This window comes from Peromyscus leucopus, chromosome 17 (genome assembly GCF_004664715.2).
Source record: "Peromyscus leucopus breed LL Stock chromosome 17, UCI_PerLeu_2.1, whole genome shotgun sequence".
In the NCBI taxonomy this organism is placed as follows: Eukaryota; Metazoa; Chordata; class Mammalia; order Rodentia; family Cricetidae; genus Peromyscus; species Peromyscus leucopus.
The window spans coordinates 31278670-31422848 of NC_051077.1; the positions used below are offsets into that span (position 1 = coordinate 31278670).

Below are 144179 nucleotides of genomic sequence, written 5' to 3' on the forward strand. Positions count from 1 at the left end.
AGCAAATAGGAAAGTTCCAGAAACAAAGAAAAGGAAGCAACATATTCAAAGAGAACTGTTGGCATTTTGAAGAATTCCTTTGGGATTTATGTTTGATACCACTGAGGTGTTCACACAAAAGTTGAATTTTCTCTTACTTTCAATGGGTGGCATGAATACTGTCCACCGTCACACTTAGGTTCATAATAGACAAAAATATCCACGAATGAAAAAGTGTTCATGTGATCAGATGTAAGTACTGTGAGAGATGACAGGCATGTGAGAACATTGCTCCAGTCTCTCAGTCAAGAAGAATCCACCAGGACGGTTCGTGGAAGCATGGCTGGCATCAGCCGTATGTACTGTGAAGTACAAGGTGGGAATTCAGCCAGATTCACGTTACTGAAAAGTCCTCATCAAGAAAGGAAGTGAAAACAAATAGAATGGAGATGATTTGAGAATATCTTAACCAATGATGTTCCCATTAAGTTGATGACCCTGACATGGCTGGGCACACTTAGTGTGGACTTGTCAGGTTCACCCCATGTAACCCCGACAGTAGGGCCCATGTTTGAATAACCTTGTGCTGCTTGGTTGGAATGTTTCCTGCTTTCTTTTATTTTATGGTGTCTTGAACATGGCTGGTTGTGTTTTCTGTCTTATCTCCAGTGATCTGAATTTGAAAGGTGACTAACAGATGGTAATAGTGACTCCTAATTATCATAATAGTGACTCTTATCTATCATAGTAGTGACTCTTAATCTATCATAATAGTGACTCTTATAATAATAGTGACTCTTATAACAGTGACTCTTATCTATCATAATAGTGACTCTTATCTATCATAATAGTGATTCTTGTCTATCATAATAGTGATTCTTATAATAGTGACTCTTATCTATCATAATAGTGATTCTTGTCCATCATAATAGTGATTCTTATAAGAGTGACTCTTATCTATCATAATATTGACTCTTACCTATCATAATAGTGACTCCTGTCTTCTTTCTGCTTTTCAACCAACAGGCTCTCTTCCCCAGCCCAGGACTTCAATATATCAAACAGGTAAAAAGTTAGGGAAGAGGGAACCGATAGGCCATGGAGCATGCACCTGGAACCCAGACTCTGGAGGTAGAGGCTACATAACAAAATTAAGGCCAGTACGGGCTTCTCTAGACCCAATATCAAAAGCAAACGTAAAGAGTGGAACTGAAGGGCAGGATCCATAGTTTGAAGTCCCAAAACCAACGTGTTAAGTCACGAAGTTCCACACATGTCAATAAAATTTAAAAACTGTAGGAACCATTACAAAAGGATTTTTTTTCATGGAAAAAAAAATCTGAAAAATGTTAGAAATCAAAACACAAACCACATTCCAGAACCACTACAATTCTTGAATGAATGTTGATTTTTTAAAAAATCATCACATAATCTCTAAAAAATCATCACTTCTCACCCAAAAATCTGAGGAAAATAGTGTATGCCTGAAGTCTGTTCCCTCCCTCCCCACAAGCTAAGGTTACTTTAGGTATGTGGTGTAAAAGTCATTAATTAAATTCCCTTCGCTTACCCATGGAGACAGAAAGCAGAGGAAGCTAGATGGAGCGAGTATTTTGACTTAAGAACTTAGAAGATAGAATTGAGAACAGTATGTTTCAGCAAATCCCTCGAGTCACGGACTGAGAGGCAAGGAGGGAACGGTGGCCAATGCCTCCGAAAGGCCAGCGAGTTGAGAAATCTTTGCGTTTCTTTGATGCTGAAGAGGCGGTTGGGAAATTTACAGCAGGATTTTTGAAACCGTAGGTGGGTTCCACGTGGACCCCCTCACAATTCCCACTGCTCATAGAATGAAACTCAGACACCTTGATCTAACGCTGCCCACCTCTTGACATTCCGTGTCTTCCCAACCCTTTCTGTCCACTCTCAGAAGATGCCAGGCCAAGCCTTGGACTCTTGGTGGCCCTGTCCCAACTTGTTCCTTTGCTCAGGCCCTTCATCTACAACTAGTATGTTGTGTTATGGTTAAATTGTGCCCCCACCCCATTTACACGCTGAAATCTAGCCTCCAGTACTCATAGTGTGACCTTATATTTACTTGTTTGTTTGTTTGTTTGTTTTGAGACAAGGTCTTACTGTGTAACTCTGGCTGGCGCAGAACTTGCTATGTAGACCAGGCTAGCCTCGAACCTACAGAGATCTGCTTGCCTCTGCCTTGAGATAGCTGGGATTATAGGCCTGTACCTCCCCATGCAGCCTTCAGGCGAGTGCTGAGGATGTGGACCCTGCTTCCCATGTTTTCACAGTGAGCACTTTACCAAGGGAGCCATGTCTCCAGCTCTGCTTTGCTGACTTTAGGTTGCACATTTTAAGTTTCTCTCCTTAATCCCTGACGGCATTATAGCAGTCCTTTCCAATGAACGTCAAGACCAGGCTGCGGGCGCTTTCTCTCTTAGCTTTCTTTATAGGTAGCAGCTGTCCTCACAGTCGCTTGGGACGTGATTCCCCAAAACATCTCATGTCATGACATTTTTTGAAGTGGAAAGCCTTCTCTTTGAACAAGAACACTCATCACACATAGGAGAGAGAGAGAGAGAGAGAGAGAGAGAGAGAGAGAGAGAGAGAGAGAGAGAGACAGAGAGAGACAGAGAGAGAGAGAGACAGAGAGAGACACAGAGAGAGACAGAGAGAGACAGAGAGGAACAGAAAGACTGAGAAAGACAGATGCAGAGAGAGAGAGAGAGACAGAGAGAGAGAGAGACAGAGAGGAACAGAAAGACTGAGAAAGACAGATGCAGAGAGAGACAGACAGACAGACAGACACAAAGAGAGATGGGGAAGGGAAAGGAGAACTACTATCTTGGAAATTTTAGAGTTTCCCCTTTACTCATCAGAACATTTATTACTAGGCATTGGGCAATATATTACCCAATGTAAACTCATGATTTTCATGGTTTTGTAACAAACTAAGCTTTGTTTTGTTTCTAGTGAAATAGAAGCAGTGAGAAAGCATGCTCAAAAGTTTCTTCGGTGTGTTAGCAGTTTCACAGAACTCGGCTACAGGCTTGGCACACCCCTACGGTTCCGTTGTCTTGGCTAGAATTTGACCTTTCACCTGGCTGTCCTTCATTCATTTTGGACTTCACTGGGATGTTCTTTGCAGTGCAGGACTGAGCTGGATGGTGATCATGTGCTCTGGCAAGTGTGGAACCCTCATCTTCTTATCCCCCGCCTCCCACACCCCGAATTTTAGAACCTTGGAGGAGAGCCCCAGTGGCCAGCACTGAAGTGGTACCAGTAATTCTGTGGACAGAATCGGAGTGTTAGCTGGCGGTCTGCTGAGGATCTCTGATTTCATCACTTACATTTACCCGAGTGAACATGCCATACGTTGTCGGTTCTTAGAACTTTGATTACAATTCTAAGGACTGCTATAATAGCAAGAGGCCACGACCCTGCCATTACTGAGATGTTACAATGGAAATGAACATAGTAATTGACTAGACTGTTTAAAAAAAAAGTCCCAGACCATAGTAGTTTTCATTCCTTTGGTTCACTGCGATATAGCCAGTGCTGAGATGCATTCTGGGCACCCAGCAAATATTTGCTAATTGAATGATTATTTTGTTAAAGCATCTCATTATCAGCAAGATAAATTAAAAGCCCATTTTAAAAAGGGGCTCTGAGTGTATCTTCAATTTCCCCCCCCCTTAGTCAAGATCTACTCATAGAGAGATCTACCTGTACCCTGTTTAAATAACCAGTGTCTTAAATAATTCAGCTGTCCTGAAGAGAAAGAAAACACTATCAATATACACCCAGGAAGATTCTGTAGGAGGTCCATTCTGCAGATGAAATGAAAAATTCAATCCCTGAGAAAATATTTCAATTTTACCATTCAGCAAATGATACTTTTTTCACAAGCTATCAAAGGCTGTATTTTGCTATACTGACTAATTTTCTGCAGAAATTTATTAGTGTGTGTGTGTGTGTGTGTGTGTGTGTGGTGTATCATCAAAGAGCCAAGAAATATTTTGTGACTGTGTGTATCAATACCATGTGGATGTTCTGAGTCATATTTATATCTATGATCGGCTGTGACATTTCATCAAGGGCATAAGAACACGGTGCTATTCATTCTAGGTTTTATGAGTTTAAGGGTCTGGAAAATTGCAAGCAGTACCTATGCCTAGGGAAGCCCCAGGGGCTCAGAGAAGTTGTGAGTGTGTGTGTGTTGGGGGGACTGTGATGTTTGCCAGATTTCTGGCTCTTGATAAAATGACAAGTCTGACTTTGTAGGGAAAGATGTTAGGAGTCTACTTTTAGACTGTAATCTGAGGACTCATGTGGCTGATGGAGGAGGATCCTGATTTCAGGACAGCATGAGTGACACAGGGAACCCCTGTCTGTGTTTTCCTTGTGTGAGCATTGACTTGAGTTTGGAATACATACGGATCTCATCGGCATCGAGGACGTAGTAGGATGGTAGCTCAGAGTTTTATTTTGAAATCATCACCAAATACAGATGTTTCTCAAATCATAAGGGGCCTGACCCTCACAAACCCATCACAAGTGGAAACACTGTACCCCAAAATGCATCTGATGTAGCTAGCCTAGGGAAGGTTATATAGTGTAGCAACTGGTATATTGCAGGCTGTGGGTCGTTTCAACTGGTGATCTTTCGGCTGACTAGGAGATGAGGACGTCTGCCACTGCTCAACATGGCAACAAAATATTATACGGCACAGTGCTAGCCCAGGAAAAGACCAAGATTCAAAATTTGGAGTAAGGTTTCTACTGAATCCTGGTTGCTTTTGTCCCACTGCATAATTGGAAAATTATAAGGAGAACAATTGTTAAGTTGGGGACCATCTGTAGTGATATCTGAGGCTTTGGGCGTGGATGAGAGAACCCGAAGAGAAAGAGCATAGAAAATGAGAAAATAAGAGGGTTGAAGATAGAATGCTTGGAAACACCATAATTTAGGGGGCTGGCAGAAAAAGAGAAGCCAGCCAAGAAATGGAACAGGATGGAAAGATATCACATAAGCCCAGAGGGGGATGGGAAGTGTAGGCTGCACACGAAACCATTAGCAGATGAGGACTGGAAACAGCACATTTGAAAAATTACTAGTTGGAAGCACATACAAATATCAGTAGATCTATTTCTGAGGGAAAATTTTAGCTCTCCCCACCCACCGTGTGTGTGTGTGTGTGTGTGTGTGTGTGTGTGTGTGTGTGTGTGTGTGTGTATTCACGCACACATGGTGTGGAGCTGATATCATGCCCTTGCTCACATTAAGAAAACACTAACAGTTGAGCTCTATCTTCAACCTTGTTTTCTTTGAGTCAAGGTCTCCCTATGCAGCCCAGGCTTGCATAGAACTCAGGACCAACCTCCCTCAGCCTCACAAGGGCTGGGATCACAGTTGTCTGCTACCATGCTCAGCAATGCTACTTTCTTTCAACTCTTCTATATTTTCTGACTTCCATATAGTGACACTCAGTTACATCTGTATTACAATGTTCTGCAAGGGGTCTGGAGAGATGGCTCAACAGTTAAGAACACTCCGGACTCTTGCAGAGCACCCAGGTTCGGTTTCTGGCCCCCAGATGCCAGACTCATACCCATCCACATTCCAGTCCCAGGAGATCCTGCATGTCCACTTTTGACTTCTTTTGACTAGGTACACACACAGAGTGCACACGTATACATCCAGGCAAAGCGCTCATACACACAAAATAAAATAAATGAATCTTTTAAAATGTTACTGAAGTACACATCAAATGCTCTGAGAAGGTCTAGACTATTCTGTAAGAACTCAGAGAAAGGAGCGAGGAATTGTGAATTCAAAAGGATTTGACCATGTATGTATGTGCTGGGCTCCAAGCTAATGATAAACAAGGAATGTGAGAAGGACCCTGATGTCCTACGAAGAAAGGAAGCTGTTTTAGCAAGGGAGGGATGCAGGTCTTGGAGGGCGCGCTGTCAGCATGTAAGGTTAGGTGGCAGCCTTCCACCACACTGAAATGATTTTCTGTGTCTTCTAACTAACTAATAGCTCCAGATGGGTTTCTAAGGGCCAGAGAGAGGGCTAGAATTGGGCTTCAAACTAAATAAGTTTCTGCTTAACTTTGATAACGATGTGTCTATTGGCATAGAGGACCCCAAGGAAGGCTGCTCGGCAGGGTTCTCAGGAACTGCCATGACTGAAGGCAGTGCTCTAGGGATGTGTCCCATCCAGAGACACTGGGGCATCGCATTGACATGTAGCTAGGGCACGATGGATTGTGACTGGATGTGTTGTCCTGATACCATCGATTGGATGGATGGATGCTGTGGGAGGTTACCAAGGACAACTGCAAAAATCGCCAACAGTCCAAGCAAACCTTCCGTTGCTTATCAAAGACCATACGCGATTAGGGCATTCATTGCTCTTTCTCAAACAGTGAGGTGGGGCTGCACTCAGAGCAGGCAGGTCCACTTCCCAGTGAAGACTCATGGAGGATGGGAGGCCCATCATCAGAAGCATGCAGTGGGGATGCTTTCTGTATCCAGCAATGGAGGTTCCAGGACTAGCCTCTGTGTGTGGCCATCAGTCATTAGGATGCGGGGTAGAGATCTGTGAGCACATCCTGCCTGGCTCCCCTGAGTTTTCACCACTGAGGCAGCTACTGTCATGGATACCAGGAAGGTGACATAGGTTAGGCCCACCAGACTTCATTGTCTCTTTTGCTCCTTGGGCCTGCACATAAAGGATGCTGACCTGAGACAGGAATGAGCCAGAAGTTCAGAAAGACACCCGTCTTCTCTCCCTCTCCCTGTTCTAGGGAAGAGAAGACAATCGTTTGGGTACAGATGAAAATACACAGATGCAGAAAGCACATGCCTGTAATTCAGGACTCCAGAGCTAGGGCTGGGGCACCTTTAGTTCCACACAACCTGGGCTACAGTTCTGGCTAGCCTGGACTACATAGGAAGATCCTGTCTAAAAACAAAGACATGAACAAACAAGAAAATGAGCAAAAATAAAACGAGCAGACCATGAGCAGCAAAGAAAAACAACGACAAAAAGAAAGGGCCGTGGAAACGGCTCAGGGGCTTGCTGCCAAAGTATGGAACGTTGAGTTCAAATCCCAGGACTCACTTGGAAAGCCAAGCCTGGCTATGTGCCCACCTAATTCCAGTGCTGTGGCTGGCAGAGACACGAAGATTGCTGGAGCAGCCGGCTGCCAGGCTAGTTCTAGGTTCAGTGAGGACCCCTGCCTTAAAGCAATGCTGTAGAGAACAACAGAGCAGTGCACGCCGGCCTGTGTGAGTACACGATTTGTAACACACACACACACACACACACACACACACACACACACACACACACACATGTACTCAGGCAAGCAAAGAATCACAAGTAGTTTTTAGGTTTTTAACTTAGGTGCCAGGTAGAAAAAGAGGGACAACTCTCTTGCGGTTGGTACACTGTCATGGTTATTGATGTATGAGATATGAAAGCAAGCTTCTTACAGTGTCATTAGGGGAGGAATAAAGGACAATGTGTACATGAGGGAAAATCTATTTTTGAGACAAGACAGAGTCTCTAATCTCACCGATTTCCTTCCACAAGTACATGGACACTCTCCTTTTTCCTGTCTGTGGAATCTGGTACTTCTGGGACAAACAGGAGCTAGAAATAGTTTCAGATGTGTACACATGGGTAGTTCCAATCTCCTAGGGTGGGACCTTCTCTAGTGGCTAGAGAAGACTGGTAGGTTAATGAAAATGTAAGCCAGGGGAGAAACAGGTGTAACTAATCGTAAGGAAGTACTCTGAAAGTTAAATGACCAAGGAGGAGGAGCTTCCAAGTGAGCTGGCCTGGTAGAGCTAATAGGCAACAGCTGCTGCACCTGTCATAGGTACAGGACCCCCTTCTTGAATTCTTTATTATCTCCATTGGACAGCGCGGAGGTCAGCGGCCAGGGATGTCCAGCTAATAAGGGGGTCAAATTTGAACTTGACTAGAAGTTAATCTGCAGCATTCAGCCTTCCCTCCAGGACCAGCCACAATCAAGACATTTTAAGTAATGCCCAACCTTGCCCATCTCATCTGGCAGGAAACAGAATGTGAATAGCACAGGCGTAAAGTAGCCTCGGAGAGTGACTTACTAGGGGAAGGCCTTTCTAGTCATCCTAGCTCCCACACAGAATGCCAGCCTGGCGCTTCAAGCTCCCCCCTCCCTCCCCAGTAGGAGATCCAATAAAGTAGGGAGGCCAGTAATGCCCTCTTTTCAGCTGACTTCGTTCCTTACATTCCTTTACAGCGGGCGACTTTCCAAGATGAGTGTGTGTATGCAGCCTGAGCACAGAGGTTCTGAACACTGAACCCACAGGTCAGGAAGGGTCCCCAGGCTTCCCAGGCGCCCTCTGGTCGGTCCCCACCTTGAGGTAGGATGCAGAGTCGGATACCTCCTTCCTCTCCTACGGCCACTAGCTGGTGGCCAAGATCTCAAGCCTGCGCCTGACCCCGCCACTTCTGGAGCCCACACTCCAGCGCAGTGGCCGCCGGTGACAAGCGAGCGCCCCTCGGCGCGAGCCACACACTCCCGCGCAGCCGCTTGTTGCTCCCCCGAAGCCGCGACGTGGGGAAGTGAAAATGAAATTGACTTTTCCGAGAAATGATGAAAGCCGCGCTGCCCGCCAATGAACAGCGGCGGCGAACTTCCGCACCTCCCGGCTGGCGGCTGGAGCCCTCCCTCTGCCTCCACCTCCGGGTTGCACAAGCTTGAAACAAACACTGGGGAGGAAGGGCGGGGAGGGAGGAGGGCGGAGGGGGAGCGAGGGAGGGAGCGGGGCCGGGAGAGGGCGGGGGTGGGGGGATTTCCAGCCTCGGCTCCGCGCAGTTTCCTCTCCTTGTTTTGCTTTCGATCTGGACTGTTCTCAGGCAAGCTGGGGAGTAACTTTTAGTTTTGCTCCTGCGATTATTCAACTGACGGGCTTTCATTTCCATTTTACACACCCTAACAACACTCACACCTTGCGGGATTGTATTGGTAGCGTGAAAAAAAGCACACTGAGAGGTAACATTTTTTTTCAAATAATAGTTGTGACTGTGCGTGTGTTTTCTCTCGAGGGCATGTTGTTGGGGACAGGAGCTATGTATGTATGTGCGTCCTGATGCCTTGACACGATATTTTGCAGACGGAAAATGCCGGGGTTCATAAATATTAATACCGATTTTTGGAGGAAGAGTCGGCGCAGTTATGGATCATCTGATTTTAGGGGAAGCAGGGTCTGCTGCTGTTGCTGCTGGTACTGGGGCTGCTGAGGCTGCAAGGAGGAGGAGGAGGTAGAGAGGGAGGAGGAGGAGGTTAGTGGAGGTTTAATTTCACTTTTGGATTTGCAGATGCGAAGAGGTGGCTCCATGGACACAGATCTGCTCTGTGTGATTCTGCGCCCCAGGTGTCGTGCGCGTTGTGGGTGCAGGTCCGCTGGAGTCGGGCCTCATTTAAAATAATATTGGTGTGTGTGTGTGTGTGTGTGTGTGTGTGTGTGTGTGTGTGTGTGTGTGTTTACAGACGCTGTCGCCACCAGGTCCGAAGAAGGGAACCGGGTTCTTCTCGGTGCCTGGCGGCCCTTCTCTCCCGGCAGTCTCCGGTGTAAATAGACTGCCACCCGCGGTCCCCAGATACCCATGCCCGGGCAGTGGCCACAGTAAACTTGATGGGTGCCGGGAGGCGCTCCCGGGATGCGCTCGCCCGCGGGGCTCGGGCTCGGGTGACTGGTGTGGGGTGCCAGCGGCCACACGGGCCGGGCGGGCTCTGCGCGCGGCTGGGGCGCGGGCCTGGCCGGCGCGCCCGGCTTCCTGGGGGCTGGGCCGCCGCCACTCGCCGGGGACATCGCGTCCTCCTACCCGCCGGCCAGCGCCCGGCCTGGCCTCGGGGCTTTGTCACTGCACTTGTCCCAGCACGCAAGACACCCGAGAGGCGCGTCCCGGGAGGGCTCTGTGCGCAGGGGTCACCTACCCCGGCGCGGCCTAGCTGCGAGCGCCTCCGGGTCCCCGCGGGCGCCCCGGGGCCGGCCTGGCGCGCTGGGCCCGACCCGCCTTGGCTACGGAACGGGCGAGGTGTGGGGGTGGGGAGCCTCCGGGGACCGAGCAGCGCCCCCACCTTCCCCACGCGGGCAGGAGTCGGGGTTGATGGTGGTGGTGGTGGGGAAGCTGGCGAGCCCTCGGGGGTCTCCGGGAAGCGGTGGTGATCCGAGTGCCCGCCCCGTGCCCTCCGACCCGCTCCGGGCGCCGGGTGACATTCGCCCGCCGGCCGAACATGGATGGTGCAGAGCGGCCAGCCGCCACTTCCACTCCGCCCCGCCGGCCCGGCTCTCTGGGCGAGCGATGCGGGCCGCGGCCAATCGCGGTGCCCGGCCAGTCCCCGCCACACGGCCTTGGGGGCCGGCGCCCCTGAGCGGCCCGGGAAGCCTTAGCGAGAGCGCAGGGCCCCGGACGCCCGCAGCCGGTGCCTCCGCTGGGCCCTGGGTCGTGGATCGTTGGCCACCCTCACCTCCTCCGCCCCTTAGGAACAGGAAAGGGAAGGAGGCCGGCAGCCTCAGCCCTGAGCCGGGACTGTGCTCGGGCACCAGGTGAGACGCCCAGGTCTGCCCATGGAGGCAAGACCCTTGGTGGTCGGATATAAATAAAACCCCAGGGATTGGCAGTGGAGGTTGTCACTCGTCTGCTGGCTGGTTTGAAGTCCTTCTTAACCCCCCTGTGTTTGAAACTTGGGGACATGTTCCTCCTTCCCTCCCCCCCTCCCCACCAGTGTGGGCACTCCTTGTCCTTGGTTGTGTCTGTGCCAGGGAGGCGAAGTGGTGCTGGGGTTAGCTTTCTGCCACTGGCCTCCCTGTGGCCGGGACTCCCTCCTGGCTGCTCTTGATGAATGGCTCCGGAGGGTGGAGGATAGTTACATTTCCTGTTGTGCATTTTCAGGAATTACTGAGGTTGTCGTCAAGCCTGAAGTCATTTATTAGTTCTTTTACAGCGACTGACTGCAAGTAACATTTGAAGTTAGCAGCCTGTGCTTCTGGTGCTTAAGGGCAGGTGCAGGGACGGGTCTGTTAGCCCACTGTTTACAGAAGGAGGATGACTGGATGGTAGGGTAGACAGATGTACACTGCCTGGTCAGGGCAGGGCCCCAGAGGTCGCCCCGTTTAACTTGCTCACTCGCACAAGTTCTGGGTTCTATGATTTTCTCAATTCTCATTCTTTTTATGTTGGGGTGTGGAGGGGGGTGTCACAAAAATAGAAACAGTCTTGGAATTTTTCTTTTCCAAGGCAGATTCAAGCAAATGGAATATTTAGAACTTGAGCTGGCATCTCTTCTAAGGGGTAACTTTGGAACATCTATTGATTGACGGGCAAAGTCCAGAATTTCGCTGTAATTGGTGAATGATTAGAATTTACAGCCTTGCTTGTGTAAGAAGTTAGATTTTGGCCTGCGCTTAGGTCTGAGAGGTCTTGCCTGTTATAATTTGTTACTGCTTTTTAAAATTAAACATATTTCATTCTCTACGAGTTGTCTTTTTTTTTCCTGTTGACCTTCAGAAGTTAAGAAGAGTTCCACATGTTTCAGACTCACTTACCTGTAAAAATATCATCTTATATGTATATAAAGAGGGTTTGGAAGCAAATTAAGGCAAAAGAGGAATTGCCACAAAGTCCTGACAGCTCTGTGAACTATGATCACTCTTTTCTCTTACCCCACCTCCTGAAATACTTCATTAAACAAATATTTAATATACCAGAGCTAGTGAAAGCTATTTAAATCTAGGAGTGGGATACTTAAAAGTTTGGATATTCAGCATTTGATATACGTTGATTTCCTCACATGTCCAAGGACACTGCCATTTATTCTCTGCGTTATTTAGTAAAAGCTGTATTTTATTTCCAACGTTTTCACTTCATTTTTTTAAAATTGCAAAAAGACTACCGAACTGTGCATGGGGTATCACATCACAGGTCCCTTATCTGCCCTCCCCCAAACAGGCTTAAAGTAATCAAGAGAAAACTTATTTATACATTTGTGGGACAAATATCTGTGGGACATGAGCTACCAGATCCAGTGGTAGGCTATGTGGATTCATCTGGAAGCAAGAAGGGTAGCCTCCTTAGGTTCTACAAAGGTTGCATTCTAGCTGTGAGTGGACAACAACCAAAAATAAATACAGTAATTACCTTGTGGTGGTGGGGGTTAGGCTAAGAAAAGTAATAATATAGTGTACCTACAGGGCTGCTTTGGGGAACAATTGTGATACTGTGTATGAAAGAGCATTGGGTAAATTTTAGCAACCCACAAATGTATCACACATTAACTTTCTCAGTTCTATTAGATTACTGTTAAGGTTAAAAAATATATAGGGAGGTGAGTGTCCTGGCACATACTTCTAATCCCAGCATTAGGGAGGCAGAAGCAGGCGGATTGTGAGTTCAAGTTCAGATGCATACCAAGACCCTGTCTTTAAAATAAAAGTGGGGAATCACAATTAGGAGGATACTTCTGAGGGTATATAAAATAATGGCAAATGATTAAATATTGGGCAACTATTATTTGTAAAATGTCAAGAAAATATTTAACAGTGAAATATTATGTGAATTAATTGTGTGTGTGTGTGTGTGTGTGTGTGTGTGTGTGTGCGCGCGCGCTAGGAGAAGAGTTAAGTGATAACCATGGAAACCAGATGATATGGGGACAACTGATTTTGGATGAGTGTTTTCTCTGTTTATTTATACATTAATAAAATCTCTTTATTGTAATGGGCTCACACTTATAAAAACATACAAATAGATTAAGATAGCCACTCAAACAAATACTTTTCTATACAAGTTAGAATGACCTTTCTGAAGTCATGGAGCTTCACTTGGGGGTTTATACTTCACTGTTAATTTCATTTGTACGCACTTATCTACCACTAAAATGAAAACCCATAACAGGGTTGAAACTACGAAAACATTAGCTTTATTTCCTCTTTTATGACTCATGGTTCCCTTCGCCTACATTCTGTCCTTCCTCGTCACCTAATATTACCCTTTCTTGATCTCTTTTCCAAATAATATATGATGCACACACTTACAGCTGGGTACATATCTATTATAGGTTAGGATCTGAGTATGAAAGACAACATGTTTTCCCTTCTTATAATAGATACAGCGCACAGGCTGCACGGTGCTTTGGGCTGAATTCTTTTCACCACTGTTTCAGACTCATTAAGTTATTGCTCCTACAGATATGGCTTAGCACTAGTCTATATTTTATGCATTGTCGTTAAAGGGTCTTGGTTGACTGGGATTTACAGACTGCTGGAGTGATCAACACCACATATGTAAAAATAATATGCCATGACAGGTGAAAATAAGCATCAATAGTATTTACTTATAATATATGTAAAATAAGTAATCATGTACACAGATACATTTCTATGAAATGACAAGAAGTGTTAATAATAAAGCCAACTCTGTTCATCTGAATAGCACTTCATGTTCCTTCCTGAATAGGGGACAGAGATGAGCAGGCCTTTCTACCTCTCCCTGCTTCATTCATGCCCTGCTCTTTAGTTTGCATGGATTAATATTTAATTAGGAATATCAGCTTAATGTATAACTGGCTGACCTGAGGGGGTGTGTTAGCTGGTAGAGATTGTAGGTAGCTAAGAGGTTTGATCAAGCTTTGATTACCACCCCCCCCCGAAGATTATGTATAGGTATAAGATTTAAACCCGAAGTTATTATTTGAAAATAAAATATGGAAGAAAATACTACCCAGAAAAATACACGCCCCAGGCAGCTGACACCCAGCTGTGGCCATGTCATGAAGGTTCCCTGGGCTTTCTCCGAATTAAGAGCAAGCAGCAGGCTTATGAGTGCCAGCCTTTGACTGTCAGGGAGTTCTTTAAATTGGTTTCACCCCTTACAAGATTCATCTTAGGATAGATTCTCTGAAACAAGTTGTGTTCATTTAGGAAGCCTTCATCTGACTTCTTTTCAGGTGAACTCCTGGTCAACTTGAAAAAGATATTCTCATCAAATCTGGTAAATGTCCTTCTGTCCAAACATAGGGAAACCCAGTGTGTTGGCATTCTGGACAGATCTGTGTTAAGGTAACAGTCATGAGGTACTGGAACCGGCTGACAGTTTCCCTCAGAACTTCAAATTCTGCTGTGGATCCAGGAAACTCATATCATTACTTTAAAAGAATAGTTAGTTGAATGTAGTAACACACAAACTCATTCACTTATCAAATGTTTGTGGACAACTGGCCATGTACAAGCTTTTGTGTAGAGGAAGGTGAATGGACTCAGAAGCTTAGAATTCACTACAGACACACACACAAACACACACACACACACACACATACACACACACACACACACTTTATATACATACAAATAAATAGCATATGTATATAAATTACTTAGTTTCAAGCTGTCTTCATATATAATATAAACATAAATTGATTTATTTCAAATCAATACACACACACACACACACACACACACACACACACACACACGTAAGTGTATGTGCCCTGAATTGAACCCAGAGCCATGAGCGTGTTAAGTAAGTGCTCTGTCATTAAGTTACACCCTACACCTTGGAGTTGACTTTTATCTCTTTTATTCATTCTTTAGTAACTTCCCCTTTTGGGACCTTAATTTCCATAAAGTGTGGTTAGATAGTTCTGTAATCCTTAGGGGACCAGGAAGTACATTTGTTTATTATTAAATGACCAAGAGAAAGGAACATTTAGAGACTATTCAGAATTCTTCAGATTTGAGACTGGCTACAATCTTCAAGTCTAAATCCTTTAGACTGGAGATTGGCTATAATCCATAGTATTATAAAATATTACAGTATATAACATATCTCTTCTCTCCATCATTATGAACCTCTTGTTCCCTAGAGTGTGCCAAGTCCTTTAGTCCAGCCTTCCTCAATTGTGTGGCCAGGGCAAAGGTACAGAACCACTCACTATTCAAGGATCTCTTCCCAGGGTGAGTCTTTGGTTTTGGCCTTGGCTCAGAGATTATGCTCAGCAAATAGCAAGCAAAAACCACTTGCTTCTACATTTTACACATTGCTTTGAATAGGGCTCACCTGTATTGGTGCTGTCCATATTGACCTTAGTCATCATACCAAAAATGGAATTCACATCATGGTTGTCCCACTCTGACCTTTCCATTATAAGGAGTCAAGGAAGACAGTGTTGTGTGGTGTGGTCTCCTTGGGCAGGAAGATCATAGTTATGGTGGGTTCTTTTTCCTGTCTTGTTTTGTTTCTCTTATGGTTTATACTCCCTTTTATTAGCTCAGATAAGCCAGAAAGAACTAGAGTTGAGCAAAGAGAGATGTGGAGACACATCGGAGAAACAAGAGGCTTTTGGGGGTGGGGACTTCCTAAGCATTTTTTTTAAACCCCAAGAGCATAACCAATGTAGTTGGACAGAGATCTTAATTTAGAATTTCGTGTGATAAAAGCCTGTCCAGTTTTCATTAAACAAACTTATTTTTGAGCATGCCATTTTTCTAAATAATTTATTTCCAAATGTACTTATCAATCTACTGCTATCTGTGTAACAGCATCGGATGCCCACACTTTGGACAACCAAAGGAAAGTAGTGAACGTACAACTTAATTGGTCCTTAGTGACCTTATGCCTGTCAGGTGTAGAGATAACCCAAAGAGTCCTTTTGTAGGTAGAAGATGCTGTCTTGCCCTGTGAGTGTCAAATCTTTGACTCACTCCTCATTTCGTTTGGTTGATGTTGTGAATGAGAAGGAGCTGCATACAGATTACTTTATTTCAGGCAATATCAGCTATTTTTAATTTTCTTCTCCTTATCCTAGATTTCTTGAAGAAAAAGGAAAGAACAGTGGTGAGAAGAGAATGTCCTAACACCTAAACATGGTGTTGGGAGGGTGGCCAGGTGGATCTGGGGAGGATGTAGCAAGTGGGGAACTGGAGAGAATAAGGAGAAAGCTAAATTGTGGGTTCTTGGTACTGGAAGAGAAAGAAGAGGCAGTTAGGCAGGTAGACATTCTGTCTATGTACGGCCGCATCTGGCTTGAATGGTTAATGTTTATTTTTATTCCATATGTATGTGTGTTTTGTCTGCATGGATGTCTGTGTACCGTGTGCATGCCTGATGCCTGTAGAGGCCAGACAGGGGTGGCAGATGCCCTGGAACTGGAGTTACAGATGGTTGTGTGTCTCCGTGTAGATCCTGGGAACTGAACCTGGGTTCTCTGGAAGACCATCAAGTACTTTTAAACACTGAGCAGTCTCGTAGGCTCCAGGTTTAACATTTTAAATACGTCAAGCCTATCCCATGAAGTTAAATTCCAGGAAATTCCTTTCATTGCAAGGTGTCAACTACACTGTGGAGTTAAGGAAGGAGAGTCAGGTAGTTAGTGCTTACTCAAGGGCAAGTTGAAATGCTGAAGCGGCCTCTACTGTTGTCTTTGGGGTTTAACCTTTAACCCCATGGGAGACAGAATGTGACAGGAAACTGCCAGGGAGCAGCTACTTTTATGCAACTGAACATGGACTTACAGGCAACTGTCACTTGGGCATGGTTGAAGTCACCTTTGAGGTGCTGATGTTGAAGTTTTGAGAACTGAAGAACTGAGACCGCACACTGTAAGGCCCCTCAACTTTCTCTGTCCCCGCCTCCCAGGAGATGGGAGGCAGCACAGCGAATCCGAAGTACTAGGCAGCTCTCACAGGCCATCCACCGCCTTCCGCATGTTGCTCTTCTTTGATTGGGTTTTACTCTTGTGAGCTCACGAGCGGTATGTACGGAAACAGGAAAACAGAATGGCCAGTACTGTGCTTTCTTCCAGAACAGGTGGAGACTGAACTGTGAGCTCCATAGGGAGGTAGGGACCACAGGTCACCTACCCGCTGTTGGGAAACCTCATGTGACGTCATGTCGCTGAGGCTTACACTGGGAGGGGTTTTCTGGAGTTGAACTTGGTGATATATGCTCGCAGTGTTAAGAATGCTAAGTGTCCCAGCCAGGCAGTCACAGTGGTGAATGCTTGCCGTCCTAACACCAGGGAGACTGAGGCAGGGGGATTGCTGCAAAGTTGAGGTGGTCTTGGGCTACGTAGTGAGCTCAAGGCTAACTTGGATACATAATGAGATTTTGCTTCAAAACAATCCGACCTCAGTCTAACAAGAGTTAAACGGTCTGCCACGGTAATGTTGCTTCTAGGAACCTACTTCCTTGAGGTGACTGGAGGTTATGTGTAAGGTTGTTTATTGAATTGAATTTCACTATCTAGAAACTTGGAGCCATTTGAATAGTCAACAAGAAAAACACATGTAAATTATGGGCACATCTGGAAAGTAGATAGTTCTTAAAATTCATACTTCTGGATAGCATTTAACAAGGAGAAATATTTATCACATGCTGGGGGTGGGAGAAAAGGATATTAGATTGTGACCCCCACTCTTAATTTTAATATCGTGTGTATTTTGTTTATGCAATGCTAAAAGATGCTGGAAGAAAATGGTTTGATTGTAGGGTATATTTGAACTTTTTTATACTCCTTGAGACACTTCGTATGTTTAAGTTTGAATCAACTGTAGTTACTCTCATAACTAAAGAAATGTTCTCAAGACAATGCTCATGTGTCCCCATTGACCCAACTCTAGCAAGTGGGAGATTAGGAAAAGGAAATTGGGCCAGGCGGTTTTGGTGCTTGCCTTGAATTCCAGCACTTGAGAGGCAGAGGCCAGTGGATCTCAGTGAGTTTGACTCAGTTGAATGTTGCTGGGGAGGATGCTACCCATTGACCTAGTGTCCATTCTCCATCTCAGTCTGCTTCCTTGTGCAGATCCAGGCTAAGAATTGGGGCTCTCCTAGCTGATGCTGGGAGGCACCATTGCCTCACTGTGCCAAGAGCTAATAACGGTCTAAGATGTTATCCCACTTGACAATTCTGCCTTTTATGATTGTAAATACCTTAGAAACACACAGTACTTGAGAAGGAGACAAGAATTACTGGTATTTACAAGCCAGTCAATAAGAAGGTCATTGCAGTATTGGTCCCCCACCCCTAGAACCTGATGGATCATGGTGGGGGCATTTCACTCTGTGGAGAAACTGTCCCTCTCCCTTTCCTAGAGGGAGGAAAAGGGAGGGAGGGAGGATGAGAGAGAGGGAGAGAGAGAGAAAGACAGAGAGAGAGAGACAGAGAGACAGAGACAGAGAGAGACAGAGACACACAGAGAGAGCTCCAAACTTTGGCTCCGTTGTGATGGAGAGGAAAGGATTCAGGCTTCTTCTAAGATATATGACTCTTAGGGACTAGGGATGTCCTCCAGGCTCTGTCTCTTATCCTTTCTGTAGTACACATGCTTAGGCAGACAGGCTCTTCTTAGCTTTAGCAACTGGGGACCCAAATTAAGTAAGAGGTCTGGACCAGGCTGTATTATTTGATCCTGTTGAAGAGATAAGGGTTTTTTCCTATCAGATAAGAGCAGTTAATTTAGACAAATGGCTACAAATCTATGTCTCAGGGTATATGCAAGTGAGCATGCCCTGTCTTTACATTCTATACCTTCCCTGTTGACTTCATACCAGATCTGTTCTCTTGTCTCAGGAGGCTAGGGCAGTTTCCGGGAGTCCTAAACAATCCAAGGGTGTTAGGTTTCCTCTATACCCACTTGGCAAATCTTTGGGAGAGTCACTTAGGAAGCCTTAGTCACACTGTGATCTCTGATTTTTCACCATGGAAGAAGACTCCACGTGTCCATTTTTTTTTATCTGATGAAATATTAGAACAGTTTCACTCCAGTTATGAATACAGTCCCCATTTTTATCACTGTGCTGAAACTTAGGTTGGGTGTATTAACTACTAGTCCAAAGACTGGAGGACAAAACCAAAGTGGGGGGCAGTTAATGAGGGGACACTATCCAGTACAAGTACAACATGACCCATGTGCTTATGTCTTCTTTTTAGTGTCTATATTAGAAAAGTAAAAGAAACAGATGAAATAATAAAATTTGTTTAACCCATTACTTCCCAAATGTTATCATTTCAGCACCATGATTGCAAAGATGTTATTTTACATTACTTTTTAATAGCAAATCTTTAAAGACAGGAGGATCACTGCCAGTGACAGGCCCTGTATCAAAAAAGGGTGGACTGTACCAGGGGAGCGATGCTGAATGTTACACACACACACACACACACACACACACACACACACACCCACAGAGGAGGGAGAGGTCTCGGGACAGTTTTAGTACAAGGAATGGAACCTAAAAGGACGAAAGGGAAGTAGGTAAAGCCTGACTTGATTTCTTCAGCCGAAGACACTAAATAAAATTCTGAATGCCCACAGAAGCATCACACAGCACATCCTGTTCCCATGGCCGTAAGTTGTGTGTGTGTGTGTGTGTGTGTGTGTGTGTGTGTGTGTGTGTGTGTGTATACCTGAGTGTTTGTGGGCCTCTGGGTGTGTTGTGAAAAGCTTTGGTTATTTGGACTTTTTTTTTCATTTCTCTCACCTCCGTGCCATGTTATTTGAGAGCCAGGATCATGTGTTTCTCTGCATTACTCCTGGGTACTTGATACTCATAAGAACTAGATAAATATTTGTTGCTTTGATTTCCCGTTTAAAGCAAAGGTTAGCTCAGAAAGCCGAACTTGAGCTCGGGAGGAACGGCCCAGATCTCCTTTGTGTTAGAAACCTATTGGTATGTGTATTTAGCACACAGGCACGGAGTCTTGTCACTTAGCAAGGGGGCCTTGTCACTCTGTATAAGAGGTTCAACCCATAAGATGAAAAATGGCTCCACTTTTCTCTTTCATACTAAGACTTTTGAAAGAACCTGACATGTCATTCCCAGTGGTGTTATTTACGCCGTTTTATGAATATAAATCTATTTGGTGGTAAACTGGAGATGGGCTACCAAGACCTGCTGCTTTCCGTGTGGATTAAATAGCTCTACCCTGGTTATTGTTATTAACAGACGCTTCCGGCCAGCCTTTAACCTGCGCAGTGAAATTGTTTTGGAATCAAGTGTTGTGTTTTACCACTGCCTCCATTGGTTCCCTTTGGCTCTAATTGTTTGGGCTGTCTACAGGCACCAGGCCTGTCTCCAGAGCTCAGGCAATTTATTTTTACTGAGGCCAACCTAAGAAATGCTTAGGTAGCCTGTCGCTGCAAGATTAAATGTGACCTTCCTGGAATCCTGTTAGCAGGGCCCAGCAGCTAGGAAAATAAAGACTAAACCCAAACCTTCAGCAACAAAATTCCCAGCTGTTCAGTGGGGCTGAACTTGCCCGATTATTCTCTTCACTAAAAACACAGCAGATTAGTTTTAAGTGAATGCCAGTTGGTTTAGGGATTTGCAACTGACAGAAGAACAGAAAAAAAAATATAATCTCGCTTTAAAATAATAATCCAGAAGGCAAGTCTATAATGAGTGTTTCTTTGGGGGTATTGGGGTTTTTCTCATATGGGAGAATTTAGCTTCCATGCACAGTTGGTCTCAACTTTCAACTTAAGGGCCTCTTAAGTAGGAAGGAAAAGCTTTAATAGGAAAGGTAGAATTGAGGCTGTTATTCCAAAGGCATGTGCCCAGTGGTGCGGGGCAAGCTGGTACCTGCAGCCATGTTGAGGCTCCCCCTTTCTTCTGTCCACTGTAGAATGAAGGTAGAAGTTTGGGGAGCCGGTAAAGGAGGCCCCCAGTAGGAACAGTAGATGGACCACATCTTCCACTTCAGGGTATGTTGTGCTGATGATGTGTGCATTTGGAATGGCAAGAAAACATTAGAGGAGAGGAATTGCTGGGGACAGGCAGATTTCGAGTATCAAAAAAAAAAATACTGTTTAATTGGTTGATTTTGTATTTCTTGAAAGTCAGCACATTTGCAGTTGGTAGATGGGATTGAGGAAGGTCCCTGGCAGAGAGAATCAACTGTTTTGATCATGCACAGAGTCATGTACTTGGGTAAATGACACAGTGCTGAGTAGGGAGGTTGGGTTTGACTAGCTAGGTACCTCCATTCCCACACTGAGGAGCCACAGTCGTCTGTAGCAGGATCCAGCAACCACACCACTGAAAAACAAAACAAAACAAAACAAAAAAACCCAAAAAAAACCCAATGGTTTTAGCAGCCACCAGAGATTATCTATGAGTCCAAGGCCACATCACAGCTATCTCATCTTGTCAGGGAAGCCACAGTGAGCATGGGGCAGCCTTTTGATCAAGTGTATATATATCTCACTGTTTTAGAAACCAGATTGTTGGTAGATTGTAAAACCTACCAACCATAGGCTGTTCTGATATCGCGAGTGCTTTCCCATGATACTTCCCTGCGTAGCTGTGGCCTGCAGAGGTCCTGTCAGGGGCCTGCCTTCTCCGAGGAAACTTAAGAGAAGGAGGCTGGTAGCTGTCTACACTTGGTACTTCCCTTTCCCTGAGGGTGGATGCAGCCACTGACCCCCGAGGAAGCGCTTCTTCCTGAATCTCTCCCTGAAGGCTTGCGCCAGGAGAACCCTACCTCTTGGAGGGATTAGTGGGGCTTCCTTCTCATCTGGGCTGAGAGAACATTGCCGTGAAGGGAAACTAGCCTTTAGTGAATTCACAAAATGCTTCTCTCTCTCTCTCTCCTCTCTCCCTCTCTCGCTCTCTTTGTGTGCGTGTCTATAGTGACTCCTTCAACTCACCTATGTTAAAAACGATTACTGTTCATCAGAGAAGAGCGAGGAAGGCGGTGTCAGCAAGAGGTGAATTCATAAATAAATGACTTGTCACTCTTTGCTGTCGCAAAATTTAAGTCAGCAAACTTACCTTTCCAGTGATCTTTAAGTGGACAGTTCGGTGGCATTAAGTTCATTTACGATGTTGTGCAACCGTCACCCCTAACCATTTCCCGAATTAAAAACGAACAAGCAAGCAAACCATCGCAACCAGAAACTCTCCTCATAGTTAACAGGCACTTCATTTTTCGCAGCGCCTGGACACCACCGTTCTGCTTTCTCAGCGAACTTGACTCTTCATGGTAGCGGACGCGCGCCACACTTGCTTTTTTCTGTGTCTGGCATACTGCACTCACCAGCGCGGTTTCTGTGTTCGTCCTTGCTGTGACCTGTGTCACGGTCCATCTCCTTTCAAGACTGGAAGATGTCCCCGGATGTTGTTAATCCATTCACCTGTCGGTGGACACTGAGTTGCAATTACCTGTTGGCTCTCATGAGCAATGCTGCTGTGAACGTTGCTGTGAAACGTTATCTGTGTGAGGTATTTCTACCTGGGCATCTCTCCATTTCTCTGGTCCACTGAGCTCTCATGGGCATCTCTCTACGAAGACATGTACTCCTCTCCCTCCATTGGAACCCTCCCTTTCCCAAAAGCCTCCCCCAGTCCACCTCTTCAGGTGTTTTCTCCTCTACCTGCTCTAACCACTCATCTTTCCTCCTCTACTGGATGTCACCCCAGAACTGCCTGATTGGTTAGTATGACTACAAAAGCCACACTGGTGTCAGAAAGCTCCTTCAGCCCTGCTTGGCCTCTGTCACATGGAAAGGGGGGGCCTCTCCTCTGTCATTTGGGACATTTCTCTCTGACAAGCCTCTTAGTCGGCTTGGGGACACCCTGAATTGAGATTCTTGTCACCACAACACTTAACCCTTGTTCTCAGCACTTTCTTGGCGCTTCCTTGCCTCCCCTTAGGAGCTACAGTCCTACAGCTTCCTTAAGCCCTTCTGGGCCTCTGAGATACTGGCATCTTCCCTCAGATGGCCCTCCTGTGACCCTGTCCCTTCTGTCTCTCAGCTCCCTCCTGGGAGTCCCTCTGCTTCCTTAGGCCCTCCTGGGCCTTCTTATGGCCCTTTCTCTCTTCCTCCACAGGCTCAGAGACTTTCTTAAAGCATCATTCACTATCTTACTGCAAATGACTTGGCCTCAGGACAGCTCAGTCAATGGCCAAATATTGGCACGGTTGATTTGCAGATTCTCTCATCAGGCAACAATTCCTGCTACTGCACAAACAAATGATCCCTAAATTTCTTATATTTGAACTTTCTCTGCTCTACACTTCTAAGTCTCTTACCACTATGGTTTTTCAACTTTCCACTCTTAAAAAAAAAACTTTTATCTCTGCGATTTCTTTGCTCTCTGCTCTCAAAAAGCCTCTTAAGACTAGGCTATAAACTAGTTTAGGATTTGTAAATTTGTTGGGCTTGGTTCAAAAAATCTGTAACAAAATTTAGCTTAAAACCTATAGCAAAAGGCTTATAGTTAAAAAGCTATACATAGGTAATCTTAATTTGCTACAACTTAGTGTATATGTGATTCAACTCCTATTTAGAATGTACTGTATATGTAACTTGGATTCAACTCTTGTATAAAAAAATAGATCTACTAGGAAAATTGATGTTTTTAAATAGCAGCCATGTGGCTGGCCTCCATCTTGGCTGATAACCTCATCAGAGTGGAAGCAGCCATGTGGCTGGCAGCCATCTTTACTAAGGTTAAAAGAGTGTATGCAATGTAACTTCACCATGTGGCATAAATCAACTAAGGCAACCCTTATAAAACTTCTTAGTCCGACTGAGCCCTCTGGAGAAAACAGCAGGTCTCCAAAATGTCCTGGATTAGGATGGATTTTCATATAATCATAAATTCCTACGGTTATAAAGATCTACTCAGCTTAACAGAAACTGACTTAGAGGTGCATGTCTAACTCCTTATGTCTTTACTAACTGCTCAACACCAGACTTCTAAAGAGTTTTACATAAGGAACAACATGTGCTTGATAAATAAGGTATTTGATAAATTAGGCTTTAGGAATTCCTAAGGTCTACTCAGGTTAACAGTAGTTGACTTAAGGGTCTATGTCTAGCCTCTTTGTCTTGGCTGACTATGTTAAGTTTTAGCTGTGTGGATAAAGTGAGCCATACGAGAAGCTGTGATAGTCTGTAATGGTGCATTGTGAATGGATCAGAAAAATAAAGTTTCTAGTCTCTATGTGAACTATATATTTGGTCTAGTAAAGTTCCCAGTTTCTGTGAAACTGGATTTATGGTTTAAAGTTCTATTTTGATGCTTAAGGATCTTCAATTTAATTTTCAACTTAAATTTTAAGGCTCAAGCTCACTAGGGATAAAACTATAAAATCCTAATTTTATAAAAGCTACTAACTTGATGTAAACTGTTAAAGACAATTAAGACATGCAAGTTAATGCTCAGTCACCTTATAAATGATCAAATTCTTAAATGTGCCCAGAACTATGCTCATAGTCATGCTAAGTACAAATATAATTCATTACAGTGACAAGCTTTATTTAGTTTACTGTATATGTTTTCAAGGTTAAGCCTAAAACAAGTAACTAGAAACAAGGTTTGTTTAAAATCAGGTACACTTAATAGATAGTGGTCCTTAAACTCTTCAGACATATGCTGAACATGACTTTTAAAGTGTTTAATAAAAAAAGCTTCCCATGATAGACAGAGATGCTAGTTCCTAGTGGTGACTCAAAGGTCTCTAAAGAACATGAAGGGCCATGGATGACTCCACCAGGATTGTGATAATGCTAACTACTGGGCAAGACCTGCCCCATGCCTTTCCCACTGTCAGGGCCCTGCCTAAGCTATGGACACTGTTGGATTGACTGTTCTACTCTGCCTTGACAATGTAGGCCAGTTTTCCCAAGTTCCTCTTCCACAGGAAAATCTCTCAGATTATCTGGGTCTGGCAGCCTCATGCTGTCCTCTACGACAGCAGAAGCCCAGCCTCTGCCCTCCACAAGACCATCTAGGAGTCGGGAGTAGCTGGTAAATCTCTCTCATTTTAATTGATACATAGACTGTTTGGATGATACTTCTTGCTACAATTTATCCTTCTCAGATCTCTGATTATGTGTTTTTTATTTTGCTATAATTTATCCTTCTCAGATCTCTGATGGTGTTGTCCACTAACTAGCTTTATCAGTTTAACAACAGCAAGAAAACCCGCTCCTCCTGGAAGGCTGCAGCTGCCTGGTCAGTTGATTTCCTATGTAAAATCAGGCTTTTCTAGAGCTACTAGGGCTCCTGTTGAAAGAGGCAGACACAGACACAATGTATCTTGCTGGAAGACTTCACACAGGAGAAGATAAACTCACAAAACTCGTTTCAATGTAACATTTTTAGTATTTCTTTATTTAAAGTGACTGTTCTCAGCACTCAACCACCTGTGTCTCATGGTAAATACTTGAAAGAAGAGGTTTGAAGTTTATACAAATCGTGAGGGTCTAAGAAAGTAATTTAAGGTATATAAATGCAAGTTTTAAAGGTCTGAGGATGTGTGAGGGTCTAAGAAACCGTTTTAAGGTGTGTAAATGCAAGTTGTAAAGGTCTAAGGAAGTGATTTAAGGTACAAGGAAAAATGAGAAATGTATCAGATCTCTTCCCCTCTCCCTATGCTATTGTTTTACTAAGACTTCCAAAGTTCAGAGTTTTAACACTCACCCACAGAGTTCAGATTCACTATTAATATAGCTCCGTTAAACCACTGACTACAATATCACAGTCACCAGCTCAAACTTGTAAATTTCTTTTGTCATCTGCTAAGTATAGACTTACACGTGCTTCCCATTGTACTGAATACATCTCTGTCTGATCTATCTATCCAGCCCTCTGAACAGTGGAAAGAATGTTCAGACTTTTAACCCCAAACCATAGCTTTTGCTGTGACTCGAGGGTGTGAGTCTACTGCTTTTTCTACGGTGTGGATTTCACTCCAGATCACAAACAGTAGTAATGCTGCTATGTCTAAAACTTTTATTTATTTATTTATTTTGTGAACTTTAAAAAAAAAATCTTGCAAACTTCAGGAAATCACGACTTGTATCTACCTGTCATAGGTCAAACAGATTCCAGATAAGTACTGCAGACTCCAGAGAAGTAATCCTGTCAATAAACAGCCTAAGTGTCCCTACCTGCCTATTCCTGAGAGTGGGATCTCTCTTTCTCCCCTGGTCTTGGGACTCTGGCCCCCCAACTACCAGGACCATGGGCCTAGAAGTTCCAAGTGTACACCCAAGATAAACATTTCCTACTAAACGTCATCACTTGATCTTGTGTCCCTAGACTCTATGTGTCCCTGCAGGTTTCCAGCCAACTGCAGACGGCTGCTCCAAGGCTTGCCTGCAACGCTGCAGCTCTGGGTAGTTCAGTATCACTGACTGCTGCTTCCCTCCAAAGCTGGCCTGCACTTCCCTAGCCCCAGGTGGTCCCACAGAAGCTGGGCAGTGTGAGGGAAACAGGCACAGATGTGATGTCCTCCAGCCCGCATGCACTCCTCTTTCTGACATCCCAGCCTTCCCAAACCCTGACAATGACTCTCTAACTTCAGCCGAGAAGCATTGCAGAAGAGATGAGTTTGCCCTTTATCATCAATGAAAAGGCTCGAATGTTAGGTCCTAGGAACCACCGAACTGTTTTACACAGATGCTGTACCATTTTTTAATGCTCCTGCCAGCAATGCACACCAGTTCCATGGACTTTACACCTCTATCAACGTTTGTGACTTTTTTGGGGGGGGCTATTTGTACTTCTTTTTTTAATTAATCCTAATGAATGTGAGGGATTCCTCATTATGATCTTTGATTTCCAGTTCCTTAGTAATTAGAATGAGGTAGAATGTCTTTTCATGATGAGAAATCTCTATTTAAATTCTGTGCCTGATTTTAAATTGTTTATTTCTTGGATGTTCAGCTGTTAGATCAAGTCATTCTCTTGGTAGGTTCCAGATGACATTAAAATATGGCCTAGAAATCGAACCTTCCAAATGAGCTGTTGTTAAATGTTGATAAGATGCGCTTTGGGCAATTAAGTTGCTGATGAATGAAGTGCATGGGTAAATGGAAAACCAGAAAAAGGTACTAAACCCTCCCATAGAATGCTAGAATTGGGAGTTTCTTTATACATAAAAAAGGTGTACTTTATTTTATATGTAAGACTTTTGCCTGCATATATGTATGTGCACCAGGTGCATGCCTGGTGCCCATGAATGTCAGAAGAGGGCATTAGATCTCCTGGAACTGGAGTTATGAGTGATTGTGAACTACCATGTGGGTGTTGGGAACTGAATCCAGATCCTCCGTGAGAGCAACAAGCACCTCTAACTTCTAAACCACCTCTCCAGCCCCTGAATTAGGAGTCTCTTGAGTGATTATAGCCTGCCTTGCTGTTCAGGTTTTGTTTTGTTGGGCTGTGTGTTAAATGATTTTTTTCTATTATATTTCAAACCCTAAAATTTCTATTAAGGGGAGAAAACATCAGGGGGAGGATGTGGATGTGAATTAATTGCAGCCAGCCCTTGCTTTTTAGATAACTGCTTAGGACTGATAAGGAAGTCCATTGGACCCTAGGGCTCTGCTATATGACGCTGTCCTCGGGGCATGTGAACAAATCTTTAGTCACCACAGATAGGGGACCCCATCAATGTTCAACATGAACCGATAGTTTATTGGGGTCACTCACAGAGGGGTTTACTGTCAGCAGCATGGATTATTCAAAAGCAGGTACATCATTGAAAGCCCATGTTAGCGTGGATGATGGCTCATGGCAGCAGGAATTCTCTGCACCACTTGCTTGCAGCTAGACTACTGTACTCTATCCTACGCCATACTGGACTCATCTGTCCATATTGCTTAAGGGGAGGAAGGGGTCTTGCGAATCTGTTACATTTCAGGGACTCCTGAGACTGGGAAGTTATTTAATGTCCTGAGTCTCTGGGAGCTTCTCTATAGTATGAAATGGTTCAATTTAGATGAGATCTCTGCGCAGTAGGCACAGCATTTGTATCGTATCCCAGGGGGAAGGTAAGTCAGTTCAGCCTTAGCATGACAATTAGGGGATTAATAATTTAAGCATAGCCCTCTCCGTAATGGCTTAGTACTACTATGTGGATGGGGAAAAAAAATGTATTGCTGTAATAACAGATCTGTTAAGCAAATAAAGGCATTTGAATATTTGTTATGACTCACCAACAGAATGAGGAACCTCTTGTTTCTGAAACAGAGTCTCAGTATGAAGTTCAGGGTGGCCTCAAACTTGTGATCCTCCTGCCTCAGGCTCCTTGTACAGATGTACGCTACCATGCGCAGCTCCAGAGCAAGGGACTTGTCACTTCTTACAAGAGCTATAGGATATGAAGACATTGGGGGACAGCTCGATCGTGTCAGAGCAAATTCATTGTTAGTTGACATTTATGGCCTGCTCAAATATTGACTTCATTCATTCTTTCTGGAAATTTGATTTTATTGAATAACAGCCTGGCAAGTTAATGTAGACAATAGCCCATAATGAACTGTAAAAATTGGGGAAGATACATGCTATCATATCTGACCCGAGGGGGGGTAGTAGAAGTCACAGAACTTTTTATTACCTTTTTTAAAGGATATTATTTATTTTTACCCATGAGTGTGTGCCTTCATGTATATCTGGGTACTATGTGCATGCAGTGCCCATAGGGACCAGAAGAGGGCATCAGACCTCCTGGAACTGGAGTTACAGATGGTTGTGAGTACTGTGTGAGTACTGGGAGCCAAGCACAGGTCCTCTGCAGAAGCAGCCTGTGCTCTGAATTGCCGTTCCTTCAGCCCAAGGGGAGAAACTCCCCCTCCCCCCCAGGAATCCCTAAAATTAGCTGTAAGTGCTGTGAAAACAAATATGACGGTGATGAAATTAAGCTGAAACCATCTCTGCCACCCACTTAAAAGAGACGTCTCTGGGGGGATGGATTCCTGCGGCAGGTACTTGTGATCCGCTGGGTGTGAGGCACTGTGAGGCTGTGAAGATGTAGAGGGGAAGCATTCCCAGCCGTGATCTCCAAGATCTTACAGCTTAGCGAAGGAGGAAGCGGGTAATAGAACAGCTGCGGCGACAAAAGATGAAGAAATGTGAGCATCAGAGAAGCATCTTAAGTATAAAGCTAAGGGAGGGGAGAGGAAGGAGGCGAGAACCTGGGGTGTGCTTTAATCACAGCTTCTGGAAGGAGAGAGAGAGAGAGAGAGAGAGAGAGAGAGAGAGAGAGAGAGAGAGAGAGAGAGAGAGAATGGCACTTGGTAACTAATGCGTGAGCAAGGCAATGTGGTTGAAAGAACAGCAAGAAAAAAAAGAATGCCAGAGAAGGCTGTAAATTCCTTGTGCTGCTGGAGCCTGGAGAGCTGTCCAGAGTGACTGAGCACTGAGCAGATGAGTCACTGGGGAATGCTGTGGTGAGTGCCTGATGGCATGCATTCCACTTTCCCGGTTAGGAAAGAGGTTTTTTTTTTTTTTTTTTTTTTTGTTTTGTTTTGTTTTGTTTTGAGGGCAGATTACCAGGGATTTGGAATATGTTTCAGAAAATGACTGTGACTGAGTGTATCAGAACTCTGAACCTGGGATATGTAAGAAACGGTAGAAGGGTGTGTGTGGTTGTAGGTCGTAGACTTGATGGGCAGTGCAAAAAGGACTGGATTCTGGCTGTGATAATAACCTGACTTGTCTTTCGGATTGACTCACCTCCCTCCCTCCTTCCCTCCCTCCCTCCCTCCCTCCCTCCCTCCCTCCCTCCCTCCCTCCCTCCCTTCCTCCCTCTGTCCCTCCCTCCTTCCATAGTGATGGGGATAAAGAACAGAGGCCTTGTACATGCAAAGCAAACACTCTCATTGAAGAACACCCAGCATAACTGCTTTGTATGTTTCTAAGGGGAAGTAATACAAAGCTAGAAAAATATTTTTGTACTCTCTTTTGTTTTGAATTGATTCATAAAAAAGTGGGGTGATTCAGAGTGGGTTTATAATACTCAAAGTGAAGAGCAGATAAGGGCAATGTCTCCAGTTTGGATAAGAAACCCAGGTTAGGGAACCCGGAGAACAGCAGTGCTCCTAGGCAAGGCCTTAGCAAGGCAGACATGTGTAGGATGGGGTTTTCTTTGCTTGGGGGAGTCACTTGGCTCCTCCTTATAGCACTTGCTCTACATGAGGCCTTCTTCCTAAAACCACACCATGCTAGGCTGTAGAATGCAGGCCGAATACCTCAGGCTCAGGCTTCAACACTGGAGGACCTGATGAAGCCCCTTGTGTTGGCTCTCTCGTGGCTGAGACTTCTTCCCATCCACTCCCCCAGTGTGATGGAGTTAAACATGGCATTGCCCTTGGCTGTGGTGGTCAGAACACCTGACTGGATAGACTCCAGTGACAGCATTTCTTAGATGTGTGCTGAACTCTTCACTATAGGAATACGATTTGGAGTCTTACTCAGAGGCCTTGGCTGTATCTGGGGCTTAACTGAATTTATTTACATTCTACACTCAATTATAAATAACCCCTTGCTGGAGCCAGTTATGAATTTTGGAGGGCCGTGAAGTGTTTTTCACAGGGCGGAGTGAAGTGTGTCCATAAACGTGGGTCGAGTTCAACTGTGATGGTTGAATTAGTCCCCCCCTATTACCTGTCCACCGCAGGTTAGGGATAAAGAGGTCATGGCCTGTGCTTCCTAGAAAGGGAGACATAGCAGACAGCGGGTAGGAAAGTACACCAGCCACATCTGTACACGCTCTGGTGTGTGTTGGGTGTTTCCCTCAGCCAGTCAGCAAGGATCCCTGTGAGTGCAAGGACAGCGTGTTCTTCCTTGACGAGCCAATGCTCACTGAGGTCTGCAGCTGTTTCTCCATCATCTGTCCATTGCCCTGGTGGCACATATTAATAATGGCTCAGCTGCATCCCTACGCTTTCCTCCTCTTGTCCTTGTCTTTCTCCCTTGTTTTTCTTTCTTGCTTTGCTTTTACGCAATCTTTTTCTTTCCTTTTCCCCCAAGGGTCATCTATCTTTCAAGGCTTAGTTCAACTGCCTCCTCTTCTAGAGGAAAACTTCTAGAGTCCTTCTTTTCTTCGGGGCTTTTATGTAGGAAAGTAAAACACAATTTTACAACACAGTTCCCAAGTCATCCACCTGTAGAAAACACAGGGTTACAGTCTTGTGAAGTGATGGAGCGGAGTGTGATGTGGAGGATAGGCTGGACCGCTGTGTTAAATGCCCACATTGGGAATGCACATCAGCAGGACAGGTATCACCAGCACAACTCCATCATCTCCAGGAAGCTTCTCTAGTAACGCCTTGAGGACATTGTGACTTGTCTTTGCATGGATGTGACTGATCTAACATTGCCCTGTATCTTCTTTGGGTACTGCATCTGAGCCATCTTCAGGTCCTTCACAGAGCTCTTCCTAATACTGAGTGCACAGTATTCTTCATAGTACATGAGTCAATGATTTTTTTTTTTTTTAAATTGAAATGTTGAGTAGATCCAAAAGTTTGGGAAGATACCAGACTGAATTCCCTGGATAATATGTAAATAGTAAATTGGTTCACTTTTCAGCCTTTATGCTTTTTGCAATCTTTTTATTTTCCTTATCACTCGTGTATGATACATTTATCACAACATAGAGTTAATGTGTTAATACGCCTTTCCCTCCTGGCCCCATCTGTTCTCCAGAAGGGGTTCATCTACTTCCTTATTGATGAATAATCATTATATATCATTATGTACAAGGTGCTGGGCTTGATAAATCGAGGGGGTATTCAACGACGTGAAGGTAAGACTCTTGCTCAGAAGGACTTTGGGCAGTGATAAGCCTGCTTTCAAGTTCATGGTGTGAATGTTGGTGTCACTGGGCGGCCAGAGTCAGTGGAAGAAAGGGGTGGCAAGGTGGAATGAAGGTCAATTGTGGCGGCCGGGAGGGAGGGTTTTAGTCCACACTGTAGAGTTATTCAAAGATTCTGAGCAAGGAGGCGCTGGGGATGTTAAATCTGGTCATCCCTGTGCAGGGCAGGACATACACTTCTGGTCCATAGCATGGACCTTGGGTGCCTACTTGCTCTCTGTGGAGAATCTGTCCTTGGCGTCTCTCTATTCAGTAGAACTTGTCCTGCCACTTGGTATTTTTAAGAGAAATCTTAGAGGAGGCCAGTTCAGTCTCATAGTAGTTCTGGTATGATTCTGTTAAGGTTTTGGTTGATGCTTGAGGAATGTAGACACCCTTCTGGGCTGTATGTGGGTACCATTCAAATCTAGGTGTGCTTGACACCAAACCTGAGCTATTTCTACCATATTTTGTTTTAACTTTAAAAATTACATTACTTATTTATTATGTGCGTGTGTGTGCGCGCGCGCGTGCGTGCGTGCGTGCGTGCGTGCGTGCGTGTGTGTGTGTGTGTGTGTGTGTGTAGTACACAGTCCACAGTTGGTGTGTTGAGATCAAAGGACAGCTTGTAGTAGTCAAATCTCTCCTTCCACTGTGTGGGTTTCAGGGATTGAACTGGACTTCTCAGGCTTGATATCAAATAAGGGCCTTTATCCACTGAGCCGTCTCGCTAGCCTCACTGTGGTTTTGAAAGGGGTTGCTTCAGAGGAGAACCTGGCAACCATACAGTGCATACCAATTTCAGCTTTTGGCAACTGGATGGAAACTGAGAGGCAGTGAGTATCTTTTAAAAGTATGTTAAGACAGTTCTCCTGCTTACAAGGCAGAGATGTGTTCCTGTGTCAGAGAGATCCCTGGACCTAGAGTAGGGTGCAATATTAGCTCTTTACACTTGGAGTTCATTGGTAATAATGGTTTCCCCCACGGAGAAACTCAGTGCCTAAGTTTTATAGTTTGGATTTGTGTTTTGGAACCAAACTTATCTAAACTTAAGGAGCTGTATTATATGTGGTGGTGATGATGATGATGATGATAAAATTAACAACAATAAGTAGGCATCCTTTATTGGTTGATCACTGGCAGAAGGGCAGCTTAAAGGAAACCCCGGATTCTGGCAAGAAGGGGTGGTCATGAACTTGGATGTGAAGAAGAGAATCATTTCATCTCATAGCAGGGCAGCACGGTGGCTTTTTCTAGAGCAGATGTTTCTTTTCTCTGCATTTGGGAAGTCATTTGCTTTCAAGGTGCTCTGCAAGCAATGGACTTGAAATGAGACAGCAGAAAAACTTGTAGCTTTCTGCAAAGCTTCATTGGGTGTCAGTAAGCTGGTCCTTCTGAGCATCCTGTCCACTGACTTTTCTAACCGATGTATTAGACATATTTGTATCAGAAGTGGGCTACCCTCAAAATGTACCCTTTTCCTTCTTTATATCTTTCTAATGCGTGTGGGTGTTTTGCCTGCATGCATGTCTGTGCGGCACGTGCAAGCCTCGTTCCAGAGAAGGCTGGAAGAGTGTGGCGCATCCTCTGGAACTGAAATTGTAGGTGCTTGTGAGCAGCCATGTGGGTTCTGGGAATTGAACCTGGGTCCTTTGCAAGAGCAGACAGTGCTCTTAACTGCTAAGCCATCTCTGTAGGCCCTGCTGTTTCTTTCTTTGTGGTGTCAGGAGTTGGCCTCTTGCATGCTGAGCAATTGCTCTACCACTAAGCTATAGCCTGAGCCCTGAACAGACCTTTTTATAGATCTGTCAAGTACAAGAAGGATGTGGGTCTGTAATCATTTAGATTCTGCCCGTGTGCTGCCATGCTCTCCTTCGCAAGCTCTAACTCCATGTCTGCCCTTTCTCCTCATGTACCTTTTTTTTTTTTTTAAAGCAAATCTCCGTGAGGATTAGCATTCCCTTCTTCCTCCTTGTTTTTACTGTATGTGTATAGGTGTTTTGCATGCATGTGTGTCTGTGTACCATATGCACGCCTAGTGCCAGAGAAGGCTGGAAGAACATGTTGGATTCCCAGGAACTGGAGTTACAGATGGTTGTGAGCTGCCACATGGGTACTGGGAATAGAACCTGAGACCTCTGGAAGAGCAGTAAGTGCTTTTAACTTCTGAGCCACCTGTCCAGCCCCTTCATGTACCACCTTAATATACTTTCCCCATATATTGCCTGTCCCTGGCTTACGATGGTTTGGTTTATGATTCGTTGACCTAATGATGCGCCCCCCCCCCGGGGGTAGTGATATGCATCAGTATATTTTCTCGTGATTGCAGCTAGCCACAGCTCCTATCCAGCTAACTACAGGACCACAAGCTCTATGAGCACGCTGCAGTATGCTGTGTGGCTGACCTGTGGTGCATAGGTGTGACCCGTGCATTTTCAACTTGACTGTGGCCTGTTGGGATGTCGCCTCCCTGGGAGCTGCAGAGCATCTTGCTGCTATTTTTCAGGTGTACATGAAGACATAGCAGTTCTTTCTGGGCTTGCCAGCTTAAACGGTTGCTGCCAGAACACCTTACTTTCAGAAAGGAGAAGAGGGACATTGTGAATCGACCTCCCTTTGACTCCTAGAACGAGACACTGTCTTTGAGCTTGTTTATTTCGCCTGTTCTGTGAGACAGTGACTGTTCAGAGGAGATGCTGATGGGGGTGGGGAGGGGGTGGAAGAGGGTCCCTTTCCTTCATTTTCCACGTAGAAAATGAGATGAGATCGAATCCATATGCTTGGAAATCTGATGGTGGCACTTGATTTGCTGACTTGCACAAAGTGGTATAGTCTAGGTGCGGGGACGGGGGGGTGAGGGGGGGCAGGGGAGGAGATGGGGGGGGTGGAGAGGGGCAGGGCACAAGCACACTCAGTTTCCCCAGCATGGTTTTAACTTTCTAAATGTCTCAAAAGCCAGACTGCTGTTTCAGATATAAAATTGTTCTGGAAAGTAGTTATTTTAAAAACTGATGGAGTAAAATATACAATTTTGTAATTTAGTTGTATCTGGAAAATCATTTATTTGTGTAACCCCACACAGCTTTAAAAAATCTTTTTATTTTTGCAAAATTATTACATTTAGTATTTGCAAAAAATTCGTTCATAATCATAGATTTTTTTTTTAAAAAAAGAAACACCTTATGCACATAACTAAATAGCTTGAGAAACATTCATTGCTGTCATTTAAAAATTTTTGGTGCTTATTGCCAAGCTTTGAGCTGGAAATTTTGTACCTATTTATAGTCCATAGTACATGTGACATGTCAAGTATTCTCATTTTCCCCCCTTTTTGGTGTGTGTGTGTGTGTGTGTGTGTGTGTGTGTGTGTGTGTGTGTGTGTGTGTGTGTGTGTATGTGTGTGTGTAGACCAGAGAACAACATTGGGTATCATTCTTCAGGTGCCTTATAACTTAATTTTAAAGATTTATTTTTATTGTATGTGTACGAGTGTTTAAATGCATGCACACATTCGAACCATGTGTGCACAGTGCCCATGGAGGCCAGAGATGGCACCAGATACCCTAGAATTGGAAGTTATAGACAGTTGTGAGTTGCCATGTGTGTCCTGGGAACCAAGTCTAAGTTCTGAGCTGCCCTTCACCTCGGAGTCATTAGCCCCAGAGGAGAGGCTTCCCCCATTGAGAAGAACTTGGTTTTTGACAGTCTCTTATTGGCTGGCTCGTTCATTAGGCTGGACTGGTTGGCCCAAACTCCAGGACTCTTCCTGTCTGCCTTCCAGTGCTGGTCTTCTGAGTGTGTGCTACCGGCTTGGCTTTTTGTTTAAAATGCAGGTTCTGGGGATCAAAGTCAGATTTTCATGCTTCTAAAGCAAGTGTTTCACGGATAGAACCATTGCCTGCCCCCTTGGTGGGTTTTTTTGTTTTTGTTGGTTTATTTTTTGATACAGGGTCTAGCAATGTAGCCTGGGCTGGCCTGAGATGCCTGCCTTAGCCTCCCGAGTGGTGGGATTGCGATACTTGTTTTGCATTTCTCTTCATTTTTTTTTTCCTTATAAAACCTGCCAAGAGCATAGAGGCGCTCCGTAACCTGCCGAAAGCCACGGAGTTAAGTAATAGCGCTACAGTTTGAAGCCGGGCAGATTCAGCCAGGTCCCGTGCTGTTGCCTAGAATGCTATCATTGCTGTGGCAGGGGACATAAGAAAACTAGCCACATGATGCTGTGACAAGACTGTCTTTTTCCAGAGCCTCTGAGGATAGATATGGCTTTGCCTTTTAGCTCTCTTCCATGCCCCTGGTAGGTTAGGGCTAGAATGATTTTCCTGGAGCAAAACCTTTAATCCTTGGCTGGAGAGATGGCTTCAGAGTGCTCTTCCAGAGGACCTGAGTTTCTTTCCTAGACTCCACGTTGGACAGCTTATAACTGCCTCTGCTCCAGCTCCAGGGGACCCAAGGACATCTGCATACACTTGACACACACACACACACACACACACACACACCCCTCAAAAACAAAATAAAACACACAACGCCTGAACAAAACCAAAACCAAAACAAATCCCACAAACCTCTGGCCTGTACATTTATGGGGAAACTGTCACTTGGAAAGCATTCTTTGGAAAGAATCGGAAGTCACTTCGGAGAGCAAGTCCCTGGTCAGTGTCCCCACACTTCCTCTTCTTCCTTTTCTGCTGGCTGCTAGGCCAAGAACGGCAGGGGACAGTGCTGTGTCTTACTTCCAGCCCTGTCTTCCTGCCTCTTTCTCCACTGAAGCACTGAAGGGCAGGATGAGTTTTGGCGGCCCCTTCTGGGCTCCCTGTGTTCTCTAGATGGAAGCTGCAGAGGGTGCTGTGGGATCTCGGACTTTGGAGCCAAGCTCATTTTCCTTCTGGGTTTGTTGTGATGGAGTCATGTTTGTTTTTATCTGCACAACCCTGGGGTTATGCAGGGTCACAAGACTTCCTTTTGGAGGAAAAGTCCCAGCCAGTGTGCTTATCTTCTTGTTCCATCTGTGTGTGTGGGTGACTGCATTTTTAATTGTCTTTCATTTAATCTAAACAAAGACTGAACAAGGCTAAAAAGTGTTGGGCACAGCGAACAATGGAGGCCTGTGTGTTCTGTGTTATATATGGGCTTGGAAAGACCATACATTTCAGGTTCCAGACCTGGGGAGACAGTTGCCACAGCCAGAGACATGTCCAAAAACTATCCAAGCATCTGTGTTTGAGAACCCAAAGGGCACATGTAGAGAAAGACTGTCCCCTGGGGATTTCCTATTAGCAATTTTATCTCCAAAGATTGAAGTTCAGTTGTGAGTACCCAGTGCTTAGGCTAATGGAACTCAGTGTTCCTGCATCAGATATAACATGGACTAAGGTGCAGACAGAATTGTCTTAAAAGTGATGGCGGCCATGGTACCGATGTCACAGGGTGACTGAGCTTCAGGGAGAGCACACGCCAAGTAAAATGGCAGATACTCAGTGCCTCATCACTGCCGCCAGGACCCCCCACCCCCCACCCCCCACCCCCCTTGTCTTCCGAGGGATGTGGAAAGCATGTTTTTTGAGGCAAGTTTTGATTTTTGCATGTATATATTTATAAGCAGTTCAGTTCAGGCACAGCTAGTTTTAAGTGTTTGGGCCCTTTTAAGAAGGAGTCTTGAGGAAGCCTTCACCTTGACCCTCTTTAGTGTGGTGTGTGCTCAGGGATGTCACAGAACCTGAGCGCTTTTGGTGTATGGCATTCTTCCCACATTGCTGTGATGTCCTCTTCCTTCCAATCACAACTGAGTGATAAAAGAAACGCAGGCAGTAAGCGTCCAGGCTTTTTGGTTTTGTTTTCTCCTCCAATGGTATCAAGTTTCACCCATCCTGCTGTCCACCTTTAGTTCTGGTTTCACACCATGGCCTTTGCGGAGGAGTAAGGCTTGTCCCTGTAGAAGAAGCATAGCTCCCAGTTTCCGTATGTGATGTAGACCTCATCCATGTGCATACAGAAGCAAATAAGAAGCTCGATATAATTACCTATCAAATTATAAGACATTTTACCTTCCTAATAACTTTCTGGAATAAAACATTTACATTCACTTATTTACTTGTTTGTTTGTTTTGTATGCGTGTGAGGGTGGGTGTGCCATGGTGTGAGCGCGGAGATCAGAAGATGACTTTCCAGAATTCATTCTCTTTCCATAGTGTGGCTTGCGGGAGTGGAACTCAGGTTGTCGGCCTTGGCAGCACGTGCCTTTTCTAGCTGAGCCATCTTGGTGGCCCCAAATCAAGTATTAAACGTCATAAGAGAACAAACAAGGGTACAACAAATGTATTTATAGAGAAGATTTAGGACATTTCTAATCCTTTTAATTCTTATTTTATAAACGAACATTTTATGCATTAGGTCAGTAAAAGACGATACTCTTATTTACATGGCTAGGTAAACCCTTTTCAAAGGATGTAATTATTTAAATGCTTACTTAAGATTCAAATTTTGTAAAAATATTCAGGAAACACATTTTCCCACTTTCTAATGGGGACAGAGTTTGCATTAAGTTCTTTCATATTAGAACTAGAAAATGCTGTTATTTACTAACTTAAACCTAGCGTGTGCCAGATAAATTTGTAATGTGAGTACAGCTTAATGACCAGGATGCCCATTTTCCTGCACAGAAGGGAAGCAACAATAATATATTCCAATGTTGGAAATAACTTGAAATCCACTGCCCTTACTTATAACCCAAAGGGTACAGAAGTCTGGAAGTTACTACCACGACTCCTCTGGCACTGTGGTCTACCCTGAGTTGACATGAAGCTATCCATAGCTTTCATTTGTCCCAGTCAGTGGGCATGTGTATGCTTTGGTGCAAAATATTATTTTCCTAGATTAAGGGGGTCTACCCTAAACACAGCCAGAGGTCTTGTGTTCCATATGGTATGCGTGCCTTATTATCTTTCTAAATCCAAACACTTCGAATTCTGAAACACTCCTGGCCCTAAGGTCTTGAACAAAAGATGGTAGCTTGTTGTAGTGCAGTGATTTTTACAGCCACAGGATCCTCCCATCTTGGTTTTTCCAAGAACAGCCCCACTTTTTTTCTTAGACAAGTCTCATCTATGTAGCCCAGGCTGGCCTTACTTTGGATTCTGTTGAGGTCTGTCCCTCTTTTTATCTGCTTCAGGATAGCCACTAATAATAAGGCCTGATCTCTGGCCTTACTTTTGATTCTGTTGAGGTCTGTCCCTCTTTATATCTGCTTCCAGGATAACCACTAATAATAAGGCCTGATCCACACTCAAAATTGTCCCAGTTTGGTCAATAAATTACCTGATCACCATGGACTGTTAGTTATAGGCACCATGGTGCTACTGGTGAGAATTATTAAGTTCCTAGTGAATTCCTGTATGTGGAATTTAAAACATGCAAGATTCTGATTATGTCTTGTAAGTCTAAAATAATATACCATTATTTATAAGAAGTAATCTTAAAATATATTCCCTACTGCCTCCTTTGGTAGAATTCCCTCCAGCACGTATGGGTAGATAGATGATAGATAATGCTTTTCATCGTAGATAATCATTTTCCTATTGCCTATGAATTTATTCCCTTTGGTCATCATGATGCTTGATGTTACCGTCATGGTCCTTACACACCCACTGGGGATACTTTGCAAGATTCCCAGTGAGTACTTGCAACTGTGGATAGTACTATAGATAGAGATAGATGCAGACTAATTTTTTCTGTGCATGCCTACCTCTGAAGTTTAATTATGAGTTAGGCAGACTGGGATATCAAGCATGAGGGCCAGAGAGATGGCAGTTACGAGTGCTTGCTGCTCTTCCAGAAGGCTCTAGTTTGGTTCCAGCATCTTACAGTCACCTGTAGCTCCAACTCCAGGGCATCTGACGCACTCTTCTGGCCTTTGAAAGTTACCTGTAATCATGTGCACATATCCTTCCCAACACACACACACACACACACACACACACACACACACACACACACACACACACACACACTACAAAAAGAGATAAAGAACATCAGTAATAAGATAGAACCGTCCAACAATATAACACAATAACTTACTTTAAATTTTTTGAATTGTTGAGTTTTGGAACTTCCATTGAGTATTTTCAGACAGTGGTTGACCTCCAGTAATTGAAACCATAGAAACAATGGATAAGGGGGGCTACCGGAGTAAGTTACTGGTTATTTATTTAAAAATATTTATTAACCTTTGGCTTTTGCCATACTCTATCCAAGGCCTGAGAACACAATGATAAAAAAGAATTGGTTTTGTTCATGGAGATTTCTTAAGTAATAGGGCACACAGATTAGGGGGGCTTTATTTGGGGAGGTTGAGAAATCTTGCTTAGGGAGTAATTTTAAAGCCAAATCAGAAAACTGAGTAAGTCAGTGTGTTAGTTACCTCTTTGGAGGGTGGGATGGGGCAGGCGGCACTAGGTTGTCCTCCCTGGCCAAGAACTCACTATGTAGACCAGGTTGACCTTGAACTCACAGAGATCCACCTGCCTCTGTCTCTAGTGCTGGGATTAGAGACGTGCACCTCCACACACCCTCTTGGTTACCTTTTTATTGCTGTGACCTGGTTGCTGCCAGGAAACAAGGGAGGGAAGGTTTATTTTGACTGACCTTTGACTATACAGTCCATTGAGACTGAAAGGGATGGTGGTGGAGATGGCTGTCTGCTGTAGCCCTAGGAGAAAGAGGCTGCCAACTCATATCTGAATGGATCAGCAAGCATTGAGGAGACAGGAGCTGGAGCTGGGCTACAAACCACAAGTTCTGCCCAATAGCAACATCCTTCCTCCAGCTAAGTGCTCCCTCCTCAGTGTTCCAAAGAAGACCCCCCCCCCCACCTTCCAAAACATCACTGCAAGTCGGGAACTAAGTATTCAAACATGGCAGCCAGTGTGGGACCTGTCACTTTCTCAAACTGTAGTGGCAAGTGAAGGAGGACATACTTGAGGCTGAGGGACAGCAGGTGAAGGAAGAGGTCTTGGGGAGACACTCCCTGCCCCCCAACAGTTTGGGGAGCAAGGCCAGTCTAGAACAGGGGCTGGAAGGGAGTCAATGAATGCGTGTGACATCAGCAGGCTTTCAGCAGAGCGACAAGATCTTACTTGTGTTTTTAGACAGTGTTCTGGCTGCAGGGCCAGTGCAGGGGCAGGGCTGTGGGCGGTGCAGGGCAGGCAGGATGGCTGTTTGGTACAGTCTTTGTAGAAGGAAGCAATTGTTCTTGGAGCCGCTGGCTTGGCTTTCCATGCTCACAGAGTCTCAGCTGTTCCCCCTGGACAATAGTTATATGTGCTCTGCTTGGTACTCCGAGGTCAGCCCAGTGACGGCAATGTCCAGCCTGGCTGAACAAGCAGAGCTGAAGGCTCATTCAGGCTTCCTTCTGCAAATGAGGAAAAGTTGCAAATGAGAAACAGTGAAGCCCTGACTCATGGTGGGACTCTGTGGAGCCAAGTTACCCGAAAGGCTGCGGGAGTGGGAATTGTCGTCGTGCTCGAAAATGAACCGATGCTGAGAAGGACAACTTTAGGGGCTGCTGGAAGACGGAGAGCTTTTAGGAAATTGCCTGCTGAGTCTTGGTGGTGTGGGAGCTTCTAAGATATGCAATCTGTGGCTGCCTAGGAAAGGATGCCCCTGATGTTTTTCTTTGTTACCAAAGTAACCTATGGGAGGTGAGACAGTACTCCTGGGAAATCAATGGCATTTTAAAAATGTAAAAAGCTGCCCTTAAATGTTAGTATAGGAATTTCACCGGAGGTATGTCTTTGGTGTCTAAATTCGAGAGACTCTAAGCAAGCAGGCAACCTCCTTGGTCATCTTTTAAATTTTCTGTGTACCCTAACAGTTTGAGTGAATTATGAGCCGGCCCTGCCCATCTCTCCCAGGAAATGAAGCTCAGAGGTTCATTGATGAGATAATTGTGGCTTCGTTGGGTCGCCCCTGCACGCAGGCAGGACGGATGGGCAATGGTGTATGTGTTTAGTGTCTCGGTGCGTGGATTAGGAAGACTGGTCAGGAGCTTAGCTGAAGAGACTTCACAAAGAGACTTTTCTAGGGTTTGTTATATTTGCAGAAATTTGTTTCCCCCCTGTCTCGTAAATTATTTACATATTTTGCTGTTGTCTTCCGTGCCAAGTCCTTTCCTTTTGAACTAATTTCAGACTTAGACTGAAGTTACAAGAATAGCAGCACAAAGAATCCTTTTTTTTCCCACTCCCCCACTCCCAGAACCCCGAGAGAGTTACTTCCTAACTCTGATGTCCTTTCTCTCCCGAATACATGAGTCTCTTTCCTATGTTAAAGACACTCTTCAACGTCACCACAATGTGACCACCAGAACCAGGAAATGCATGGGTGCATTGGTACCATTAATCCACAGACCCATTCAGGTTTGCCAGATGTCTCAATAATGGCCTTTGTGTCTGATCCCGGGGGCCTGGCATTGCATTCAGGAATCCTTCCTTTTTAATCTGTCCTCAGCTTGCATGGACTTGACACTTTTGACAATTACAGGCCATTAGCCTATAGAGTATCTGCCAGTCTGGCCTCATTGGGTATTTCCTCCTGCTGTTGTTCAGGCCATGTACTTTTAAATACCATCCTTACAGGTTTGATGCCTCATCTACCATTCTCGTGGGTTATATACGACTCTGATCTGTCCCTTTACTGATGATATCCTTTCATCACTCGGGTAAGGGGTTATTAGCCTTTTCTGTCGTAAAGTTACCTTCCCCTTTGTAGTAAAAATACTTTATAAGAGGTACTTTAGGACTATGGCGATGCCCCATTTATCAGCCCATCTTTCTTCTCCTCCTCCTTCATTTTTACATTTACTTATTTATTTTGGCATGTATGAGTTGGGGGTACACGTTAGGATGGGTGTGTGGAACTTGCCGTAGTCAGTTCTGTTTTGCTACCGTGTGTGTGGGTTCCGGGGATTGAACTCGGGCCGTCAGGCTTGGCAGCCCATGCCTTTACCCACTGAGCCATCCCACTGGCTCTGTTTTTTTGCTCCTTGAGACAGGATCTCTTGATATAGCCTAGGGTGGCCTCAGAATCACTGTGTAGCTTTTGCAGTCCTCGAACTGGTGACAATGCCCCTGCCTCAGGCTCTCAGGTGCTGGGTGTACATACAGCTGTACCAACATGCCCTGCTTTTCACTGACGCCTCTTAATTGAAGAATTACTACTTTGCTAGATACCAACTGTTAATCCCCGGTTCCCATTGTTCTCCTATGTTCGTTGATTGACATTCTACTTCATGGAAAAGCTTGCTCCGTGTTTACTTATCAAGGATCCTTACACTCTTCTTATTACTGACTTGATGTTCAAATTCTGATTTGGCCAGTGCAGACCCTTTAAGCTGGAGTTGGCTGCTATTTTTTTTTTTTTTTCAATATGTTCTGTTTTCCTTTGAAAGCTTTCCTATTTTCTTGTCCCCAAATAAGTAAGTAAACATTGTGCTTAAATCTTATTTTTTGTGTTCCCTGGCCTGGCCTTGGAATTGGCCATTGCTCTAAGTATCTCGGGCTCTGGTTAGTGGAGTAGTCAGAGACTAAGATTGGAGCTGGCGGTGCATTTATTGACGCACCCTTGACGTGTGTCTTAGGGTTTGTATGGCTGTGAAGAGACACCACGACCATGGCAACTATTAAGGAAAACATTTAATTGAGGGGGTTTGCTCCCAGTTTTCAGAGGTTCAGTTCATTATCCTCATGGTAGGGAGCATGGTGGTGTGCAGGCAGATGTGGTGCTGGAGGAGTAGCCGAGAGTCCTACATCTTATCTTGCAGGCAGCAGGAAGTCAAGTGAGACACTGGGCAGTATCCCGAGCTTAGGAAACTTCAAAGTCCACCCCCACAGTGACACACTTCTTCCAACAAGGCCACATCTCCTAGTAGTGCCACTCCCTATGAAATTATGGGGGCCAATTACAGTCAGACTACCACAATGTGTTTGTTGTTTATCCCAGACCCTCTGAGAGGACAGGGGTAGAGAATACATATATGCATGCACATACATGTATGTTTATAATAATATATATGCATACATACTAACACATACACGTGCTTTTCACACCTACATTTATTTCTGTATTTTAATATGTGAAAAAAAAAACATGAATCCAAATCAGTTCTTTCACTACTGCCCAGTGCCCTCTGTGATTCTAGCCTTCTGACTGGGTAACTTCCTTCCACTTATTCTGACTGCGTTCTGTACTCACCCAGTTGCCTGCACATATTGCTGTCAGGCTTCATGGTTGCCTGGCTGCAGTCCGGACGTGTTCCTTGTCCCCTGCACAAGGCTGCCGCCTCCTATGGAGGAGCCCGTCATCTGTCTCCCAGCTGCTGTTCCCTCCCTGCGTCACCCCCGCCCTGCAATGGCTGTCCTTCTTCCACAGGCAAGGATGCCGCTGCTGCCTCTCCCCTGGTGAAGCTCACCCCATGCCAGTGCCCACACTCAGCACTCGGGGCCTTCTCTCCTTTCGTGTGCCCATGGCCGCAAAGACTGGCACTGAAAGCAACGGAAATGGAGCCTCTCGTAGTTCTGAAAGCCAGAAGTCGGAAGTCAAGGTGTTGGTCAAGCGACTTCCTTCTAGAGACCCAGGGGAGAAGCTGCTGGGCACCTTCCTGGTGTCTGGTGGTTGCTGGCAGGTCTTGATTCTCTGGCTTGTAGATAGATGGATTGCACGTCTCTCTCTCTCTCTCTCTCTCTCTCTCTCTCTCTCTCTCTCTCTCTCTCTCTGTCTCTTTCTCTGCATTTTGAGTGTGTTCCTGTCAGTGCCCAGATGTCATCTACATTGAAAGACATTGGTCATATGGGACTTGAAAAATGAGCCTGTTGGGGCTCAGTCTACACGACTTCACATGTAATTAAGGGAGCCTGAATATACCACCCCAGATACACTTCTTTGCTATTTTTCAAGCTGATGAGTCTGAGAAACTCAGGCACAGGAGTGGATCTGGGAAGCTATGATTTTGTAAAAAAAACAATCTGAAGCATGCATTTAAAAGGAAATGTGCATTAGAGAGAGTGTTAGGGTCAGAGAGGGTTGCCATGACCACTTTTATTACCCAGGACTATATCTGGCCAACTGTGTTTTACTCAGCACACATTCCGGACGTATGTAACCACAACCCCTCAGAAAGGCCCACATGCTTTTGTAGCTCAGGATGTTGCTTACACTTCAATCACCTGCTTCTTTTGGAGTCTCACATTCAATAGAATGCCTGTGTGTGTGGTTTAGATAGGGCTTTAGATAGTTTTTCTCTTGATAACCTGCCTCATGCCATCTTAATTTGCAGCCCAGCTAACGAGTCTAGAAACCCACCCTTTCCCTCCCGTGGTAGGCTCACTTGAATCTGGGATGGCTTCCTATTAAATGTGAACAAATCTGCAGAGACACCCCCCCTTTTCCATAATGCCCCGTTGCCAGTTTTGGGTGGATGAGAATGTTGTGGGGCTGGGGGGCTTGTGGGAGGGTGATTCAAGCTAGTGTATCTGCTTACTCTGCCCTGCTGAGTGGACATTTGGACTAAGTCATTTGCATGAGATGCGGAGGAGGGAGGAAGGAGGAAGGCAGGGAGGTGGAATCTCCTTTAGGTGTGTTGGGTAATACTGCTCCATTATTCCTTCTTCTCATCTAAAGTTCAGGCCTTCTGGTGTCAGAAGAGTCTTAGGAAAACCAGGACAGAGTGAGCATAGGCTTAGCACCCGTGTTGAGGGCATCGGGTTTCAGCCATCCGGAGATTGTAACCTTCACTCTGTTCAGGAAATGTTTATACCTTCTATACTGGCCACTTTAGTGTTGGGGTATGAACGCATCCCCCAGCCGCCCAGTTTGAAGCCAGACAACTGACCCTTGGTGCAGGTTTCAGGCCAAGTGTTGTGTGTCCTGAATCCCACAAGTGCCATTTAGCTGGAGCACTTGGGATGGGTCAGCTGTGACTGTCACTAACTCAGTAGAAGATGGTTTTGTGGTCGTGGTCCACACTGCCTGTGGGGAAGCCTGCTGTGGCACACAGTCCCTGGTGCATGACTCTTTTTTTTTTTTTTTTTTTTTTTTTTTTTTTTAAAGATTTATCTATTTATTATGTATACAGTGTTCTGTCTGCAATGTGTCCTTGCACCAGATCTCATGACAGGTGGTTGTGAGCCACCATGTGGTTGCTGGGAATTGAACTCAGGACCTTTGGAAGAGCAGTCAGTGCTCTTAACCTCTGAGCCATCTCTCCAGGCCCATGCATGACTCTTAATTACCTTGATGGCTGAAAAAGCTGCTGCTTCCTTCACTTCTTCTTTTCACTATAATGTTTTGAGCATCCTCATACAAATTATGCCTTTGTATTCCCAACCTTTCATTATTGGACTCTACCACATTTTATTTAAACGTTTTCCTACAATCTAGATATTTTAGTCCACTTAAATGCTTCAAAATCATAAACAGTACTCCTTAAACATTTTTTTTTTTTTTTTTTTTTTTTTTTTTTTTTTTTTTTTTACTTTTTCAGAGCTGAGGACAGAACCCAGGGCCTTGTACTATCTAGGCAAGTGCTCTACTACTGAGCTACATCCCCAGTCTCTCCTTAAACATCTTTAGCCATAAACTCTGTATCCACAGAAATGAATGATTATTAACTAAATGCTATTGGTCAGGGGCTAGGCTAGGAATTTGGTCATCGAAAACCGAGGAAGTTGCATTTTCAGGGGAGAAAATGAAAGCATGAGGACCTTGGACTCTGTTACCCTCTGTGTCTGGTTCTTGAAGCAGTGCCCAAGAAAGTGCTTGCAGTTGACAGCACCCCGCCCCTCCCAACAGCTTCTAAGTCGAGGTGAGCGTAGGAGAGAGTAGACGGTTTCTGAGTTTTATAGTGGAAGGCTGGTTTCTCATTTAAGACAGAAGATCCCAATTCTTATTTCATATAAGGTATAGTGATAAAGAGATGCCTGAGTTACAGACTCCCTCAGCACACTGTGAGCCACACAGGAGCTAAGGTACCCGTTTTGACGTTGGGTACCTGGGATGTCTTGGAGGCCTCGTGACTAAGACACCTCATCCTGCATCCTGCTTTGTGGCCTCTTTCTTACTCCATGATAAGTAAAGACAGTGCTGGGACCTATGGAGGTCATAGTGACTCATTAAGATGTTCCATGTTTGGGGCTAGAGAAATGGATCAGTGGTCAAGAGTGCCTCTAGAACAATTCTGAGGACCAGGATTTGTATCTCAGCACCCACCTAACAAAACTGTGCACACTTGTAACCCCAGCTCCAAGTGGGATGGAGACATGAGGACCTTGGGATCTTCCTGACTTCCAGCCTAGCAAGAAGCCATGAGCCCCAGGTCAAGGAGAGACTTTATTTTAAAGAACTAGGCAGAGATTGAGGACACCTGGCACCTTCTTCTGGCCTCTGTGTGTGCACACAAGCACATGCATCTGTATACTTGTGCACACATGGATACATAAAGTAATAATCTTTTAAAAATTGAGTTGAACGTTGGGGCTGGGGATGTGGGTCAGCGGCTGGTAGAGTACTTGATGCATGAAGCAACTGGGCACGGTGGCACACTTTTGCAATGCTACTGTTCAAAGGGTAGAGGTGGGCGGATCAGTTTAAAGCCACCTTCAACTATATAGCAGGGAGCTCTTCTTCAACATCAACAACAACAAAACCCAGCAAAGTTCCATGTTGCTGAGTGTTGCATAATCCCAAGGAGACTGAGCCAGGAGGATCAGGAGCTTGAGACTAGTCTGAGCTACATGGTAACATAATGAGACCCTTTCTCAAAGCTAAAATCCATGTTGTCAAATTAATTAGCTGTGAGCCGGACAAGATGGCTTGACATTAGCACCCAAGTATTTTGTAGTGTTATCAAATTAGGAAGTCCCATGGTAACAGTTGGGACTCTGCTGGCCCTAATACAACTTTCTTGGGAGGGGAGGTTCAAATCTTCCCCCCTGAAAGCCAAGGGAAGTAATTTGGTATCGAGAAGTACAGGCCAGTCAAAGTGCGGAGATTCTTAAGTGGTTGGAGTGGTCCTCAGGCTGGGGAACTGGCCACTCTTAGAACGTCTTCATCATTTTGGAGTGGGAGGCAATGTGGCCTCCCAGCTTCCTGTTGTTTCTGGTCCTAGAGACCAGCCGGAGGTGGAGTTGCGCAGAGAGGAAAGGGGCTGAGTCCTGTAGTGGCTTTCAACACAGTAAGTATAAACGTGGAATTAACATTGGTGGTGGAACATTAGACTCCAGTGGGATGTGTGCTCCTCAAACAGCTCTCAGGTTAATCAGAAACAGGCCAGGCGGGGTGGGGCACAAGCTCCTGGTCCTCAGCTTTCAAGTCCTTTTGAGGACCTGGAAGCATGTGTACTGGCCGGGTGACCCTGCTTTAGGAGGCAAGCTCCCGTGAGGCAATTAGAGAAGGTACCCAAGTGATGCAGTGGGAAAACCCGGCTCTGGTCCCTTCCTCTCCCTATTTCTTAAAGAAAGGAGGGAGGAGAAAGGCCAGAGAGAAGGAAGGGTGCTTTTTCTCTTAGAACCCAGGGAGTGGGGGAATACTGTTTCCCTTGGGCAAGCTACAGAAGTAAAGCTGTGGTTGGTCAGAATGTATAGTCACTTCCGCAATTCCTATTTTTCAGGAAGGCACCAAGAGGGGGCTGGGTAAAGGAAGTTGGCTTCCCCATTCAGTAGACTCAGCCCCTGGAGCTGGCAGTGGATTTGTCATGCTGTGTTCCCCAGCCCCATCCATGAGCCCTGCCTCACAGGTTCCCAAGTGTGGAGGTGGGTGAGATGGCAAGACCCAGCCCTGTGGACCCAAGATTGGCCTGCAAGTGTGTGTGTTCTTTACCCAAAGGACGAATACATAAGGGTCTAAGATGGCTGCTGAAGCCCCAGCTTCCATGATCAGCGGCTCTGAAACCTTGGACGCCTTAGTTAGCCTTAAGTGCCTGGTTCTTCGTCTGTAAATTAGAAGTCACAGCAGCACCTTCATGCTTGGGGGTGAACTGAGCCAATGCTCTTAACGCCTATCATGTGCACAGCACCATTAAGCACTTGGGCCGGGTAGCTATTGTTAATATCCTTCTGCCCAGTGTGGGGAGACGCTGGACCTGACAGCTGGTGGTGTTTGCAGGGCTTGCAGGTCTAGACCTTGATCATTTAGTTAGTTACACTCTAGGTCCTCCGCTTACTAATAGATTGTGTTCTAAGCTTGTAGAATGTGAGTCAGGTTTTTTTGAAAGCTAAGTTTCACATTATAGTACAGTTTCAGTGTCACATGGCTAACCTGCCTCTCCTGGCAGTTCCACAGGAGTGACCAGTGCAGTTACTTTGTTTACACTAGGCATCTGATGGGGGACCATGACCGGGGGAGGTTAGATGTGGCCTGGAAACTGTCTTTCCTTCTTTGGTGACAACTGGCTCTTTAGACCAAGGATTTTGTAGAGGTAAGAACTTCTGGTTGGCTTGTACTGTTTCTTTGGTCTTTCAGCTTTCACCCCAATATCTGACTCCAGGTTTGTTATTAATAAGGACGTTTAGCAAATCGTGTTACATTGTCTCACTCATGCCTGCCATATTTGAGGTGTTAGGTGGCCATAAGTGTCTAGCCACTACCCTGTTGGATCCTGTAAATAGAGTAAGTTGATTGTTGTAAGAGTCTGCTGGGTAGAATTGATCTATACTTCCTCGGTGCAGTGTGTAAGACTGTAGTCATACGTATTTACATATACAGCAATGTCAGCGCAGGCTTCCAGCTCCAGGGGGACCTTTGTCTTGATGGTTGGAAGCACAGAAAAATGAAACAGACTGGAGGACAATGTTAGCAGGTGTTAAGTAATGGCTAGAGGTTGAGTTATGAGTTCAAAGGAAGGGGGATGTTTGAGTCCTAAGTTGTGGGGTAGACATTGTAGAAGAGATGGCATTTGAAAATCTGCAGAGGGCTGGTTGAGTATTTTCTGACTGGACCTTTTCCAGAGCTCCAGCCTCATGCGTCTAATTGACCATCCCACATTGTTTTGACTGTCCCAAGGAGTTCTCAAACTCATAGGCCAGAAATCAATCTTAGCCTGTCTTCAAGCCACATTGGATTGCAGAAGCTGAGTGGCAATGATTGCCACCTTGTCTGAGAACAGTTGGAAAGTCGTGGAAGGTTTTCTGAACGTGAGAGTGACCGTGGCAGACTTGTTTCTGAGACTGCCAAGTAGACCGTGGTGACAGACTGAAGGCAGAATGGCCACTGCAGGATTGCTGGGTAGCACAGGTGAGGAAGGCAGTATTGGTAACCAGGCTGCGCTGGTGAAGATGGAGAGGGTATGGTCATAGGGCAGGCCCATGGAAGCAGACTGCTAGACGTGGTAATAGGTGGTGGTGGGGGGGCAAGGGACGTGGCAATAGGTGAGGCCAAGTACAAAGGTGTGAGTCAGAAGTAAAAAGAGGTTCTCCATGAGTGTGCTTGACCTGGGCTCCTTAACCTCGCCTGTCTTGGAGCTGCCCTTCAAGCCCAGTGGGACTTCTCAGCAAACACTTGAGCGTGAGAATTGCAAGTTACATGCATCTTTGAGGCTGACTCCCTGGCTAAAGACTTGTTCTTGTGAGGATGCAGTAAGACCCACTCTCTGGGATGACCACCATGTCAACTGTCATACCCCAAACTGGCCATATGTAAGTGTCTTTGAGCACACATATGGAGACCCCCAAGGCACTTTTTGCTGTGTTTAGTTTATGGTGGTGACGCAGCAGTGCCCATTATGGCCAGAAGCTAAGTCAAACCACATTGGGTACCAGAGTAGTCTGTGCCCAGACATAATGTCTTTTTCTTTCTTTCTTTTTTTTTTTTTTTTTGGTTAAATTGCTATGGTAGCTTAATATCTTCCAAAAGGACCCAGGACTCACCTTATCAGAAAATATCAAACTATCATCTGTACGATTCTCAGCGTGGGAAGCATGTTTTGTGATAAAGGCATTTTGGCATTTTAATTTCCCACGCATTTGTTTTCCATTAGTAATGAACTCCATCCACCATCAGCCTCCCCTTGTCCCGTGACTCATTTGGAGATGTTTGTTAAACATCAGGGATGCGGAAGGCCATTGGATTAATGGACACTAAGTGGCGGTGATTCCCCCGCTTAGTGGCATATCAAAATTACTCCAGGATAATGAAAGCAGATTCCTGTTCCTAAGCCCTGGAGAGTCTTATTGGAGTGGAGCTAGGGAGTTTTCTTTCAAAGTTCACCAGGTAATAATACCACACAGCAGTTTTAGAGACTGGGATAAATGCAAAACAGAGAGGGTAACTATAGCTCAGGATGCTCTGAGGTGGCCACTTACCTAGTAATAGAATGTATGGTTGAATTGCTTTTAACTTTATGGAGAAAACAATGGACTGGAAACTTATTCTTCGTGTGTGTGTGTGTGTGTGTGTGTGTGTGTGTGTGTGTGTGTGTGCTTGCACACAAGGTGTGGGTAACTGTGTACCTCTGTGTACATGTATATGGAGTCCAGAGTTTGTGATTGACTATCTTCCTTATCTATTTTATTTTTTGAAATAAGATCCCTCACTGCACTTAGAGCTGGTTCACCTAGATTGACTGGCCAGCACCCTCCAGGGAGTCTCCTGTGTTTGCCTCCCAGTTCGGGAATTACAGGTGTATTCTGTTACGCCTGGCTTTTTACATGGATTCTGGGAACCAGGTCTTCATGCTTTTGTGGCAAGCATTTTGCTGAGTCATCTCCTCAGTTTGAAACTCGTTCTTTTTATTTAGTTTTTGTGCATCTGTGTGTGCCTGAGTGTATGTATATGCACCACATGCATGCAGTGTCTACAGAGGCCAATGGAAGGCATCCGAGCCCTTGGACCTAGAGTTACAGATGGCCATGAGCTTCTCCTTGTGGGGGCTGAGAGCTGAACCCAGGTCTTCTGGAAGAGTAACAACTGATTTTAACTACTGAGCCATTTCTCTACACCCCCCTGAAATGTATTCTTTGATGAATTGGACATATATCCTTTTTAAAGTTTCATAAAACAGTGAATTATGAAATAAAGATGAAGTTTAACCAAACCTTGAAAAATCAGCTTTATATTGGTGTAGATAGCATTAGGTTTTCCCCACTTTGTCCGGCACTCCATAGAAATGTCAAAACATCTCTCTGGTTCCATGATCCACAGTTGTTGACTTACTTCTCCAGTGTCCCACCAGAATATGTAGAGCTACATACAAATAGCACAGACAGAGAAGTAGGAAACATAGCCAAGTGTGAGGGTCCCAGAACCCTTCAACATATCATATCATACTGTCTTGGCTCTGAACGTGATCTTTTTATGCAAGCAAATGTCAGTAAGCGCTTGTTGATTCATTTCTAATTCCCAGTAGCCCATAGGTTACTGAGGATGGATTTATTTCTTCTTGTCTCCCTGGATCCCTCTTTTGCCTCCTGTTTCTTGCCAGTATTCTCTCTCCCTGTCTGCACACACCACACACACACACACACACACACACACACACACACACACACACACACACTCTAAATGTTCAGTCTAAATGTAATTCTTTTTCAACTTTATCAACCATAGTATTAGTATCAAATGCTACCATCTATACTATAGCATAGTATTGGTATCATAGCACCATCTATGATACAAGTACATAATATCTCTACAAGTACATCTAAGATACAAAGCAGAAGGAAATTTCTTACAATTATATTGACTCTAATTTGTAGTGCCTGCTTATATTTTCTATTTTATACTTCAGTACATTAAAATTAGATTAAACTTGATGTTTAAAAACCAAGAATACCAACCTTAATACAAACAAACAAACAACAACAAAACCCCAAAAGAGACCGCATAGTGCCCCAGTGGGCTATTGCCGGATGTGAGAACACACTGGGTTCTGGAGTGGCCGATGGAGGCAGAGAGTCTTGGGTTTGAACTTGACCTCCTCCACTTCTCTAAGGTCAGGTTAAGTAAGTGGCTTCATTCCCTGGGCTCCAGGCTGGCGGCGAGACATTGCACGCAGGTGGCTTGCTGGAAGGCTGAATGATTGAAAATCGTGGCGACGTCCACTGTTCATCTTCAGCTCCCTCCCAGTTCATGTACTTCTGAAGTTCTTAGTGTTGCCGAGAAGCGCACAACAGTCAGTGTGAGGAGTACAGAACATCACAGAAGAAATGAACTCTTAAGAAGTGGGGACAGCTTATTGCATGCTGAGGAAGAATTACTACTGCAAGTTGCTCTCATGGTCCTTTAACTGTACCATGGGTTTTTTTCCCCCCTTCCATTTCCAGAGGGAACATCTCCCCCTCTTTCCTGGTCCTCCTCTCCCCTCAGCCCTACTCTTCCTCCCTTTTAATTTTTCTTTTTAACTTATTACCACCTTTTGGGATGGGGTACCCTTTTAGCTACTTTTACTCATCTCTAAAAGGTAGGTAACAAGACCTAATGGTTAAGGCAGTTCTGTGTGTGACTGAAGGTCAACATTGAGTATCTAGGACTTGTTTCTCCTATGGGAGATGACCCAGGAGCTTCACCTGTGACAGTGCATGGGTCAGTTTCTCTGTTCTCATCAGCCCCCCCATCTGTCCCCCCCCCCCCCAGTGCTGCTTTGACCCACTTTTATCTAACTCATCTTGTCTGTTGAACTCTCTCCTCGCCCGGGCATTTCCGCCCATCCCACATGCTCTCCCTCCATCATAATACTTTCCTTGGAAATCCAATTAATAGTGATTTATGTATTCCTTATGAACTAGTTAACTTAGTTGGCAATTAATCACAGGCGAATCTCTGGTCTCCGCTGCATCGTTTTATTATGATAATTACAGAATTATTAGTTAGCTTTATATGATTTATGTCTCACATCCTCAGCTAATTTATGAGTTCCCAGAGGGTAGTGGTCACATCTTACATGTCTTGGGACCCTCCCACCCGCTGCAGCGCTGAGCACAGTTTCCTGTCATGCCATGTTTTAAGATCTATTGAGGGTGACTGGAGACCCAGACAGCATGTGCCTGTAGACAGGAGTGCCCAGTAGCGAGCGCCGTGAGAGAAGCTCTTCTACCAATGAAATTAGATTTACGGCGGCTCTTGTTAGGAGAGCAGAAAATCCTGGAGGTTGGGAAGAGGGCTGGGGAAACATAGCTCTGTGAGGAGGGCTGGTAGGTTCCAAGAGCCCTCACAGGCACTTTTGAAAACTGGTGGAGCTGCGAGAGAATTAGGGCAGGCCATGGCTGTCGTCATCTTCTGGGACACAGACTCAAACTTCGCTCTGTCCTTAGTAATTTACTTCCTGTCAGTTTTTTTTAATTACATGTGGCTTTTACCTGTCCTGATGGACTTGTACTGTAGTGAGCTGATAAACTGTATAGAAAGTTCTGGAAGGTAACAGTTGTGTGTTTTCAAATTTTAGTCTAATCTCTCTCTCTCTCTCTCTCTCTCTTCTCTCTCTCTCTCTCCTCTCTCTCTCTCTGTTTTGAGCCAGGGTCTCACTGTGAAATCCATGCTCACTTTGAACTTAGCCCCCCTGCCTTGGCTTCCTGAGAGCTGGGGTTATAGGACGCTCCACCATGTTTAGTCTGTGGTGGAAGTCTGTATGTTTTTGTCTGATTAAAAATGCCTTGATTTCATCTTTATTCTTGAGGGAAATATTGTCTGGGTATAAAAATCCACAAAGCAGTTGTTTTCCTTTAATACTTTTTCTTCAAAATTAACTTTGCACTCTGTGTGTGTGTTTGCGTGAGCGTGTGTGTGCACCCAATCACAGTGTGGAGGTCAGAATACAGCCGGAAGGAGCTGGTTCCCTGCTTTCATCATGGTGTGGTGGAGATTGAACTCAAGCCGTCTGGCTTGGTGGCCCATGACTGTCTGCTAAACCAAGCTGGTCCAAGATTTTCCTCAAAGGCCTTCTGTCTTCCATGGTTTCTGTGGAGCAGGGACTTGTAGAGCATTTAGGTCTGGGATGTTTTGTAACTTTTTTTTTTTTTAAGGTAATGAGTCTTTTGCCCTCTACTGGGTTTTTACATTTTTTTTCTCTGTTTTTGGTTTAGGTGTGGTTTTTATTTGTGTCTGCCCATTTAGGGCTTTCAGTGACATTTTAATCACTGATTAGAAAATGTCTGGTCATGGTCTTCTCAAGAACTGTTTCTGCCTCACTCTTTTTCCTTTCTTTACAGACTTTCAAATTGCTCATATTTTAAACTCTACGGTGTTTTCTCTGTGGAGCTTATGGTCTTCTTCTTACATGTTTTAATCTGTATATTTTTTTCAGTTTCATTCTGTATTTTTGCTTTGACCTGTTTACGAGGTTCACATACCCCCCCAACCCCAGGTATCAAAGCTATTTTGGGGCCCATCCATTGAGTTCTTCATTTTAATGACATCCATTAATTCTCTAATTTAAAATTTTAAAATAGTGTCTCTGATAAAAAGTCCCTACTTTTGCCTTTTATTTCTTAAACATATTAGGCATCACTGTTTTTAAAACTATCTCAGGGCTGGGAGTGGTGGTTCAGGCTTTCAGTCAGATTTTGGGAGGCAGAGACAGGTGGATCTCTGTGAGTTTGAGGCCAACCTGGTCTACATAGTGAAAACCTGTCTAAGATAAATGCCTGAAGACATTTAGTCGGTGTCTTTGTATAACATTGTATCTGTTTAAGACCTGTGTCTGTATCCTATGGGTCTGTTTCTATTGTTCATTATTTCTCTTGATTTTTCTGTTTGTTGCTGTTTATTCTTATATTCCTAGCTATAGTGACTGAATGCTGTTGACTGCATATGAAGATCTCTGGAGATAATGGCTAACTCTTGGATAATGTTACTTTCCTCAATATAAGATTTACATTTCCTTTTTGGAAGCTCCAGTCTAGTTTAATTTGATTAGAAGTTGAGATGATTCACACTGGGTTTCCATCTTTACTTGGTGTATTTCCACTTAGGTCAGTTTATGTGCTGTGTGTGTGTGTGTGTGTGTGTGTGTGTGTGTGTGTGTGTGTGTGTATTCAGACAGGTGTGCATGTGTGTCTGTGTGCATGGGGAAACCTCATGCCAACATCACATCTCTTTGCCGATTGCTCTCCCTTTTATTTTTTGAGATACAGTCCCTCGTTGGAGCTTATCAATTCTGCTTGACTAGCTGGCCAGCAAGCAAGCCCCAAAGATCCTTCTGTCTCCATTTCCCCCAAAACTAGCTTTATAGATGTGTGCTGCCATATCCATCTCTTTATCTACGTATACTGTTTCTTTTTATGTCAGCAATAGGGATCCAACTGAGGTCTTCATGTTTGTACAGCAAGTAATTTCCTGTCTGAACCATTTTCTGAGTCCATCCATTTATTCTTATTGATTTACTTTCATTTGTTTTATTTTATTTTCAAGTGTGTGTGTGTGTGTGTGTGTGTGTGTGTGTGTGTGTGTGTGTGTGTGTATACATGTGAGTGTAGGTGCCCTCAGAGTCTAGAGGCATCGGATCCTTCTGGAGCTGGAGTTACAGGTGGTTGTAAGCCACTAACTTGGGTGCTGGGAAACAAGCCTTGGTCTTAAAAAAAAAAAAAAAAAAAAAAAAAAAAAAAAAAAAAAAGCAGCAAGTGCTCCTAACTGCTACGCTATCTCTCCATTCCCATGGGTTTATTAGTTAGAGAGCTTGGCAAGGCTCCAGGGCCTCCTTTTCCTGGTTGAGTGCTGATCTTCAGTGGTCATCTTAATCACTTGAATGTGCCCCAAATTCTGGTCAGCTTCTGAGCCTCCTAACCACCTCCCAGGAGTCAGCACTACCCTTAGGGTGTTCTCTAGAAGAACAGAACGTCAACATGATGGAAATTGTATTTTAGGCAGATGCATGTACTCGTGGCATATAAGAAAGAGAAACCGGAGGAGGAAATATCAGAATAATAAAGAGGCCATCCTAATAAAGGGCTTTCTAGAATAACAGGTAGAACCTGGGCCTCCCCCATCACATAGACTTGATGAGAGCTCAGCTTCCCTAGCAGTTTGCCTTTCAGCAGTTCTCCAACCTACTCCTCTATAGGGGTCCTAAATAAGTCCCCATCTCCTAGGGCTGCATAGTTACATAACAAAACTCCACAAAACCTTAGTGTTGATACCCAGTCCATCAGAAGATAATAGCAATAGCAGTCATGAGTAGTATTACTATCCAAGAACCAAATCTCAGTTATTTAGATGGAAATTAATAAACATGGTTGATGATAGCTCTAATCAGGACCAGGACATTGTCAGCTCCGTGGTATATTAATCACTGCATGGCTTTATGCAGTGGCCTCGACACCACGGACAACCATACGGTGGCTCTATCTTATCGTGGGTTTTGCATCCTGTGGTTTCTATTGCCTTGGGTCAACTGTGTTCTGAAGCCATTAAGTGTAAAATTTCATCAAAATTCCATAAACAAGCATGAAGTTTAACATCACACACTGTTCTGAGTGGTGTAATGCAACCTCATGCCTTTGGCTGTATCCCACCTGAGCAGCAAGCCGTCCTGTGTCCGTGTTGTTTGCCACTTATCATTAGATCCATCAGCTGCCACAGTATTGTGTTGTCTACATTCAGGTAACTCTTATTTTACCTAAGGTGGCCTCACGGGGCGAGAGTAGCGAGGTTAGTTATCAGTGAGGTTGCCGGAAAAAAAAAACCGTAAGTAGTTTCTTCGTATTCAAAGGTCAGAGCCCGTGCCGAGGTCTTCACGTGGTCACAGGACAACTTTGTGGAGTCAGTTCTCTCTTTCTGCTTTCGTGTGCTTCCTTTCCCCCCCACTCCCAGACTGAGCCAACTCTGGTTGGTTGGAGAAATTTAGCTTTTCTTTCTTTTTTTTTTTTTTCCCTTTTTTTTGGGGTAGATAATTATAAAAGCAAGGATAATGTCATCACTTTTTTAGAGGTAGCTATTATAGATACTAGGGCACTTCTGTCTGAATGTAGGGCTCAGTGAATCCTCAAGGGACAGAGCAATTTGAACAAAGCCAAGACACTTTCTCCTTCAGCCACGGTGTGTGATAATCTTAGTGCAGACGTTGTGTGCAATGGGAGAAAAACAATGGAAATAAATACAGAAAACTCCTAAATGTTTTTACATGTTTATTCACACGTCTTAGCTTATTTTGTGTTCCTGAAACAAAACGCCCGAGGATGTGTCTTTATGACAGAAAATTTGCGATAAGCTCGATGTTCTGGAGGTTCGGGAGCGTGGAGGTGGTGGGGACTTCTGGCAGCTGACATCACAGGGAGCGTTTGGAATTAAGGTTGAGGGGAAGGTGCAAGGCTTGCCTAGGAAAGCTCTCCTTTATTCATGATTGATTCTTATTTTATGTGTGTGGGTGTTAGCCTGCATGTGTGTCTAGGTGCCACATGAATGCAGTGCCTGTAGAGGCCAGAAGAAGGGATCGGCTTCCTTGGAACTGGAATTACAGACTGTTGTGAGCTACCATGTGGGTTCTACGAACCAAACTCTGATGCTGGTAACCACTGAGCCCTTTCCCCAGCTTGTTCACATCACTGATTCAGAAACAAATCCTGTCCCAGGGACCTGACCTGTTCCAGGGCTAGCATTGATCTGCTCATGACATTAGAGGCACCACAGCCTAATGACCTAGCAGTAGCCTCTACCGCTTGAAGTTCCACCGGCTCACCCTACCACACTAGGAACCAAGTCTCTAGCGTATGAACCTTTGAGGGACAAACCAAACAACTAGTATTTTGGCTAGGGAAGAGGTAAATTTTGAATTCTGGCTGAACTGAATCCCTGTTAGGGATGGGCTAATGGACAGAAGAAGCAGTAAAGCCTGGCGATTAGATGAATGGAAAAGATCTGCCGCCAGAAAGACCAGACATTGTAGGATGCCACAGAATATCCAGGCAATTCATATGGGACAATTAAAGGGCATCTGGATCTTGGCTTCTCAGAGCATGGTCAAGGGACCTAAGAGCTTATTAGTTTTCTCTCTGGCATTAGGGGATGGTGCACAATGGCCTTCCAGGGCCAGCTGCTGTTGACTGCTGTCTGGTTTCTGGTCCTTCTCCTTCCTCGTCTTTATGTTTTCTTCTTTCTTAGCGTTGCCATAGCACAGACCGTGTGCTTAAAGCTATAGCAGTGTATTCGCCACAGTTCCACCATGAGTCAAAAACCAAGGTGTTAGCAGGGCCGTGCTTCCTCTGAAGGCTGGGGGAGAGGCTCCATCCTTGTTCCATCTAGATGCTAGGAGCCTTGGGCATTAGTTGGAGTGGGGAAGATTCCCCTGGTCTCTGTTGCTGTTTCATGTGACTGTCTTCTCTCCATGTCTAGGCTCACAGTTTCTTCTTGGTGTGTGTCTTTGTTCTAGTGAGACTCTGGTCAGGACATTTTTCCCAGTAGGTAAATATATAGCCTTGATGATTTAAGATGCCTTGTTTAATACACACTGTTGATTAATACTGAATTTACACAGAGCGAGGTGGCATACACCTTTAATCCCAGCACCCAGGAGGCAGAGGCATGCAGATCTCTGTGAGTTTGAGGCCAGCCTGGTCTACATATCGAATTCCAGGATAGCTGGGACTACCTAGAAAGACCCTGTCTCAAAAATAAACAACAGCAGCAACAACAAAATGAACTCACAGCCAAGCATATATAACTCTGATATGACTCATGCCTGAGTCTGAGTAAGCTTGTCTGAATACATGTATTTTTCCCCATAAGGTACAACACAGTCTCGTGTGTGTGTGTGTGTGTGTGTGTGTGTGTGTGTGTGTGTGTGTACTTAGAAATACAACGTAGTACTTCAGCACTACTTTGAGGGCATTTTAAGTGATTAAGTGAACAACAAAAACCACAGAGATATTAAAAATGTCATACTAAGTAGACTGTGGAAAGGACTCTGTTTTGCCGTAGAAGACGGGCAGCAAGAACACACTGTGTTGCTTTGTTGACCTCAGCTGGCTGCATTCTTACGAGGCATCTTGCATTTTTACGCCTTGGCCCAAATCTGTAATGACCATGGAAAGCCCTGTAAGGGGGGATTTTGCAGTTACAAATACATTTTTTAGTAAGATAATTCCCAGGTACAGAACTTGCGTCAGCTCTCCGAATAGGTTATGTATGCATTAACATGGAAGGAAACATACCGTGCTGATTTTGCAAAGGAAGCAGGGGCTACTCAGGTGTGTCTCTCGGACTGCCCTGTCACCGAGTTTAGGCATGCCAGCAGCACCTCTCATAGATTGTCACCTCAGAAGTGGAATCTGTTTCTGTCTGCTAACGACTTCTGTAACTGTCCTTAATGTTGCTATTCTGTCCTGCTTCATGTCTTGAGGTCTTCTTCTGAGGGGAGATTTGAGTAGGTTGTGGTCACCACTCTGCAGGGCACATAGCAGTGTGTGTAACTTTTCCCAGTGTTTTCAGAACTCTTTGGTAACTCTGTACACCTATACACAAAGCCCGACAGGTTTCTAATCCCCTTCTTGACTGAGTCCTGAATCCTGCAAGAATCAAGATGTCAGGGAATGTTTTATCATACCCAACTCCCAGACTTTCATTTTCAATCCAAGATCCTTGAATGGATAGATGATGAATGAGTCAGTCAGTGAATGAATGCATGAAGGGAACACTTTGAGATTCATGAAAAGCAGCTGTATTGGTGACTGCTCATCATCATCACATGTCCTTTTGTAAGTTCCCTAAGGTTCCTATTACTGTTTCAAAGAGTGGCCACCTGGAGCCTGCAGATGTTTCACAAGGTTGATGTTCCATAGCGGCTTTGCCTGACTTGCTTAGAACTTGCCTGGTCCTTGTGTTGAACATTTACTGTGGAAAGCCAAGGCAGAGCTTGGCTTCACAGGATTATACATTTCACTCGAAGGAGTGAAGTTCATCCTCTCAAAGAGCTCACAGTTTTCGTGATGAGTGGGGCTGTGTACAGCTGAAACGTTTATAGGCATAAGAGATGAGATGAGAGCTGAGACTAAGACAGCTGCCCTAAAGCAGTGTCTGCTCCTCAGATAACCAGAGGGCGATCTGTGAGAGGTGGAGGAGTTGAAAGAGGAAGGGTCGCTTCAGGCTGGAGTGATCTGCAATGACTTTTCAGAGAAGAGGTGTAGAACTTAGGTCTTGGAAGACAGATAAAGATTGACAGGGCCAAAGAGGAAGGGAGAGCTTGGTGTGAGCAAGAAGCACAGTGGTCTTGAGCTTTGGGAGGGGAACAGAGAAAAGGTGGGGGGATCCCATGTACAAAGGTGAGACCCTTGCAGATTCACATAATGGTGCTTGTTCTCTTGGCCCTAGCTGGGGACAGAGCATAGGGGAGGGCTTGGCATGATGGAAGAGAGAATAATGAGGCATGAATCATCGTGATCCACATTCATCTGCATAGACTCCTCAGTTCATTGTAGAGGAAAAGAGATAGAGGACTGTAATGTCACATTGCCTGGGATGTCTTGTAGAGGGGAAGCCTGAGTCAGTGTCACCTTGCTTTTCAGGTACCAGACTGAACGTAAATGTACAGACCTAAGTATCCTGAGGATGTAGGGTGCAGAGTAGGAAGCGACTTTATTAGTGATTCCACAGTAGCTGTGTTTGGGTGGCAAGAGGAAAGACTGCCGTGGAAGGAGTCTGGTGGGGGCGGAGAGAGGCGTTGTGTGGTCTTCTGCTGGAGGAAAGAGAGTCCAGCCATGCAAGTGATTTTCAAAGGGAGAGTGAGCAAAGGGAAAAGGCATGTAGCTGAGTCAGAGCAGGGAGGCGGGTCCTGAAGGAAAACGCTGCATGGAGTGACTAAGAGATGGCACTAGAGTTGATGTAGGAGCCAAGATGAGGACAGCGCAAGGTGCTGGTGAGCATAAAGTGAGTCTAGAGGGAATGACTGGTCGGTAACAAACCTTCCATGAGACCAAATCAACCAGTGCTTTAGTACCAGTATTCAGAGGTCCAATTATGTATACACCCTAGATCCTCCAAGGAATGCACTGGTTACCAGAGTTTGCCTCAGAACTGTTTGCCTGGCATTCGCTTGGCATTTGGAAGGTAAAACTTTGGTCCTTGAATGTCTGATAGGTTGACAGTTTATGCTATAAACCCAGCTTAGAGAGGATGGGGGTGGGTAAAGATTGGCTGGAGACAAAGTCACTAAGAGGCACTGGGCCTCCAGTTAGTTGGGTGTGTCCCATGTCCATAAAAACTTTCTTCAGCTGAGAGTCAGTATAGAGAATGTCAGGTCTGGTCCATATTCCCACCCATTGAGAGAGCAGGATAGGCCAAAGAGCAGGTGGCAGGAGAGCTGGATGTACCCAACTCCCCTCTAGGAAGAGGAGCCTAGGAAAGGGTCAGGCCAAGGGTGTAGAACTTTGTGATGCAGATAAGACGGTCAGTCACAGGAATACCAAATGCTGTGCTTCTCTTCTGCCACAGAGTACCATGCCGGTGGAAAGGATGCGGATGCGCCCATGGCTGGAGGAACAGATAAATTCAAATACGATACCAGGGCTAAAGTGGCTGAACAAGGTGGGTATGTTGGGGGTGTGTGTATGTGAGTATGTGCGTTGTGGGGGCAAAGTGAGACAGAGAGAGGGGGAGGAAAGAAGAGAAAAGGGAAGGGAAGGGGACATTTCCTGTTGAAAGTGTGCCCACTGGACCACCAAATAAAGTTGTGTTCAAAATCTTATGCTCATTCATACAGGGAACACCCAGCTAACAATGATCACAAAACATGAATTTTTCATGTCAAAAAGGTTTTGGTCACATTTCTGAAATAAAGTGGGGAACAGAGAAAGGGTGGATTTAGGTGACGAGGAACGATGGGATCCGGGTCATGAACACGTGAGTTATGAAGGAGGATACAAAGCTAATTGTTTTTTAACGGTCATTGATTTATCTTTTTTTTTGTTGTGATGAATAAGTACATAAAAGTACAATGGATAGGGGAAGTATAAAATGCGGCGTGGAGCCCCACAGCTTCAGTATGAATGTTCTCACTGTTCACAAGTTCATGAGACTTTGTAGACTTTGGAGCTGGCTCATTTCCCACAATGATGCTTTTCTCTTGCAAGTTCTTTATAGTAAAAAAAAAGTTTTCATTTTTTTTTAAGTCTTTTTTTCCCCTGTCTTCTTCTCAGACTGTCACCTCAACCCGAGGACCAGTTGTAGCGTTTGGTTTTCAGGTGACTTTGTAAAGCTCTTCTTGTGGCTTCTCCACAGACCCTCACCCTTCCAGCCCTTCCTCAGATCCCAACTTTGCTGCTTCAACTTCTCTAGCACTAAAGGATACAGGGCTTCATGTGGTGTTTGGTTTTGTCTGAGTGGAGGATCTTAGCCTTTACACGTTTCTTTATTTCAGGAGCTTTTGCTTTTGTCTCTTAAAAATGCTTAAAAAAAAAAAAAGTACTATTGTGCTGGGTGTGGCATTGCTTACTTTTAATTCCAGAACTTGGGAGGCAGAGGCAGGCAGCTGAGGATCTCTGTGAGTTTGAGGCCAGTCTGGTGATAGAGTAAGTTCTAGGCCAGTCTGGATACAGCAAGACCTAGTCTCAGAAAACAAACACAGAAGTACTGTTATTACATGAAACCCTGCTTGTATGCCCACTTACCCTAAAAAAACTCATTGTTAATTGCTTACATTTCCCCAAATTCTCACACACACACACACACACACACACACACACACACACACACACACACACTTTGTTAACTGCAACACTCTCAATTTAACTGATCTAGCTATTAGGGGTGAATCAAAGAGAGATAATGTGGGCAACTTTGTTTTTAATTTAAAATGCACAGTCCAGAACAGGGGTTCTCACCCTTCGTAATGCTGCGATCCTTTAATACAGTTCCTCATGTTGTGGTGACCCCCAAGCATAATTTTTTTTTTTTTTTTTTTTTTTTTTTTGGTTTTTCGAGACAGGGTTTCTCTGTGTAGCTTTGAGCCTTTCCTGGAACTCACTTGGTAGCCCAGGCTGGCCTCGAACTCACAAAGATCCACCTGCCTCTGCCTCCCGAGTGCTGGGATTAAAGGCAGCATAAAATTATTTTTGTTGCTACTTCATAACTATAATTTTTCTAGTGTTATGAATCATAATATAAATATCTAATATCCAGGATATCTGATGTGTAACTCCTATGAAAGGGTCTTTCAACCCCAAAGGGGTCATGATCCCACAGCTTGAGAAATACTGGTTCAGAGTAACAGCTGAATATGTTATGACTTCTCTAAGGAGGCTCAAGGAAGGATTTTTTTCTCCTTCCACAAGAACACCAAGAATTCTGAGCAAATGTCTATTTCTTTTTTTTTTCACTCTGCTCCCCTCATCTTTTAATCTTAAGAACATGGTGAATAATTTAATGGATCAGGCTTTATTTTCACACCAGGTATAAGAGCTTAAAGCCAGAGAGCAGATTGTGGCCTGCTTTTAATGAGTGAAAAAGATATTGTAGAGAAATTTAAAAAATACCCAAACCTCAAAACTTCTGGTTTCATTTTATCTTTTCAGATACCTCTTAAATCTTATTCTTTCTCTTGCCCATTTATTTTGAATTTAATATAACTAATTGAATATCTGTTCGAGTCTTTTCTAAAATAAGGTGGACCACAGAGAAAATTGAAATAAATAAACTGTGTACTTGTTTCACATGTTTTGTCCTGTACTGGAACGTTTTGTGGCAAGCAATATATTTTTTTCCTAAACTTGCAACATCTATAGTTAGTTGAGGTTTAGGTATATAGTTAGTCTCTTCTAAAAATACAAGCAAGAACTCAGGCTACCCTTGACTGCTCAGTGAACAGCAGTACAAATATAGGTAAAAGGAAAGAGGGTGGTGGTTTAGAGACAGTATGAGGAAATGTAGGGTAACAGAAAATAGTAATGGCAGCTGACTTTTGCTAAGTATTTTGTGCTATTTCCTCTTCTAAGCAAAGCATTGCATACATCAACTCCACTTAATCCCTACTCTGGGAAAAGGCTGTTATTTTTCATGTCGAAGACTAGGAAATGGAGGTACAGAGAGGTAAGGGGGACTTGTTTGGACTCATGGTGTGAGACTGAAGTATGTGTTTCTCAATTCTCAAGAGAAGCAAGTGGTCTGTTTCTGCTCTTTCTTTTTCTAACACCTGAGTTGTCTATTCTCACTGTTGTTTGTCCTGAAACACATCTGTATGTGGAGAACATGGGGTGCCATTGTGCCTCTTTCGTCAACTAGGCACTGACAACCTGTAGTTAGGTGGTGTCTGCAGGAGGTTGACCAGTAGTCTCTACCTCCAGAGACCCATCCCAACCTCTAGAACTTGGGAGTGTGACCTTATTTGGAAAGGGGCTTTTAGTGCAGTTAAGGACTTCAAGATGAGAGCATCTGGATTATCTGCCTGGGTCCCTGAGTGGGCAGGTGTCTTTAGAAGAGACAGAAGAACACAGAGGAAAAGCTTTGTGAAGACAGAGGTGAGTGCAATGAAGCCACAGCCAAGGGACTCTGAGATCTTCAGAAGCTGCAAGAGGGAGAAAAGACTCTTTTAGAAGTTTTGAAGAAAAAAAAAGTCTGCCAAAACACTGACTTTGGATTTCTGACTTTCAGAACTGTGATAGAATGCATTTCTCTTGTAAACCACCCAGGGTATGGCCAATTTTTATAACAGTCCTAGGAAAAAGGTACACCCTCTCAGTACTTCCTCCTCTGTGGAGACAGCTTTTCTGCTGCCCACTGCCTCCAGCACTGTGCTGCTGGGCAAGTACTCTGCCAGTGAGTATATACATAGCCCTGTTCATATTTTTCTGTTCTAGGGCCGGAGACAATAGTTTCTCTTTGTATAACTAAACCCTTGGCATGCTCAGGGGCCCCTTCTCTGCTGGACATCCTTTCTCAGTCTCTTGGCACCACAATTTTCTTCCCAAAGAAGAGTAGGGAAGGCGACCTCCTTGCTGTCTTATAGGCACTTTGGCTAGAGCTGGACCTGGGGCCATCTGATTGAAAGGAACATGTCACTGGCTCTAGCTACCTTGGTTTCTCAGGACAGTATTGGCACAGGAATGCCTAGAATGCTCAGTGTCTGAGGGTCCCTGTTAGACAAGTGACCCACAAGGACTAGGGTACAGCAAGTATGTTTCTATGCACATGGACAGTACAGGCATGAGATGGGTCAGGGTATTTTCTATCCATACCTAAACTCTCATGGGGACCTTTTATAGGTTTTCTCTAACTTAGGCTTGTTGGCATTCATCCATCACCAAGAGCCTATTGTTTTTCCATCACAAGGACTCCCAGAACCCTCTTGGTATTTTGAGGTTGGGTTGAGGTCTTTCCTGTTGAAGACTGTTGGGATTCTAGGGAAAGATATGCACCATCTCCAAGACTTTGTGATTCTCTCATGCCACAGTTGGTGTTCTGGTGCACTGCTGTAACGGAATGTGTTAAACTGAATGCCATGGAATTTGTCCGACTTTCAGTACAGGTGGCTGGAACAGAACACATCCTGGTGAGGGCTGCTTGACAACAGGGCTGACTACAGAGGAGGCAAATCTGAAAGCTAGGAGAGAAGACCTGGGCAGGGCAGTTTGCTGTTTAAAACGATAAACAAACAAACAACCCCAGCAGATTCTTTAAGGAACTAGGATACTCCTACCAGACCTGACCCACTTCCCCAAACAGCACCAACCCATTCATGAGGGCAGAGCCTGTGATTCATTGTTCTCCACTGGACCCCCATCACTTAAAGCTTCCATCATCTCAACCCATCCATGCTGCAGACCAAAGCCTTGCAAGAAACATTCCAGCCACATCCAGACCATAGCAGTTGACACTCAGAATGCATTTTTACCTACGCCTGGAAGCTGTCGGTACAGGGCATGGCTCTCCTGATGGTTACTCTATGCACAGCGCCAGACCTAGTGCCTGACAAAGTAGGAGGAGCTGTGGCTTTTCCTGTTCCTTTAATCTCTCAGGCTTTAACCCCAAATTCTGGCTCCATATTTTTTATTTTATAAGACTATTTAGCAATTTGTCTACACCTATGAATGAAGGTCATGGCCCAAATTCATGGCTTTTTTTTTTTTACACTAAGATTAACAAGCATGGTGGTGTATATCTGTAATCTTCATACTCAGTATTGCTGAGCATTTGAGTCTAAATGGGTCTATATGGAAACCCTGCCTCAAAACACGACAAAAACAAAAAAACAAATAATCAAACAACAAAAAGAAAAAAGAAAGAAAAAGAGAGATCAAAGTTAGGACAAGTGGGTTGGCTGCTGTTGTGTCTATCTCCAAGGAAGAGTCCATCCCATGTAGGGCATTATTAGTAAGACACAGTAGGTGATTAATTGTGCCTTCATTTGTTTCCATTCCCCATTTCTAATAAAACTGAAGGAAACCTGTCATGGAACAGGTGTCATTTCAAGAGTCCAAATGAACATCTAGAATGTTGCCAAACAGCATCTGAATTACTGATGAATGAGGCCCTGGAAGGACCATCTACTTTTTATGACGGTATTGGCAAAATGGTGCAGTATGGCCGAGTCATATGTCTAGAATGAATATGAGACCAAATTCTCATATGCCCACTTCTAGGTTTCTTGCTACTTGCTTTATCTTTTCTGTTTGGGTAGGAGTGGGTAGTATCTTAAAACTGTTGGATGATGGTGTACATCTGTAAGAGTTAGGATATTTTCTTACCTATCTACTATATCACTGTAAATTGGACAAAGTCAATAGTAATTTTTCCAATATCACTGTCCCACTTATATTCAGATGCCGCTGTATTCCCAAGATACTTTAAATTAAATTGTTTATTTTTTGAGATATAAATATAATTACATCACTTTCTCCTTCTACACTCTCCCATGAACCCCACTTACTCTCTTTTAAATTCATGGCCTCATTTTCTTCTGTTTTTTATATGTCTGTTCCTAAATACATGAATACCACCTGCTCAGTCTGTACGATGTTACGTGTATATATGTCTTTAGGATTGATCTTTTGGTACTGGATAACCAATTGGTGTGCTCTTCCCTGGGGAAGACTATTTCTCTCACTCTCAGCTTTGCTTAGGTACCCGTGGCTCTTTGCCTAGGGTCGAAGCCTCCTGAGCTTTGCCCCTTCGACATTACCATGTCCCTTGATGCCATCCTTGTTCAGGCAGCCATGCTGGTGAGACTTCATGGGTGTGCTTTCCGACATATCTAGGAGACACGGTCTCACAGCAAACTCCCTGATCCTCTGGCTCTTACAATCTTTCTTCTGCCTCTTCTGCAATGATCCCTGAGCCTTAGGTGCCAGAGTTGTGTTGCAGATGCAACCGTTAGGACTGGGTTCCACCACTCTGCCTTTTGAGTGATTGTTTTCTGCAATGCTCTCTCTGTTGCAAAGACAGAGTTTCCTTGGTGAGGGCTGAGAGGTGCACTTACCTGTGGGCATAAGAACAAATACTTAGAATGTAGCTTGGGATTGCACTGGTTTAGCGAAATGGAGGTTGTGGCTTCTCCTTGAAGAGCCTTGATTTCACTAATTCTGGGTAGTTGGCTTGGTTTTCAGTACCAGACATGATTTCCCTCTTGATGACTGGGTCTTAAGTTCAAAGTCCAATTCGAGAGCTGTTGGTTACCACCAAGGTATGTGTACCACTACAGAACCCTTTGGATTAGCGTGTGATGTCGGTCATCCTCGTGGTTCATAGGTGTCAAAGCTGGGTCGATTGTTGGCTGCCTCCCTCCTTTGGGATGGCACCTTTGGATACCATGAGAGCTAGTCTTCAGGGAGGAAGCTTTCAAGTTAGATCCAGCCAGCTCAGGGCTTCTGGGTCCTTGGTCTGAAATGCATACTGTCTTAAACAATAGGGACTTAGTTAGCTTCCATCTAGCGGGTGGGATGAGGTAGGGTAGGCAGCTAAAGGCAATAGTATGAGTCTATAATATTTTGGGAATCTTTTGGACCACTCTGACCAACAACTCAAAAGAGGGCTTCTTATGCCTGTTGTTGGAGTTTTACTAGGTGGTCTGTGGCTCTTGGGGGAAGGATTGTCAGCCCAAATGGGAAATTTCATTTAAACTATATATGTGTGTCTACATACCAGCTTACATGCATTATAGATATTTTTAGTGAATAGTTAATTGTATGGTTTCTCGTGGCTTTTTCAGACATCCTTACTGTAATTTCACCGTCTATTCTTCTGCTGTATTTCTCTCCCTCTCCTTTTTAATTAGAGCCTCCATGTTTTCCCATTTCCCCTCTTCAGATCCCTTTACCCTGCTGTTTTCTATTGCTATCCCACCCCAACCCCTGCTATGGTCTCTTTTCACTTTCCTGGTTTCTGTAGTTAGTCTATGTTATATACTCACACCTGAAGATTTGGAGCTAGAAACCTCGGATGTGAGAGAACATTTGATGTTTGTCTTTCTAGGTCTGGGCTACTCCACTCTATAATCTTTCCTAGTTCCATCTATTTACCTGCAAATTTCATGATTTCATTTTTTCTTTACAGCTGATTTCCAGAGTGTGTATGTACCACATTTTCATTATCCATTCATCAGTTGGAAGACATTGAAGTTGTTTTCATTTCCTAAGTATTGTGCATAGGGCAGCAATGGGCATGTTGAGCAAAACATCCACAGAGTAGGCTGTGCCCCAGAGTGGTAAAACTGGGTCACATGGCAGATCTACTTTTAGCTTTCCCACAATGATTTACAGAGCGGTTGGACTAGTTTGCAATCCTTCCAACAGTGAGTGAGGGTTTCTTTTTCCACATCCCTTCTCTAGCATTTTCTGTCAGTTCTTTGTTGGATCTTTGCTGTTCTGACTGGGGCGAGGTTAAGTCTCAAAATTGTTTTGATTTGGATTTCTCTAATTGCTTAGGGATGATGAACATTTTTCTGAGGTATTTCTTAGACATTTTTTTTCTTCTCTTGAGAACTGTGTTCAGATTCAGGTCCATTTTTTGAATGGGTCTTATGTTTTGTTTTGTTTGACTTTCATTTTTGAGTTCTCTATATATTCTGGATATTAAGCCTCTTCTCAGATGTATAGCTGACAACGATTCCCACCCATTCTCTGGGCTTCCTCTTCACCCTACCAATTGTTTCTTTAGCTGTATGGAAGACTTTTAGTTTCATGAAACTTCACTTGTCACTTGCTGACCTTAATTCTTGGGCCAATGAAGTCCTGTCCAGGGAGTCATTGTCTATACCTATATCATGTAAGCACCGCCTGTGTTTTCCTCAAGGAGCTTCAGGTTTTCAGGTTTCACCTTTAGGTCTTTGGTCCATTTGGAGTTACTTTTTGTGAAAGGTGATAGATACAGGTCTGGTTTCTTTCCTTTGCATGTGGACAGTAAGTTTCCCCAGCACCATTGTTGAAGATGCTTTCTTGACTCTGTATCCTGCCACATAGCTGAATTGATCATTTCTAGAAGTTTTCTGGTAGAATTGTTGGGATCTCTTATGTATAGTAGCATAATAGAGATGGTTTGACTCCTTACCTTAGTTATATCCCTATAATTAATTTCCTTCTCTTGCCTTGATGCTCTAGATAGTGCTTTGAGCACAATATTGCAAAGGACTGGGGCTAGTGGACATCCCCATCTTATTCCTGATTTAAGTGGGATTGACTTAAGCTTTTCTTCATTTAGGATGACATCGTCTTGAGTTTCTCACATACAGCCTTTATTACGTTCCTTCTAGCTTACCTTATCTAGGACTTTTACCATGAAGGCATGTTGGATCATGCATCTATTGAGATGATCATGTGGTTTTTGTCTTTAAGTCCCTTTATGTGGCCTATTACTTTTATTGACTTGCATATGTTGAACCGTCCTGCACCTCGGATATAAAGCCTACTTGGTTATGGTGCATAATCTTTTTACTGTATGTCTGTGTTTGGTTTGCAGGTTGGGTTTTATGACTCTTGGGTCTCTGCTGACTGTGAGCAGGAAGTGCCCTGTTTTTGCTTTCTTTCTTGTCATTGACTTGGTGGAGAATCCAGGCTAGTTCCGGATTTGTCTGTATGGTTGCTTGTAATTTTCCAAGGCCATTTATCTAGGAATGAAGGAGGCATCCACTGCTGGTTTCATCACTTCTCTGGTGGCTCTGTGTGATTTCCCTTCTGGTTGTCGATATTCACAGTAGAAATCCATTTAGACCAAGGTACTGTGGCTGCTCCTCAGATCAAAGGACTCTCTATTTTCTTCACTTTGAAACAGGCTTGTGTTTTTAAGGCTATCTCTGCACAGGGTAAAAAGTCCAAACAGAAGGAACAAACTAGTTAGAACATCTTATCAGGGTTGGGGGGAAATAAAGAGAGAGATGACAGAACTAGTTTCCAAGGGGACCAAGGTATGTGCTGTTCACCCTGCTCAAGAGATCCTCAGGTGATTTGCACAGTTCACCCAGGTGGTTGCACGTGATCTGTACAAACTAAATGGAATGATGTCCAGTGGGATACAGGAAAGAGCAGAATGATACTCCATTGTATGCGCATGCCATGCTTAGTTTATGGATTCACCAGCCAGTGGGCATTTGGGCTGTTTCCATCTTTGGGTTTTGTAAGTTTGTGCACATCCATGTCTCGGTTTTTGCTGAATACTTGTAATTCTTTGAGTACATATCCAGACATTAAGTGAAGTTATGGAGTTGCCAGGAGGCAACTTGTGTGTTTAACTTTCTGAGGAATGGCCGGAGTATTTCCCCATGGTGGCTTTGCTGTATTCCACATTCGTCAGCAGTGCATGGGAGTTCCAGTATCTCCAAATCCTCACAAACGCTTCTTACATTCTCATTTTCTCTTATTCCCTCTGTAGACATTCTGGTGGGGGTGAGATGCTTGGTGTTTCAGTCTGTAATCCTTTAGTGACTCAAGCTCTGTTTGGGTTCTTTACCTCTGTCAGCATGACCTGTACTGGCAGTTGCTAGATTCAGTCAGCATTTTTATGATTTCATGATTTTTGTTTGATTCCTGTGAGACCACATTTGTGTGTGTGTGAACAAATGTATATGTGCGTGTACATGCATGTGTGTGTGTGTGTCTGTGTGTGTGTGTGTGTGTCTGTGTGCATGTGTGTATATGCACAGGCATGAAATGCTTGGAAAGATGTCACTCTGTGTCTTGTGGAACAGAATTCTAATTGTGTGACATCAGAACTCTTTTCATGTAGAAAAAAAAGTACAACACGTTCTTCAGAGTCTGTATTTTTAAGCAGAAAGCTTTAAATTATGGGGGTGAATTCCAGGAAAAAAAAAGTATCTGGAATCTTTTTTTAAAGAATATTTTATATGGATTCTTTGACAGTTTCATGCATGTAAACAATATACTTTGACCAATCCATCTCCAATTCCCCTTCCCACTCCTCCTGAACCTCCCCCAAATATATCTCCCCTCCAACCTTCATGTCCACTGTCTTTTTGTTTTAATCATCCACTGAGTTCCGTTAGCACCTCCCACACATGCATGGGTGTGGGGCCAGCAGCCAGAGCATGAGCGATATATTAACAGCCACACCCCCAAAGAAAAATGACCGTCCCTCCCTGAGCAGCCATCAACTGACGTTATATCTTCTCAGCTGGGGTGAGACTCTGTGAGCCTGTCTCCCTTCCTTTCTAAATTTGGACTGGCTTGGTTTTGTGCAGATAAACATAGCTGCTGCCAGTTCATAAATGCAGTGGTCATGTGATGTCATAGCACTCCCCAACAGTCATGTGATGTCACAACATTCTCCCGCTATTGCAGTCTTTCTGCCCCTTCTTCTGTGATGTCCCTGGAGTCTGGAGGAGATGGACAGAGACGTCCTGTTTAGGGCTGACATTCAGTCAGCACTTATTCTCAGCACTTTGACTGGTTACAAGTCCGCACTGGATGCTACCCACTGCAAAAAGAGACTTCTCTAGCTAAGGTTGAGAACAACACTATTCTATGGGCATAAACAAAACTATTGAGAAGGCAGTTTGACAACATGTCAGTTTGGCAAAAAACAAACAAACAAACAAACAAACAAACAAACAAAGTTGTACTTGGTTCCCAGCTAGGGCTTATGACTTTCACAGTCATGGCTTTTGAACAGGTTTACAATGCCAGGCATAGATCCCCACCCATGGAACAGGCCTCAGAAAGTAGTTGGTTGCTAACATCCATGCCATTATTGCACTGGTGGACACATCTTGCCTGGCTTCCTTACAGCAGGTATTGTAATAGCATGTAGAGTCCAGTGCTGGACCATTGATGGTTTAATCCCATGGGTGTGTTTTCTCCACCAGCATCCTCCTTGCACCTTCTAGCGTTTTGAAATCTAGCCAGCAGGGAAATCATCTCCATGAAATCAGTGTCTTTTTATTTGTTTTTATTTATTTTTCACAAGAACATCAAAAGCCGCAGTAAGCAATTTTGCTCTCTGATTTTTCACACGCATTAAAAAAATTAAAATTCCACTCAGCCTTCTGATCCCCCTGCTCGTTGGCCCACCTGTGGGCAGCACACACCGAACAGTGAAGAGTTTATGAAAATGTCTGTCGCTTTCAGTTCTTCTTTATTAGTGGACTGTTATAAATATGGTAGATTTCCCCCCTAATAACAGCTCTGGAAACTCTCCAGCATTTTAAGACATTGTCAGTTCAGTCCTGTAAGTGGTTCTGTCTAGAGGTCTCTTTGAGAGTGCCGGGTCCTTTTCTAGATTTCACTGTGTGAGATCCGTTGGTGGAGATTCCCTACTGACCTTCCTTTTCTGCCCCAATGTGTGGTACAGGGAGGGATCCTCGGTACTTAGCAATTATCAGAATGGCCCAAAAGCTTTAAACAAACAAACAGACAAACACACCTCCCTACCTTAGATCCCAAACTCCCCACATTCCACAGAATCCAAGACAACAAGGCAGAGAATCTAGATGTAGAAGATGGGAGACAATGTGTGGGTTAATAAGGGGTCACACAACTTTGACTCTGCATTTAGATATGTTGAACCACAAGTTCCTTGGCAAAATAATTGAATTCCCTTCTTCAGTTCCCTCAATTGTAAAATGGAAATGATAAGCATCTACTTAGCTCCATCCGTGGTTGCAAGAAACAAAAGTGACCCTCATGTGGACATGCATAGTCAGATGAGTGGTGCACAGGTGTGGTCGGAGGGTGGGCCTACCCATGTGGACATGCATAGTCATGTGTGTGGTACACAGGTGTGGTCAGAGGTGGGCCTACCCACGTGGACATGCATAGTCAGATGTGTGGTGCACAGATGTGGTTCGGGGGGTGGGCCTACCCACGTGGACATGCATAGTCAGGTGTGAAGCACACAGGTGTGGTCGGGGGTGGACCTACCCACCTCTCTTCGACACATGAGGTGTCACTCTGAGTAGGACCTTTTGCTAGAGTGTTAGTTTCTGAGCATTTGCGTTTGCTGGGTTTGACTTAAGTAGTCATGAGTTGTGCTCAGGGGGTAAGAAAGATAGAGTCTAGTGTAGGATGTAGGGTTTTTATCGAACTTTTTGCTGGAGAATGAGTATGACCTCACAGACTGGATATCTTTGCATTTCCTGCTCTTATGTCCAGGACAGTGGACCTGGAGGGATTAAGAACAGTACACACACACACACACCTCTATGTTTGGTAAATACCCATGCAAAATGGAAGGTACTTGTTTTCTATGGCAGTGGTCACCAATACACTAGACATTTCCTTAGCAATGTGACAAGAAGAAATAAGAAATACATACCAGACATTTCAGCCAGTGGCTGGGTTTCTGTGACTGTACAAAAGGGAAGGGAAACAAAGCGTGGAACACATCATTGCAGCATAAATCTTCACCTTTGACCTTACAGTACACTCTTGTTCTTCCAGGCCATGCAAGACTCTGAATTCCTTTTGCACAGATTGTCAGAATTAGGGACCCAATGGGGCAGTGGGATTTTTTTTCTTTAATTTCAGTTTTCTTCAAATATGTGTGTGTGTGTATTGTGTAGGTGCATGCTCATATGTCTGCAATTGTGTATGTTTGGTGTTGGCTGTCCTCCTTAATGGCTCTCCACCTTATTTTTTGAGGCAGTGTCTCTCCCTGAACCGGGAGCCTACTGACTGAGCAAGATTAGTTGGCCAGCATGCTCCAGGGACCTTCTGGTCTCTACTTTCCCTAGCTCGAGGATTATAGGCTGTGCTGGATAGATTAATGTCAACTTGACACAAGCTAAAAGTCATCTGAGAGGAGGGGACATCAATTAAGAAAATGTATCTGTAAGATCAGGCTGTAGGCAAGCCTGTAGGGCATTTTATTAATTAGTGATTGATGGGGGAGGACCCAGCCCATTGTAGGTGATGCCACCCCTGGGCTGGTAGTCCTGGGTTCTAGAAGAAAGCAGGCTGAGCAAGCCATGGGGAGCAAGCCAATAAGCAGCATCCCTCCATGGCCTCTGTATCAGCTCCTGCCTCCAGGTTCCTGCCCGGTTTGAGTTTCTGTCCTGACTTCCTTCAGTGATGAAAAGTGATATGGAAGCATAAGCCAAATAAACCCTTTCTTCCCAAATTGCTTTGGTCATGGTGTTTCATCATGGCGATAGCCACCCTAACCAAGACACAGGCACACACCACACCTGGCTTTTTACGTGGGGTGCTTGAACTTGGGACTTCATGCTCTTTACCGGTGGATCCACCTTCCCAGGCCATTGTTTCACAGTTGACCTCATTACAGACCCTCACAAACTCAGTGTTGCTTCGTTGTAGAATTTAGCACTGAAACTTCACCAGCCCGTGCTGTCCTCAGCCAAGCCCCACAACTTCAGTTTTTACTTAACTTCCATCCCCCCACCCCACCCCATCTCATTTCAGGAAAAGAAGATTTTCCAGATCCCCTGGATGCATGCAGCTAGACACGGGTGGGATGTGGAAAAGGACGCCCCGCTCTTCAGAAACTGGGCGATCCATACAGGTACTAACCCTTGTCTTGCTTATTTATACAGTTGCCATTGTTGACTTTTGCTTTCGTTACACAAATATCCTGGCTTATGACCTCATGAAGATAGCTCTGAAATCCCGTGACTTGTCCCCAGGTACATCTAGGGGATGTATGAGGAGTATAGACAGCATCACTCAGAAGCGATGTCCCCACCCATCCTAGAGGTTCCCAGCCCTTAAATTTCCCATAGATATGGTATTCTCATAAGTTCCTAAGGGTTACTAGGGGAACTTTAGCTCTACTAACTTATAGTCATATATTTATTTATTACAAAATTTCTGCAGGGAGCTATCTTTAGAAGTGGACTTTTTACTTACTATTTGAAGCTAGTTAATTCTGCTTGTTGGCTTTCTAGACTTATCTATGGTTTGATTCTTCATCTACCGTTTTATTTTTCCCCTCAAATATGGATGGTAGAACCAGAGAGACCAGCTTGTCCTAGTGTAGTCTCTGTTGTCTAGGTTTTTAAAATAAAATGCTTGTACCTTAGAAATACCTCAGCTTCCGGCAAAGCAGGTCCGTTAGTCGTCTGCAACAGAGGCTTTTTGCTCTCTGTCTCTCCGTACTGTTTTAGACCTCCTCCCCTGTGTCTAATGCCCTCCCTCTTTTTCTTTATCTTTGGCTATTTTGCTAGGAAAGCATCAGCCAGGAGTAGATAAACCTGATCCAAAAACATGGAAAGCGAATTTTCGGTGTGCCATGAATTCCTTGCCTGATATCGAAGAAGTGAAAGACAGAAGCATAAAGAAAGGGAACAATGCCTTCAGAGTGTACCGGATGCTGCCCTTATCCGAACGCCCTTCTAAAAAAGGTAAAGCCCTCTACAGATTAAAGCAATGATCCCTCACTGTAGACCGTGGTGCCCTTTTAGACTCTTCATGTCTGCCTCTGTCGTCACTTTGAAGGGTAGAATACTTGTTCACCCTAGAGGTGATAATTCCGCCTTCACTTGCCTTGGGAAAATGACTTTCAAGGCACCAAAGGCAAAAAGATTTGTAATTCCAGTCTTGTGTAGCTGAGGCAGTGGGTTTCAGAAAGAATTTAATGGAGGGGAGCCCATCTTCCTCTGTCCTTCGTGAACTGATCCAGAACTACCTTTTTGTTGCCACAGGAAAGAAACCAAAGACGGAAAAAGAAGAGCGAGTTAAGCACATCAAGGTAACAGTCTTTGGTTGTTTAGAAAGCCCATGTTGTGACCGTGCATTAATGAGTCGTAGTCTGTCTCATCAGAGCAGTAGCAGGACCTTTGTGCAGGCCTTGCCCTTTCCCCTCTTCCTGTTGTGTTGTATGTGCTGTTTGTATTTCCTCCTCTGCATGTACCCACTTGCAGACACAAGTCCACATAGGCTTTGCTCACACCAGTGTCCCAGAGAAAAGTGCAAATGATGTAACGGATTCACAGAGCTTGACGGTCACTTCTCCTTGCCTGTCACTCAGCTCCAGCCAAGCTCCAGCAACCAGCTTAGATCTCATACTGTGAAATATGCTTTCAGGCTATGAAATACGTTTGAAAACTATCGTAATTATTACGTATGTCTGTTAAGAAGTCTTAACTATCTTTCTGTCTGTTCTGTCATAAGCCATTAGCTTGGGAACACAGTAGTTCAGACACTCTTATTAGTGAGAGTCTCAATGTTCTTTTCTGTTCTGTGATTGAATGAGTTCCAAGAGTTCTCTATGGGGATGGGTCTGTGTGCTTGAGGTTTTCAGTCGGCTAAGTGGTCTGACCACCCCTACATTTCAATTATCATAGCTCGTAGAAGGTATAGCCCCTGTTAAATAGTAAGAGAGACGTCAACCCCTGTGCCTGACTGGGGAGCCCATCTGTGGCTATGCAAAGGGCGGACAGTACAGTTAGAGACCCAGAGACCACCCCGGAGATGATAGTGGTCACTGGCTTCTGTGTGTAGGGGAAGGGACTGACAGATAAAAGTCAAGTGCCTTGTGTGCAAGGTCACATGGTTCCTTAGAACTGAGCTTGAAGTAGATGTGGGACATTCTGATTTACAATAAAAAAACAAACAAAAAACACAAAGTCAATTACTTTAGGCATCTCATTAGGTTTGAGAAGGGATAACATCCTGTGCTATCTTTGGGGCCTGGTCCTCAGGATTCCCTTCCCCTGCAAGATAGCCTCATGGAAAATGATGTAGTAGTGTTGGCATAGAACCTATCCATATCTCCCATTTACTTTAAATTACCCCTTAGTTACTTTTAATACTTAATAGTAAAAAAAAGTTGTGGTGTTATATCATTAGGGAATAATTACAAGAAAAGAAATATATATATATAAAAAAAAAAAAAAAAAAAAAAATATATATATATATATATATATATATATATATATTTAGTATAGACCAGTGCTTGGTTGAATATTAGCTATAGAATTGTTGTATGTATATGGCTAACTGCTATTAGATTTTTTTTTTAATGCATATAGGCAGCTTGCCTGTATGTCCGGGCACCATGTACATGCCTGGTACCTACAGAGGCCAGCGAGGGCCTCAGATCCCTTGGATCTGGAGTTATGGACAGTTGTGAGCCTCCATGTGTATGCAAAGAATTGAACCCCAGTCCTCTAGAAGAGCAGCAAGTGCTGGAATGGAGAAGCCATTTCTCTTGACCCCGTGGTTAGAGTTTGAGGGAACCCTTAGCTAGCTGTTCCAGGTCGAGACGTGTTTATCTCTGCACTGGAAAATAAGTACTTCAGGCAGACTGTTTAGCAGTGGTCCTTTGTTCCATGTTTGATATTTCTAAGTGTCTGATGTATTTTAAACATAACACAGGATTAGGGATTGGAGAGGTAGCTCAGTGCTTCATGCTTCTAGAGGACCTAAATTTGGTTCCTAGCGCCCATGGCAGGTAGCTCACAACCACCTTTAACTTCCAACTTCAAGAGATCCAAAACCCTCCTTTTGCTTCTACATGCACATAAGTAACACACACACACACACACACACACACACACACACACACACACACTCACAAGTTAAAAATAACAAAATATTTTTTTAAACAGCACAGGATTAATGAATTGTGTTGTACTTTTACTGTGGACAAGTTTTATACACACAGGAAGGAACAGAGTTGACACTAGCCCATCGCCCAGATTTTAGTAGTAATCAACTCCTGGCCATGTTTGTTCCGTCAGCGCCTCCATCCTTTTCCTGTCTTTCAGTATGACATCACAGTATTTGACCCGTTTTGACTTACAGACACAATTTCTGATAGTGGTCAACATGCTTGGAAGCAAATTTCAAATATGCTGTTTCTTGCCTAAATATTTTACTATGTATATCTCTAAGAGTAAATACTCTTCAGCTGATGAATTTGACAGTGATTCCTCAGTATTATTAAATATCTAGGCAGTGCTCAGGGTTCCAGTTATCTCAGAAATGTTATTACAGCTTCTGTATAATTCTTTTTTATTAACCTTAATGAAGATCCATATTAAGGGCTGGGTATGGTAGGGAGCACTTATCTATAATCCTTGAATTTAAGGAATAATCAGGGAGCTCTTGAAGATGAGGCTGTCCTGGACCATATCATGGGGAAATTTTGTTTCAGAAAAGAGGAGGAAATTGATATGAGAACCATGTGGGTTTTTTTTTTTTAAATATTTGTATGTATTAAGACTTTCTTTCTTTCTTTCTTTGCGTGCTTGCTTGGTTTTTCTCTGAGACATGGTCTCACCGTGTAGCCTGGGCCGGCTCCAGATTCTCAGCAGTTCTCTTCCTCAGCCTATCCAGTCCTGGGATTACAGACTGGAGCCAACACAACCGGCTTGAGCGGTTTTGTTTTTAATCCCTGGGTTTTCCTACATCTCCTTTTATATAAAAAGATTATTTTCTCCCTGCGATTATAAAAAACTAGTTGTTAGTTGTATTGTTTTTCCATTGGACCATTTCTTTAAACCCACAGTTTGAACATCTTGTTCAGTAAGAGATGCATAACTTTTTCTCTCCCCACAAATAGGTAGTTTGAGGAATTTGCTGCAATCTTCGGTGTGATTGTATCATTTTGCTGTATTCAGAGTATTCACTGACTCTCACATAGAACAAATAATTCGTATTTGATAGTTGAGTAGATACATAAACATTTATTTAATAAACACATAAATAAAGTATGTGTGATGGAAGTCAAGGGCTTTTTATTAGGGTACCGATTTGATTTCATAATTGTAGTTGGAAAACTGGCAGTAGAATGTCTACTTTTCAATATATTTTGCCCACATGTAACCACTATATTCCCTTTGATATCAAATACCAAAGAACCTATGGTAGATCATGATATTATGTCTTTTTAAGATAGGAAAACTGCTTCCTGAAACTGGGGCCCAGAGTCAAGGTTAAGACATGTAGTATTTCAGGACTATGGGAACATGAGGAAACGTGAGTCCTAAGGTGGATGGCGTGTGGGATTCTCCTAAGTAAAGAGTACCTTTGGTTACATCAGCCTTGTGGGGCTCGTCTCTTGTGGGGCCTCTAAAATGAGCAAGCTGGGGAAGGCATAGCCTTGGGCTGGGCTCAGCCATGTTGAACCAGGAACTGAGAGGCCTTAGGTGCAATCATGTGGGTGAAGGAAGCTTCTGCTTCGCAGCGAATGTTATGAAATCCTTGTGTAACAAAGATATGATTAACACTGTCTTCCTCAAGGGACATTGCTCCTGCAGTGGAGGGTTGATGAATCATGCATAGTACAGCCTGACCTTTGGATGTAGATATTTTTTTTGCCTATGTCTTGCAGTGTTACAGTGGAACAGGAATAAGGCCAGTGGGCTTCCCCGATTCTTGCATGGCTTAGGGTCCCTGCAGAATTAACCCCATGATTGCTGTGGGATCATATAGTCAAAGATTTTCTTCAATAACTATTAATAGTTTACTTTTTTGTGTGTTGTTTTTGCGAGTCAAAATACGTAAACTGAGCTCTGCTTGGTGGCACATGCCTATCATCCCAGAGCTTGGGGGTGTGGAGGGAGAAGGACCAGGAGTTTTAAGGTAAGCCGCAGCCACATAGCTTGAGGCCAGCCTGTGCTACATGAGAACCTGTCTCAAAAAATAAAACAAGCCCTGTCAAAACAACCACGAAACTAACAGAACACCTAGGTTGAATTCTTCAGTTGTATGCCAACGCGTGAGTGGCTAGATGAGCTAGAGACCTGAGAAAACTGTCTGTGTACCTAGAACTGCAATAACTTACAGCTGTGGAAGCAAGCTCTTCCCAGTCTTCAATTCAAGCTAAAGTTTTAAGTAGCAAACAATAGTTAGGGCACGCTAGCCAAGTACTTGAATTTTTTTTCCTGGGCCACAGACATGTTGGTTGTAGGCTCTTCCTTGGCCCACAGAATAGTTTCTCCAAGATTTGTGGCTCTCTACGGGGAAGTGGAGATGAGCGGAGAGGCTGTCAGAATTAAAACCGAGTCACGCTGGGAGCGGCAGCGTCTTCCTGTCATTCCCCACTTACAAAGCTGAAGCAGGAGGATATTAAATTTGAGGCCCGCCTGAGCTTCATGATAAGCCCCTTCCTCAAACCAAGATGGAGTTTCTTATGCCAAGTCAAGGGAGTAGAAAAAAGTGCTTCTTATGAACACATACCTGACACTGACTAAATCTATTCTAGCCTTCATTCCTATCCGCATTCTTGTTATTTATTCAGACACAGACACCTCCAGATTGAGGACTTAAAACAAACTGGTGGCTTGTAACTGGCCTGGCAGAAGTGAAGGTATTCTGAAGAGATGGCCGAGCTATTAAAACAATGAACCCCAAAGAAATGGGAAATTTCCCAGAAATCTCATGCTGGGAGAAGGAAAAGGCCCCATCCAAGTGGGAAACGTCTCCCAGTGAGATTTCACACAGTCCTAATAATTTGTTAGACCACCTTGTCATACTGAACTTTGGGGTCACAGCCTGTTTTCTAAGCCATGTTTGGTCACCCATCCTCAATAAAAGAGCCAAATTAATAGTAGAAAGCAAAAAAAAAAAAATAGAAATTTTTTGACCACACTGGGAAGAAAAATAGAAAGATGAAGTAAACCCCTCAAGTCTGTCTTTGGGGTCATGAAAGGCGATTCAAGTTTAAATAGAGGCAGAGAACATGAACATCTTCCCAGTCCTGGGCTTCAGTCACATTTTGTAAGGTCATCTACTTGAGACAGATGCATCTCTAGAATATCTTCATTCCCACCACTCAGTCTGAGCCATGTATCACTGAAATAAACTCGGCCTACATGGGGGCTACCTGTCTACCTAAGGAGATTAGAATGAGAGAAACATCAGCGAGCATCCTAGCCTGAACATCATCAGGGAAAGTATGTGCTTCAAAAAATACCATGGAACAGATTGCTCTGTGGGAATATAGACAACACCAAGGACAATAAGGCTAAAAGTAGGCAGAGCAGTAGGTGTTGACAATTTTTAGTTCCCCTAAATGACTTTATTACCTTATTTAGCTCTTCCTGTGATGGTCATATCCAAGAAGTCCATCCAGACACAGGGGCTGAGTCATTTTCCCAAGATGCCATAGCTTCAGAGAGTCAGTGAACTCGGGCCTCAGCCTTTTGGAAACTGCAGAACCCCAGCCAGACATTGAGGACGGAAATGTGGCCCAGATCAGATGGTCAGCATTCCCTAGTCCCAGAAACTTCTTGAATGAAGGTCTAGAGGTTAGAGTTATTTGATTTTTCTCTGAATGAATATGGAAACTGGCTTAATTTGAGTGGGTTTTGTGTGGAGAACAATGGGAAATAAAGATGCGCACAGGTAAGAAGGAGTAAGTGCTTCCTGCCTTGGGGGTAGTTTGCAGAGGAAAACCCAAGTATTTCCAGATCAAAGCATCAGCGTTACCATGGAAACAGAATAGAACGCAGCCTAAAGTCATCTGGTGAAAGTCATTGGTGTATGTTAGTTCTGAGTACAGACTTGTGGATAGGAGTTACAGAAGAGCGGATACTGGTTCTGCAGAACTTTCTCGAAGGACTGTTTACCGCAACTGAGACCAGAGCTATTTAAAACTGTGCATTCCCAGTGAGAGAGGATGGTGACCACCTGTGGGAGCTGTTGCTGCAGCAGCCCCTTCTCTGCTTGGGAAAGATCTTTAGGTTTGAAACTGTGATTACGAGAGAACCTGTATCAGTCGATCTCCTTGAAAACACACCAGAGCTGCTCTGGATAAAGCAGGCTAGGAGGATGAAGCAGGTTAGGCGCCATCTCTGGTCCTTCTCTTCTCCTGCTGCTGGGCTAAATCACATCTATGGACTGTAGCAGGAATCTTAGAGAGTCTTATTAATAAAAATCAAACCTGAGGCCAGTTATTGGGGAGATGGCTGGAAGATCAGAGAAGCAGAACAAGCCACAGCTTCCTGACCTCGACAGTTCCTCAGCTGATCCTGTTTCCTCAGACTGGAAGCTTCTGTGTCCTCATCCCAATGGCTCTCAGCTGAACTGCTGCTCACAGCCCGAAAGCTTAACCAGCTAGAAGCTTAACTAGCCAAATGCTTCTAGTTTCTGGTCTTCACGCCTTATATACCTTTCTGTTTTTGCCATCACTCCCTGGGATTAAAGGCTCACTTCTTGGGATTAAAGGTGTGTGTCACCGAGCCTGGCTGTTTCCAATGTGGCCTTGAACTCACAGAGATCAGAGGGATTTCTGTCTCTGGAATGCTAGGATTAAAGGCGTGAGTGCCACCATTTTCTAGCCTCTGTATCTAGTGGCTATCTGTTCTCTGAACCCAGATAAATTTACTAGGGTGCACAATATTTTGGGGAACACAATACCACCACAATGGACACAGAAATGATAGCTTTCACCTTAAAGGAAAGAAAAGATGGTTCATTTTAGAACTAAGTCACTCCAAATTCCATGTTCCAACATGGAAGCAGTCCCATGAAGTTTCACAGTTTTACAGAATCAAGAAAATCACAAGTCAAGGCACGTTTAAAATGCATTGGTGACTACATCAGAGAGGTGCTTATGGAAAGACGGGGGAAGCTTTTCCAAAGGCCTCATATCTGATGGCATTCTTTTTTTCTAATTATTTATTTTTATTTCCTGTGCATTCGTGGTTTTGCCTGCATGTATGTCCATATGAGGCTGTTGGATCTCCTGAAACTGGAGTTATAGACAAGTTGTGAGCTGCCATGTGTGTGCTGAAAATTGAACCCGGGTCCTTTGGAAGAGCAGCCAGTGCTCTTAACCACTGAGCCATCTCCCCAGCCCCCTGATGGCATTCTTAGTTTTGGAGTTGGTGGAAGGTAGTATAGTATATTGCTATATTAATACATTTTTTAAAGTTTTTATTGATTAGTCATAGGATGTTAGTTCCGACACAGAGGGACAAGGATGACTATTATGGAGGCTAAAGCTAGCTCACGGTCAGCTAATTGGTCCTGGACCTGCAACGTTCCAATTACTTTATATGACTAAAGTTCTATTCAGTGGGTCATTCTCTACAGACAGCGCTTCTTACCAGGAATTCTTGTTCACATGTCTATGGATAACTTTAGGAAATAACGTTGAACTGCTTCACTTGGGGTGAAGTTTTGGAGCCCAGTGGAGTTTATATTTAATGGCAATCCATGGTAGGAGGAAGAGAATGATGGACTCTAGCAAGTTTAGACAGAGATGGTAACCATTGCAGTGGACAGGAGACCTTTCTTCTGAGTATGGTCAGAAAAGACAGGAGCGGATTAAAGAGGAGGGTACAGGGAGGGAATCCTAGGCCTGGAGCTTGTGTATGGCATGAGAGAGAGCCCTAGCAAGCACATGTCACGCTGACTCTCTGAGGTTCAAAGGCGCGATCGATTTACTCCAGAACAACTTTGGAAGCCTTGAAAGCAGGCCTTCTCTAAGACAGAAATTCTCTGAGACGAAGGGAAAGAAAAGGAAGTGAAGAAGGAGCCAAGGGCAAAGGTCAGAAGGGAAGGTGCAGGAGAGCTGGGGAAGAGTCCAGGAAGGATGGGTGTGCTCCAGGGAAGGGAGGGGAAAGGTGGGCTGGAGGCTGCACCTCGGCTTTTGATCTCCGTGGTGCTGTGACTGCTGTGGCGGTCTGTGTACCCTCCGAGGTTCAGTTCCCTGCCTGTGTTGGTGAAGCTCAGCCTGGACCGTTTGCTAACAGAGCCCTGCAGATGCCCTTAATTGACTTTAGGAGAGCATTTTGGGATAGGAGGTGGGTCAGGGTGGAAATGTTCTTATGGCCTTTCCATCAGGCCCTACGAGGGCAGGTCTAGACAAAGTGCTTTAGTACAGGGGTGAGGCAGAAGGGGCTTCGAGCAGAGGCGTGAGATGCTTCTGCCACCAGCTCCTCTGCTGCTTTATCTCAGGTCCACTCTAAGCCCATCTAGCAAGCCAAGCCGGAGAGCAACCAAAGCAGGATGTTTCACAGTTGTAAGCATGGCCAGTTTCCTTTTGCTTAGAATCCTTTAAGCTCTACAGCAGGTCTTAGATTCTGTAATTGCAGAAGATGACTTTGAGCCTAAATATTTGGCAGGGTTAATGCACAGTAGAGGGAATCTGCCTGAGCATGGTTTGTTTGTTTGGTTTTGTTGGAGTGACGCAAGAGAGTTAGAAAGCAAGGTAGCCACAGGTATTGCTTTGTAAGAAGGCCTCTATGTAACATGAGGCTCAGGACTCACTGGGCTAGAGTGAGGTATCAGTGAGACAAGGCAGAAGTGGGCCATTAGAGGTGACCAGAACAGGCCATCCATCATTTCCACTGTCTCTGTGCATGTACATAGACACAGTTTGGAATCCTTGGGTTTATAATGTAATCTGGTTTTTTAATGCTTGTATTATACTATTTATTATTTGTTTGTGTGTCTGTGCACATGCCCACACATGAACAGTGTATAGTGGAGGTCAGAGAACATCCTTAGGGGGTGGTGTGTTCTCTCTACCACGTGGGTCCAGGGATTGAACTCAGGTCATCAGGCTTGGCGGCAAATGCCTTTATCTGCTGAGCCATCTTGCTGGCCCAGTTTCGCTTTGGACATGCTCATTTCTAATTATTTAAAACTTTCAACTGAATGCTTAAAGAAACATCTCTCTTGGGATGCTGTGTTCCACACCCTCAAAGGAGACGTGTCAGGGAGATGCATGGCCCATTGTGCTGCACATGTTACCATCTTGTCCCTCCGGAGTGACAGCAGCGACGAGAGTTTGCCCAGAGTGGTGGCAGGAGTAAGGCAAGTTTTAAATAGTCTCTCAGTAGCCATTGGCTGAGAGTTCTGCTGCAGGCAGGGCACCAGGCAGGCAGAGAGAAGTAGGGGTCCACCCCGATCCGTTTCTCTTCCATCCAGATCCATCTCTGTTCTACCCAGATCCATCTGTGTTCTACCCAGATCCATCTCTGTTCTACCCAGATCCATCTCTGTTCCACCTGATCCATCTCTGTTCTACTCAGATCCATCTCTGTTTCACCCAGATCCATCTCTGTTCCACCCAGATCCATCTCTGTTCCACCCAGACACATCTCTGTTTCCACCCAGATCCATCTCTGTTCCACCCAGACCCATCTTGGTCTCCATCGGGATGAACGCAGAAGACAGAGACTGTCTTTGCATTTGAACATGCTGCATAGACCAAGGCTTAGCTCAGCTCCTGTGTCTCAGCAGGCTAAATGGAGCATGATCTTGGAAAATTAATTTAGTGAGTCATAATTTTCTCTCACTAGAAGTGACAAAAGTATCACTTGCCACCCATTAAACTGTAGATCATGTGAAACACTTAGAAGTTTCTGTTGCAAAGTCAGAATCATTCAATTTTTGAATAATGCAAACCTGACTGATTCATTACTTTGGTAAGAAATGTAGAAATAGAATAACTTTTTAAAAAAGGAAACCAAAGAAGATCATACAGAAGCGGTTCTTCCTGTCCTGTCTTTAGAGACCCGTACTTAGTTCCTCGAGGAGGAATTGAGGAAAGGAAGTGGCGTAATAGAATGTGGAACGTGCCTGGGGAGGAGAACAGGGGCTATTAAGAGAGCCACAGAGAAAGGACGGTGCCCTGGGAGGTGGGCACCCATAGCAGTGTCAGGGGATTCAGGGTGTTGAGAATGGAGGCATGGTGCATGCTTTTAGTCCCAGCACTCAGGAGGCAGAGGCAGGGGGATGTCTATGAGTTTGAGGTCAGCCTGGACTACAGAGATAGAGTTGCAGGACAGCCAGGGCTACCTAGAGAAGCTCTATCTCAAACAAAACAACAACAAATGGAGGCCAGAGTATGGAACTGAGGAAGGGACTTGAGAAAGGGCCTATGGATTTGGGAAGCAGTTTTACTGGTGACCTGTGACGGTAGCGGGTGTTATTTGATAATAAATGCCGCGTCTATATTCATCTCCTGTACGCTTCATCCTGCGGTGTGGTACCCATTACTGTTCTCAGCACACAGATGTCCGCAATGCCTTGAGAAGGGATTAAAGGGTTAAATTCAGCCTGCCAACTAGTGAGACACAAAGGAGCCAGGCTTGGTCTGACCCCAGAGTCCTCTTCTTAGCCCGACCTCTGGGGGCTTCATTCTGCCGATGGAGGTGAGGCGGGATGGTGGGCCTTTTCAAGGGTGCTCGTGGGGAGGCAGAGTTAGCAAAAGCAGCCATTGGTCCAGATGTTTGACTGTAAAGGAAGGAAAACTGGTAAGATCCTCCCCCCCTCTGCCCTGCCCCGTTGTCCCCCAAAGCACAAGCCTTTTAGTGGAACAGCAAGGAGGGATAAAATGACTGCTCAGGGGACCTGCCCTGGGCCCTTCTAGGTATTTGACCTTTGGTAGAGAGGGTAAACCCTACAGTGAGTTTTGTTATTGTTGTTGTTGTTGTTTTGTTTTGTTAAGCTGAGCTGAACATCAAGGTGGCGTGGCCTTGAAAGCCATAATAATCATGGGAGTTTGCCAGAGGGCCACGGGGACTGCATGGAGTTTGATCTTGACACCCCCCCCCCCACAGTGTGACCAGTTGACAAGAGTGCCTCACATGCCTTAGAATGCCAAGTACTCCTGCCTTTACCACTCCCACAAGCCTCCTCTGCTGGCAGCCCTGTCGTCCCCCTCCTTCTCCAGCCTCTTCCACCATTTTGGATTCCCCGGGAGTTGTCTTCTGTGGCTTTTGTTCGGCCCTCTGCTGTCGCTGAAACACACGTAGTCTTACGGGAAGGCAGTGTGCTCATGCAAGTTCCCAGAGTCGCGTGCGCCTCAGGACTGGCTTTCCTTGATGGGTTGGTGCTCCCAGGGAGTGGACGGTTCAAGGGTGCTTGAAGGAAGAAGAGATGCGGAGGTCAAACAAGGAATGGAGGGATTCCCCTTTTGTCAGTGCCGTTGTGTAGCTAGCTGTTGGGCCGGGTGGCCTTTTTAGGCCCAAGAAGGACGTTTATGTGACGCTGTGGAGGTGGGGTTGCCTGTCTGGCGATGGGCCAGTGAGAGGAGGCTTCAGCTGAGGTTGGGGTCCCCATTATCATCAGACCACCAGTGCAGTGTGCTCAAGTGGCAGTACCCCAACCACCGAGCGTACCGGAATGCTCACCACCTTCCTCGGGGCTCCCGTCGCTGGCTAGTCATGGAGGCAGAGTTAGTTCTAAGAAGTGATCGCAAAAACAGGGATGTGGCTTCTTTCCTCTGAGAGAATCCAGGAGCTGGTCCCTCTGCGTCCTCCCTCAGAGGGGGACGTCTCGGGGACCCACGCAGCACAGGACATGCATCGTGCTGCAGCTCTGCTCCACCCACACCCCCACACCCCCACCCCCGAGCTATCCTCTGCAGCTGCAGGTATTTCCTGAAGGCAAGCCAGATGTGCTGAGAGCATTTCCTTGAAGGAAAAAAACAATCGAAGAAACCGAATAGCTGACTTCTTGAATGTCAGGCTAATTTAGAGAGGCAGGGGACGCATTTGGGACATGATGCCAATGACTAACCCCAGGATTCAACCAATTAGACAGGGGGAGAATTGAAGCTAAGAAAAGGGAGGGGAAGGAAGTGTTCTCAATTCTGTTTTCTTTTCTTCTTCCTAGCAAGAACCAGTTGAGTCATCTTTTGGGCTTAGTAATGGAGTAAGTGACCTTTCTCCTGAGTATGCGGTCCTGACCTCAGCTATAAAAAATGAAGTGGATAGTACGGTGAACATCATAGGTAAACTGTTTTGACATCTTATTTTTATACTCACGAGCAGCCTCCAAGGTCTGAACTTTGCAAAACAGTCATCTCAAAACAACACAGTCAGTAAGGGGAAGTCTTGGAACCCATCCAAACACAAGTTCTAGTCCCCAGATTTCAGCGCTTCGCAGATGAAATAAAGGTTCGTAGACGAGTCAGAACCAAGAAAAGGAGACCAGGCCTTCGAAATGCTTCCTCCCCGGGGGCTACTGGTTAGCGGCTCTTCATCACTCGTTGTTCAGTCCCATGGACAAAAATGTCATTCATTTAACTTGGGAACGAGGAAAGGGAAAGCCGTCCCTGTGGCCCCCCAGCTTCTGCCTTGTGTCCACCTGCCCAGAGGTGGCACTCATTTTACAGACCAAGAAACTGAGGCACAGAAACATTCTGTCAAAGGACGGGCTGGTGCTACAGACTCGCTGAGAGTTCTCTACCATCCATACACAGTTCTGTGAGCAGGGAGTCAATAGGGAACAGGTTCAGCTCTATTCCAGTTTTTGTGGGGACACAGTAAACAGACAAAGACACAGGTAAGCATAGCACCCCCATTTGTGGCCTGTGATACAAGGGAAGAAAACAGAGGTAATTGGGAATGGCCTAGAAACCAGACTTACATGGTTGTCCTGGCGAGTGTCCTCAGAAGAGTGACATTGCCCGATAGTGGGTTTGTGAGGAGCAGCAGGTAACACACGGAGGCAGACATGATGTCGACAGAAACCCTGAGTAGAAAACATCTGAGGGAACAGAAGGCAGGCCAGAGTTGCACAGTAGAGGAAGCATGGTGACTTCTTATGAGGTCCCCTCAGAGGTGGTGTGGTGGCTATTCTTGGCTGTCAGCTTGACTACATCCGTAATTAGCCAAAATCCAAGCAGCTGGGTACAGCTGTGAGGGATTTGTTTTCCCTTAATTAAATCATTTGAAGTGGGAAGACCCACCGTAATCCAGATCTTTTGAGGCGGGACCATCCACCTTTGATCTGGGCCACCCCTTCTGCTGGCAGCCTATAGAAGGGGCATGGAAGAAGGAAGGTTTTTGATTTTTGCCTACCTGCCCTCATTCTCACTGGCAAGTCCATTCCTTCACTGGTATTAGTGCCTGCTTTTTCGGGAGTCTGGCACATACTAAAGACCAGCTGAGAGATTCAGCCTCATGGACTGAACAGCTACTGGATTCTTGGACTGTCCATTGGTAGACGGCCGTTGTTAGAATAGCTGGACCGCAGCCTCCAGGCCACAAATCCCATATATATTCATTCTATTGGTTCTGTTGCTCTAGAGAACCCCGACTAAGACAGATTTTGATGCCACAAGTGGTTTTAGAACAACAAAAGTATAAGGATGATTTTTTTTTTTTTTTAGTATCTGGAGTAGGCTTTCCAATTTACCAACACAGTTACTGAAGCCTCTCCTAGGAGCTTGGAGAATAATAAAAGCCCATGGTGCAAACTAGTTTACAAACTTAAGGAGATACATGCATTTAATTATCCTGATTCACCAACTGTGAGAAGCAACAGGTTTGGTGACTCTGTATATAAAACTTTTAACAATTTGTGGAAAAATAAGGAAAATGATGATGCTGGTCGATTGCTCCAAGTACCTCTGGATAAATTGACAAAGGAAAAGAATGAGTTCCGTGATCAATTAGCCAACTTCTAGCATCTTGGGATACTGTGTAGGACAACAAAGAACTTGTTGATAAAACTGACCAGCCCCGATGCACATATACATCCTAGAGGTCTCCAAGTGTTCCCTGGAAGAAAATCTTCACTCCAGCAGCCACAAAGCACAAGTTGTAGAAAATTAAACCAAAGCCCTCATAAGGTTGGCTGAATAACAGTGAAAATTCAAGCTGCAGCCTTAGAGGGTGTCGAGTTGGAGAGTGTGGACGGTTAAAAGAAGGGCATTAATTGGCGAAGAATGGGATCCTATAACTTGGGGTGGAGATGTGTGGGAGGATCCAATTGAAGCTGGGATCTTTGAACCCTCAGATTCTCAAGGGCTTATCTTATGTTAGGAAGGAGCCTCTCCACCCTCAGCAGAAAATGTACTCACATGCCCAGCCCCTGAATATTGCCTTTTTCATCATTGACTGGGAAATTAATCTTTCATTATCTGCTAGAACATCAGTGACCCTCTCTGAAGGACATGATGAGCAAGACAATACTGAGGTCCCTCAGGGCCCACCAACGGTTTTTTCTAGACCTATACCCAGACTTAAGGCTCAGCAGGCTCCTAGAGGACGGAAAAGGAAGTGTAGACCCCAAGGAGGTGCACCACATACACTAATAATGAGCTTAACAAGTTTGCTGATTTGTCTGGTGAATACATGTGGGAATGGATTTTAAGGGTGTGGGATAGTGATAGAAGGAACATAAAACTGAGTCAGGCTGAGTTTACTGGTAGGAACCCACAGAGTGGAGATTTTATTTTTAGTGTGGAAGCTTGCTCAGTTAAAAATGGTGTCGAAAATCTGAATGGTGCTCTGAAGCATTTCTCGGAAGATGACTGACTAAAAAAAGGTTGGAGATGCCTGCTATCCCTTGGCTTAGTGTTGATGATGGATTTTAAGGATCAGGGAAAGCAGCGCTAGAGTGAGCATGCTGTGTAAAACCTCATCCTCCACAGTGGGAAGACCCGGAAGACATGGCCTTCACTAATCCTGTAAGACAGCAGAATGGTGAGGGGGCGCCTGCACATTTGAAGAGCTGTGTTGTCTTTTCCCTGTGTCAGACCATGGGATTGAAGATGCTGCTGCCCAGCTGGATGAATTAAATCCAGTGAGTTTAATTGGGGCCCGAAGTAGGAAGGGCCAGGTGACATCACTGAATTGCCAAAGCAAGGTGATCATAGATATCGTAATGAGCAGTATAGACTAAACAATGTTCATAATGGCCTGACCCATAATGGGCAATACAGGTGACATGATTTTTACGGTGGCATGACTTATATGGACCTTTAGTACTGGCTAATCAATATGGTTTCCAGGCATGAACCAGATTAAAAAGCCTACTGCATTTTAGTTTGATCTATATAAATGGAAAAATCCTCAAACAAATGGAAGAGAGGTTACATTGGATCATGGCAAAAGAGAATCTCAGCTTATGAGCCAATTTCCAGACTTGAGCCGGTTTGCAGACCCAGAACCCCTTGAATGAAGGGATGGCCAGGTTGTCTTGAGGAAGGACCTTGATAAAATACAGAAAAGTTTACTGTTAGCCTTTCTCCAGTCATTCCCAGAGGAACCTATGGCCTTTACAAGCGTAACTACATTGGGAGACAGGAAACAACCAGACTTTCCAGGGTCTATTGGATACTGGCTCTGAATTGACATTGATTCCGGGAGACCCTAAGACATGCTGTGGCCTTCCAGTTAAAAGTAGGGGCTTATGGAGGTTAGGTGATTAATGGAGTGTTGGCCCAAATATAACTCACAGTAGGCACAGGGGGTTCCCCAGTTCACCCTGTAGTCAGTTTGCTGGTTTCAGAATGTATGATAGGGATAGATACACTTAGAAATTGATGGAATTCTCACATTGGCCCCCTGACTTGTGGAGTGAGGGCTATTATGGTTGGAAAGGCTAAAAGAAAGCCATTGGAAGCCAGGTGGTGGTGGCACACACCTTTAATCCCAGCACTCAGGAGGCAGAGGCAGGTGGATCTCTGTGAGTTTGAGGCCAGCCTGGTCTACAAAGTGAGTTCCAGGAAAGGTGCAAAGCTACACAAAAAAACCCTGTCTTGAAAACAGCAACAACAACAACAACAAAAAGGCCATTGGAGCTGCCTCTGCCAGGAAAATAATGAGTCAAAGACAACATCCCATTCCAGGAGGAACTGAAGAAATTAGTGCCACCATCAAGGTACAGGAGAGGTGGTTCCTGCCACATCTCTCTCCAACTCTCCTATCTGGCCAGTTCAGAAGACACATGGATCATAGAGAATGACAGCTGACTACCGGAAACTTTATGAAGTCGTGACTCCACTTGTAGCTCCTGTACCAGATGTGATGTCCTTACTTGAGCAGATGAACACATCTCCTGGTATGTGGTATGCAGCTATTGATCCAGCAAATGCCTCTTTTGCGGTACCTCTCCATAAGGACCACCAGAAGCAATTGGCTTTCAGTTGGCAAGGCCGGCAATATACCTTTACAATTTTACCACAAGTGTATATATATATATATATTAACTCGCCTGCCCTGTATCATAAACTTTGTTCAAAGAGATCTTGGTCAGCTGCCTTTTTCAAAAAAATATCACATTGGTTTGCAGTATTGATGACATGCTGATTGTACCTAGGGAGCAGGAGGTAGCAACCACTTTGTACTTGTTGGTGACATTTGTACATCAAAGGATGAGAACTAAATCCAACCAAAATTTCAAGGGCCTTTCACCGCAGTGAAATTCTTAGGAGCCCAGTGCTGTGGGGCATACAGAGATATCCCTTCTTAGGTGAAGGATAAGTTCTTGCACTTGGCCCCTCCCACCACCAAGAAAGAAGCACATTTAGTAGACCTCTTTGGATTCTGATGACAGCCCATTCCTCACGTGGGTGTGTTACTTTGTCCCATATATCAAGTGACTTAGAAAGCTGCTGACTCTAAGTGGGGCCTGGAACAGGAGAAGGCTCTTCACAGGTCCAGACTGCTGTGAGGGCTACTCTGCCACTTGGACCATATGATCCAGCAGACCTGATGGTACGTGAGGTGTCAATGACAGATAAGAGATGCTGTTTGGAGCCTTTTGGAACAGGGCTCTTCCATCATCTGCAGACAACTATTCTCCCTCTGAGAGACAGCTCTTGGCCTGTGGTTGGGCCATAGTGGAAACTGAATGTTTGACAATGGACTACAAAGTTACTGTGCAATCTGAATTGCCCATCATGAGCTGGGTGTTATCTGACCCTCCAAGTCATAAAGTAGGATGTGCACAACTGAAATCCATTGTCACATGGAAGTGGTATATATGTGATCTGGCCCAAGCAGGGCCTGAGGGTACAAGCAAGTTACATTAAGAAGTTGCTCAAATGCCTATGGTTTCTATTCCTTTCCTAATGTTGACTGCTCCCAAGCCTGCACCTATAGCTTCATGGGATATGCCCTGTGATTGGTTGAGTGAGGAAAGAAGACTGGCCTGGTTTACTGATGGTTCTGCACTTTATGCAGACATCACTCAGAAGTGGACAGCTACAGCATTACAACCCCTTTCTGGACAACCTTGTACTGGTGAAGGGAAATCTTCACAGTGGGCAGAACTTTGGGTTGTTCACATGTTCATACGTTTTGTTTGGAAGGAGAAACGACCTGATGTGCAGTTGTTCACCAATTCGTGGGCTGTAGCCAGTGGATTTTCCGGATGATCAGGGACTTGAAAAGGGCATGGTTGGAAAACTGGTGAGAAAGGTATCCAGGGAAGAAGTATGTGGCTAGATCTCTTGAGATGGACTAAGGATGTGAAGATACTTGTGTCCCATGTAAATTGATCATCAAAAAGTCACTTCAGCAGAGGAGGAATTGAGTAATCAAGTACATAGATGACCCATTCTGTGGACAGTCAGCTCTTTCCCCAGCCATCCTTGTCATTGCCCATAAACAAAGTGGCCATGGTGGCAGAGATGGGTGTTGTGTGTGGACTCAACAACATGGACTTCAACTCATCATGGCTGACCTGGCTACAGTTGCTGCTAGCAGAGACCAACACTGAGCAGCCTCAGATATGACATCATTCCCCGAGGTAACCAGCCAGTGATCTGGTAGCAGATTGACTAGACCGGATCATTTCTTCCATGGAAAAGACAATACTTCATCTTTACTGGAGTAGATACTTACCCTGGTTATAGATTTACCTTTCCTGCATATGATGCTTCTGCCAGAGCCACCATCCATGGATTTACAGAATGCCTTATCCGCTATCATGGTATTTTCTACACGGTATTGCTGCTGACCAAGGAACTCACTTCACAGCCAGAGAAGTGTGACAGGTCAGCCCACAACCATGGAATCCAGTGGCCTTACCATGTTTCCCACATTCTGAAGCAGCTGCCTTGACAGAAAGATGGGTGTGGCCTTTTGAAGACACATTTACAGCACTAATTAGGTGGCAGCAGCCTGGAGGTCTGGGGCAGGGTTCCCCAAAAGACTGTATATGCTCTGAATCAGCATCCAGTATATGTACTGTTTCTTCCATAGCCAGGATCCTTGGATCCAGGAATCAAGGTGTGGGAAAGGGAATAGTTCCACTCACTATCACCCCTAGTGACCCACTAGGGAAATTTTTGATTCCTGTTCCCATGACTTAAGTTCTGCTGGCCTAGAGGTTTGGATTGCAGAAGGGAAAGATCTTCTACCAGGAAACTCAGACCTCCCTCTGCCTACTTAGGGCTTCTGATGCCCTTAAGCCAAGGCTGAGAAAAGAATAACAGTATTAGGAGGGGTGGGTGATCCAGACTACCAAGGGGAAATTAGACTGCTTCTCTTCAATGGAGCTAAGAAAGATTATGTCTGAGGTTTTATTCAAATTATTGAGAGGGTGTTTAAAATTGAGATTGGGGGCTGGAAAATTGGCTCAGCAATTAAGAGTGCTTGCTGTTCTTCAGGAGGATCAGAGTTTGGCAGCTCACAACTTACTGTAACTCCAGCTCCAGGGAATCTGACATTGTCTTCTGGCTTCTGTAGGTACCTGCAAATATGCATACACACACACACACACACACACACACACACACAAACACACATTCAAACACATAAATTAATATATATATATTTTAAGTTGAAGCATAATGTGGACAGTAAAGTGCCCCAAAGCAAGCACTACTCCTTCAGAGTTTCAGGCAAGTGGGTGACAAGTCATGAATTACATCACAGTAATATCCTGCTGAGATGCTGTGATGAATGGACTCTGGAGACACCTAGTAAAAACTAAAACCAGTGAACTTGGCTTGAATCTGCACTCAGAATCCAGAGGTGAGGCTTCATGGCCCAGGGATACCTTTTGGTCCATAAAACTTTGCTTCAGTCTGAGCTTCTGACATTACTAAGACCTAGAAAGAGCTAACAAAAATATAACAAGCCTCTTGAATAGGTGGGTTTCCATCTGACAGAAAGCTATAGCCAGAGGCTGTCAGCATCCGTCATTCCCCTTGATTTTGGAGATTCATCTTTATTTGGGAGGTATCCCCTCTCTTTCCTTCCTCCTGACCCTGTCTCTTTGCCTGTGGGGTACCACTTAGCTTTCTTAGCAGCAGTTCCGGATAATGTACACATGACTCTTGGAGCCTTTAAAAAATGCCACCCCCAATTCTAGTCACAATTTCATAAGACTTAGCTCATTTTGAATGTGTTGGATAGTTCTGGAGTTTCCCTTCATTTATTAGGTGAAGTCAGCCCCAAATGATCTGCCAAACCAAAGCTAGGGTTGTACCATGTCCCACGATTGTTGTTAATGCTATTTACTTACTTTTAAATGACAAGTAATAATTATGACTATATATAGGGTACAGTGTGATGCTATGATCGATGTGTAGGACCATTAACTCATCATGGTAATGAAAGCATCTGTCACCTCATCATCATTTTCTTTTGTGGTATTAGGAATTTTTTTTAAAGACATGAATTCTTCCAGCCATTTGGAAGCACACAGTACAGTATTACTATTGCTGACAACATGCTGTGCTAATGACCTCTAAAAGTCACTGCTGAACTCTACACACGCTCTGTGCCCTTGGACCGGCAGCTTGCCTTTCCCCTCCCTCCCACTACTGGCCTCTAGTGATTACCTTTCTTCTAATGAGATTGGATTTCTTTCGACTCACATGCTGGGGCCAAGCAATGCTGGCTTTCTGCGCCTGACTTACTTCGCTTAGCAGTGTCTCCTCTAGTCTACCCTTCTTTTCTTGTCGTTTTGGTGGAGTCGGCAGTGTGTGCCGGTTTCCTGATCACTCTTTGCTCTTTCGCATGGCTAGTGCTACCTGGAGCTGGGGCAAGATTGAGTCATTACACTCTTCTGGGACAAAGATGCTGGTCAGAGTTCCTGAGACCATCACCCGCTGGATTAACAGTTCCTTTCCTGGTCTTAATAGTGACCAGGAAGTTAATAGTTAATAGACTTAATAGTACATTAATAATGCATGGCAGCAAAATAAGTCTGAAGATATCTTTCTGTTCAGCTGGTTGCTTTTACAAAATAAGTCACATTGAAATGAAACAGAGCCATCACATATTTTAATAGATGGATAATTGGTGCTGGTGTTCACCATGTTACTGTTTCAGACTTTAAACCCGAAAGAGCATTTGCCTACAACCTTCCATGTTTTCCCCGCCACCTTGGTATTTGAGGCTTGTAGATAGAGCTAAGAAACAGGGATCTGGATCCATGGCTGCAATGGCTTCTGAAATACTCTCTCTGTTTCTTTAACCTTGAAAATGGCTTCCTTTACAAATGACACCATTTCTCACTTTCCACTGACTTGCTTTGAAACCTGGCTTACATTTCAGTTTTGTATTTAGGCCCCAACACAAAAGCTACGAGGTGTTTGCATCCTGTGCTGATGAACATATGAAGCCTGGGAGCTGAAATGGGCACTTAGTATGGTAACATTTCATAGGATAACATTGCCCATGCTGTCTGGAGGCTCATTCGCCAGGGAGCTGGACAGAAAATCACTGAGTTCCATGGTCACCAGTATACTTTTATTCTGCTCAAGGTTGGCTGGTTTCATAAACAAAAACGGTACAACCTGAAATGTACTGTTGCCTTGACAAGTGAACTCTTGGTTAGTGTCTACAGTGTTCGATTCATTTTTGTCATAAGTCACAGCAACAACACACACACACACACACACACACACACACACACACACACACTCCCCTAGAGTTTAGAGTTTGGTTCTCAGGACTCATGTTGGGCAGCTCACAACTGCCTGTAACGAATTACAGAGGATTTGACATCATCTGACATCTGTGGGTATCTGCATATTGGCACCCATACACACAGACAGGCAGACAGACAGACAGACAGACAGACAGAAAGACACACACACACACACACACACACACACACACACACACACACACACGGAGGGGAGGCAGGGGCTGCCCTCTGCTCCTGTCACCCTCTCCATAACATCCGGTAGCCTCTTTGGGCAGTCCAAAAAGGGAGTAATGTCCCCTTGCTGAATGAATTGTGTCTTCTAAAGTTCCTTTGCTCTGAGTGGTTAAAGTCACAGGCTTAGCACCCAGAACACCTATCCCTATTTCCCGTTCTAAGGAAGGGGAGGCTTTTTTTTTTTTTTTTTTCCTTAAGCATTGAATTATGGTAGGGCGTGTGGTGGCTTATGTGTTTAAGATGTGGGAGAAGCCATCAGCGTGTCGAATTGTTCTGATGGTGCCCCGCTGGCCTCCTGCCCTAGGAAGCAGAGCTTTTGCTGAGCTCTATGGGAAGGAGCTGCAGGCCGGTCCAGGAAGCCTGCAGGTGCTTCATTCTGCCTGACTCACTGAGGCCTTGCTTTACAGTCCCATTGTGTTTCTTGATAAAAGGGAACCGCACCCTTGGCTAAGGCAGAGATCACCGGAAACAAGGGGCGCTATTCAACAGTCTTACTATGGGCATAAAGCAACCCAAAGTGGCTGGGTACAGGATAGTTAGGAAGTGATGTATTTTGTCTTAATTTTAGTTATTCAAAACACACCTTGGAGGACTGCCTTTTCTGACACTGCCTTCCAATTCGATTAGCTTTATGGAAAGCAAAGCTCAAGTTCCAGGAGCCTGATTTTCTTTCCCATTTTCTTCAATTTCTGAGTTGCTGGGGAGCGAACCCAGGACCTCATGTATGTTAGACGAACGCTCCAGGGCTGAGCTGTGCAACCTTAGCCTTAAATAGGTTTTGTTTGTTTGTTTGTTTTGTTTTCAGCAGAGCCTCAAAATTCAGGTAACAGAACAGATACTATGTTGTATTCCCTTTGGCACCTGAGCCCCCTAAAGCTGGCTTATGCAGATAGGACAGTCACCATGTGCTAACAGGAGCCAAAGGTAGTGGTGTTTGGATGTTGTTTTCTTCTTCTAGCCTTATGGAGGCTTTTTTTTTTTTTTATGTGCTTAGGAAGGCTGTCATATTTCCATGAGGTTTTTCTCTCCTCCCCTTCTTCCTAGCCACCTTCACCTGTTGATAGTTAACTGCCGGGTCCTCCCTCTGTCCTCTGCTCCATCTCCTAGTTCCGACACCGTTTCTAACCATACTTTGCTTCTCACCTGGGCTCTGCTTCCGTTCTCCCCTCTTCCTACTCATTCCTCCGTCACACAGTGATGTTTTTGAAAATGCTCTTATTACTATGTGAGCATTGCCTCCAACGCAAAACGCGCTGGAGTCTTCTTTCATGTCTGACGTCACCCGTCTCTGCCTGTCATGTTCAGACTGTGTTTGAACTTGAAGTAGCCTGGATGATCTAACTGTAGGTGGCAAGAGGCTGAAAAGGAGGCTGATGGGAGGAGACCTTAGGACCAAGCAGCGGCGCCAGGGCTCTCACTTCATTGCCAAGTGAAGCCGCTCGCCCAGGGCACTCTGCTCGAGTTTCTGCTTCCAGATCGCTGACCTCTGAGATGCTGATGAACTCTGAGTTTTCCTGGGAAGCCCTGTGCGCCCTGCTTTGTAAAGTAGCATGCGACACTGTGAGCTCTCAGGTTGAAGAGTCCCCTCTGCAGCAGCCACCCTCCACTCTTGCTTCTTCCTACACCTGTCTCAACTAGTTGAGGTAACTTAGGAGTCACCTAAGGAGATAGCCCAGCCAGCTGAGCCGTGCCAGGACTCAACCCTGGCCTTCCGTTCCTAACCCTATTTTGACTCTTTCTCTCTCAACCTGGTGTTGGCTCTTATTTTATAAAAAAAATGAAAGATTGCCATATTTGACAGAGATGAACACTGTTCATGGACTTAGATTCTAGACCTACTTTTGCAGTTTTTGATTCATACCCCTTAAAATCTGAGACTCTCTGTATATGCGAATTGGGAACAGGACTTGCTTTATTACCTGTAAAATGGAAAGATTGTATAAAATGATAATACTGATCCTACACACTGCGTGGAGTTGTGAGGGTCACATGAAATGGGCAGTCGGTCATCCTCTGTTTAGAAGGAAGATAGGATGATTATATTTCCAAAATCAAATTAACGTGCATCTGAGTAGAAAAAGTGTTTCCCTGTACACTGTGTATGCGCAATTTCAATCCTCAAACCGTCTAAAGCTACATCTCTCCTGATAGTGAGATGTCGATGGTCTGGTTTTAAACACACAGCCAGTGAGTTCATTGCTCGACCTTGTAGCTACCTGGTAACCCTGGCAATTTACCTCACCTCAGCACTTCAGCTTTTTAAACTGTAAAATGATAGGCCCAGTCCCCCTCGAGGGCCTTTCTGTTTCCAATAGTCCCTGCTCTAAAGCCCTTTCCCTGAAGCCGGAGAGCAAGATGCTTTCTCAGGTGGGGCCTTGCATCAACTCAACAATTGTTAATAAAGTCAAGAATGACCTTTTAAGCCATCAAACTGGTCCGTCAGTAACCAGCTATGAATAATATTGTTGTGATTCTCAGAAACTAGATCCAGACAAAGTTACATTCCCGAGGGTGACTTTGCATGTGGCCTTGACCTTACTAAGCTGGATGAACTTGGTGGGTTTCTTGCTTGCTAACCCAGTTGAGAATTCCTGGTACCAAACAGGAAGCTGGTGGGAAAAAATTTTCACTGTTGGTTGTGGGCCCAATGATTCATTAAGACGTGATTTGAAAAGCTTTATCTTGAAAGGGGCTTAAGAAGTGAGAGTCGTTCAGTTTGAATTGTATTTAGGGAGACCATGTCACAGAGGAATTGAAATTTGGAGTCAAAGAAAAGCTGACTTGACTTCTCCGATCTGTCATGTACTAGCTGGCTGACTTTTGCTCGATTATGTCTTTTTAATTCTATCTAAAATGGGGGTCATAATTGCAGGGCATGTTCCTTACAGGGTTGGGAGGCGTTCAGAGAGTGTGCTGAGAAAGTTGAATGTTGCTGTTATTTTTCAGTCAGGTTACTCATTATCTAGCACCTAGAGGTGTGCTGTAGAAAGAGTCATGAGTGGCAGACACCCACAGAACTCCTCAGACTCTGGGCTCTCCCGGTTTCTATGGAGGGGTTGCATTTGAGAGTCAGGACTTTTCCAAAGAGCTTTTGCCCGTATGTGGATGGAGGAACCTACTTCCTTCTCAAAATCGCACAGCCCTAGGAAGGAAGTCTGCTCTCAGAGATGATAATGTAACTGTGGAGACTGGGTATCTAGTTCTTAGCCCAGAAGACAAAACCTTAGCTGTCTGTCCTAGCAGCCGGTGTTCAGGATCCACTGATAATCGAAATGGAACTACTAGTCTGCATTTTCTCTCAAGTCATGTGTATTAGGTGAAATCGAGGACAAAATTAACTCCTTTTAGGTGTATAATTCAACATTCTATGAGTTATGCCCCAGCCCTGGCAACTCTCCAAGTGCAGACAATGTGTTCGATTGTTTAGCTAGCAGCATAGTCCAGGTACAATGTTTTCATCAACCCAAAACCTTCTTAGCCCTACCTTCCCATAGCAATATTGTCTTTTTCACTGTGGAAAGTTTTTTAAAAGCCCACTTACTGCAACCCTTGACATTTGCCAGAAAGCATTAATGTCATGTCCCATCCTTGTGAGTTGTGAACTCCTCACAGACTCTGGCTTTCGTCACTGAGCCTGAATCCCTTCACTTATTACTGGTTCAGGAAAAGTCTGTTGAGCCCTTTGCTGGTCCAGCCATGAGCCTGGATCGTGATGGAAGACAGGAAGTGTTGATGGCAGTTCTCGGCTCCCGGGAGACACTGTGCAGGCAGGGAAAAGGTGACATAAAGATGCACAGGGTTAAGAAGCAGCAGAGGCAGGAAATCAAGATGTACTGCAAGGTCATACAGCTTGGGCGGAGCTCCAGCTACAGGGTGTGAAAGGTGCAGGTGAATCTGTGGGTCGGGCTCAGGAAGGGCTGTAGAAAATAGGGCCATCTGAGCAGTACCCTTAGCTCAGCTGGCCCTGCCTTATTGAAGCCTTTGGTTTTCCAGCTGGGGAAGAAAACAAACAACAACAACAAACAAAAAAAAACCTCTTTACTTCCTCCTTTGATCTCCCTCTGGATTTCGTCCCCTCCTTTTCCCCTTACAGTCTTTCTCTGCCTTCCTCCGTAGATGGCTATATGCTGGCCTCCAGCCCTCCATTCTTCTCACAAACCTATTCCTGTCTGTCGCCATAGCATCCTCTCTGCCAGGACCAGATAGCAGGGTCCGTGCCAAGCAGGTGCTCCCCAGTCTGGGTGGGTTGAATAACTAAGCTGGGCATTGTGAGGAAAAGAACAGAGAGAAAGGACTCCTGGGCAGACCAAAGGGACAGATGCAAAAGATACCTGGGCTGCGCCCTTGTTTACAGTCCCAGCCAGCTTCCTGTCGCTGTGAGGAGTGACCGCACAAAGGAGGAAGGAGCTTTGGAGCATTGAAATTAAAGAGGCTTTGGCTGAAGTAAAGTTATTGTAGGAGTCTATTTCCATTGCCCCTTCGGCTTCATGCATGTACTCTTCATGGATGCTCGAATACGTCGTGTGCAAACACATACATACACACACATATACCTGCTTTATTTTGTAGGACTTTGAGTAGGGTAAAGCCTCGTCTTCCTGCCATTTTCTCTGTTCCCCTTTCATTGGCTTTGCTTGGGAGAAGAGGCAGAGGAAATCACAGAGATCGAGATGTCAGCACCCAGAGTCTAGTGAACAGCTCAGCTGACGTCCTCACACTCAAAATGGGATGCTCTGAAGTATGAAACAAGACCTTAGGTCTCTGCCTCCATGTGTGGCTTGTCTTTCTTCTCTTTGATTTTTTTCTTTTTTTTTTTTTTTTTTTTTTTTTTTTTTTTTTTTTGCTGCCAGAGAAACCCAGATAGTATCCAGATTCCCTCCCCTTCTGTGTGTGCTTTCATCACACCCAGGCCCCCCTTTCCTAACATCCCTTTATTAAAGATCCGATGAATTCTCAGCACCACTTTCCCTGAGTAGAAACCAGATAATACCCTCACTGTGCTCCTAAAGCAATTAAAACAGAAATTTACTTAAAAATACATCAGCCGAGGGCTGGAGAGATACTCTTCCAGAGGACCTTGGTTCAAGTCTCAGCCTCACTCTGGGAGGTTCACAACTCAGCTCCAGGGATCTGATGCTTTCTTCTGGCCTCTGCAGACACTCACACACGTGCCACGTGCACATGTGTGTGCACACACACACACACACAAGCACGTACACACTCATGTGAACACACACGCATACACACAGGCAAACACATGCATACACACATGCGAGCACATGTGTGTCTGTGACAGGGTCTCACTATGTATCCCTGACTGGCCTGTAACTCACTCTATAGACCAGCTGGCCTAGAACTCAGAGATCTTCCTGTGTCTGCCCCTCAAGTGCTAGGATTAAAGGTATACACCACCATGCCCAGAAGATGTAATTTTTTTTTTTTTTAAATAAATACTGGGGGTGGAGAGATGGCTCACTGGTTAAAAGTTTGTCCTGCTCTTGCAGAGGACCTGAGTTCAGTTCCCAGGACTCGCAAATGCCTGTAACTCGAGCTCCCAGGGAATCGGAAGCCTCTGGCCTCTGAGGGCTCTTACACTCACATGCACACATACACACTTAATAATAAAATACATCTTGAAAAGTGTGTTCAAAGTTATCAATAATTTGTCAGCTGGAGAGATGCTTTGAGTGGCTGAAGCCAGAGCTGTGGACAGTAGATAACTTTCAGAGAGACTGGAATGTGGCCTCTTCTGGCAAAAACTGAGCATGTTGCCTTTGCGAAGGGATGGGAGAGGGAGAAGAACAGAGCACTGTGCAGAACCACACTGTGAGTTGTGGATGAGCCACTCTGCCTCTCGGTGACCAAGGTTCCTTCGATCTGTATCAGGATACTGGTGCTTCAGTGTGATGATTGAAATGTTAAAATAACTTCCATGTGCGAAACACAATGTTGGTTATGGTAGCCTTGGGCTTTGTGGACCTCAGGGAAATGTGTTAGCACGCTACTTTCTTCCCTTTATTAATTGGAGCCAATTTTCAGGGACATTTAATCCAATTGGCTGCTGACACAGCATACAGTCAATTCCATTTGAAGTTAGGACATAGCATCAGAGACACTGCAATTAAAGACATAGTGGACTCTCATTATTTACCTAGAAGAATGGTCAAAATAAAAATGGTAACAACACCAAGTCCTGGCAAGGATGAGGAGCAATTAGATCACTCTGACACTGCCGATGAGAATGTGAAATATGCACCCGCCCCGGGGAAGAACAGTTTGGCTGGTTCTTGTGAAGCTAAACGTGGAATTTCCGTATGAGCCAGCAATTAGACGCTTGGATGTTTATCCCAGAGAAATGGAAGCATGTTTGTGGAAAACTTGAACACAAATGTTCACAGCAGCCTTGTCTGTGCTAGGCAAAGACCGTTGTCAGCCTAAGCATCCTTCAGTGGGTGGATAACGAAACAGCTGGAATATGTGCTGCAGCGGTTTGTAATAGTCGCACAGCAGGATGTGTACACCAGCGATAGAGAACTGGCTATGGGCACCCATAGCTTGGTGACTTGCTAGGGAATTATGCTAAGTGGAAAAAGTTAACCTCCATGGTTTGCAGTATGAATCTAATTTATTATTCTCCCCAAATAAAATTTTTAGTTTTGGTTTTTTGACCTTATTCTTTAATTATATATACATAAATATAACTCGATGATTCCATTTATTGTTGCTCATGTGCGTATGTTTTTAGGGGTGACCACTTGGTATTGGTAACCAGTTCGAGGAGAAGGCTAGTCATTAATTACGTAGAGGTGAGGCCACGTGAGATGTCCCCCCACATCAGATGGTATTGTCATGTTCAGTTTTTGTTTAGACAACTATATGGTGGAGATTTCATCGGTACATCTTCCTTGTCTTATCTAGAAGAAACTATCTCACAGTAGACTCCCTGGTCCTCTGGCTCTTACCGTCTCTTTGCCCTCTCTTCTGTAATGGCCCCTGAGTCTTAGCAGAGGGAGTGTGTTGTCGATGTATCAGCTGAGTCTGGGTACCCCACAGTCATTTGTTTCCTTCACGAAAAGAAAGATTTTAGCTTAAAATGTATGGAAGCAGTTTCAGAGTATTTAATCCATCTTCTGAGTGTTTGGGCAGTTAATGCTATTAACATTTGCTAGACTCAGGGCACCAGGTCGTTGTTCTGATAGTTTGGACAGTCAGACACAGTCAGATCAGGAAAGGTATGAGAAGAACTTCCCCTTTCCATTCAGCCGGAAATGGCACAGTGGGTAGATTTTTGTGTTTTTTCCTTCTTGTGAAGGTTTGACAATGTCTGTCTGGATCACAGAATCCTGAAAATAAACACAACACTTTCTTGCAGAGAAATAGCAGAAAACAGTACTAGGTTGGGTTTAGAGAGTTAGGATATCTGGCCTGAGAGTCGTTTGGTCAAGATGCAGCCTGAGATCTTGGCCATGATCAGGTTGAGTTTGAGACTCAGTACACTGTCACCAGGGTGTACCATTATCAGGCCTGCGGGGCATACATCTGGGCCAACTCATTGCAGGCTACTTCTCTGAGACATTAACTCAGAACTCAGTTTGGTTTTCAGCTTCCTGGCTGATGACATGGGAGGCCTGGAATCCGAACCCTAGTTGGCAGCCTGCCTGAGCCGAGGAGGGTTTTCTGTTTGAGAGTGGGTGCTGTAATCATGAAGTCTAGATACTCTGAGGGATGATGGTCTCCTGTCCTTTGAAGTTGTAGGACAATCCCATCTGGACAGCAACATTGAAGATCAAGAGATTGTCACTAATCCGCCAGACATTTGCCAAGTTGTGGAAGTGACCACCGAGAGTGATGACCAGCCAGTCAGCATGAGCGAGCTCTACCCTCTACAGATTTCTCCTGTATCTTCCTACGCAGGTAAGGGGAACAGGAGGGTGACATGGAGCCTGAATAGGAAACAGACCGCCAAGTCTAGCATCATCCACTTCACCCCACCACAAGAAATTTCTGTACTAGAAATTATTATTGTGAAATTATTTCTACTCTTACGTTCTTGACAGCGTCTTGGACACCTCTGTTGGAAGAGGTATTTATGGTATTCCTTTTCTTAACGGCCCATGATATGGTTCATTGAGGACTACAAATAACATGTCCTGGGAGAAATGCTTCATTGTCATCATGAACATACAACAAATGATACAGTGACTGAGACCTGGCCAAGACCCAAAAAGGTCTGGCACATAGGAGTTCAATTCCCTTGTAATGTACTTGCCTAAGTTAACAGACTTTGGCATCAGGGTGGTTTGATGGCATCTAGATTTTATTAAGATAGATAGGGCTTTAGAAATCATCTTTTTTAGAGTCTCTGTTTATGGAAGTGAAAGAATTTTCTCAAGGTTCCCTGGCCAATAAGTGTCCTGGCCAGGAGTTGAACTCAGCCTTCAGCTTCGAGGTCATTGCTGGATCTAATCCATTTCACTAGCTTTACTTGCCCCTTCCATATATTTCCTCCCTCCCTCCCTCCCTCCCTCCCTCCCCCTTCCTTCCTTGTTATATAGTGCTCCTTGTAACTGAACTGGGCAACTGAGGCCGTTTCTACTCCTGGGGACTGATGCCATCATTGCAGAAATTAGTCGAGGCAGAGATACAGGATTAGACACAGACTGAGAAAGTGACAGCTCCTTCTGTCACCAGAATTACATCATTTTACTCTGCCTTCTTGACCATCTCCATTTGAGCTTTTGGAACTCAATCACAACTAGGAAACCTTAATTCTGAGTCAGTGTTCTTGCTTGCAACTATTAAACAAAAACAAAAACAAAAAACCAGAGGCCCCGGAATGGGAAAGGCCAGTCAGCTCTAGCAAAGGGATCACCATCCCCCCCAGGTCTGTTTGCATGCTTTGGAGGCCACACAGGGACAGCCCAGACTTGTGTGGCAGAGTTCATCCCAACATCAGTTGTTGGTAAATTATCAGCAGATCAATGAACCTCATATTCCCCAACTGCCAGCTTTCTTTTTTGAATTTATTTTTCAGTGGTGGTAAAATACATATCTCATGAACATGCCATTTGCTAAGTGTCCAGTTGAGTGGCTTTGAGTGTGTTCATGGTGTTACAACCTTCCTCCAGAAATCTTCCATCTTCTAAAATGATGCACCTGTTAAATATGAACTCCTCTACCTGAATCTGAAGAACCAACAGTCTATTTTCTGTCTACGCAGTGTGCTCTTGTGAGCGGAATCTTGCAGTCTTTACCCTTTTGGGAGTGGCTTATTTTGCTTAGCGTACATCATAACTGGCTTTTGTGTTAGGGGCATGAAAAGAGTGTGAGAAAGAAGGCTGGTGACAGGAATCCTATAATCAGCCAAACAACTGGCCATCAGTCATTGATTCATCAGACATAGTGTGAACTCTTACATGTGTCCGTCTCTTTTTGTCTTTGCCAGGGTCCAATAGCTCTATTATTTGTTGAGTGTTTATTGTTCTCTGGGGATTATGCTAAATGCTTATAAGGGTTTGTATTGATTGACTTGCTTAATTATCAAGGGACTAAATGTTATTCTCCCCTCTTCCAAAATGAGGACTCTGAGGCTAATGTAAGTCTAGGAATGAGAAACTAGTAACAGATGTATCCATGTGTAGATGTTCTTAGACACTCACCAGGGAGCTCCACGGGGTCACATAGTCTCATTTGGTTGTCAAAGGACCAACCAGAGGAGGTAGACCAAAATCTTTATGCAGAAACAATGGTAGCATTAAGCACTACAGTATTTTATTTTGCTTATATTTGCAAAGCTAAGGCTAAAGTCTTGGCTTTCTTCTAAGTCACCCAGCTGCTGATGTTGTTCATTAGGGTGTCAGGTGTGAGGGGTGGAGCCTTAAAGCAGACAGGGTCTACCTGTTTGAGGTTTTCTTGGGGATTTTGGAAAGACCATCTTGCTATTCTTCAGCAGTGGTATTTTGCCTTAGCAGAGGCATCCTGAGAACAGCTGATATGTGGAGAAAAATGAAAAATTCCTTCCCTGTTCTGGACACTTGCATAGATTTCAAAGGAAGGGTCTTAGCTCCGGGGCAGCACAGCTACAGCATGGATTTCATGAGAGCCCAGCTTTCCAACCTGATATTTGGTTCGATAGACCCCAGACCCAGGGCACTACCTTCTCGAGGGGGCGGCCCTAAGAACCCAGACTCCGATCCAGTTGATGCAACAGCAAGAGGTGTTTATTAATGCGGCTGTACAATCGGGCTCCTCTGCTCCAAAGAGCAAGAGTCGCATCTATTGCAATCACATGGGTACTTTTAAAGGAAAAACCCACAAAAGTCATAAGATTACGATTCCCATACAATTTCATGGCCTGATCACAGGGTGATCACAGAGTGGGTACAGTCACGTATGCATGCACATTCTTCCTGAAACCTCAAGGGGGGGGGTATCAGTGCGGGGAGTGGAGTTTACACAAAGGTCACAGTGGTCCTTCCTGGAACACTTGCAACTATCCCAGTCACAGCTGAGCACATCTCTTAACAGAAATCTCTTTACATTGTTACATTGTGGCAGGGGTGGTTGAGTAATGATTGAGTCAGGTTGCCCTTGGAACTAGTTTTCTTTTTAGTTCCTTATTCTCCTGGGGCTTGGGGGGTGTAAGCCTGAAGGGTTAGGGTCTTTCAGGTTCATTCCATTGTTTTCATTGTCAGAATTCTCTAGAATCTTATACAGGGAAGCTTATTGGATAGAGCCAAAATGTTTTGCTGCTGATCCTTTCTAGACTTGAAGACATGTTACAAAGTTCTCCATTACTGACCATGGCTAGATCAAGTCTTCCAGGATTTCTCTGTGTAGCTTTCGGAGTCTATCTTGGAACTCTCTTTGTAAACTAGGTTGACCTTGAACTCACAGAGATTCACCTGCCTCTGCCTCCCAAGTGCTGAGATAAAAGGTGTGTGCCACCACCACCCAGCCTCACCTTTTGATTTTATGTTCGTTAGTAGCATAGGCTGTTTGCTTATTTTCATGATAGAGATCCTTTGTGCAGACTGCGCATTCAATGTCAACTGCCTTCATTCTCCTGCCCAGGAACCTGCTATTTGGAGGCTGTTGTTGAATAGTTTTTTCCTCTAAAGATCACCGATATATCATCCTAGGAATATCACAAAACCACATTCAGCTTTGCAACTCTGTCTTCTACTGTATTATTTAATTGTCAAGCCAAGAAGCAGCTGAGGCAGTGTCTTTGGGTGGAAGGAAGTGTTTGCATTGGATACTTTAAGCTGATAGAGCACTCGGGAGGCAGAGGCAGGTGGATCTCTGCGAGTTCAAGGCCAGCCTGATCTCCAAGGCGCAAAGCTACACAGAGAAACCCTGTCTTGAAAAACCAAAAAAAAAAAAAAGAAAGAAAGAAAAGAAAAAAGAAAATTCTACTTTGTTTGATAAAATTTTCAGAGTGGAGAAAGTATGTTTCCAAACCCCGGCTAAGGAAACACTAAGGCATAGTCATTTTTTGTTGTTTGTTTACGTAGTTATTTTTGAAGTGCTGAAGATCGAACCCAAGGCTTCAGGGCATGATAAAACAAGCACTCCACCACTGGTCTGTAATGGCCAAGCCCTCACTGTATTTTGATGTGGCTGTATGCCACATCTCCCTAGGATTTGACTAGATGGTCAGTTTAGTAAAAGGAAACCATGATGGTAACTCAGAAGAAAGGAGGCAGAAAACAGGTCTGCGTAGGAAGCAGAGTAAGAATCAGTTGGTTATATACTCAAGAGAACAGAGGTTGTGCAGGTAGCCGACCATCATTCTCCCAGAAACCATATATATGTGATGAATAAGGCAAAGGTGTATTGGCATGGAGACTAAGATTCGGATTTGAGCTGCTGAGTGATTGGTTGCATCTTCTAGTGAATGTAATTGAGGAAATTATATGGAAAGAAGTCAATGCTAATCGTATTTTATTGAATGAGAGCCTTCCAGAAAACATATCAGATATCACATAATGCAATAATGTGTTCCATAAAATATATCTTCTCCTCCGTGATGTTCTCGAGGTGGTTTGGCAATATGTGTCCTCAAGGCAGATGTTAAAACCTGGACTGAAGTGTCATGATGCTAGAACTGGCACTCAGGAAGAGCCTTGATGTCATTGGATCTGCGTCCAAATCACTTTCTTCCCTCTTCGCTGCTTGTAGGAAAACAGGCCAGAAAGGTTAAATCATTTCTTCATGTACCTGCTACTACTCTGTAAACATTTCAGCTTCTTCGACCATGCTTGCAGAGCAGCTTCAATCTTTTTTTTTTTTTCCATCCCGTTGTATTGGAAGTCAGTTTGAGAAGGATCCAAACTAATAAAAGGGGGAAGTGACATAATCCACATTGACGTTTTGGCAGTCACGTTGATCTGGAAGCCGCAGCTCCAGGGAACTCATTTGTCATGTAAGGAGTGAGTCTGGAAATGGCTGTGGTGGAGGAACACCAAGAGAACAGGAATGAGGACTGGGAGCCAGATATTGAGTAATCGTTCTAAAAACCGCCATTCATCTAAAAGCAAACTTTGGGATCCTCAGACGGGAGCCCAGGCACCGGCATCTCCTAGCTGAAGACTCTCGAGGCTGCTTTCTCTATAAGAATCAGAATTATAAACCAGTGTGTTAGTCCATCTCACATTGCTTTAAACACGTGAGGTAGTCAACTTTAAGAGACCAAAAGACATCATGGCTCACGGTTTCAGAGATTTCAATTCATAGCTGCTTGGCTCCGTTGCTTTGGGCCAAGTAATGGAACAGAACGGCAAGGCCAGAAGCACTCGGTGGAGCTAAGCTGCTCAGACCACGGTAGCTATGAAGGGAAAGAAAGACAGGAAGAATCTGGGGGTCCCATTATCCCCTACATCAGTAATGAGTGCAGAGACCTCACCTCCTGGAGTTTCCAACCCATCCCAGCATCACCATCATCTGGGGACCAGGTCTTCAACACTTGAACCTTTGGGAGACAGTTAAAATCCAAACCCTTACGCCCAGTTCCGGAAGTTATGGAGGGAGAGACTCCCTCCATAACTACATCATTTAGAAATGAGTCTCTCCAACAAGCATTTGTGTCAGCCAAAAAAACAAGGGCAGAGGACGTGTGCCGTTCCTGAGCCACAACTTTATTCCTCTAGTTGCATGCTGGGTATTTACAGGAAGTGAACATTCTCATCCCCTACCAGGTCTGTTCAAAGTCTTGCCAAGGAGTTTAGCCTGGCATCTAACTTCCAAACCCTCCAACAACTGTGGCGTGAGCTTGTGGGATCCTAGGACCTTGATGTCGACAGCGCCTTTCTCGGAACCCTCGGCCTTCCAGCGCATGCCTGATGGCTTTGTGTGCTTGCTTTTCTTCGAAGGGAAAAGGCACAGACGGATTTATGGGGAGTCATGAGGAGGAGAGGGGGCTTGATGCACATGGAAGGAAGCGAAACTTTGGCTTCAGAGCACAAACAAAGCTAAGCATGAAAATAGAAAGGGGACCTTGAAGCTTTGCCAGCAGGAAGGCAGTCTCCATGCTCTGTTTGTGACTCTGGGATCCGAAGTACAGTTTTGTTTTCTTTCCTCTGCTGACTCAGTCCGAGACTTGGCAGGTTTCTCAACATCTCCGTTTCTCGTTTTTCTTCTTGGGAGTGGCAGTCCTGTCTCCCCTGGAGGCTGAGTTCATGTGGCTTTTGTGTTTGGAGGGCAGTTTCCTTTTCTGGTCTTTGCTTACTTCTGCCTGAAAACATTCCTGGTGCCTATTGTCGGATTGTCTCTGTGGCCCAGACCACTGTCAGCTAAGACCTAGGCTTCCTCACGGCATCTGTGCCCCTATATGGGGCTGTTCGGGGGCAGAACATTCCGAGTTGGAGGAGCAAAAGATCTGATTTTTGGTCAGTCTGTGACCATCTCCCAGGCCTGTCTGAAGTCCCTGGAGAACAGTGGCTGAGAGTCATGCAAAAAAGCATTCCTGGGTGAGACTGGTGGATCTCACATGCTCGATGTCTGTTTAAGGAATGCACTGGGGTACAGTTTGTCCATTTGCTCTTTCACTTGATCTCTGTGGGGAGACCAGTCTCTGGCCCGTCATTGGGATGATGCAAAGGGATCTGGCGGGCCTGGAGCCATCGGATCTTAACTCTGCTGTCGGATAGGCATGCAGCTAGAAAGAAGCTAATCTCCCTCAGTAGTGGCAGGGTGGGAGAGGGTAGAAAGCTCTAGAGAACATATGGCCAGATGACAGCCGCTGCCTTCTGACGTAGGATCGTGGTAAGATGAACAGCCCTGCATACAAAGGCTCTAGCCGAGCCTTGCTGTAGTTCTCTAAATGCCCAGCTCTTATCAGTCAAATAAATGATCGAGACAAAAGGACCTACGAGAGCCTGTGTATTTTAGATCTACTCTCTATGCATTAATTTTGCAGTGTCGATGAACAGTGAAAAAACGCCTGCCTACGGATGATATGTAATCAGCAGTCGCTGAATTTGACTCTGCTGTGCCCAGCCCTATGTGCCAACTTAGTAGTGGATACCAATGATACTGCAGGCACGGTGTGTCAGCTCCGTGCTGGGCCTTTCCAAACCCCCAAACACTCTCCCACTTACTCACCATGGAATCCTCTTTGGAAAGTGCCGGGTTAACTGTGGCTCACTGTGGTGAAGAACTTTTCTCTGTGTCTCACAGCCGGCAGGTCCAATCAGGTTTATAATGGACCAGCTATTGCCCTGGAGCAGTATGACCACAAATGTCATGGCTTAACACAAGACACAGTTACTCTCTCACAGTCTCTGCGGGGTGCGAATCCAGGTGTGGCTTAGCTGGATTCTTTGCCTCAGAGCCTTGCTAACCAGTCCTCAGGTGTTGGCTCATCTGGGAGACAACTGTTCAGCCACTGCCTCATGCAGCATTGGGCAGAGTTGGATTCCTTGTAGGTGTTGAACGGAGATCCCCAGTTTCTTGATAGCTTTTACCTAGAAGCCGCCCTCAGCTTAAGATGTGTCATGTGGGCCTCCAAACGCAGCCAGCAAACAAAAGACAGGTTAAATCTTATAGGATGACATGCTCACGCTCATGTTTATATCTTTACTGTGTTCTGTTGGTTAAAAGCAAGTCACAGTTTCTGCCCACACTGAAGAGGGTAGGCGCAAAGGTGGTAAACTTGGGGCATCTACAACATGGCCGCCATCTGTAGCATGAATCTTAAAAGTTCTTATTAATAAAGTCAAACCTGAGGCCAGTTATTGGGGTGAATCCTGGAAGATCAGAGAGCCAGAACAAGCCACAGCTACTTCACCTTGCCAATTCCTCAGCTGGTCTTGCTTCCTCAGACTGGAGGCCTCTGAGTCCTCATCCAGAATGAATCTCAGCTGAACTGTGCTGCTCAAAGCCTGAATGCTTAACCAGGCCAAATGCTTCTAGTTTCTGGTCCTCACGCCTTATATACCTTTCTGCTTTCTACCACCACTCCCTGGGATTAAAGGCTTGCTTTCTGGGATTAAAGGCATGAGTCACCATGCTTGGCTGTATCCTTGAACACATGGATTTCTGCCTCTGGAATGCTAGGATTAAAGGCGTGTGCTACCACTGCCTATCCTCTATGTTTAATATTGTGGCTGTTCTGTCTCTGACCCCAGATGAATTTATTAGGGTGCACAATATTTCTGGGAACACAATACCACCACAGCCATCTGCTAAAACCCCAGTAGAAGCTGGATCTCTATAAATCCAAGGGAGGCTACTAAAAATAGGAGAGGGCAAGGAGAGATTCAGGAAGACTTCTTGGAAAATTTCACTGTTGTCAGGACTTCCTGTGACAAAGGGGATGGACTAGAAGACAGTGTGTGGCATTGTGGACAGAGCTTCATGGAGGAGAGGATCCCTCCAGCGCTGCACCGAATCCCGGGAGGCAGCGGCTGTGGCAGCCTAGCCTTGTAGAGCGAGCCTCTCCACTCAGCTCCAAAGCCCACTTCTCTTAGGGGACCAAGCGGAGAATGGAAATTCACTCGGCTTGTCCCACTGGAAGTGTTTGACCTCACAGAGTGGAGGGAGAGGGTGTGTGTAGTTTCATGTTTCTAAAGTGCTGGCATGGGTTTTCAAGATACTTCCTGAGCCTCCAAAATAGCTTGAGCAACAAGAATATTTCTGTTTTTTCTTTCTTGACAGAAAGCGAAACTACCGACAGCGTGCCTAGTGATGAGGAGAATGCAGAGGTGAGCCGGCTTCCTGTTGCCTCTTGTTTTAAAGCACGGGTTTTACTTTTGGATCCGTGTGTGTGTGTGTGTGTGTGTGTGTGTGTGTGTGTGTGTGTGTGTGAGAGAGAGAGAGAGAGAGACAGAGAGACAGAGAGAGACAGAGACAGAGACAGACAGACAGAGACAGAGACTGACACAAGACAGCGAATGTACATAACCTCAAAATTTACCGTAGTTTTTTATTCTGAATTGTAAAATGTGGTGCTGAGCCCTGGGTGGGAGGAAGGGAAGTCAGATGTACCCCTCAGAGAGAGAGGTGAATGTGACATGGCTGGAAGAGAAAATGGAAGTCAAGGCCAGGAAATACTGATATTCTTATCAGGCTGTAAACATCCTGCTTTGCCAACAGGAATAGAATGGCCTGCCCAGCCCAAAGCAGTGGGCAGCAGTCAGCATTAGGAACAGCTAGCAAAATTATCTTCACACAGATCAGTCCCCTCCCTCCTCGCGTGGTCCTGCAGAGAGGCGGGTGTGTCCAGTCTCCGCTCCCTGCCAGCCTGCTTAGAGCTTCCGTCTGTAGGCCAGGCTCACACAATGGCAGGAAATGGCTGCAGTGTTGATGTAGAGAAAAGGGGGGTTGGAGAAGAAGCTGATGTTTGGTTGAATTCCTACTATTCCGAGGTCAGGAATTCTGAGAAGACAGTGGGCATCCATGCTGGCGTATTTTATGATCTGGCTTCTTCAAGGACGTTACGTCCTTTTCTGCCTGGCAACCGTGAAGCCAATTGCGGTTCAGAGAATGTGGATCTCAGCCCTATCCACTTAAAAAGCAATCAAAGGGCATTTTCTGACTATTCCTAAGCTCCTTACTCTCCTCCTCTGGAAATTCGGGGTAACTAATTAGGTTGGGCCATCCATTATGGCCGGAAACCATGCAGCCTGGGCACAGGAACCAGAAGCCAAGTTGCCACCTTATTTTGTGCCTTTGCAGAAGAGTCTTGGCCAGATTACTGGGAGATAGCAAATGGGAGTTATCTGAAAAGTAAGAGAAGCCATTGCATTGTATGTGGCATTCAATGGAAAGGAAAAGACAGTATGTGCGTGCGTGCGTGCGTGCGTGCGTGCGTGTGTGTGTGTGTGTGTGTGTGTGTGTGTGTGTGTGTGTACACATATATATATCCTGATTGTTTTCTCTGAAAGGGGAAACCACACTGGCGGAAGAGGAACATTGAAGGCAAACAGTACCTTAGCAATATGGGGACACGGAGCACCTACCTGCTGCCCAGCATGGCGACCTTTGTCACTTCCAGCAAGCCAGATCTGCAGGTCACCATCAAAGAAGAGAGCTGTCCAATGCCTTACAACAGCTCCTGGCCCCCATTTACAGACCTCTCTCTCCCTGCCCCAGTGACCCCCACACCCAGCAGCAGCCGGCCGGACAGGGAGGCCCGGGCCAGCGTCATCAAGAAGACCTCTGATATCACCCAGGCCCGTGTCAAGAGCTGTTAAGCCTTTGACTCTCTCTGGTGGTTGTTGGGGTTTCGTAGCTTTGTGTTGTTATTTGTTTGTATTTTATTTTTTCTCTCTGATACCTATCTTAGACAAATCTAAGGGAAAAAGCCTTGTCAATAGATTATTGATTGCTGTGTCCAACTCCAGGGCTGGGGCTTCTTTTTAAACTCAGGACTCCAGCCCCTTGGTAGATGCGTATCTCTAGAACCTGCTGGATCTCCCAAGGCTACTCCCTCAAGTTCATGGACCAACAGCCACACGGGCAGTGGAGGTGCTGCATTGCCTACGGTCAAGGCCAGCATGGTGGAGTGGATGCCTCAGAACGGACGAGAAAATGTGAACTAGCTGGAATTTTTTATTCTTGTGAATATGTACATAGGGCAGTACTAGCCACGTTGCAGTCTGCTTCTGCACCTTATCTTGAAGCACTTACAATAGGCCTTCTTGTGATCTTGCTCTTCTTCACAGCACACTCGGAGTCCCCTCTGTGCCCACTACCCCATGACCCACCCACCCCTCACCAGCCCATTCAATCCCAGCCCACTAACCAACCCCCAACCATCCAATCCCAGCCCACTAATCAACCCCCCAACCCATCCAATCCCAGCCCACTAACCAACCCCCAACCCATCCAATCCCAGCCACTAAGGAACCCCCAACCCATCCAATCCCAGCCCACTAACCAACCCCCAACCCATCCAATTCCAGCCCACTACCCACCTTCTCCCTCCCAACCCATCCAGTCCCTCCCCAACCCATCCAATTCCAGCCCACTACCCACCTTTTCCCTCCCCACCCATCTAATCCCTCCCCAACCCATCCAATCCCAGCTCTCTACCCACCCTTCCCTCCCTAACCCATCCAATCCCTCCCAACCCATCCAATCCCAGCTTTCTACCCACCCTTCCCTCCCCAAGTCATCCAATCCCAGCCCACTACCCACCCTTCCCTCCTCAACCCATCCAGTCCCAGCCCACCGGGTTCTTTTTCTCCTTTTCTCTCCTCAAAGGTAATGTTCCACATATTGGAGGAGGAGGAGGAGAAGAAGAAGAAAATTAGTTTCTCCACAGCTGTCCCATTTTAAGACTGCTTGAAAAAAAAATCTTTCTAATCTGCTATGCTTGAACGCCACGCGGTACAAAGGAAAACTGTCATGGAAATATTATGCAAATTCCCAGATTTGAAGACGAAAATACTCTAATTCTAACCAGAGCAAGCTTTTTTATTTTTTATACAGGGGAATATTTTATTCAAGGTAAAATTCTAAATAAAATATAATTGTTTTTTATCTTTTCTACAGCAAATTTATAATTTTAAGATTCCTTTTCTTGTTTATCAGCAGTTGTTATTACATCCTTGTGGCACATTTTTTTTTTAATTTTGTAAAGGTGAAAAAAAACTTTTATGAGCTCATGTAGCAATGAAATTATCCTGTGGATTGATAATAAATGAATATGATATATAGTTACAATTTTTAATGGGTATCACTCCTGGCTTTATCTGTGTCTGCTTAGAGTGCAATCATGGATCAGGGCTGACAAAAGATTTATTCTAGGAGACCAGCATGCTTTCCTTTGCTGACCACAAGAAACTTAGGACGTTCCTATGGTGAGGCTGCGAATAATTTCCTCTTCCAATGCTCACCGCACCGAACCCCTGTTGGAATGTCGTATACGAGTTGCCGTCTTTGCTCACCACAGCTGTGCCCAGAAAGGGCGTTTATCACAACTGCACATGGTAGCAGTGGAGACCTGAAATGAAGGCCCTCTGCTCAGGTGACCCATGCAGCCTGAGACCAGGATGCTGGAACCCAAGTCTGGAGGATTTCTGGAGGAGTCTGTTCCCTAGTCCACAGCTCTCTGCTGTGAGAAGATTCCTCTCATGTCAGTGGTTTTCTGTCCTCATCCATAGGCTTAGACATATAACTCAAGTTTGCGTTGTGTTACATATCTGGGCACAGATAAAACACTTTTAAAAAGGAGAAATAGTTGTTGTGTTCTACCTTTCTATTCCTCTATCCTCTAAGACCTGGGCTCTTTACGTGAAGGCCCAGCTCTTAAAATGTAGGACTTCGAGAACACTCGTCTCTATCACCTACTTGGAATTTGTTTTCTCTCCTTTTGAATTATCCTTATTGCCTTCACATACACACCCTGGTATTTCAAGGTACAGCCCCGACCTTGAGAAGGTCACCTCCCTTACCTCCCAAGCTTCCTTAGAATACTAAAACTTAGCTGCCTCCCTACCACCTTTACGGGTTATGAAAAGATCGCTAAGTTAATGTTTGAAAGGTCCTTTCAATTTATGAAAGGACAAAGGGCTCTTTTTAAGTCTATCTCTATGTGTGGCTGCAGATACAACCAGTGGCCATAAAATTATCCTCCCTGAACACAAATCACCGGAAACGCGTTACTGTTTGGTGAGTTTGAAATGTCGCACACAGGTGGCCCGTTGTTTCTTTTCAGAGCCCCTTTGTAAGGAGTGTTTATTTTCATTCCTTAGGAGTCATACGGTCCTCAGAATATGAGCCCTCCCCTTTGGTAATTTATATTTTAAAATCTCATTAATCATCCTGTTTTTGTTTTGTCTGCAAAACAACAAACACCCAGTGATAGAAGTTGGCCTTGGCTGACATGGTGATCAGTGGGTCAAGGATAGCTCGGACCTTCTGTCTGCTCTCCCTTCTGTACCATCAATGAGCCCTGTAGGTCCTCATGCCATGCCACTGCCTTATTCCATTCCTGTGGCAGGAACCAGACAAGGCAGCCAAAATCAGGATCCAGAGATACGCCATTTAGGTGCTCCAGATAATATTCTATTGCCAATGAGACCACAAAAACAGAACGATGCTTAAAATACCCCTCCGGAAGGCTGTTATTTCGAAGTCACACTTGCCTGTAGTAAAGGGAAACATGTGAGTTACAAAATGCCTGGGGCAGACAAACAAGCCAGATGGACAGCTCAGGAACAGGCGGCCCAGACCTTGTTGTTGTCACTCACAGGAAGTGCCGGGGACACGTGATTTATTTAGTTGGCCTCTGTGTGTGCTGATATGGTTTTTATGATGGGGCTGGCTGTGGGTGTGTTTAAGTAGCAATGTAACTGCCTTTCGGACAATAGTTTCCATTCTCCGGAGGTCACACCCATGACAAAGTTCCTTATACATCTGTGATCTGAGAATTCATTAACACAGTAAGGTAGGGCTCGCCAAGCACCTTGATGTGACTGGCTTTCACAGAGCTGTTTGGGTGCCTTAAATAAGTCTGTCTTCAATTATAGCCTTCATTCCCTATTTAGAGGCCAAAGGCAGTGTTCCATCTATTTGAATTTATTAGGTATACGTGGCTAAGAAGTACAAATCCTTTGGACACCTAAGCCTTAAAACAATCCTTTTTTTTGTTGGTGCTCCAAATGCAAAGGGTACTATCATGTAACCCGCTCCTGAGGTAGAAATTTTAGGAATGAGGAAGATCAATGATTTGGTTTCAGGAGTCTTGAGTTTTCAAGTTGATGCTTTTCAAAGTACTTTTCCATGTGAATGGAAAAAGAAAGTGTTAAGCCCCAAATGGCCTCTTCCCCCTGCATCTGAGAGGCGAAACCTTAGCCCTTCCATTGGCTAGAGGCTGTCCTTTGAGTGCTGAATTCATTAGGCTTGAAAAGCTCCTTGTCATTTTAGCTTTGGACAAACAGGTCCAGATGAAAGGAGGAAATCAAAACCCAAGACTTCTGCCAAATTTTTCCTGATGACAGACAAAAAACTAGGAAATGGCTTGGCAAACAGATAGATGGGTCTCCGGCCTGCCGGGATAGAATATCCAATGCCTTTACTAGTGTGGGCTTTGGAAAAAGTATGGGGGCAGAAGCTGGTTTTAACTAGTTATATTCAGCCATTTCATCCTGAAACTCCATCTCTTGGTATAACCTCAGGCCAGGATGAATGATCAGAGCCACAGGGACGGGAACCTTACCTGCCAGGGAGCCAGGAGAATGTCGCCCCCACTGTGTCCCAGCTGCCGTGGACTCCTCCTCAGGGGTATCACAGTGTTTTTCTATCTCTCACGAGACTGAAAGCCTCTTGAGGTGGTGTCTCCCCACCGCATTCCCATTCTCATAAGTGGCACGAGGAAGATATCTATAGATCATCACTCCAGCGTCTCCTACACCCCACCCCACCATTCCTAATGCTAAGAGGACAGTGTCGGTCCTTGGCTAGGCCCCTCAGCAATGACTTGGATACCAGCTGCAGACCTGGAAAAGGATCTTGCCATGGTTGTGTAGAGCTTCGGGTGGGAAGATATCAAAAAGTGTGCATCGTGGTAGGGAGGGCTTCTTCCTGAAGCTGGCTGGCTTCTGTGCCCCTGCCAACCCTGATGGACACAGAAATAATTCTCTCCAGTGGCTTGGGCATTGCTGGGCCTGCTGTGATCATAAACGAGGGTTCTAAAGAGATTTGCTTCTGTGGCCATTCTAACAACAGGTGCCGAGGCACTGTCTGAAAATAGAGACTGGGAGGAAGGAAGTGGTCAGGCCTGAGAGCTGGTTTTAGCAAAAATGTTAAGTCTGTCCAAGAACTTGGTCATGCTGTGCAAGGATCAGGAAGAGGACCATTTCAGAGGTTGCATAGTCTGGGGGTGCAGCTCAGTGATAGGGTGCTTCTCTGACTAATGAAGGACCCTGTGCAATCCCCAGCACCTTGAAAACAAATAAGTAAACAAACAAACAAACAAACAAAAGTTAAGAATTTCTGTAGTCCGGCAAGACCACGTTCTAGAATCTATTGGCATGTTTCTTTGGACAGAAAAGCAGAGCATGTGTCCCGAGCCTCTAAGTAAGGATTGGTCACTTTTTCCTTATCTACCCTATAACCACGTTCATACCAGTTTGCTGGCTCTGTGGGAAATATGGTGCTAGGTTCTATAAGTGCTCTCGGTTTAAGTCCTCGTACTCACCCCTGAAGAGTCACTGCTGTCACACTCACTGGTCACACCCAGTGGGTCTGAGTGACACAACCTTTTGTGTAGGTCCAGAAAAAAAAAAAAAAGTCCGCACCACTAATACCTCTAAATTCCAGTTTTGCTGAGAATATGTTAAAATTGGAACTCCTAACCCGCGTCCACACCAACTGTCAGAGGGAAAAGACTCCAGATATCTTCCATCTGATTAAAGCTTGGGTCGTCTATCTGGGATTTGCTCCTGTTGCCCCTCCCCCCCGGTCCCCCTATAGCATTCAAAGACGATTTAAATCCACATATTGTACTGGGGATGTGCCTGAAGTTTCTGGACAATGTGAACAGCTAGTTAAGAGTGATTCCTATGGTTAGTGATGAGCCAGGCTTTATCCACTCTGAGCATTAACACTGACAGATATTCTCTATAGAGCACGCTGTTCTGCCTGCCAGCAGTTCCCCTCCAGGGCTGTAAATCTAGCGCTTATCTTCATCTGCAGCATCCTTGCTCTGGGAAGCCCATACATCATGTTTTTAATGTGACTGTGAAATGTAGACAGGGGGTTCACAGTCCCAGCTCCACAACATTCAGCCTATAGGGAAATTAGAATTTTAGGGGGAAGTGCAGGGTACAGCCAAAGGCTAGTGCTCAAATTCTAACTAGTGACTTTAAGGGGTCACATGGCAACCAGGCTATGATAGGGCAGGGATGGTTTAGCATGTTTTTAAGTTTCTATTTGCAGGATAGATTTTAAGTGGTATAATTCTAAGTGGTTTTCTTTTAGCAGCGTGTGACTTTAATTTGGTAACTAATGATCTTGTTCTGCCCAGAACTGAGAGGTTCTGTAGGATGGGGAATTCTCACTGTTGAAATTGGGACTGTCTCAGTTAACAACCACAGGTTTTAGTTGCCCTGAATATAATGACGAAGTCAGAGGACACGTTGTGTTATGCTCTTTTGAGGATGTTAAAAAATATTTAAGCTTCACAAGAAGGTGTTATTGGGCATATATTGATGATGAGTCTATTACTAATTCATTCATTTAGGTGTGGTATGTTTATGAAGAGACATAGACTTCATTCATTCAACACTGTCAGTCCCCAGTATGTGTTGGTCTCACGTGTGAAAGCCACGCGGAAGTGAATGGAACTTCTTCTAAGACAGCATGCTTTCCGGTGGGGAGTGGGTGGGAGCTGAGCTAGTCAATCAATGAATAGTAATCTTTGGGTGACAATAAAGGCCGTAGAGGAAAATGAAATGGGGCAAGAGAGTCGGGGGAGGGGGAGGGCAGTGCAGACACTCAGGGTCATCGTGGTGGTGTTTACAGGATCAGGGGCAGGGCTGGCAGTTGCAGAGCTCAGCAGTTAGGGGGAAAGGAGGAAAAGGTTCCTATCAGCAGTGTTCTGTTGCAGGAAGCTCAAACCACAGTGGCTATTTTAAGCACGAAGGCATTGACCAGAGAGAAGCAGGTGCTTGTGTGGGCAAGCTGGACAAGCCTCCGAAGGGTTGGTTCCACCTCCATCGCCACTGCGGAGGTGGGATGCTAGGAGGCATCAGCTCTGTGAACACATTGCATCAGCTTCAGTCTCGTCAGAGAACCCCACCTTGTCACAGCCCACCTCAACTATCCCTTGCTACTCCATGACTTTAGTAACGGAACCCGAGCCATTGCGTTAGGAAGTCCCAAGGCTCCCGGCCGTGTATGGGACTGGTTACAGCTGGATCAGGAAAATGGCTTCGGCCTCACTGCTGACTTCCCATTCTTGCACAGGTTGAGCTTAATTTTGCAGTTAGGGTCTCAGTTGTAAGACTGAGAAATGGGGTTGCAGGTTTCCAACCACAGCAGCAGAGAAGGGCGCCCCACGGGCAGGTAAGAATGGATGCTACAGGCTGTTCAGGACCTCTAGACCACCTCAGGAAAGCATTGCAAGAATGCTAAAGGCAATGAGATCAGCCAGAGGGAGGTAGCTTCATCCTGCACATTTCAGCAAATGTGGAAAGGCAACTAGACACGGTGGCCGGAACAAGGCTTTTGGTTTGACTAGCTTTTTAAAAATTTAATCTTCATGGCTGATATGTAGAACTGAATGGTATTGCAAAATAAAATATAAAAAAATATATAAAATAATACAAAAATTATAAAAAAGTTAAAAAAAATTTAATCTTTAAAACATTTTCATTATTGTATGTGTATAGGTGCTTTGCCTGAATGTATATCTGTGAACCATGTGTGTGCCCTCAGAAGCAAAGAGAGGCCATGGGATCCCCTGAAACTGGAGTTACAGACAGTTGTAAGCTATCATGTGGGTGCTGGGAATTGAACCCATGTGCCCTGGAATAGCAGTCAGTGCTCTACCTTCTGGGTAATCTCTCCATCCTTGATGATGTTTGCCTGTTCTTAAGACAAGCTCCCACTGTGTAGCCCAGGATGGATTCATACTTGCTGTATTGGCTATGCTGCTGGGGCTAGCCTCGAACTCACAATCCTGCCTCTGCATCAAAATGCTGGTATATGCTACAGCATCAAGGGCAGGGCACACTTTTGAAGTCAGATCAGTCTGTATTCAATTCTTACTTGTTAATGGCTTTAGGCAACTGTGTTGACATTTTGAAAGAACGGTTTCTTTCTGGAAACGTGGGCTGTTAACACCTTACTTGTAAGGTTGTTATATAACTAAACATGATAATGCTAGTTATATAGAGAACATAGTGTAGACACTTGCTTGCAGCCTCCACAGTACGTACCTGTGTGTAAGATAGCTGTGAGCTGTGGTTTGGAGGACTGGTATCAAATTATTCATAGTTTCCTGGACTCTTATGAATTCAAGAGTTTATCCGTGAGGAACTCAGATCTCAAACATGCGATTGCAATGCACACACACACACACACACACACACACACACACACACACACACACACAGGTGGCTTGAATGAAAATGGCCCCCAACCGATGGGAGTAGCACTATTATGAACTGTGGCCTTATTGGAGGAAGTATGTCATTAGGGGTGGGCTTTGAGGTGTCAGAAACTCAAGCCAGGCCTAGTGGCTCACTGTCTCTTCCAGCTGTCTGCTGATCTGGATGGATGGAGAACTCTCAGCTACCTCTCCAGCACCATGTCTGCCTGCATGCTGCCATGCTTCCCACCATGAAAATAATGGACTGAACCTAAAATGTAAGCTAGCCTCAATTAAATATTTTCCCTTATAAGAGTTGGCATGGTCATGGTGTCTTTTCACAGTAATAAATCCCTAAGACACATATATATAAAATCTATAATATAATCTCATCCTCCAGCCTCATGTCTTGGACTTTATTGAAAGAGTCTAATTTCACTATAGAACTGGCATAAAACAATCAAAGAGTAAATTCCTCTCTGGTAAACACTGAAGAGATAAAAACGTTCTGGTAGTTTCCATTTTATACAAATAGATTCAAACAACATTTGAAACATCTTATAAAACCACTAGGTGGGCTCACACTAAGTTGTGATGTTTGGCATATTGTAATTTGCTTCATTCTTGGGTCATCAATATAATTTCAATTGAGGGTAAGTTTCTGTTATCATTCTCACTAGATTTGTGGATGTGGGATACTTTGACTCAGTAATTTTGAAAGCAGAAATATTTTAACACATTCTTTAAAGCAGAACAATGAATTGCTGGGCCTTTTTGCTTTCTTGTTATCTCCTCATTTCTAAAAATCTTATTTGAGCTCATGCATGGGATAATCAACTTCATGTGGATGTTTTTTTTTCTTTCTTAACTAAGGTTTATTTTATTTTAATTGTGTGTGTGTGTGTGTGTGTGCGCGCGCGCGCGTGCGTGCGTGCATGCGTGCATGCATATGTGAGTGTGTGTGTGTGTGTGTTTAGGTTATGTGCATGTGAGTGCAGGTGTCTGTGGAGGTCAGAAGAGGGTATGTGGTCCCCTGGAGCGAGAATTATAGGCAATTGTGAACCTCCTTATATGAGAGCTGGGAAGCACACTGAGGTTGTTTATGATGTCAGTGTGTTCTCTTAACTGCTGAGCCATTTCTTCAGCCTAGGGCAGCTGATTTTTGAGAATCTAAACATATGCCAGGTGTGAGGTCAGGGCACACCTTTCTATGACCTCTGCTTAGATGAACTAATTGACATAAGATGCCATGAAGCTTCACAGGAAAGGATCTGTCCCTGTGTGTTAGGGAATGGATTCCTGTGAAATAATGTAATCTAGGGATGAGACCATCTGGAGCCAGCTATTCCCTGAAGGTGGAAGAAGCTGCTGTTGGTAGCAGGTTGAAACTTTGACTGAATCCCGTAATGGCACCCATTGTGAAGGCTTACATACCTTGAAGAAGAAAATGGCTCAGAGTGATGGCTAATGTTCTGGCCATCCTTCTTCAGTGAAGGTGTCTGTGGTCCAAGCCCGGGTGACAGTGAAATAGAGAGAGAAGACCTTCCTTGAAGGTAGCGGGGTGGGGGTACACTATAGAAGTCCCTAGACATTGTGTCATAGGACTGTCTTGATTGTCAGCTTGACAAAAGCTAAAATCACTTGGAGCAAAGACTTCAATGAAGAACTGCCTAAGTCAGGTTGGTCTTCGGGCATGCCTGGGAGGGAATTTGTTTTCATAATTGAGTTCAGTGAGGCGGGAAGACACAGACCACCACGGGAAGTGCCATTCCTTGGGTCTGAATCTGATTCATAACACACAAGAGCAGAGGCGGCTAGCTCAGCACTAGGTGTTCATGCGTTTATTCTCCCTCTGCTCTTGGAGGCTTCGCGACTGTTTCAAGTGCCTGTCTTGACTTTCTTACTATGGTGTATTGTAACCCGGAACTGTGAGCCAAATAACCCCGTTCTCTCCTAAGCTGCTTTTTGCCAGAGTGGTTTACTGTTGTTGTTGTTGTTATTGTTTGTTTTTTGTTTTTTTAAATCACAGCAACATACAGGAGACTAGGAGAGAGTACCTAACTAGATGACACAGTGTGAATGTTTATATTCCCCCCACGGCCCATGTGACAAAAGCTAGTTCCTAGGGCCATGGTTCTCAACCTTCCTAATGCAGCAACCCTTTAATACAGTTCCTCATGTTGTAGTGACCCCAACCATAACATCATTTTGGTCCGTACTTCATAATTGTAATTTTGCTACCGTTATGAATTGTAATGTAAATATCTGTGTTTTCTGATGGTCTTAGGTGACCCGTCTTTCACTCCCCAGGGTGACTGAGAACCACTGTCCTAGAACGACAAGATTAAATGGTGGCAACTAGATCCTGAAAACAGATCCCTCAGAATTATCATGAATCTGATGTTTAAAATGACATACGTGTATTCTCTTACAGTCCTGTCATCACATGATCCCTTGAGGGCTCAGGGGAGAGACTCCTTCCTTATCTCTTCCAAGCTCTGACGACTTCCAGTGTTCTCTGGCTTGTGGCTATATCATTCCAGTTTCTGCCTCTGTCTCCACATGGTGCTCTTCCCATTCAACTTTAGGCCTTCCCTCTATTTTTCTGTCTCTGAGATCTATACCATGTGTCTCCCTTTTATGGGAAGATTTTTTCATTGAATGTAAAAGCCATCTGGATAATCTAGGACAATCTTTTAATGACATCTACAAAGGCTGTTTTCCAATTAAGCTGATAGTCACATGTGTCAGGGATCTGGGACTGGATATATCTTTTCAAGGCCATTTTTCAGCTCATTCCAGAACCTCTTGGTAAAAGGTCAAATCATTTATGACCTCAGGCTTCTCATGAATGACATGAAAAGGAAGCTAATAATGGGAATAATTTTTAAGTGACTTAACTGCAAAGAATGCAAGCTGGCACTTTGGTATCCAACTAAGCTGCCCTTCACGTTGCAAAGAAAAACAGCTTGGAAATAACTCAAGGAATACTGTCCAAGTGTCAGTTGACTTTTAGAAGATGAGTTTCATACCAACAAGAGGCAACTGGGAAAACACCAGCAAAAGTATTGGCAGTACACATGTGCGTTCTCATGTAATTTTATCACATGATAAAGATCACTGTGTTTTGTTGTATAGCTCAGGCCGTGGACTGAAGAGTAATACGTAAATGTTGGATATTCTATAAAGATAATAGACATGGCCAAAAGGGATAGGAGAAAAAGAAAAGAATTACCGTGGGCAGTTCTACAGAGAGTGGGCCATGGGGAGGGAGCCTGCAAACAGTCTATAAAAGATTCAGCGGGATCGGAAGGGGATTATGTGTACTGCAATCAAATAAATACAAAAATAACCATACAACAAACACACAAATATCCTGAAATGCTGAAAGAAATGAAAGACAAGTAGCAAATAAAATAAGTCAGTGGAAGTAAAAAATAAAGGGTAACAATGCAATAATTATGAATTAGTATGGTATGACCAAATAGAGCAGCCATGTTGATTAATGGAATAGGTTTTTAACTTTCCTCCCTTTTGTTTTAGTGACAAATGGGTCAATTTTAAGTTTGACTCATAACACAAAAGCTAAACCCATACTATATATAATAAACACACCTCAAATATGTACTCAAGGACCCCTAATCGAAACCCAAAATTAGCAGAGGTGTACTATAAAAATAAAAACTTTGGTGAATCTAATCAGGCAAGTGAACTCAGCCCCCAATTCTCTGTGATGTGGGTTTTGAAACCTACATGGATTACATTTGAAAGATGTAATAAAATGTAGAAAAGTGTGGTTCCCACAGTGAAGATGGAACAGTTAGAAATACGTATGTGCCGTGTACCATAGCAACGATCACATGAAACATAAATTCCATGAAATAGAAACACATTAATAATAGGTGATGTTAACACCCCATATTCAGTACAGACAGCACATGAATTAAAAAAAGATATAGGTATAAATTATTCAGTTAATAATAGATCAGTTTTAGGATATATAACATATACGCTAAAGATGAAGACTGTCTCCCTATATGTATCATTTTAGCAAATATTCATTTTTGTGGCTGCATGAATTGACCCTGGATTGATATCATATCCTTGCTTCTATTTTATATTTTATCCTGTCTTTTGCCAAGGTCTATGTAATGTGAGATACATATGCAGGCAAAACAGTTCTCGCTGTAATGTGTGATTAGATCTGAAACTCGGCCAGTGGTACTGTTTTTTTTTCCCTGACCTTTTCCTGACACTGAATACAATTATCTCCCTATTAAGCAGGGCATGTGGGGTGACTATAAGTGAAATGTAGTTTTAGACAGGCGTTTGGGGAGGCGTAGCTCCTTCAGGCTCCCAGGCCTGGTTCCAGGACTATTAGATGCTTCCACAGGACACTAATGCTCCATGCTGTGGCCTGTGGTATGCACAGTGTTGTCGTGTTCCATTCACAGGGTCGGCGGGAAGCTTGAAAAATGTAGGTCAGGGGCATATAAAATATTCATGAAAGATAAAAGCACAGATGTCCTTTCTTAGCACACATACCAAGTACAGAATACTTGAACAGTAGTGGTTTTGAGTTCTAGTTAAGATATGTATCTTAACGATTTATAATGCTATTTAGCAATTCTTTTCTCTTTTGCAGTAAGTAATTTTAGCAGCAGTGTTTTTTTTTAAGTGCGTAGTTTGAGCTGAGGAGAGGGCTCAGTAGTTAAAATCATGCTGCTCACGCAAAGGCTCCAAGTTTGGTACCTATCAAACATGGCAGGTGGCTCACAACCACCTGGAATTCTAGAGCCAGGGGATCTGATGCCCTCTTCTGGCCTCTGTGGGCACTTGCATTCATGTGGCATACATTCACACACAGACTATACACATACACATAATCAGAAATAAAACATGTCTTTAGAAATAAAAAAAATTGAAGTACATACTTAGTGAAAAAAGTATTACTGTCTTTTGGGTTCTCAAAAAATTTGATAAATAAGCACACATTTTATGGAAAAGTGATTATTGTCTTTTGATTTCTCAAAGAGGCTGGTGGCAAATCCATAATCTGCAGAAAATGTTTGTAGACTCTGCCATCCCCTGGGGGCCTATGATGATATCATTGACCATAAGAGAACTTGAGGCCAAATTTTTCTAAAAATCCTATCAGCATCTATCTCAAGAGCTAGTAATTATTTTAAGAAGGCCGTGCTGAGAAATGGTTAACATAAGCAGATGCAGAAGGTGAATTTTCATATCCCTGTGAGGCAGTCATGCTTTTTTATTTAGATCCAACATCTGTTCTTCCACGTGCTTTGCCCCGCCCCTTTTTCCAGTAGGGCCTCCCCAGTGGAAGGCCATGGATGATGATGATAGGGCTTTGCCCCGCCCCTTTTTCCAGCAGTGCCTCCCCAGTGAAAGGCCATGGATGCTGATAGGCTGATGACAAGTGAAAAGTCCAAGACCTCACTGTGCCACACAGACACATTCAACAATGTCAAAAAACAGCCTTTTGGAGGCCTGGGAAGATAGTTCAGTCCTCGGAATGTTTGCTGAGCTATTGTGAGGACCCGAGTTTGTCTCCCTAGCTCCCGCCACATAAAATAATCCTGGCACTTGGCAGCACATGCCTGTAAGCCCAGCAGTGGGGAGGCCGAGACTGAAGGACCCCTGGAGCTTATTGGCCAGTCCCGCTAACCAAACTGGTGAGCCCCAGGATCCAGGAGAGACCTTGTATGAAGAAATCATGGGGGACGGAGGCTGGAGAGATGATTTAGCAGTCACTAGCTGCTCTTTCAGAGGGCCTGAGTTCACTCCCTCCACCCACATGGCATCACACAGCTATGACTCCAGTTCCAGGGGATCTGCCATCTTCTTCTGGAGTCTAAGGGCGCTCTGTGCAAGTGGTACACAGACATAATACTCGTACACTTAAAACAATGAAATTAAGCCGGGCGTTGGTGGCGCACGCCTTTAATCCCAGCACTCGGGAGGCAGAGCCAGGCGGATCTCTGTGAGTTCGAGGCCAGCCTGGGCTACCAAGTGAGCTCCAGGAAAGGCGCAAAGCTACACAGAGAAACCCTGTCTCGAAAAACAAAACAAAAAAAAAAAAAAAAAAAAAAAAAAAACAATGAAATTAAAAGCAATAAAAGGCTAGGGGAAGAGATGGAGAGAGAGATCCAATGTTGACCTGGCCTCCCAGTGTGTGTGCATGTACACATGCACACACACACACACAGACACACACAGAGAGAGGTGCATATATGTAGACACACATACACACATACACACACAAACACACACATACAAAGAGAAAGCAAGACAGCGACAGAAACAGAAAGAGAGACAGGGAGAGACAGAGAGGTGTGCACATATGTAGACACACATACATGAGAGAGAGTGAGAGAGAGACATAAACACACATACACACAGAGGTGTACATATGTAGGCATACATACCCACACAGAGGTGCACACACACAAACACAGACACACAGAGGTGCACATATTGCACATATGTAGACACATATACACACACTCACAGACACACACACACACACACAAACACACACACACACACATGCACGCACACAGGGTGAGGCTTTGTGTTCATAAAGAAATCAACCTTAATATACTAATAGATGAGATATATCGGAAGGCCTGTGTGATGAGCGGGGACATGACGTGGAGTCTGTGGCCAGGAGTGACAGGTCAGTGTTTCTAGCTGTCCCAGCGATGTGCTGCTAGGCATGAGGGTGAGGTCGCTTGTCAAGGGGTCCGACCGAGCGCATTGACAGAGCCGAGGGTCCACCAGCCATCCAGGACACACAAATCACGGGCGTTCCTCCTCCAGGCTGACTGAGGGCAAGAGGCACCGAGCTTCACAACTCAGTTCTTCTAGGGCTCTGCAAATTCCTTCCAGAGATTTCTGAACATTGGCCGGCTTTGGGTTTTGCCTCCCTCCTCTGTAGATTCTTATCACAGGCTTCCAGCCTGCAGAGTTTACCCTCCCCGCCTTTTACGGAACTGGTCAGGAACTGTTTCAGAACCCATGAAGCCAAGCGATTACTGGTGAAGCAGGAAGGGAGGGGCTTTCTGTGTGAACTTGTAACCCCTGTGAGAAAAAGTTGTTTGAAGGAGGTGGAAGAAAAAAAAAATAATACTTACACTAAGCAAAAATAACCACCCACAGGAATACACAGACTGCAGAGTGCTTGCAGGGGATTAATTCCTAATTCCTCTATGAGATTCAGGTGGGTGTTTCACACAGCCATATGTCAATATCAATTCAGAGGATTAAAAAACCTAGACGAGGGAGCCTTCTTTCCTCAGCAAGCCATGAAGACAGGGATTCACCCATGAGCCTCCAGGCCATGGAGCCTCCTCATCTATGAGAAATTACTCTGCCTGCAGTTTGGCAGGAGACTTCAAATAAGCTTCATTGCTGTCTGTTCCCTCCAGAAGGCTCTCCCCCCAAGCTGAGATTTGAACCCCTTGTCATTCGTGTGGGAGCCGGAGGGGAGCCAGGAACTCGGAAAATGCAGACGAGGCAGCAAGTGTCATCCAGCTCAGGGACAACGCTCCAGTTCGGCAGGCCAAATGGAATTCTCGGAGCTCCGACACCTTTGAAAACTGCCCTTCTAGTGTGTCTCACTTCATTTGTTCACGTTAACATTTTTTTTTTAAATGGGATATAAAAAGAAAAAAGATTGCCAGTCGCTGAGCCCTGGGGTGAAGCGCTAACGCGGTTGGCATTGCCTTTGGGAGTGCAAGCTTCGCCAGCGTCGCAGAACTAGCTGCTCATGTCACATCCCTTTCGCTGCGCGCATCTGTGGCAGCCCAGCGTTTGCTTAGATTCATGATCCTAATTGTCATGGAAAATGTCTTCACAAAGTTGTCACTGCGTTGCTCTACGGAACAGAAGTCACCATGTGTGTGTGTGTGCATGGGATTGCCTGGCACGGGATTGCCTGGCACGGGACAGTTGTTGCACAGAGGCATTCCACAGTGCCTCATCGCGACTGAATGAATGATACCCCTTTTTAAAGCTGGAGGAAGTTGGCATGACAACCTCAGGCATGGTGGAAACAAGTACCCAGCCTCCGAAACCTACCAAAGACTTCTAGTGATTTCAGAAGAAGCCGCTTGATGTTTCACTTTAAGGAAAAGCACACAAAATGAGAAGTATGTTAACTGTCTCGGTTAGCTTTCGGTGGCTGCGATAAAACCCTGACCTTAAGCAAGCTGGGGGAGAAAGGGGGCTTATTTGGCTTATAGGTGACAGTCCATCATCAAGGGAAGCCAAGGCAAAAACTCAGGGCAGGAGCTTGACACAGAAAACATGGAGGAGCGCTGCTTATTAGATTGCTCATCTTGGCTAGGACAGACAGCTTACTTACACAGCCCAGGCCCTCTTGACAAGGGATAGAACCACCTACAGTGGGCTGGGCCATCCTACATCAATGATCTGTCAAGAAAATGCTTCCAAAGACATGCCCAAAGGCCAATTTGATGCAGTCAATTCCACGGTTGAGAGCCTCTCTTCCCTGGTCTGTCTTGGTTCGCATCAAATTGACAAAAACTGAGCACACACTATCATGCTGCCGGGGATTCTTCATGATGCTATTAATCTTAAGTGTGCTAGAGAGACCAAGCTTACAAACACAGCAGGCAGGTGCCATGCCTCCACAGGCCTGCGAGGGACTGTGGGTGTCTGAAATGATGTAGAAGGTTTAGTGTCTGACTGAGAAATGGGGTGCAGTTAAACTCTGGGAATGAAAGCAGCATATCACCGTGCAGTGTTATGGTTGGAACTCCCACAGGTCCATGGTTTAAAAGCTTGTTCCCCATCTGGTGGTGTTACTTTGGGAACTGTGGAACTTTTAGGCTATGTGGCTTCACTGGAAGAAGTGAGTCACTGGTGATGGACTTTTAAGGTTATCTGTCGTCTATTCCTGATGCCCATCTCCCTCTCTGGTTCTTGGTTTTCCAAGTGACCATGAGTAGAGCTGTTTCACCATGCCTTTTCTGCCATGATTGACTGAACCATGAGCCACAGTAAGTGGTTTATGTCAGGTAACATGGCTGCTGTGGTGCAGGAGTAGCTAATATGTGCAGGACCAATGGACCAAGGCCATTCAAGGGTCTTCACAGTATGCTCAGCCTTCTTGACTTCTACCTCCCCCCTCCTCTCTCTCTTCTATGTCTTCTCTTTTCTTTTTTAATCTACCTTTCTTCCTTCTCCCCTATCCCCACCAACAGGCCACTCTGAAGTTGAGAGAGCATTATACAAGTGATGGAATCTTAGGCTGGAGAAATTATTTTCCAGGTTGCTGGAGTTAGCCTTTGGTGGTGGTGATGGTGGGGGTAGGAGAGTGGGATGAAAGATAAAGATGATTTCAAATAAACAATGGGATTTCCATTGCTGTGATGAAACACCATGGGACTTGGGGAGGAAAGGGTTGAACTCAACTCACAACTCACAGGTCACACTCCATCACCTAGGGAAGTTGCAACAGGAACTCAAGGCAGGACCTGAAGCAGAGGCCATGGAAGAACTCCGCCTCCTGGTTTACTCCTCTAGGTTTGCTGAGTCTGCTTCCTTATATAACTCGGGACCACCTGCTAATGGGTAGGACCACCTACCAGAGTGAGCTGGGTCCTCCCACATCCACCATCTGAAAGGAGGGAACCTTAATTAAGATAATGTTTCCATAACATCTGTAGGCAAGTCTGTAGGGCATTTTATTAATTAGTGATTGATGTGGGAGGGCCTAGTCCATTGTGAGTAGTGCCACCCTGGGCAGTTTGTCCTGGGTTCTAAAAGAAAGCAGACTGAGCTCGTCATGAGGAGCAAGCCAGAAAGCAGCACTCCTCCATGGCCTCTGCATCAGCTCCTGCCTCCAGGTTCCTGTCCTGACTTCCTTCAGTGTTGAACAATGATGTGGAAGTGTAAGCTGAATGAACCCTTTCCTCCTCGACTTCCTTTTGATCATTGTGTTTCATCACAGCGATGGTTAACACTAACTAGAACAATCGTTAAATAACAAAATGTCTCACAGTCTTGCTGACAAGCCAGTCCAGTGGGGGACATTTTCTCAGTTGAGGTTCCCTCTTCTCAAATGACTCCGGCTTGTGCCAGGTTGACAAAAACCTCAACAGGACAGGAAGATTGATTACTAAGTCTCATTAGAGAAGAATATACTTGTAAAATGCAATGACCAGAACAGGGACAAAGGCGGATGGAAACCATCAGCAAAGGGCAGGTCCCTCCAACTCATTTGGAGTGGAGAGAGGGAAAAAATTAGTCTTCAGCTTTGGAACATGGCAAGTGGGTTGTGTTGAGGCAATAAAGCAAGGGGTAGTCTCAGAAGATGACGATGAGCCGAGTTTGAACCCTTGGAGTCTAGGTTCAAGATGGAGGGAATCATGCCCCCATTGCTGAATGTCTATTTCATAGATGGAGAAAATGCTGCACACCTGCTGCAGGCCCTCAGAACTGAACGGAAACCCCAGGTGTCTACTAATGGCTTCTAAAGTACCCCTTACTCCACAGAGCCTCTGTATTTCTGCCCCACGAGGACCACCGTCCTTGACCTACCTGGTCCCGTGCCTTTCCCCCCTTATCCCCCTCACATTTTTGCCAAAATTTCCATTTCTCACTGAGACTTTCTCTGAGGAAGTCAGAGTATGTCCACCTAGAAATACGGCTGCAGAAGCCTCCTTGGCCTGAGGATTATTTTCAGCTGATTTTTTGAGAAACGGTTGAAGTACAAACTCCTCTGTGCTCTGCAACTGTTCATCTCGCTCATCGACTTGATTGGATCTGGAATCACATGAGAGGTGTGCCTCTGGGTGGGTCTGCGACAGTACTTTCTGGGAGGACTGAGCGGAGAAAACCCTTCCCGACAGTTAGCAGCTTCCCACCGCCCAGACGTAAAGAACCCTGAGAGACAAGCCATGCTATGTCTTATCTGCTGCCTCCACTCCTCACTGATGACTCTATCCACCCCGCCTCCAGCCCTGCCTCCACCCCTCCTTCGCTGACACTCAAACCCAGCTTCTTCAGCCCTCCAGCAGAGACTGGAGACCATATCTAGGAATGCGCCAGGCCTTCAAAGCCGTCTATGTGATATGGGAAATGGGACGCATCTCTGAAGTTCAAAATGCCTTTCTTCTGGCCTCCGATGGGCTCTTCTTAACTCTGATGTCAGATGCTCAGGGTCACACTAAATTTCCCATGAGTCAAATGGACTTGGAATTCTTGTCTTGTGACACCCAAGAATAAAATCCACGGACTTCAGAGAACGGCTTCTAGAAAGAAGGCTCTTATAGACTGGTAGGTAGGAGCTTCTGAAAAAGAGGAGGCAGAGATTCTGCATGGTATCAGTGGGTCCCAGGAAATGGGGGTACCACTGTCCTGCTGGTCTGGGGCCTCTTAGAGAACTGATGTCAGAACTAGGGGTAGGCATGGGGGATGTGGTCAGTCCAGTGGATTCCACCTTGAGGTATCCAGATGCATCCTCTCAGTTTCATCCACATCCTCAGGCAGAGCTCCCATGCAAGGGGAGGGAGATGGGGAACCAGAACTTTCTTTTGGCATTCCCAAGGCCTCCAGCAGAACTTCATTGAACTGCTTTGTGGTCCCTGCCCTACCTCAGGCCAACTTTTGAGCTCTACACTCCTGAAACAACTTCAGAGGCAGACACTGACTGGGTTCTCTCAGGAAGCAGGGACGCACGACTTGTCCTTCTTTGAGAATTATGCTCTAGGGCAATGACTCGAGGTCAAGAGAAAAAAAATCTTGAGCTGTACAACTGGTATGAAGTTCACTCAGTCTCGAAAAAAATTTAAATGCATTTGAAAGGGACACAGAAAGGAAATTCTGAAGAAGAAAACAAAAGCAGGAAAGCAGAAAGTCTCTTCCCACTTATTTTCAATTTGTATCTGTCCTTCTGTGTCCCTAGCAGCTAGAGCAAGGTGTTTGGTGGATACCCACTACTTGTAGGATGAATGGAAAAATGGCCGATGCTGGTATGTGATTATACAAGTGCTTAATCTGACGTCAAGCCCTGTCCACAATCTGTTCCTTGTAAGGATTATTGCACAAGACATGAATACTGTTTGGTTTCCATTTTGCTTGTTGGCTATCTATTATCTGTGTGGTTCTTTTTTGCTTAGCCCCCCCATTACTTTTTAAAGATTGCTATATAATTTATATGGATTAAAATTAGTCTTTTAAAAATACTATGTTTTATGAGTTTTATGACCAAGAGCAGCTATGTCCCATGGCTTGTCCTGAGGTGAGACCTTTCTCCCTGTGGCAGGACAAAGGGACTAGAGAAAGTTACACCAAGATTGGCATATGAGAGAAGGCAGCTTGCAGGGTGAGCCTGGACACCCTTTCCCTCCTGGACTACAGAAATCAGACAGAGCATGCTCAGGGAAAACCCAGGGACAGAGCTGTGGGAGTGGATGCTGTGTAATTGGACCATAAAGGGTTTGGTGGCACAATGCTTTTGAGTGCATTCTTTCCCCCGCCCCCCCCCCAACCACTAGGCTACCCCTATTCTCCGGAGTGCCTTTCTTCTTAATAATAAATGGTCTCTGCTTCCATTTCTAACTATGGGTCCAGCCAGTTCTTTGCCATGGACACAAGAGCCCGGGAGCTTCAGGGGGTCCTTTGGAACTCAGATGCACACTATATCACCCCCTGAAAAGATGCCCCTCAGGGCCTTTGGTCTCATTCATCTCTCTCTCCCAGATTCTGCCACCTCTGTGTCAGCTTTCTCTTCTTACAGGTTGTGTCTGTTCTAAGACGAAACGTGAATGGGATGATGCAGTATGTCGTCTTGTAGCCTGCCTTCTTTTTCTTTTCTCAAAATATACTTCACATCCGTCCAATTTATTTCATGTATTTAGCAGTTCAGTTTTATTGCTAAGTAGTACTACATGGGATAGACACATCATAATTTGTAGGTCCAGTCATCCACTGAAGGACATCTGGATTGGAGCAATGATGAACAAAATATCTCTAACATCTGTATTCTAGTTTTTGTATAAATATAAGTTTTTATTTCAATAATCTATGGATGAGGTGCTAGGAATCATGTATATGTATATTATAGATCAGTGGTTCTCAACATGTGGGGTGCATTCCCTTTGGGAGTCAAATGACCCTTTCACAGGGGTCACCTAAGACCATAGGAAAATACAGTTATTTACATTCTGATTCATAACAGCAGCAAACTTAACAGTTATAAAGTAGCAACAAAAATAATTTCATGGTTGGCGGGTCACCACAACATGAGGAACTGTTTTAAAGGTTCACAGTGCAACATTAGGAAGGTGGAGAACCACTGTTATAGATTGAATATGAGGACACAGTAAGAAGAGGCCATCTTGAAAGCCAGTAATAGAGGCCTCACCAGAAAGCCACTGTGCTAGTAACTGAATTCTAGCTTCTAAAACCACAAGGAATGACTGTTCTTTAAGCCACTAGTTTTATGATATTCTATCATATCAGTTCCAAGTGACTAAAGTAGCAGACATTTAGTTTTATCTGAAAAGACTTCCAAGCTGTTTCCCAAAGTTAGAGCACCATTTTGCACTCTAACCAGGAGTGTGCAGATGTTCCGAATGCTGGGCTGGAGAGAGAGCATTCAGCAGAGAAGAGCACCTGTTACTCAGGAAGAGGCCCGAAATTCCGTTCCCCACACTCAAAGGCTCACCACCACCTGTAACTGCCGCTCTAGAGTGTGATGACCTCTCACTTCTTCTATGGGTACCTGCCTGCACGTGTTCATGTACACACAAGCACATGAACATACACCCCTGTATGTTCGATATGAAAATATCTCTTACATTCTAAGAGACTAGAACTTTGGTTGGACCTCAGAGCCAGAGTTAATAATAGTACAACTTGAGGTCACTGAAGACTTAAGACTGCTAGCCTACTGTGTCTGCAGCCTGTTTGTTAAGAGAACAGTGTAACAATCAGCCATGCTTACCCAAGACTTCCCATGTAATCAGCTTTTGCAACCTGTGCTAATACATAGCTGTGACCATAAGCTATGTGCTCTTCCAGGCTCCTCACCCAGAACAATATAGGTGTATCATTTGCAGAAAGCACTAAATACAGGTTGAAAGTAACCTTCTAAAATTACTATCCACCATAAATGTTGAATGTAATATTTGGATATTGGTTACTAAACAGTGATATTTGTAGTATTGTTTGATGTCTGGGTCAGTTGGGATTGGTTGGGGCCAGTGATTTAAGCCCTTCTTAAAGATGTCTGTAAAGTACCCCATCCCTTCCCCATGTGATGCCTTCTGTACTCTTCAATAACAACAGAGCAAAGCCCTTTGTTAAAGATAAGCACAGACAGACACACAGATACACACTGATAGGCATGGACAGACACACAGAACACACAGTCACAGAGACAGATTCCTAAGACAGGCTCTAGGCAGGCACAGACTCATACGACAGACAGAGGACAGGAGACATGGGGAACATAAAGAAGAGAATTCAAATCTGGACTTGCTCTTGGTTAGATGACTCCAGGGGAAACGCTGTGATTACTTTCCTTAATATGACACCCATGTGTTACGGGTGACTCAGAGCTAATCACTCATGTGCTTAATCCATGCATAACCCAAGTAAGTTTTTTTTCCCCTAATCTCTAATCTTAAAAAAACCCTCTCCTTTGAAAAGGAAAAAAAAAAGACAATGGCTTGAAATCCTCATTAATACCAGGTATTAACATTCTAATTTTCCTCGGAATGCAAAGTATTCTAACAGGTCTGTTGTTCTTTTCATTTGCATATCTCGAATTACTAATGATGCTGATCTTCTTGTGTTTAATAGAGCTTGACCCTCATCTAAGCAGAACCACTCAGTCTTTGCTATATATAACTCACAATGTGCAACTCAGAGGCACAGAGAGCTGGGGAACCTTTACCCTAGCAAAGGTTCCAAGGCTGGGGTACCAGTGAGGACAACATGGAAAACACTGGCCTCTGTTTTGGAAGGGATCCAGAATATGTTAGTCTAAAATATGCCACTTTGCCATGAGCAGTATTTTGGGTTGAAAGCCACTGAAAAACAGTAGATGTAGGAAAAGCTATGCTCTCTTTTTCCTGCTTGAAGACCAGTAGTCAAACTCCCTGTGGGAGGCTTTCTCCCCAGATTCTGTGCCGGGGTGGGGTGGGGTGGTGGTGTGTGGAACTGATCAGAAACAGAGCAGCACCAAGATGGATGTACGTAAGCACCCTCTACCACTGCTTCCCCTCATGTCTCCTAATCCCTTTCTCAACCCCACTTCTGTCTGTCACAATGACGTAATGAGACCCCCGGGCTTCACGGCACTAGTTATTGGGATGCTTTATTACATAACAGTGGATAAATGAACCACGCAATGACTTTTCTGTTACCTCCCCCCCCCCCTATGCCAAGTACCACTCTCTACGTCCTTGTCTTTCCAAACGGAAGACTAAATGAGTCGTCGGGCTGCTCCGCTCTTCTTCCTGCATTTCAGCTGGCGTCAGAACAAATTTCACAGATGAATCAGCTTCCTAGAGCTGTTGTAAGAAGTTACCATAATCTTGGTGGCTTAAAACACAAGTTACCCTCTTAGATTTCTGGAGGCCAAAAGTTTCAAGCAGCATGTAACAAGGGATACTGTGTCTGCAAACTTTCTGGTGTCCTCAGACATTCTTTTTTTTTTTTTTAACTCTTTTTTTTTAAATTTAATTTAATTTTATTTTACAATATAATTTAGTTCTACATATCAGCCACAGATTCCCTTGTTCTCTCCCCTCCCGGCTCCCTCCCCTCCCCCCAGCACACCCCCCATTCCCATCTCCTCTGGGGCAAAGACTCCCCCGAGGACTGAGATCAACCTGGTAGATTCAGTCCAGGCAGGTCCAGTCCCCTCCTCCCAGGCCGAGCCAAGAGACCCTGCATAAGCCCCAGGTTTCAAACAGCCAGCTCATGCACTGAGCACAGGACCCAGTCCCACTGCCTGGATGCCTCCCAAACAGATCAAGCCAATCAACTGCCTCACCTATTCAGAGGGCCTGATCCAGTTGGGGGTCCCTCAGCCAATGGTTCCTAGTTTATGTGTTTCCATTTGTTTGGCTTTGTCCCTGTGCTTTATCCAACCTTGGTCTCAACAATTCTCGCTCATATAAACCCTCCTCTTTCTCGCTAATTAGACTCCTGGAGCTCCACCTGGGGCCTAGCCGTGGATCTCTGCATCCAGATTCCTCAGTCCTTGGATGGGGTTTATGGCACGACAATTAGGGTGTTTGGCCATCCCATCACCAGAGTAGGTCAATTTGGGTTGTCTCTCAACCATTGCCAGCAGTCTATTGTGGAGGTATTTGTGGATTTCTGTGGGCCTCTCTAGCACTTTGCTTCTTCCTATTCTCCTGTGGTCTTCATTTACCATGGTCTCCTATTCCTTGTTCTCCCTCTCTGTTCTTGATCCAGCTGGGATCTCCCGCTCTCCCACATTCTTGGCTTATGGCTATACCACTCCAACCTCCACCTCTGTCTTCATGTGATCTTCTCTGTGTCCTTTCCTTTTCTTATGGAGACGTCCATCATTGTAATTAGAGCCCGCTTTACGGCCACCACGACTTATTTTTGACTAGATTCAGAAGTGGCAATCTGAAGTTTAACATGTTCTGCACTCTTCTTATTTTTCTTAATGTGTTGTATCTTCAGAGCTGGAAGTTGGGACGCGTGGAGTAACAAGACATGGAGTCTTGGGGACTTTGATCCTGGGCTTCTTCTTTGTTTAAGGGCATTCTGACAACGTTTTGGCAGGCATCATCTTCTGTAGAGAGATTGGAAAACCTTTGGATTCCGCTGGCTCTTTGGGGCCCCAGCCTCTGAGACACAGTAGTATCTGCCAGTCCAGGAACAGCGCTCCCTGCTTTTCTTCTTCTTTACAATAATCAAGTTGAGAATACCCAGATTGGAATCCACAGTGCATTCCTGAGAATGCTTCCACTTCTCAACAGTTCTCCTTAGTCTCCATAGCAAGAACGCCCCTTACTCAACAGCAGGCACACTCTGCTGTGGGCCAAGTCCCCTTACTTCCTGGGAAAACCTTGTTTGTCGTTCCCACTATGGATTCAGACTGCAGGACCAGTCTACCTTCACCCGCAGCTACTCCTGCGGCTGGGCTTCTCATGGAAAGTGCGAAGCTTGCATTCGTCATCCACTTCAGTGAGTTTCTGACAGAGGGCAGCTGGAAGGGGGCTATTCAGCCTCCTCATGATACAGCTGTTGCCTAGGAGGTACCACAGGGGGAAAAAAAACCTGATTTCTTTTTGAGGTCATATTATGGTTGTATCTGAAAATATCCAATTTTCAAATAGGTTCTCATTCTCATGATGTTTTAGTCAAATTTCCATTGGAGTGACAAAATGCCAGAGACAGATCAATAGGAAGAACAGGTCCTGAAGTCTCAGGCCGTGGCTGTGTGGCAACCAGTCAAGTCTGTGAGAAGTAGAACACCATGGTGGGGAGCATGCAATGGAGCAATGCTGTTCATGTCATCAGTAGAGGAGAGAGGAGAAAGGATAGAGGAAAGACAGGGAGGGGTGGGGTCTTCTCAAGGGCACATCCTCAATGACCAGTAGGTATCATCTTTGAAGGTTTACACCAGTCTCCTCAAGGGCACATCCTCAATGACCAGTAGGTATCATCTTTGAAGGTTTACACCAGTCTCCTCAAGGGCACATCCTCAATGACCAGTAGGTATCATCTTTGAAGGTTTATACCAGTTCCAAGAAGCACCATCAGCTGAGGACCATTCCTTCAATACATGAATTTTTGAAGGACATTTAAGACTCAAACAACATTTTCCTTTTAGTTCCTGGAGATTCTTGTCAGTCTCAAAATGCAAACGATGTTGGTTCCATCCCAAGCATCTTAATAATCTAAATTGGACTACTCAAATGACCAAGCCAATTCCCCTTTGAGACTCAAGATAAATTCTCAGCTATAAGCTCCCATGTACAAGAAGTCATTTTTTTTCTGAAGCAGCACAATTCCTAACTGTATTCTAAATACTTATTGTTATACCCACAGATTATACTACAGGTATAGCCCTTACCCTTTACCTTTGCAGCAGATATGAGACCATTACAGAAAGCCACAAATGGTCAAAATGCAGAGACCAACGGAATGTAGGATGCTCAGCCCCATTAATAGACCTGTAACACAGCTCCTACGCCTAAGGATCAGAGAACATCCTGGAAGACAGCTGGAAAGACTGTAAGAGCCAACAGTCCAGGAAGTCTGCTGTGAGATCGTGTCTTCTAGACACAACTGTTACATCCATGAAATCTCAACAAGGTGACAGCCTAAGCAAGACCTCAGTAATTCCAATTCCAGTTGACTACCTACTGTGAGCGAAGGGAAGTCTCATGGGCCCTCCCCTGGGATGAAGAACTACAGAGAACCAGTCTTTCCTGGGTATGAGGCCCCTACCTGATTATCTAATACCCAGTGGTAAGTCTAAAAACATACACACAAACAACGATAAACAGACTCAACATGTTATGTTTAATTAAAGAAAAAGAGGGCACACATTTGAGAGGGAGTAGAGTGTGGGATCATAGGAGGCCTGGAGGGAGGAAGGGGGAAATGATATGATGTTTTGATTAGAAATAAAATAAACAAGTTCCATACTTCCGATAAACAATGGTGCAAGGGAAATACCGTCATTCAGAAGGGGAGGTAGAGTCATGGAAAGGAAGGATCAGATCAAAAGCAAGACGGGTACTCAGTTAAACAAATACTAAAACCTGTGCCTCCGTGACTAACACCTGTATACATGAAACTGGGGTATGAGCTCAGTAGGGTTGCAGCAGCCCCCCTTCTTTCTGAAAGGAGCCCATGCATTTTTCTCTTCAGCTGGCTCCATTTGCTGCCTACCCAGTCCAGGCTCCTGATCTTCCTGGGGTTTCCAATGCAGGCTCAGCTTCTGTCACACATCACCTTTTAGAGGCTGCCTGGGAGACTCTTGTTCTGTCAAGGCTGCCTAGACTTCCAGAGCGTCTTTCACAACTTCATTGGAAGCCTCCGTGAACCCATGACTCACGCATTCTGTATTCAAGTGAAACCAGAATCAAATGGGGGGGGGGGAATCCAGTTTCTGGGGCTGACTTCAGCAGAAGCTGGGTCAACTTGGAGTCAATTTGAGCAGCCTCTGAGTGCCTAAATAGCTAAATATGGGCAAACAAACCCAGGGAAATGATTTACTGGGTGGCTCAGAGTGAGAGCAGTATACCACAGGGGTCTCTCTCTCTCTCTCTCTCTCTCTCCCTCTCCCTCTCTTAACCAAAACCTTAAACCTGAGAACATGGATGAGTTTTGCTGATTCCTGACATGCCCTGGGGCATCTTTTCTAAAGTTACAATGCAAAGAAATGAGCTCCTTTGTTGGATTGGCTTTATCTTCATTTGTTATTTCACACACGTATAAAACGTAGATTGGTTTTTTTCATCCCAGGTACCCTCACCTAACTGCCCCCCCCATACTCCCCGAACCGCTCTCCTTCCTCATGTCCTTCCTGTCTTGTTGGTGATGATTCACTTGAGTGTGAATCAGCGCCACGAGCACGATCATGCTGGCTTTTTGGTTGGGGTCAAATGTTGCTAATTTCTTCAGCGGACACACCTTCCTTGGCTGCAACTTCAAAAGGATTACGCTTTGACTATCAACTATTTCCCATGGGACGGTCGGTGCCTTAATAGTTCGGTCTCTAGCTAGTTCTGCAAGCTTCATGAGGTAGGATCTACTGGAGAAAGTTAAACACTGACGTAGGTCCTGGGGATCTTGTCCCTGGCCCCTTCTTGTCCTTTACTATGCTTTCTGTCCCCTATGAAGTGAAGAGCTTCTCTACTTCTACACCCCCCCCCCCGTGTTCTATGAATTGCACCCACGGAAACTCTAAGACCATGAGGTAACTGCCAGCCTTCCTTTAAGTCTGCCATTCTCAATCTGTGGCCGTGACCCCTTTGGGAGTCAAACGACCCTTCCACAGGGGTCTCATTACCAGATATTTACTTTATGATTCATAACAGTAGAAAAATCACAGTTCCGAAATAGCAATGAAAATAATTTTCTGGTTGGAGGTCACCACAGCATGAGGAACTGTATGTACTAAAGGGTCGCAGCATCAGGAAGGTTGGGAATCACTGCTTTAAGTTATTGTCTCCGGTATTTGGTCACAGTGACACTAAACCCTGCCCGATACAAACACCCTTTTTTTCCTCTCTGCTGAGTGCTCCTGATTCTTACTGCAAATCTGCGTGAAGGGCATGCCCATGCCCCAGCCTGAATGCTCTGCTCCCTTAGTGATTTCTCACCAGATAAAAGGCCATCACCCTTAAGCTCGGCCACTTACCATGTCTCAGAGCTTGCCAAATGTAGCCAAGCTGTTTGCCAGAATGTACCATGAATGGCTTCTTAATCAGTCCCCTAAGAGACCTTGTTTCTAGCTGAAACCATATCCACACGGTTTGTTTGTTTGTTTTTTTACCGTCCACATTCCTATCTGCATTCTGGGTTTGAGATCCAGCCTCATCTGCCCCTTAAACATCACTCACAGCAGCTGATGCTTTCACAAAACTTCCCTAACGCATCCCGCATTGAGATTAGCCTGAACTATGTAGCAGTCATCTCAATTTAGGCATCCCGTTGATTCCAACTGACCCCACCTCTCGGTACCAGGTTTTCTCTGTCAGTCAGGTTTCTGCTACTGTGACAAAATCATGATGATAGATGCACGTAAAGAGTTTATTTTGGTCCTGGGTTCCTGAGGTTTCAGCCCACAGTGTCTTGGACACATTGCTTTGG

The 144179-nt window shown here is 44.8% G+C and overlaps 1 protein-coding gene across 2 annotated transcripts; it reads left to right on the forward strand.

Annotated features, from left to right (window-relative positions):
- Positions 1 to 8841: 8841 nt before the first annotated feature.
- Positions 8842 to 115765, forward strand: Irf2 (interferon regulatory factor 2). Of its 2 annotated transcripts, none has more exons than XM_028857674.2 (9): positions 8842 to 9047; positions 62049 to 62141; positions 75413 to 75512; positions 76174 to 76350; positions 76651 to 76697; positions 88529 to 88646; positions 105518 to 105682; positions 113927 to 113973; positions 115156 to 115765. In XM_028857674.2, exons 2-9 carry the CDS (start codon positions 62055 to 62057, stop codon positions 115462 to 115464), a joined length of 1050 nt encoding a protein of 349 aa, XP_028713507.1. In that variant the 5' UTR covers positions 8842 to 9047; positions 62049 to 62054; the 3' UTR covers positions 115465 to 115765. The 2 variants fall into 2 exon arrangements, with proteins under 2 accessions (XP_028713507.1, XP_028713508.1); XM_028857675.2 differs by lacking the exon at positions 8842 to 9047 and adding an exon at positions 10423 to 10605.
- Positions 115766 to 144179: the final 28414 nt, after the last annotated feature.

Bases quoted from the DNA above. Each gene is read 5' to 3' on its own strand.
- Irf2 (XM_028857674.2), top strand. From the start codon at position 62,055: ATGCCGGTGGAAAGGATGCGGATGCGCCCATGGCTGGAGGAACAGATA. The intron at 62,142-75,412 runs GTGGGTATGTTG...ATCTCATTTCAG, and splicing joins GGCTAAAGTGGCTGAACAAG to GAAAAGAAGATTTTCCAGAT. The intron at 105,683-113,926 runs GTAAGGGGAACA...CTTTCTTGACAG, and splicing joins TCCTGTATCTTCCTACGCAG to AAAGCGAAACTACCGACAGC.